Here is a 144,179-nt window from a genome sequence, read left to right as displayed (position 1 = left end):
GATACTGGACCTCTTTTGGTATCAGTTTCCCATCTCCCCATCTGCCCATTCCAAAGGGTAGTTATGAGGAAACCTATGACACTTTTCTGCAACATACAGAGTGCAACAAATCATAGTTATTATGTTGATAAAAATGTAATATTACTTACTTCCAAAACAATGCTAAGAAAATCTCAGATTTTCCCTAGATGATAAGGAGCAATGAATAGCTTGATGGTTCAACCAAAAACAACCTTTTCCATAAAAAAAAAGTGTTAGCCATTTATAGTCTTCTCTTCTTCCTAAGCCTTTAAATAACTCTCCTTATTTATTGTAATATAACAGTAACTCCTTAAAAATAATGAAAACAAAAAAAAGCAATAATATTTTTTAAGTCTAAAGAATCAGACTTGGAAACTATGAAAGATATGAAACATTATAAACATAATGGTTCTCTACATTACACTGAAGCATCTCTAAATATTCATGTTCTTAATATATATTTTCATTGTAGTATTAGTTATGGTATATTCTAAAATGTGGTAAGCTGGTCATTGTAGAAACAATGGCTATGCTTTTCATAGACCCATATAAATCCATCTATAAATAAGGTGACTTTTATGGGCTAGTGTGAAAGATTTTGGACTTTTAGGGCAATAATGACACATAGCACAGGGAAAAACATTTTTGATGTATAGACATCACTGACCTGATTATAAAAAATATTGTCAAAGTTTCAATAAAGAAACTTAAGGGCCAATATTCCACAGCAATATTTCCAAAGCAATATTGAATTGTTATGCCCCACTTCTTAGCATACAAGTTGTCTAATTTTACCCAAAGGGCGCTACATACCTGGGATTCTATTCAAAATATGCTAAAATCTACACCTTCCAGGCACACTTATGCCTTTAACTAAGTAAACAGTCTGTAATGCTCTCTGTAATTTTTCTGATCTGAGAAAACCATAAAGATAATACCTTCCACTAGACCCATGACACAGAGGCATTCCAGAAACATGCACTGTTTTGTATAAAATCTACACGTAAAAAATTATCAAATGTCTTTTGCAAGAAGATAACTATAGTATCATCTTCTACGATGAGTAGCACTACACTTTGGTGGTCTATTTGACTCTTGTTTTGTTTCTCTAAATTCTTCTGACCCTGTCTTTCAATTGTCTTCTTGTAAAATATATACCTAACATATTTGAAGGTATGCACATTATGACAGATCAGAGATATTTCTAATTCTGAGTACCCAAGCCACATACTTTTAGTATTTTGTTTTTCCTTTTGTTCTTTATAAAATACATTTTCTAGCTGTTTTTTGCACAAATTCACACAAAGAAAATTGTGGCCCCTTTGTTGCATGAAAAGTTTCTCTAGATTATTAAGTAGCACATTCTCTTGGAGAGGACTGATGTTTCTGAGTATTAGCTTAATATATGTGGTAATCTTTGGTATATCCTCTGCTGTGTATCAGTTCTCAGAGGGACAATGAAATCTTTTATAGGACTGGTTAAGAACAATCACATGGAAGCAATTTGTAATCTGTGGGTGGAGCACATTCCTAGTAGCTGTAGCTGATGCAATGCTGTGAGAATACTCCAGCTCACAGAACCCTCCTGGGCACACCCAGGAAGGAAGCTCGCCCACTATAAGGAAGTGACTCAGCACTAATCAGGCAGCTCCCTGATCTTTTCAGCCATTGGCTATGAAGGACACACTGTGTAACACCCTATAGGCTGAACTCATGTATATAAGCTAGCTTACTTCCTGAATAAAGTGGATCTGCGTCACTGAACCTGGTCCCCAGAGTTGGGTCTTTGCGTCTCCGTTGTCCTCACCCCCGGCAGGACTTGTCCACAACTGGCACCCAATGTCGGGCAGGGACCTAACCGGCATCCAAGGGATGGGTGAGTGACCCTCTGCAATGGGAAACCTTCTCCCCTACTCTCGAGCCCCGCAGGCTCGAGCCCCACACACCCTATTGCAGAGTAGGCGAGTTGAAGTTTGTGAACAGGATCTCTGTACTTACTGGGAGATCCTCTCTGGTCTCAATTCCTGGATGAGGATGCATCCCTCTGGGACCCGCATACTTGGGCCTGAGTTCTCTGACATGTTCATTCGGCCAAAGTACATGAAGGACAAACCTTCCATCTCGGCCTCATTCCTGCCCTGCTAGCAATACACGCCTGCCTGACCGGTGCTCCTCCTGGGGACCCTCCGCCGGTGCCAAAATATTGCAGGCTACCCCTCTGTCTGGGGAGCCCCTACCTCCCTATTCACCCCTCTCTACTGAGGAGGAAAGTGGTTTAGCCTCCGAGTTTGATGGAATTGCAGCTGAACGCGCAGAAACAAAACCAACCAAATTGCTAACTGCGTGCGCCATCAGCTCTGCCACCAGAAAAAGCAGAAGTCGCTACTTCCACATTCCCTGCTGGGGCTCAATGCCCCACCCCAGCTTCTCAGATGCCATTTTCTACCCCAGCTTTAACTCCAACACGTGTTCCTGCTGCAGACCCATGGGCCAGCCTATACGCCCCCATGTGTCTTTTTTCTTTCTGTCTGCCTGTCTTGTCTATTTTTCTGTATCTCTTGCTCGCTCTCTCCCCCTCCCCTCTCTCTGAAATGATACTGGAAGGACCCAGCCACAGCACAGTGGCAGGGATCACACCTTCTTCTAATGCAAGGGAGAGGTTATGCTTGTGTTTTCCAGCCAATTTGTATCCCAGGAACCCCCTAACCTGCTTGACAGAGTTTCTTGTGCACCCACTATGGTTCAGTCTTCACCCATCCAAAGCCACAGCCCTGGCCTTCTCCACACCAGCTACCCCTGAGGGGAGGAGGTCCTCAGCTCTCCAGAAGAAGACCTCCCAGCCGGCACAAATGCCCCATCACCTGGGGGGATGTGGAGGCTTTGGCGGGGCAGGCCCAGAGAATTAACCCTGATGGCCCCCAGGCCCTGGTGCTCTGTTCTTGCTTATGTGTGCTATAGTAACCGCTGACTCCCAGATGCAGGCAGCAGCCCGGGGCTCGAGCTCGGCAGTGCGAGCTGGTGTTTTCAGTTCACCTTTGGAGGATGAGGAGAATTGGGCCAGAGTTGCAATTCTTAGACTCCAGAAGGTAAACAGTGGCAGCTGCAGTGGGAGGATGAACGGAAGCCAGGCTTGCATCGCCGAGTGGCTACTGGTACGGCAGGGAGTGCCTGCTAAGCTGCTGGTGGGTTTGTTGACATTTTGGAACATAGGGGTGGATGCCATCATGCTCTCCAGAGCAGAGATGGAAATGCTGACTGCCATTGCCATGTGCTTCTATTTGGGACAGTGTAAGACCTGCCAGGAGGGCAGGGATGAGGGGGGTGGCTGAGGCCTCATGTGTATGGACTGATTTCCTGGACTATGACCGGAGTGAGTACTGAGTCCTTTGTTGGATGGACTTACGGATTTTGGACAATGTGAAATACCCTGATGGGGGTAGGGGGCGGCTTTGCTGGAAGCACTCCCCTGCCCCGGGAAGCTTTTCCCATAGCTAGAAAGAAGGCTGAGCACATTTTGTGCTTTTGGCAAAGTGCTCAGAGACTGGTGAAATATACCTTTGTAAATGTTAAAATTGTATGATTTGTCATGTTGTTGAAATTTGTGTAATGTGCCTTACAACCATATGCAGTACGCAACCCACTGCAAGCCATCCGTTTCGTGTTTGGATGCTGGGACCTTTGTGGGAAGGGGGCGTGCATGGACCTACATCCATTTTTTACAATCAAAATGGAACTGTGTTTAATGGCACCTAGAATGTCTCTGTAACACAATGGGAGGGAAATGACATCATGACCCCTAGGAGGAATCCCCTGTTTAAGACCCCTGTTCTATTTCCTAACTAGTCAAACATTACAGAAGCTTGCCTCATTGTTTAATTCAGCTAATCTATTAGCATATAGTATAATAGGTGTTATAGTTGTTTTAGTCCTTCTAGGGTTCCATTGCATAATGTGTAGCATTCAGAAGCTACAAAAATAGCAAGCTGTCATTCATCAAGTCCAATTTGCCTTAATTAAAAGAGAAAGGGGAGATGTAGGTGGAGCACAGAGCGTACTCCTAGCAGCTGTGGCTGATGCAATGCTGTGAGAATACTCCAGCTCCCAGAACCCTCCTGTGCATACCCAGGAAGGAAGCTCACCTACAATAAGGAAGTGACTCAGTGCCAACCACGCAGCTCCCTGATCTTTTCAGCCATTGGCTATGAAGGACACGCTGTAACACCCTAGAGGCTGCACCTATGTATATAAGCTAACTTACTTCCTGAATAAAGTGTCTGCATCACTGAAGCTGGTCCCCAGAGTCAAGTCTTTGCATCTCTGTCATCCTCACACCTGGCAGGACTTATCAACATTAATCTGTGAAGTGCTCTATCACCAAGCACCACATACCAAGAAGGAATACAATAGATAACTTAATGATCAGAAAGACAGTAATGATGTTAAATCCAAGTTACTCTTAATCTTTTTTTCCCCTTAAGTTAAAACGGGGAGGCAAAGAGACAGACTCCTGCATGTACCCCAGTTGAGATCCACCTGGCAAGCACCCTCTGGACCATCTGAGGCTGTTGCTCTGTTTCTCAGCAACTGAGGTATTTTAGCACCTGAGGCAAGGATGGAGCCATCCTCAACACCGAAGGCCAACTTGCTCCAACAGAGCCATGGCTGCAGGAGAGGAAGAGAGAGATAGAGAGAGAGAAGGGAGAGGGGGAGGGATGGAGAGGTAGACGGTTGATTCTCCTGTGTACCCTCACCAGGAATTGAATACAGGTCATCCACATGCCAGTCTGATGCTCTCCCACTGAGCCAACCAGCCATGGCCATTAGTCTTTTTTTTTTTTTAAACAAATCTTTTTTTTTAATTTTTAGTTTATTTATTCATTTTAGAGAGGAGAGAGAGAGAGAGAAAGAGAGAGAGAGAAGAGAGAGACAGGGGGGAGGAGCTGGAAGCATCAACTCCCATATGTGCCCTGACCAGGCAAGCCCAGGGTTTCGAACCGGCGACCTCAGCATTTCCAGGTCGACGCTTTATCCACTGCGCCACCACAGGCCAGGCGGGCCATTAGTCTTAATCTTTAACATTCAAATTGTGTGTGCACAGGCCTGCAGGGAATGGATGTTGGAACATGGCCAGAGATGAATCATTTTGCAGAAAGCTCTCAATGCTAGAACAGAAAAGACATAATCTATGCAGTCAGATACACAGAGATGGCATGGCCAGGTCTTCTGGTTACCCTCTACTTAACAGACATATTACATATGTAGTTTCATCACCTATAAAGTTGGGATAATTATGCTTACTACATAACATTCTTATAAGGATTAACTCATATATGTGTAAAACTCTTAGCAAGAAAAACTTCTGCTGCATTGCTGTTTTTTCATAAATATTAGTGTCAGACATTCTTTCTTTCTCTTCTTTATCATTAAAATTAAAGTCAGCAATTATTTACTGAGCATACTGTAGGATAACATAGTAAGCACTGAGATTTTTTTTTTTAAGCAATCTCAGAAGCTAGTGAGGGAGATAAACACATAGCCCATTCATCCACATGCACAAACAAACAGGGACACTCAGCCAGCCATTTTGTTAATGGTGTCATTATCATCCTTCCATTCCCTTTTCTCCCACAAACTGAACCCTGACTGACCATCAATCATCAGGCCCCATTAGGTCAACCTCTTTGGTATCTTTTTGCATCTGTTCTACTTTTTGCATTCCCTTTCTGACCACTATTACATTTTTTTTTCATTCTTCTACAGGCCACTGATCTAATTTAGGTTCTTATTGACTTAACTATTGCAAGTGTTAACAGGTTTTTCTGCCTCCAAAATTTCTAATTTATACATTGTACTACTAGCTTGATTATTATCATTAAAACAACTTTTATTTTTTTTCTCTATCTTCCGAAACCTTTGAGTTTCCCATAATAAACAAAGCCCATTTGTTTAAATTAGTAAAGATCTTGACCTCTTCCTACAGCTCTGTCTTCTACTATGTGGCCAACCCGTTCTAGGTCATAAAGAAAATAAATGTTCCTTAAGCATAGTCTGCATTCTTTTATCTTTCCTCCATTTCTCAAGTTGGAAATACCTCAATGACTTATCTTTTTCTCATCACAATATATCTTCTTGTCAAATCTCATCCAAACTTTGTGATCCTGATCTGCATTGTTGGCATAAATTTTTCTTCCTTATTTTCATACCTATATTATGACCTTTTAAAACATAAACTCTTATAGAAATATGCTTGCATGTATCTCTATGTCTCTTCTACTACAATGTGAGATACTGAAGAGCAGGAAATACCAGACCCAGTATGGATTTCCCCAAGCTTTAGAATCATGCTTTGCTATTTTGGAGAGGCTTAAATAGAGAAACTTTCAGATGCAACTGAGTTCAGCTTCATTTAGGCAAACTACTTCTTTTTTTTTTCTTTATAGAGACAGAGAGAGTCAGAGAGGGATAGACAGGGACAGACAAAAACAAGAGAGATGAGAAGCATCAATTATTAGTTTTTTGTTGCTTTTGCAACACCTTAGTTGTTCACTGATTGCTTTCTCATATGTGCCTTGACCACGGGCCTTTAGCAGATAGAGTAACCCCTTTCTCGAGCCAGAGACCTTGGGTCCAAGCTGGTGAGTTTTTGCTCAAACCAGATGAGCCCGCACTCAAGCTGGGGTCTCAAACCTGGGTCCTCTGCATCCCAGTCTGACACTCTATCCACTGTGCCACTGCCTGGTCAGGCTAGGCAAACTACTTCTTACCAACTTATCTTGCACTTTTCTCTCTTCTTCTTGGATAGCACCTTTCAAAAACACTTTAATGCAGCAACCTAACACTTAATTAGTAAGCTCCAATCCCATATTCAGTTTTATTTTACACAGTTTAATGATTTCCTTCTATGAGTGGAGCATGTAGTTAGTCACTTTCCTAACTATGGAGGAACCATGTAATGTCATTTGCCCAATTCAGCCTTTATGTAATCCTAACTTTACAGTAGAAATTTTACATACTGATTGAATGAATTGACCACAGATTGGAATACACCAGAAGTGCACAAGATGAAGATAACATCATCAGTTAGGACTCATAAAAATAATCAACAACAATTTGGGTATTCCTTTTACCTCTTGGTGCATGACAAATTACCCCAAAACTAAGCAGTGGTTTAAACAATGATACATGTTTTACTCACAAATCTGAGATTTATTTTTCTCACACACTCTTCTGCACTGAGCATAAGGTAGGTTGGCTTGAAGACTAGGGGTTGGAAAAAATGAAAGCTGCTTAACTGGAACTTTACCTGGGTCTCTGGGCAGAACACCTATAGACAGCTTTTCCAATTGGCTTCTACAGCATGGTGGCTAGGTTCTGAGGGCAGGCATTCCAAGGGGAAGAAGAGGAAACAATATTGCCTTTTATGATAGCCATAGAAGTCACATAACATAACTTTTTCTATAGTAACAGACTCAAGGAGGGATGCACACAGATCCCATCTCTTGGAGGAATAAGGTCAATATCATATTGCAAAAGCGTATGTAGATGGGATATATCTGTACAAATGTTTGGAAAAACACAGTCTTCTACATTGAGTTTTAGGGTGATATCACAGACATAATTCCCCTGTCTTCTAATAATATTCCTAATTACATATGACAGGATGTAGGTTGTTATAATAATGGTGAGGAAGAGATTGAGATTATTAATGGTATCACCTTATAAAGTACAGTTTACTCTTTGGAGTTGCAATACAAACATTTCATAGCTAACTACAGATACTGTCAAGCTCTAGAGCCCTTGTTTAAAATTTTAGATTCCTGGAAACCAAAGATTTTAAATCAGCAGGTCTGACTTTTGAAAAGCTATGTGACAAACACCCTCAGTACTTCTGAGGTAGTTGATTTAGGATTCACACTTTGAGAAACTTGGTACATTCTTTCAGCACATACCATATGATAAAAAAAAATGACTCACATTCCATATGATCAGAAAAGAAGGTAAAGGCAGAGTTAGGATTCAAAGTTTCTCTGACTCCCAGGACATTATCTTTTTGTCCACTATACTTCAATGCTCAGCATCAGTAGTACAAAATGTAAAGTTAGTTTCATGTCCCCCATCATTTATGTGAATAATTTACTTAACACCGACATCATACAAAGACCATAAAAAGACTTCTCACTACCAGCAGAGTAGAAAGACTTTGATAACACTTGCCATAAATATGTTTCATCCTGTAGTCATCTTGTCTCTGCAATGCAGCACTGAGCACAGGGGTTTGACCAATTACTCTTTGAAATGCTTTACAAGATAAAACACTCCTCTTTCTGAAAAGGATTGGCACCACTTTTAGGTAACCCTGTTCTCACAACTGAAGATGAATCAAGTTGACCTGCTGTCTGGGCAAGAATATAAGTTTCTCTCTTAAACTTTCTCAATTCAGGAACCACTTTTCCTTCTTAACAAGAAGTTTTTCACTTTAGCACACAACATAGACTACCTGCACTGCAGGACCCTGTGAGAATTCAGCCATTAAGTAACTGCCACCCAACACAGACCAAAGGCTCTCATAAGACATATGATGTTGGAGGCAATATAATGGGCATGTTAACCATCCCTTTTCTTACTCTCCAGGCACTATCCTCACTACCAAGTTTAATCATTAGAAAGTGGAATGTGTAGCCATTGCCTCTTATTCCCTGCAGAAAGGCCTTCACTGAGTACAATTTAATATTATGTTCTCAGTTTGTAAAGTGAATCAATGCTAGAGCTGTCCATTTGAACAGTATTTTTTTGAAATTTATTTTATTTATTCATTTTAGAGAGGAGAGAGAAAGGGAGAGAGACAGAGAGAGAAGGTGGGGAGGAGCAGGAAGCATCAACTCCCATATGTGCCTTGACCAGGCAAGCTCAGGGTTTCGAACCAGCGACCTCAGCATTTCCAGGTTGACGCTTTATCCACTGTGCCACCACAGGTCAGGCTTGAACAGTATTTTTGTTTCTTGCAGATATTATCTGTTATGTTATTCAGAGCCACTTATATAAGCAACCACATGATAAATTTCTCCTAAAATTTGGTCCTAGAAAATAGTTTGTTTCTACCGAAGAATGTGTTTATTTTCTTTTGTCAGACAAGAAAAAGAAAATGTGTAAACCCATGTATTTATCTCATTGCCTTTCCTGCTAGAAAAATCTTTAGAGCCATTCTGAGTGTCCAGCTATAGTAATTCACTTATACCAAGGGCCTATTGATGTCTATTTGTTCATTTTGCTCCTTTGAAAAATTTTTGATCATCTCACATATTTTTTGTACTTCTTAGTATCATACTAAAATTATTTTTAAAGAGTAGATTATTAAAAATGCAGATTAAAAGAAATAAATATAAAATCATTTAAAACAATATCTTCCAAGAATTAATGTTTCCTCACCCCAGTATTTTGTAAATTTTCTTTCAATAAAAGTTGCAGTAACAGGATTTTTTTTATTAGTTCTAGTATGCAGGTATTAGAAACCTGAGAAAGTCTTTTTTTTATTATTCAACATTACTCCTTTCAGCTCTTATCAACACATTAGAGAAATCATGTCATTGTCAAGTGTTGCTGCCAATCATTTGTCAATTACCAAGATGATGGTTAATAGTGTAGTCATGTCACATCTAGACCACTTTAAACCTCTTTATTTCTGTAGCTTGTTATAAAATAAGGAGTATAGCCCTGGCTGGGTGGTTCAGTTGGTTAAAGCATTGTCCTTCTGTGCCAAAGTTGCAAGTTCAATCCCTGTTCAGGGCACATACAAGAATCAATCAAAGAATGAATAAGTGAGTAGAACAACAAATTGATGTTTCTTTTTATTATTATTTTAATAAGGGAGAGGCGAGAAGGCAGGAGGCAAAAGACAGATTTGTGCATGTAATCTGACTGGGATCCACCCAGGAAGGCCCCTATAGGATAATGCTCTGCTGTTCTGGGGCTGTTGCTTGGCAACTGAGCTATTTCAGCGCCTGAGGTGAGGCCATGGAGCCATCCTCAGCACCTGGGGCTAACTTACTCAAACCATTGGAGCCATGGCTGTGGGAGGGAAGGAATGAGAGAGAGAGAGAGAGAGAGAGAGAGAGAGAGAGATTAAAAGAGAGAGAAGGGGGAGGGGCAAAGAAGCTGATGGTCACTTCTCCTATGTGCCTTGACTGGGAATTGAACCCGGGACTTCCACATGTGAGCCAATACCCTACCATTCAGCCAACTGGCCAGGGTCTGATATTCCTTTTTGTTTCTTTTTTTCTCCTTTCTTCTCTCTCTAAAATAAACCAGTAGTAAAAAAAAAGGTTCTATTTCTCTCAAAATATTTACATGAAGATTCTGAGTAACAATGAATGAAATAATGTCCAAATCTAAATTTTTGTAATGTGTTGATATAGGACTAGTATTGTTTTTACAGACTATTAACCTAAACAAATATCCCCTTAGGCTGAAATTTATCTGTGTAAGATAAAGCTGCAAGTGAAACTACTTATACTCTCTCTAAATTTGTGACAGTGGTATTGTAATTAATAATATGGCCACTTACTCAAGAATTTCTTTGGAAACTAAACTATCATTTCAGTGGCTCAGGTTCCTAAAATGTTACAAATGTTTAGAAAGATTATAACCTTCTCAACTGAATCACTTGAAAGTAATTTACTGTTCAATTATGTCCTATAAACATTTTCACATCATTTGATTGAATTAAAGATAATAAAGGATTGTTTTCAGATTATAAAATCAAAGGAAAGTAAAAGCACCTTTATGGAGAGGTTTATACCTTCACAGGCTTATTATTCTTACAGGACAAAGAGCTCTAATTTTCAGGGTTTGTGATTCTGTCCTCTCCCTTCCCAACACACACACCTATTTGCAGAGAAGAATCCTTTCTCTGATCATGGTGCTAAAATAAAACTTTAGTACTGTGTCTCTCCCACAATATGGACGTGAGCCTTGTGAGGAATCACACTATGACTTATAAACAAACAATTTCACTGTGCTTTTGAGACTCTTCGTAAGGAAAATGTGAATTGTTTGCTTGACCCTTACAATTGCTTAGTCGAGTTTCACAGAGAAGCACTTTATATAAACAGCTAAGAAATGAATACATATAACACATATACATATATACATAAAGGGTCTTTGTGTTTTATAATTTAAAAGAATTATTGATTGATTTTAGAGAGTCAGAGAGAAGGGGGAGAGAAGAGAGAGAAAGATATAGAAGCATTCGTTTGTTCCATTTACTTGTGCATTCTTTGGTTGCTTCCCATATTTGCCCTGATCAAATATCCAACTTGCAGCCTTGGTTTTTTCGGGACAATGCTCTAACTGACTGAGGTAGTAAGCCAGGGCCTATAATTTTTAAATAAAATTATCTGCATGAGTAGTACGTGGCATTGGAACAGTTTTTTCATGCTCTTATCTCCAAAAATATGAGGTGCATTATGTACAGATGGATGAGGGGCTGCCCCTTAATAACAGATAGTTATTACTACTCGCAGAATGAAAAATGTCCTTTAGTAGCAAATTCTCATTAACTGAAAATTAATCCACATCAGTAGAGGTGGTGTTTAAATACATTATAATTTCCTTCTTATTTGCATGTGCAACTGTGGGAACAGAGAATGAATGACATGGAGAAAGTTTATTTGAAATTAACCAGTCACTCTCTCCAAAAAGATGGATGGCGATCAGAGTTCTGAGGTACTCTCGAAACTCCACAAATATGTTTGTGTAACACAAGTACATGAATAGCATTATTTATTCTCCAGTTACTTACTAAGAGGCTAACATCACACCCAAAATTGCTTTTTAAGAGACTACCCTGCCCTAAACCCAACCTTGCCATACTTTGTTTGCAAAAATGAAAATTTGTATTAAGGAGACCCTAGATGTGCATGCTGTAGTAATTTCATGTTAGAAATATTTTATTTTGAATACAATAATGTTTTTAAAAGTTCTTATAACTTATCTAATTTTTAATGATAATAAAAAAATTTAACCTTTTCACTTTTTTATTTTAATTGAATTTATTGGGGTGACACTAGTTAACGTAATTATACATGTTTCAGGTGTCCAATTCTACAACCTATCTTTGTACGTTCATAGTCTCTCAAGTCAAGTCTTTGTCTGTCACCACTCATCCCCCCTGCCCTCCTCTACCCCTCTTCCCAGCAATCACAACACTGTGAGATTTTTCTTTTTCCTCTTTCTGCCCTTTTTTTTTAGCTCAATCTCTCTACCCTCCTCACCTTGCCCCCAACAGCTGTCAGCCTGCTTTCCCCATATGAGTTTGTCTTTATTTTGCTTATTATTTAATTTTGTTCATTAGATTCCACATATGAGTGAAATCATATTGCACTTGGCTTTATCTGGACTGGCTTATTTCACTTAGCATAATGCTCTCCAGGTGCATCCATGCTGTCACAGAAGGTAAGACTTCCTTCTCTAATATGGCTGTGTAGTATTCCATTGCATAAATGTGTCACAGATTTTTTATCCATATACTCAAAATAGGTTAAAGACTTAAATATTAGACTCACAACCATAAAGATCCTAGAAGAAAACACAGGCAATAAAATCTCAGACATTTTTAGTAGCAATTTATTTATTTATTTATTTGCTATATCGATTTGGGTAAGGAAAACAAAAGAAAAAAAATTTTAAAAAAATGAACTACATCAAACTAACAAGTTTTTGCACAGCAAAAGAAACCAACAAAATAAAAAGACAACTCACTGAATGGAAGAATATATTGGCTGATACATCTGATAAAGGATTAATATCCAAAACTTATAAGAAACTTATAAAACTCAACACCAAAACAACAAACAATCCAATTTAAAAATGGGCGGAGGACTTGAATAGATACTTTTCCAAAGAGAACATACAGATGGCCTATATACATATGAAAAGATGCTCAACTTCATTAAACATCAGAGAAATTCAAATTAAAAGCATAATAAAATATCATTTCACACCTCTCAGAATGACTGTCATCAATAAATCAATAAACAACAAGTACCAGAGAGAGTGTGGATCAAAAAGAACCCTCTTGCTCTATTAGTGGGAATGCAGACTGGTGCAGCCACTGTGGAAAGTACTATGGAGTTACCTCAAAAAATTAAAAATGGAACCGTCTTATGACCCAGTGATCCCACTTTTGAGAATATATCCTAAGTATCCCAAAAAACTAATTTAAAGAAATATATGCAGCCTTATGTTCATTGCAGCATTATTTACAATAGCCAAAATTTGGAAGCATCCCAAATGTCCATCAGTAGATGAGTGGATAAACATTTTTCATTTTTTAGAACTTAAAAAAATAAACTACTGGAATGTGTGAGGAGCCTATATCTTTTTTAAAAATGTATACTCCAGTTTTATAGCTTGTCCTACACTATAGACAGTAATTCATCTCTGTCTCATTGCATCTGGGAAGCAAAATATCAATCATGTTCATATTTCTCTTAGATGTGTGAGGTCAAGTTTCTAATGTCTGTCTACCTTCTCATTTTTTTCCCATCCACTGTGATACTGATGACAGCTGTAACAATATTGTATACTCATTTCTCTTTAGTTATCCACTGACTGAGTAGTAGATTAGGTAAAGTAATTCTTAGATTTAATGAGATATATTTCTTTTCCAATTCCCAGTTCATGTAGCTCCAGTGAACATTCTCTAACTTAACTTTTAGAAATTTACACCCTCACTCATGAGCAAAACATGACTATGTTTCAGGCAGCTCCTGAAATATGAAAGGGGGTGTAAACAAATCCAGAGGCCTTTTCTTGTCTGCAAATTTGATGGAATTAATGATGGGAAAAGGGGAGCTTTTCTGAATCAATGTTTAATTGGTTTAGAATTAAAATTATAAAAGTACAGTTTCTTTCCAGAACTATAAAACCAGAAAATATAATTACCGAGTAGAATTCTCAAAGCAAATTTCCATTAGTGACAAAATTTGACTACAAATTGAAATGACAAAACATTATAAAAATCAGAACATTACGAGTAGAAAGAGACCACAGAAGTCTCTGAGGATGAGGACCAACAGTTACGGAGCTTTCTCCCTGGGCTTGAAATAAAGAAAATGCTTTACATGGACATCTCCTTTAATACTCATGAGAAGCGTATGAGGGAAGCATTGCCATTTTCCCTATTTTATGGATGATCAAAGTAAAGATTAGAGAGGTTAAAAAATCTGCCCAGGCCTTGGTTGAGAGCCTTAGTGGCTGGAACATTGTGCAGTGCACCAGGTCATAGGTTTTATCCCTAGCCAGGGCACATAGAAGAGACAACCAATGAATGCATGGCTAAATGGAGTAACTAAGTGAAATAAAGAGTTGATGCTCCTTTCTTTCTCTTTTTCTCTCTTCCTACTCCCTCTTCCCCCACCCCGTCAAGTCAATGAAAAAACTTTAAGAAAAAAAAAAAAGGAAAGGAAAGAAAAGCAAAGAAAAGAAATTTGCCCAGGGTGCCAGCCACCATGAGAAATACTTGGGATAGTACCCAACCCAGAAAGCCTAGCTCCAGAGTTCAAGTCCTCTCACTCTTCTTGACTGGCTCTTCTAACTTAACCCCTTATTTTCATTGAAGCAGGTGGGGAAATAAGAGATCCTGAGCCATTTATACGGTGTGTAGGGGCACACCAGAACTGAAATCGAGATCAGCTTGGCACTTAAAATGGTTGCTTCTCAAAGAAGGAGCCAGGACAGATGCCATTCTTTATGCGGCACAAAAGGCAGAGGTACCCCTGATGTAGGGGCTTTGTGGTTTAGTGTGCAATTTGGTCTAGCCTACTCTCCCTTACTCTCCATCCCCGTACCACCATCCCTTTTGTCTTGTATCCAGCCTCAGCCTCATAAAATACTCCGGTGTGCATTACACTGGCCACAAGCTCAACTGCAATGCTGGCCTGGTGCGTGTAAATTGCCTCTCAGTGGGTGGCTATTCTATTTATATTGATTTAAATTGTTTGCATTGCCAATCCATTATGCTGGAATTCTCCCTTGCTGAGGGCAGCTGTGTTATTCTTTTCTTTGACTGAAGCCCAAGAACTATATCTCCAACCCCTTGGGAACCAATCCCTCAAGCATAAACATCTTGATTCAGATGGGGCCCCTTCTTATCCCACTACCACTTTCTAAATCAGTAGCATTCTCCCCTGGCCCCCACAAGTTCACATTGCTCATTTTTTAAGGAGATAGAAATTGAAGTGGAGCAAGAAAGTGAATGTGATGCCTACTGATGCAGAAAGTCAAAGGAACGCACTGGGAGTAACACTCGTACCAGCCATTAACTCACTTCCTCAGAAGGCAAACAATTCAAGCATAACCAAGATTGAGATCAGATTGCCCTGGACATGTCCATATGAGCACCCTTCAAGTAAAATGCAAGTGTGAGTGGCCCTTTTTGAACAGCATCTTCCAGCAAACATTTCTAGCTCCCAGGAATGAACACATGTTCCTTAAATGAAAGTTTCTTGGTTCAACTGAAAGTTCAAAACTAGTGACTAAATGTCAAAAATTAATTAAACACTAGTAATACGCATTTCTGTGTATAACTGAACATTGGTAATGTCTATTTCTATTTCTATGGTGATATGACAGAAGTAGGAATCAAGTTTACCAATTTAATTGTATTCCTGAGTATTGAGTTTATCACTACAAGCTGATGATAATTGATCATCTTACTCACTTGTCCTGAAAAACATAGACCCTTGATCATAGAGGAAAGAAGGGAGAAAATGTGTATATATTAAAGCTATATAATGCTTTTATCTGATGGTGCATCAGTTTCACCATTCTTGTTAAGAATTCACACTTAAGAGTGGTATCAATAGTTATTATAACAACAAGTACAATTAAAAATAATATTTCTTGTTAAAAATGGACAAACATATTTCTCTCCCTTCCCTTTTCCTTAAAACATTTACTTTAGAAAACTTAAAGTTCTAAGTACTTTCTTCTCATTTGGAAATACAATACAGTAATATATTCAGTATATCCTCTTGAAGACTAGGTAGGCCTTTTGTCATCTTTAAGATCCAGGGATTCTTTCTCTAGGACTCAGGAACCATCTCTAAGCAAGGTAAATAGCACACATGGAAGGATATAGCTCCTTTACCTACCAGTCTCTGTGTGAGGGTAGGAGCCTGACTTCAGGGGGCACCTTGCTGCAAGTTGCAAAGCTACCACCTGACATAAAGATATAAAGTTTGTTTTTCCTCTGGATAAAACCAACTAGCTAACACAGATGGTTATTCCAATTATCAGTTTAAATTAGGGTAAACTATGCATGACTAAAGAACAATGCTGTTAAGTCCTCTTACTTTGAGGACTCGTTATTGTTTCTCTGGAAAATATATATAGTGGGGTGTATCTGCTTAAATGTATGTCTTTGCAATCTCTTAGTGATTTCCACCGATTGGCATTACATTCTGGTTTGATGTTTATTCAAAGTAAGTTAAAATGAAGTCATTAAAAATAAGTACTAAAAGTGAAGAAAATTTTTCTCTATGAATTTTTGTGAATAAGATTTCTAGTTTGGAAGAACATTTCGTTTTTAATTATATTTCACTAACATCAACTCTTGAAAGGACAAAGAATTCCTATAGCCTTTGGGAGCCATGTGTAAAGAAGCAGGTTTTCTTCAAAGGACCCATATCTTCCCATCTGATATCCCAAGGTACACTGCATATCAAGCCCCACTTCAGTCAAAACCAAAATCAGATGCAAAATTCTCATTCTGTGGCTGCTTTTATGTGTAATGTATTTTGGGTTCAGTCAATTAAAATTAGCATATTGTAGTAGTGTCTAAAGCTTTACACATGTTCACGAGAAAAACAGGACCTGGCTGGTTGGCTGAGTGGTAGAGCATGGGCTGGCATGTGGATATGTTGGATTTGATTCCGGTCCATACACAGCAGAGGTGACCACCTCTGTCCTCCATTTCTCTTCTCTCTCTCTCTCTCTTTCTCTGTCTTTCCCTCCTGCAGCCATGGCTTCATTGGAGCGAGTTGGCCTCAGGTGCTGAGGATGGCTCCATGGCGTCTGCTTCAGATGCTAAGAAGAGCTTGGTTGCTGAGCAACAAAGCAACTCCCCAGATCCACAGAGCATCGTCCCCTAGTGGGCTTTGGAGGTGGATCCAGTGGGGTCGCACATGAGGGGGTCTGTCTCTGCCTCCCCTCCTCGCACTGAATGAAAAGAAAAAAGAAGAAAAGAAAAAGATGGAAGGAAGGAAGGAAGGAAGGAAGGAAGGAAGGAAGGAAGGAAGGAAGGAAGGAAGGAAGGAAGGAAGGAAGGAAGGAAGGAAGGAAAAGAGGAGAATAGATAAATGTAAAGTTGGAAATCATTTTAAGGAAATTTTTAGGAGATCAAAATAATTTGTTATATATATGAAATTTATTTTGGATGTCTGAGAAGGGTAATTTATTTGAACTCAGTTTTAGTTCTTGTATTTAAAGGTATATGACAGTCATTCTCAAAATTTAACAAGCACTAGAATCTCCTGGGAAGCTTGTTTTAATGTACTGGTAGTTTCACAGGATATACCCTGGAGATGCTGGCTCAGTAGCTATGGAGTGAGTCCCTGAAATCTTTGTTTTTTCAGACCAGAGCACTGCATGTGGTCCTGAGGCAGGTGATCCAGGGACTTTAAGTTAAAGAAACACTGGTATATGCAATAAATATTGAATATATAGCATTCCAAATTCCAAGCTAAATTAGAACTAAACTAAATCTAGTCATACTTTTAAATAAATGAAAGGATTCTATTCTATAGTAAATTATTATTCTTTTCTTTTTAAGAAAGATGTTTTAATTATGGGGGAAAAGCATAAAGTAAAAATGGTTAGAGCAATGTATTTCAATATAGCTAACATAAAACCTGGAGTTATATATGAAAGCATTATATTAATTTGCAATACCAGAAACCAGAGAATAAGAAAGGGAAAATTACATTAACATAAGAATAAATAAAGAATAATTTGACCTCTAAAGTCCATGCTGGAAGTTTCATAAAACAGTAGAAACTTTATTTACTCAGGTTGGAAGAGAGAATTCAGCCTCTGAAATGTCAAACAATAAACCATAATGAATGGAGACAGAGCTACCGCTGCCCTTAGCGACACGGGGTACCTGAATAGTGAAGGAACTTTAAGGATTTCTGGGAAGCAAGTTCAATGAGAATACCTTCGGAAATTTTTCCTTAGAGGTACCAAATTTAAACTTATGCGACTGCGGAAAGATTATCAGTGTTTGAACTGAACTCCCTCGGTGAGAGTTGTAGCAGAACAGTATCTCCTCTTAAACCTCTGTCAGATCCCAACTAACTGAATCTGTTTCCTTGCTTTTTAAAGCCCCCAGAAGCTTTATAAAATGCTGCTGATATACTTTCTTTTGTGACACAGATTACTACTGTCATATAGAAAAGTTTGCCTGCCTCTATCTCCATGTTTCCAATATCAGCATTGCCTTCTTATAATATTTCACATCAGCGAAGTCTTCAGTCATAGAAATGTTACACTGTTCAACCTCCCAAAATGACAGGGCATCTCCCAACACATGACAAAAATGAAATCTAGTGTAAACTAGTGTGTCATTGAGCTGCATTATTTTTCCCTTTTTATTTCCTTTCCTTCTCGTTAGCCCTCTTTTATTTGTTTCTCCCTTGTCGGCCTCCTTTTTACTGTGTTAATATTTCAAGTATTCCATTTTATATCTTTGTTCAACTATTCCATTTTTTTTTTTAAAAAAAGGTATGTACTGAGCACATAGATTTGTTTTATTGTATGTTCTTGTTGGCTTCTTTTCTTTTCTTTTTTTTTTTATTTTTGTATTTTTTCTGAAGTGAGAAGCAGGAAGGCAGAGAGACAGATTTCTGCATGTGCCCGGCCGAGATCCACCTGGCATGCCCACTAGGGGGGAATGCTCTGCCCATCTGGGGCATTGCTCTGTTGCAATTGGAGCCATTTTAGCGCCTGAGGTGGAGGCTACGAAGCCATCCTTAATGTCCGGGCCAACTTTTGCTCCAATGGAGCCTTGGCTCCAGGAGGGGAAAAGAGAGATAGAAAAAAGAGGGGGAAGAGTGCAGAAGCAGATGGGTGTTTCTTCTGTGTGCCCTGGTTGGGAACTGAACCAGGGACCTCCACATGCTGGGCCGACGCTCTACCACTAAATCAACCAGCCAAGACCTGGCTTCTTCTTCTTTTTTTTTTTGTATTTTTCTGAAGTTGGAAATGGGGAGCAGACAGACTTTCGCATGCGCCCGACCGGGATCCACCTGGCACGCCCACCAGGGGGCAACACGCCACCCATCTTGGGGTGTTGCTCCGCTGCAACCAGAGCCATTCCAGCACCTGAGGCAGAGGCCACAGAGCCATCCTCAGCGCCCGGGCCAACCCCGCTCCAATGGAGCCCCGGCTGCGGGAGGGGAAGAGAGAGACAGAGAGGAAGCAGAGGGGGAGGGGTGGAGAAGCAGATGGGCGCTTCTCCTGTGTGCCCCAGCTGGGAATCAAACCCAGGACTCCTGCACGCCAGGCCGACGCTCTACCTCTGAACCAACTGGCCAGGGCCCTGGCTTCTTCTTTTTAGTCTTTGTTTCCTACATTAAAAAATACAAAAAATTATTTTATACCTTAAGCTTTGCACACCAATTTCTTTCCTTGATTCCAGGTATTTTACCCATTTCTACACATTATTTTTTCACATTATGAGCTAAATTGTCTCCTTCAATTTCATATGTTGAAGTCCTAACCCTCAGTAACTAAGAATGTTACTATATTTGGAGAGAAGACCTTTAAAGAAATAATTGGCCCTGGCCAGTTGGCTCAGGGGTAGAGCATCAGCCCGATGTGTGTAAGTCCCAGGTTCGATTCTCAGCTAGGACACATAGAAGAAGCACCCATCTACTTCTCCACCCTTCCTCCTCTCCTTTCTCTCCGTCTTTCTCTTCTCCTCCTGCAGGCAAGGCTCCATTGGAGCAAAATTTGGCCTGGATGCTGAGGATGGCTCCATGGGCTCCGTGGCTTCTGCCTCAGGCACTAGAATGGATTCGGTGGCAAGGGCGCAACACCCCAGATGGGCAGACCATCGCCCTCTGGTGGGCATGCCAGTTGGATCCCTGTCGGGCACATGTGGGAGTCTGTCTCTCTGCCTTCCTCCTTCTCACTTCAGGAAAATACAAAAATACAAAAAAAAATAATTAAGATAAAATGAGGTAATCTGAGTGGGGGCCTTAATCCAATATGATTGGTGTCCCATAAGACAATAAGATTAGGAAACAGGCCATGCAGTCTGAAAGAGGACCACGTGAGGACACAGACAGAAGTATCCACCTATAAGCCAAAGAGAGAGACCCCAGGAGGTCCCAGACTTACCAACACCCTGATCTTGTATTTCTAGACTCCAGAACTGTGAGAAAATAAATTTCTGTTGTTTAAGCCAGATTGTGGTAGTTTATGATGACAGTACTTGCAAACTCATATGCTCTCTGTTTCCATCTTTCTTTGTCTTTTGTTAGAGCGCATTGCTGTTTTTTGAATATTCAGATCATGATACATGCCTTGGCTCTTCCTTATTTTTCTTCCTATTTATATGCATATGTACCTCTCTATTGATTAACACCTGAAATAGTAAAATATTCAAAAGTGCTTAGTTTGTTCTGTGAGCATTTCAACTTCTCTTCTAGTGTAATTTTATTATCTGTAAAATGGGGATAATAAAAGCATTAATTTTATATGTGACCATTGCAAAGATCATACCTTAATCAATGAAATGCCTAGAACAGTGTCTGGCATATAATAAACCATAGTAAATATTTAGTGGTATTCTTGTTGTTCTTCATTCAATAAGTATCTATTGAATGCTTATCTTGTTCCAGGAACTACTTTAATGGAACTCTTGGTCAAGTGGTAAAAATGACATAATATACAAACTAACCAATAATACATAAATAAATACTATCAGTTTTTGATAGAAGCTATACAATCAGTCTTAAAAGGTGACTTGATACATGATAAAGGGGTGGTTATTTTAAATTGGGTGGTCTTTATGGAAGTGACCCTACTTCTGAAGAAGAAGAAGAAAGGAAAAAAAAGAGCCAGCCACACAGGTCTAAGTGGATTTTGAGAGAGAAGTAGAGTAGGAATACTTGGTGTAAAACTCTAAGGTGGACATGAATTTGGTGATTTTTAAGGAGCAAGAGAAAGCTAATGTGCTGCAAGGTAGTGGGTAAGAAGAAAGTAGCACAAAACGAATTCAACTGAGGGAGGATATAGGAATGCTAATTAACATAGGATTTTCTAAGCCACTGAGGGTTTGACAGATTAAGCAACTTGCTGATGTCAATGCTGCATGCCGTTTTGTAGAAAAAGCATAAGAGGAACTAGACTCGAGAACACTTGGAACCCAGGGCTCAGTGCCATCTGCCCATCCTGGGCGTCGCCATGTTGCGACCAGAGCCACTCTAGCGCCTGAGGCAGAGGCCACAGAGCCATCCCCAGCTCCTGGGCCATCTTTGCTCCAATGGAGCCTTGGCTGTGGGAGGGGAAGAGAGAGACAGAGAGGAAGGCACGGTGGAGGGGTGGAGAAGCAAATGGGTGCTTCTCCTGTGTGCCCTGGCCGGGAATCGAACCCGGGTCCTCCGCACGCTAGGCCGACGCTCTACCGCTGAGCCAACTGGCCAGGGCCTCATTATTCTGCATTTTATCTTCATTATCTCCCTCCAATCTACTGTGCTCTGAGAGGGACATTTCAAGGAGAAGTCCACTTGGCCCAGCTTGGGCTTCAAGTCCATTACTGACACAGTCACCACTGTTTGTCACACATCTACCCCTGTATCCAGGGGACTGAAAGTTCCAGCTAGCATCACAAGGTTTGTAGAGTTTCCCAGAATAAGAAAGGTGCCAAAATAAAGCAAGATATTTCCTCTTCAGTCGAAAAGGAAGCTCCTACTGGGAAACAAGTGTGTGAGCATATGGGCTTTGTTTGTCCCTCTACTACAAAGCAGACCTTAGTGGAGGTGGAGGAAGGGCCCCTGTCTAGCTCTGGGTGGGGTAGGGCTGCTCTGGCCAGCCAATTCTTTCACCTCAGTGTGAGTAGAGTTACTACAACTTTGTGATAAAATATCCTACGTCATTTTTATTCTTCTATCTAGATTTTGCCAAGTTTCTTCATAAATAGGTGTTATTATTTTATTGGCAGTTTGGAAACTTGAGGACTTTCTCAAGCATAGGCACTGTGCATTTTCTGGCTGATCTTCTTACCCCTCAGCTACAGGGTCTGAGTGTTGAGAAGGCGGTCAGGGCTGTGAACCGCTGAGCTGCTGAGCTGCACACTGTCAGGTGACTGGGGCTTCACTGGAGAGATAGTGTCATTGCCTGTGTGCTTTACAGAAGCTGCTGGAAACTTAAAGGTGCCTCTGATTGCAAACGGGTACCAAAATATCAACTATGCATTCTCTCTAATTTCAGTCCTAGCAATTTACCACAAGGAGAATCTGGACAAGTCTGTTTCAGGATAATGCAAGGATGCTGTTTATAATAAGAAGTAATTTGGAACAGAAAAGGAAAGAGACATTGTGAGTAAGAAGTCTCTTTAATATGTTGTCTGCCATGAAAAGAAGGTAGTCCATTCATGATTTCAGGAAATATTTACCCCTACCTATGGAAGAGATATCTCTTAGAGTGTTTCCCACAGCATAGAAGTCCCCCTACTTTAAGGTATATCCCTCTCCCACAGTCCACAGAGAATAGGTTGGCAACAGTTATCTAGTCACTCATTCATTCAACAAACATATATTGTGTGACTCTGACTCCTGCAGGTGATAAGCTAAACCAATACACATCTCTGGCATTTTACTACTAAGTATGGTACTGCTCTGAACATTTTAAGATAAAGCTTTGTTTGACCATATCTAAGCCCTACTGCATATATACCTGGGAGTAGATCTGCTGGACATAAAACATGACAGTGTTCAACCTCAATGTGCACTAGAGCAGAGTTGTTGGGTGGGAATATGATGCAAGCCAGGAATATAACTCTACATCTTCAGTAGTTACATTAACAAAGTACAAAGCCACAGATGAAACTAATTTTAATAACATATTTTATTCAACTCAATATATCTAAAATATTCTCATTTTGACACACAGAGTTAATATTTTTTAAAAATTTAATGAGATACTTTACATCTTTTTTTTTCATTTTAGGTTTTTTTAAAAAATACCTAATACATGTGCAGCACATCTCAGTGTGAAGCAGCCACATGTCAGGTACACATGTGGATAGTGGCTGCTAGAGAGTGCAGTTTGGGAGGGAAGGGATTTTGAGCTCTATAATTTAATGCTGTGCAAAAGGAAAATTTTACATTTACTGTGTAGGGACCTTAATAGTGAATACCAGGATGGGAGTTCTGGTTAAAGTGAGAAACTACAGAAGCGAGTACTGAATCCCATGACTTTCTGGGCTGTTTGTCCTAGCTCCAGCTTCCACGCAGATTTGGGTTGACTGACCAAGCCTTGGCTCCCAGGTGGTTCTAGATCAGCAGCCCAGAAAACTGCCTTTTTAGGGATAGGCTAGCTAGCTCAGCAAGTTGACATCACTGATGTAATAGTGGATGTAATATTGGTCCCGTGATGCTATTGTCCCTAAGTCCTACATTTCGCCATGCTGGCACTGCTAGGGAGAGGGGGCATCAGAAGCAGAAGCATCAGCAGTAGCAGACACGAAGCAGGAAACTAGAGGTGTATCAGAAGCAGCAGTAACAGCTGCAGCAACAGAAGCAGCAGCAGCAAAGATGAAGCAACAATAAAGCGCTGAAGGATGTACCACCTTCCTCCAGCTCCTCGTGCTTTTTTCACCTTGAGGATCTCATCACCTAAGTCATCCCTTGTGGAGCAGGTGTGCTCCAACATACTGCAACATTTGCTTATACTGTAACAAAATTGAGTGATGTGTTTCACCACAACCAGTCCTAACCAGTGATAAACTTCTAAGACCCTTGAGAGACTCAGAAATACCAGGCCCTTGATGGACTTAAGTGAAAACATTTTTCTTGCCAATGACCATGTTTCCAAAACTATTTATTATTCCTTACATAAAGGGTAACCCAGGTGGCATCACATGGTAAAAGATAATGCTGCAGATATAAGCGGTGTCTTACATAATTTTATAAACATTGGAGACTTCACCATTTAGGTCAATAATTCTTAAAAGTTTTGAGTACATATGAATGACCCGAGAAGCTTGTTATAAATCCAAAATCCATTTCCAGAATTACACTTGAAAATGTAAATATTAAAACAAGTATTCTGATGTAGGAGGTACAAAGCCCATACTTAGATACATACTGTTGTATTTTGAGGAAACCTAAGAAAATTTGTTTTTTTTAGAGAGCTCTCTTGTAGAAACAACTAGCATGGATAACACAGGGTGAGACTGGAAATAGGGATAACCAATGCAAAGCTTCTGCAATTGTTCAGGTAAAAAAATAATAAAAGCCTGAAGTAGAGCGCTTTTGGCCAGAGTGAGAAGAGGGTAAATTCAAGAGATAGTAAGAGTGTTTGAACCCAGTGCGATATGGAAAATGGAGTCAGGAGAAAGGCATAAGTGTCTGGTTGCATTGGCTCGATGCACCCTGTGCTGCTATTCATCAAGATAAGAAACACTGAATGGAAGTGGAAATGAATATTTGTCGATTTCAATGTGGAATGGGCACATGGTATTTGAATGACTATATTGTCAATTTCTCTCAACCCACCTGTTATTTCTGGCTAGCAGTGGTCATAATGGAACCATTGTGATATTAGAAATGGAGTGATTGAACAGAAATATTACAAGCTACTATTGCCTTAGAGATATTTAATACTCTGACCTATAAAATAGTCTGAAAAATCTATGCTTAATTCTCACTACAAGTCAAAACCGGGTTTTCAAATCAGAATTACTGTGAAATTCCTCTTTTCTTCAAAGTTTTTAGAGAAGCCAAAAGTTGTCTGATACCTCTGAGGGAACATGGTTACCAGAGGGACTTCAGACAAAGAGTAAGAAGACAGAGAATAGCAACACTATCTCCCTCCTAGGGTTAGCAAGAAAAGCTTTTGATTTATCAAAGATTAATAATTAGGATACCAAAACCAGAAACAGTGTTAATTAGACCCCATGACAGCATGGAATGATGCCATGTCATGTCTCAGTCCTCTTTAGTAACTTTTCAGTGAAAGAAACTTTCCAGCTTTTGTTAGAGTCCATACCTTGATGAATCCTATTGGACCATTAAAATTGAGATTCTGACATACAGAATGAGGAAATTAAAGAAACAGTCCCTCTTTAAGAAGTTATATGTGTATGCACTGCATATTGCAATAGTGTGTATTTCAATAATAAGCTATGCTAATACAGTAGACTTTTGTTGTATTAAATTGCTTCCTTCTCTCCAACACCTCAAAAGGTATATTAAAGAGGCTTGCCTTCCACTTGTAGAGACTAGCTGGAAAGGGAACAAACATTGTACTGTCTCCCTCTGTGAGATTTCTATTTCTTGCTAGGAAGAAATCTGAATCCAAATTTCTATGGTTTTGTGTTCAGAATTTGCCATATCATAGTGATGAAAGAAAGAAAGAAAGAAAGAAAGAAAGAAAGAAAGAAAGAAAGAAAGAAAGAAAGAAAGAAGAGAAAAAGAGAGAGAGAGAGAGAAAGAAAGAAAGAAGAAAGAGAAAAAGAGAGAAAGAGAGAGAGAGAGAGAGGGAAAGAGAAAGAAAGAAAGAAAGAAAGAAAGAAAGAAAGAAAGAAAGAAAGAAAGAAAGAAAGAAAGAAAGAAAAGAAAGAAACCTTTAGAATTTCATGTTTTTCCAATGTGCCTGGTATTTCTGTTTGAATCTAAACCAGGGGGAGTCAACCTTTTTATACCTACTGCCCACTTTTGTATCTCTGTTAGTAGTAAAATTTTCTAACCACCCACCAGTTCCACAGTAATGGTGATTTATAAAGTAGGGAAGTAACTTTACTTTATAAAATTTATAAAGCAGAGTTACAGCAAGTTAAAACATATAATAATATTTACTTACTAAGTACTTTAAGTTGGATTTTCACTAAGTCTGGCAGAATAAATCTTTATAAAACAACTTCCTATAGTTAAATCTATCTTTTTATTTATACTTTGGTTGCTCCACTACACCCACCATGAAAGCTAGAATGCCCACTAGTGGGTGGTAGGGACCAGGTTGACTACCACTGATCTAAAACATGTACCACAGAATTCAATGAAATATATGTGAAAGATACGCATTCAGTTCAAGGACAATGGACATCCTATTTATTCTAACTGGCCTCCCAATTACATATGTAGATGCCTACCCAAATCTTTTCTTAAAAATTTTCCTATAAGTGTCATTAAAACCAAAGAGAGAGTTTTCTCTAATGACTGCTGGGTATCAAGGAGCTGACACATGAATGGCTTGGTGATAGCACAGAGCTGCTGAAAACAGTGGCAGCGCAGGAGCCTAAATAGCCCCCAGGCTTTCCTGCATGAACGCTGAAGTTTGTGAAGTTTCCTGCACTGACACCTTGGAGTTGGTGTCAATGAGCCAGTTTTGGAATTCTTCAGTGACAGCACACATTGTTCAGGGAGATACAGCTGGAGAGAAGTAAATGGTATATCTTCTATGATCCACCCCCCTTCCTCATCTTCTCCTGTCCTCCTCTCGCCCATCTCTCAACATTGAAGTCAAAAGAGCTTTAGACATTAGAGCTCTTCTTTTATCCATCCATACTCATTCCATAGATAATAATATTTGGTTTATGACCTTAAGCATACTGTACCACAGTGACTTCCAAATGTATACATCCAGCCTAGATTTCTCCCTAGCTCTACTAATATGCATATTTCAAATTGATGTTGTTTGATGATCCGTCCCATCTGGATATTTAATAGGTATTTTCAACTTACTATATCTAAATTCAGATTTTAGTTCTTCGTTTCAAATCTCCTTCCATACTTATTTCCTTCTATAAATGGTAACTCTGTTCTTCAAATTGTCTACATCAAAAATCCTAGAGTCACTCCTGATTTTTTTTCTTGTCACATCCCATCCAAATCCATCAACAAATTTTTTAGGTTAAAATATCTTATCCTCAAAAATACAAACAATTTCTACTTAATGTCCACTGCTACCACTTGGTCCAAAACTCCATCATGTCTTTCCTGGGTTTCATTAACTTCCTCATTGATCTCTGGTTTCTAACTCTACTATCTTAATGCAATTATCTATATAACGGTCAGAGTGATACATCTAAAACATGCTTCATACCCTGTTTCTTCATGAATGAAAATCCTCCAACAGACAAGCCCTATAATCAGGACAAAGCCCAGGTCTGCACATTCATCATGTCCCACGTGCTAAGGCCCTAGCCTCCTTCAGACTCTACTACCCTCCTCTCTCCTGATCATTCTGTCACCTCCAGGCACACTGGCTTCTGCTAATCAGGAAACAGCATGTTAACTCCTGGCTCAAGAGCCATTGGCCTGGCTGGCCCTCTGTTTGGAACAGCTTTTCAAAAAGTATTCATATGTCTTTGTTTCCCCATTTTTCTCAATCTCTGCTCTGATGTCACATGATGGGTATGACCTTCCTTGTATAGAAAAGGAACCATGCTCACATTATCTAGCTTTTCTCCATCCTATCTGCCACCAGCTGACTCTCTACATATGTACTTGCCTGTTTATTTCTGTATTGTCTGTTTCCCCTAGTGGAGTAAAAGTTCAAGGAGGTCAAAATATTGTTTTCTTCACTGCTTATCTCTAGAGCCTAAAAGAGTGTGCTGTAAATACATATTGAAAGCATGATCTGTGGTTCACAGATTCGGGTGATAATCAGAAGAATATATATTTGTGGCCCCAATCCCAAACAGGATAATTCAAAATTTCTAGAATTTGTGCTCCAAAATCTGAGTTTTAGGTAACTCCTGGAAGATTATGATAATCATTGAAAATTAAAAACCATGAAACTGAAAAACTAATTATCAGGGTTCCTGGGAAACCACTTCTGAGAACCCCTGAAGTTACTTGGGAAGAATTTGAAAGGGCTGGAATTCCCAAAGGTAGGCCAGACCAGAATTAGACAGACACAGTTTTATACCAGTTATTGTGACCTTGCTCTACCTCCAGGCTGCCACAGAATATCCAATGTGAGCTATAAGGAAAAGTGAGTAATTCAGACTTAACATCACATTTAGCTTAGAATCCTCAACTAGCCCCTCTGTCTTTCTCAAGAGACCCGAGAGCGACACACATACAAAGAGAAAATATAGACATGGTCCTGAATTGGATTTGCATGAAGGCAAAGGGTAAAGGGAAGCCTTGGCCTTCAGGTACCTAAAGACAAAATCTACAGGCCATTTCCATCTGAGAAGAGACAGAGGTGGAATAACAATTCACGAGTATGTGATGGCAATAACCCTGGAATATAAGTCAGGACACCCATGCTCTGGTCTCAGATCTGTCTCAAATTGGATATGTGACTCAGAGTTTATAATGGAATAGCTTAGCTCTCTCTTCTGTAAACGGAGGTTGGTCCTTTTTCACCCCAAGGGTGAGATCTCGGCCCTACAGTAACTTAAAAGAAATATTTCTGGAGTACTCTTCTCACCTGAAAATGGTAACAGGCATGTAAAAATAGAGTAGATGAAGGCAAGCACAAAAGTATGGAAGACATGTAGAGGTCATCTGAGCCCCCTGACATGAACAGGGCTTCAGCACCCAAGGAAACACATAAATGCCCACTCATTCACATTCAGACGCTCTCATCCTTGTCCTGGGGGGGAGGGGACAGATAACAAGGAGTGGACCCAGGTCCACAAAATGCTTCTCTGTCCTTTTGCTGTGAATTGATAGGCCAATTGCATCAGAGGAGGGCCTGTCAAGTCTGATGATGTTCTTAACTGCAGCAGAAGTAAAAATGATGTTCAGTTGGCTCTGGCCAGTTGGCTTAGTGGTAGAGCATTGGCCTGGCGTGCAGGAGTTCCGGGTTCAATTCCTGGCCAGGGCACACAGGAGAAGCACCCATCTGCTTCTCCACTTCTCCCCCTCTCCTTCTTCTCTGTCTCTCTCTTCCCCTCCCGCAGCCAAGGCTCCATTGGGGCAAAGTTGTCCCGGGCGCTGAGGATGGCTCTATGGCCTCTGCCTCAGGCGCTAGAATGGCTCTGGTTGCAACAGAGCAACACCTCAGATGGGCAGGGAATCGCCCCCTGGTGGGCATGCCGGGTGGATCCCGGTCGGGCACATGCGGGAGTCTGTCTGACCGCCTACCTGTTTCCAACTTCAGAAAAATTAAACAAACAAAAAAAAATGATGTTCAGTTTGAGTGTTTCTTAAGTACTATATTATAACACCAGTTTACTTTAATCCTGAAATATCTGTTCTCCACCTAAACTCAGACCACGCTGAAATGACTTGGCTTCCTTTTCCCCAAGCAGGCCAGATGAACAGAAGTGTGGTGTATAGTGCTCCTCTGGGGTGGCGATGTAGAAAAATGTATGAGGAAGGCTCTTTTCCAGTGGGTTATGTGAAAGGGAAAGTTTAACACAGAGGCTCAGCAATTTTGCTAGGATCTCACTTGCAAACAGCCAAAAAAATAAAATAAATAAACAACACACAGTTATGTAGGAGGGAAAGGGTTGGTGCTCTCTGTCTGCTGCAGGGCATCTCAGAAGCAGCCACAGAAGCCTCAGACCTGGTCAGGGATGGCTGCATCTTAACTAGCTACCCTGGGGTACATGGTACCCGATATTATCTGGGAACTGGATGGAAAATGACGAGCACATAACAGTCCTTCACAGGTATACAGTGTTTTTCATATTCAAAGCTCTTTCATGTCTCCCTCAGGAGCCTTGTGAGATAAGGGAGGAAGTGATTATATCCTCAGTCTGTGAGAGGGAGAATCAAAGCTAAAGCATCAAGCAGTCTGCACAGAAAATAATTGGAGTTGGTGTCCAACTAACATCAGTTCCAAAGAATGAGGCCCAGAGCCAGGGTTCAAAATACTTATTTCAAAAGAAAACAAATGTCCAAGCATAGCCCCATAATTAAAAGGGATTGGGGAAAACTCAATCATGGTGCAGAATAATGCTGGCAGATTCATAACCAAAATGACAAAGAAGTGGCACTTCACTTTAAAATGAAATAATTTCCTACAGCATATTTCTGTATATTTCAGGCATATTGACATTTGATAGGATCAGCTATGCATTGATAGAAAAGCAGAGATTAGAATAAAGAAAACTCTGGATGCTTGAATTTGTCCCTGAAGAATAGTTGCCGCGTTTTCAAAAGGAGCTAAAGTTAGTCTGAATGAATAAAAGCTTAAATGTAACACTTCCTCCATATCTACCTTTTTGTTTCTTTCTTCCACTTAACCTTCTTTTCCTTAGTGCTATTGGCAAAAAGAAAAATACATAGAAAAAAATCATTTTGACCATCTTTCACTCAAAGACTACAAGAAAATTTCAGAATATATACCAACAACTCCAATTTCTAGCTATGATAGAAGCTCATCCATGAACAGGGATGTCTTCATTCAGGCTTCCCTTGATCCTTGGTTGAGAACACACTCAGAAGATCGATCGCTCAATTATCTATCTATCCACCTATCATCTATCTCTGGTGACCAATGGGCTGTAAAAATTTAAGGTTCAGAGGTCAGACTGCATCTGTTCCATCCTGACTCTACAACTACAGAATTGTGTGTCTTTTAGACAGGTAAATATTCATAGCTATTGAGTGAGACACTACATCAAAAGGATCATTGTTAGTTTTCCTAAAAATTATACAAAGTAATATGTTTAAGTAAATTAGCATAATAACTGGTAGAAATTAAATATTCAACAAAGGTTAAAGTAATGTATTCTGGTTTCTTCTAACAAATTGCACAAACTTAATTGACTTAAAACAGCACAAACATTACCTTGTGGATGGACAGGTGAGGAGTCCAACGTAGGTCTCACTGAGCTAAATCAGTGTGTAGGCGGGGCTGCAATCCTTCTGGAGGCACTAGGACAACTGTCAGTCATCAAAGCCAGCAATGTTTCATCTCGCAGTGCCTTTCTTCTGTTGTGACATTGCCTCTGACCTACTGTAACACCTTTTCATTTGTAAGGACCCCTGTGGTTCTATTGGACTCAACTGCGTATTCCAAGATACTTTCCCCATCTCCAAGCAACTATGGTAGGTAAAATAAAAATATTTATGTTCTAATCCTTAGAACCTATAAATGTTAAATTCCGTGGCCCCCCCAAAAGGCTATGCAGATATAACTAAATATTGTAAAATAGGGAGATTATCCTGAATTTTCAGGGTAGCCCCCAAATGCCATCACAGCTGTCCTCAGACAAGGGAGGCAGAAGGAGATTACATATATAGAAGAGGGGAAGGCAACGTGACCACAGAGGCAGGGATCCCAGTGATGCAGCCACAAGCCAAGGAATACCAGCAGTCTCCAGAAGCTGGGAGAGGCAAGGGACAAATTCTCCCCTCCAGGAGCCCTACAGGACTGCTAGCACATTGCTTTCAGCCCAACAAAACTGACTTTAGAGTTCTGGCCTCCAGATCTGTGAGATAATCAATTGTGTTGTTCTAAGCCACCAAGTTTGTGGTAACTTGCTTGAGCAGCCAGAGGAAACTAATACAGCAACCATAATTTCATCTGCAACACTAACTCTCCTTTGCCATGTAACATAGTTCCAGTTCTGGGGATTAGAACATGGACAACTTTGGGGGACCATTATTTTGCTTCCAGCATTCCTTTAATCCATTAGTTCCATCAATATCTCTATAGGCCCCTCCATCCCTTTCCATATAACATACTATATAACCACACTCTCTCTTTAAATTCTATAATTCTGTGGGCGAGAGTGTGATGCTGGAAAGTTACTTAATTTAGTTTTCTCATCAATAAAGTGGAGACAATTTAAGTATGGTCTCATAGGATGATTGAACTAATCAAATGATTATTGTTGTGCACAATAACAGTCTTTCAGCAATGTCACATAATATGATTATTACCCTTTTTACCATTATCATCAGCAGCAATAATTAGGAGGTAGAAGAAACATGGGTATGTGAGTTTTCTATTCCACAATATAGTGGCTTAAGAAATAATCGTATATTATTTCATGATCATGTGAGTCAACAGTTTTGTCTGAACTCAGGTGAGCAGTTCTGCTGGTCTCACGTGGGCTCACTCATGGGGCAGCGCTCATCTTGGCAGGTTTCCGGGTCCAACGTGACCTCGTTCCATGGCGAGTAGTTGATGCTGCTGCCCACAAGGTGTTGCATTCTCGGGGACACTGGCCCAGGCTCCTGTACAAGGTAGTATCAGGGTAAGGCTTCTGTCTTGAGGCCTAGGTTCAAATCTCCCAACTGTCACTACTGCTATATTCTGCTGGTCGAAGGGCAGCCTGAATTCAAATGAGGGCCAAGACAGGCTTTCCTGCTAGATGGCAGAAACCAAAAAGTCACTTCTCTAAAGGGTACGCTTAAAGTGATGGGAGAAATTCGTGGCCGTTTCTGAGAGTTTACCACAATGAGCTTCAGGGAACAGTCCTACATCTGAAATTTTGCAAATGATGACCTTGGGTAAATCTCTTAACCTTTAGCACAGTAATAGCACTTGAGAGCTTATTACATTCCAGACACTGTATAAAACCCAGAGATACTAAAAGAGCCTGAGATAGGCTTCTTTGTCTAAAGAAAGTAGTTTGAAAAACCTGGATAATATATATCTGAAAGCATTGATGTGAAGATACAAAGAGCAGAGCATATAAAATGTCTAGCACAGTGCTCGGCAGTATCTGGCATGTAGTAAGCACTCACGGAGTGAGACATTATTATTATTCACATCTGACACAAATGTCCAGATTTCACTTATCACTTGGTATAGGAAACGTGCCTTCTGTATTAGTCTGCTCAGACCTCCATAAAAGAAATGCCACAGGCTGGGTGGCTCAAATAACAAAAAATTCTTGCTGAAGGCTGGGAAGTCCACAGTCTAGGTCCAGCGAGCTAGGTATCATTCTAAGGCCTCTTCTCTGGGCTAGTAGGCTCTGTCATTGTGCTGCATGATCCCAGGACCTCTTACCCAGGTTTGTGCAGGGAGAGAAGCTGAGCAAGCTCTCTAATGTTTCTTCCTAGGAGGACACTAATTCTATATAGGAGGGTCTCACCCTCATGACCTCATCTAACTCTTATTACCTCCCAAAGGCCCCAGCTTCAAACACCTACACATTGATTTTATTAGGTATTAAAGTTTCTGGTATTGAAATTGCTATGCTAATTTATTAGGGTGTTCAACATAAGAATTTGGAGGAGAGACACAAACATTCAGTTCTTAACTCCATGCAAAGCTTTTCATCTTTCCTACCCAGAGAATAAAAAGCTGAGATGTGAGCTCTCGAGCGGCCTGGAAACGATTTCATAGCATTGAACTGGAGCTGTATTTTAAGTAAACAATCATAATCAAAACTAAAAGCGTACAGTTCACCCTCACATGTGTTCTGTGCATACACTCATATGCATACAATTGTATGCGTAAAGTGCGATTACCAGAGCTATAAACTCATAACGCACTAATTTACTCTTCAACAAAGACAGGTGTTTAAATGCCTTTCAATGTCCAGGGAGTGGCAAAGCCTAGATAATAACCTCAGTCTCAGGCACAGCTTATTTTTTTGTTCCACGGCTTACTGCAAATCCTGGGTGTTAGAACCAGGCAGTACAAAAAGAGACAGAACTGGAAGTCTGACCACCTGGCTTATAGACCCAGCAATAGCACTAATAAGCTCTGTGACCAAAAATAACCTCTCACAACCCCAGTATATTAGTGTGCAGCAAATGGAGGGATTGACTTAGCATTTTATACCTTGTGTGCCACGGTGCCCTGGGGTAACACAGACCTACAGCAGGGATAGGAGAATGGAAGATTCAAAGCATGCAGCATCCATATAGCCCAGCCCCCTCTTTTGTCTAAGTCTCACCTAAGTCATTAAAGAAAAGATCAGGTGTAGGAAAAAATTAAAGGTTTGGAGGTCACTGGGCTAGATCAGAGTTCCAAACTCTACTGCGCTTACGAAGCAACTGAGGATCTTGTTGAAATTCAGATTCTAATTCAATAGGTCTGGGGTATGGCATTTAAGAAGCTCCTAGATGGTGCTGATACTGCCTTTCTCCAGACCATACCTTGTGCAGGAGATCCTTGGATTACGACACAATTCTATTCCCATGACAGTGATGTAACCCAAATTTTGGTGTAAGTTGAAACATACCTTAAGCCTAAGTCATTTACCTATTCTAACACAGTTATAAAAGTCATGATTTAGAACATAAAACCACAACTAACTCACAGAAAAAGGAAAAGGATGTAAATATACTGTACTGTACACATTATTGCATATTCTTCTGCCGCGCTCAACAAAATTAATTTGCCCACATAGTCCATAAGTACATTAACAGCGTAAGCTGAAACACATCTCAATTTTTTAAAGTTTTTGTGGGAGTGAGCATCATAAACTTGAAACGTTGTATGTTGAGACTGCCATAATCCAAGGACCCCCTGTGTGGTAAGGGACTAGGTTACAATATGAATCTTTAAATCCAAATGTGTCACTTACTGAGAAAATCTATTACTAGTGCAGTTGCATGGGTATCAAATGAGAAAGGCAGAGGAAGCTTTTTTTTCTTTTTCTTCTTTTTACAAGTGGGAGGAGGGGAGATAGACAGACTCCTGTATGTACCCTGACAAGGATCCACCCAGCAACACCCATCTGGGCTGATGCTCTGTCCATCTGGGGCTATGCTCCCAACTGAGCTATTTTTAGCACCTGAGGCAGAGGCTCCACAGAGGCTCCATCCTCAGCATCCAGGGTTGATGCACTCAAACACATCAAGCTATGGTTGCAGAAGGAGAAGAGAGAGAGAGAGAGAGAGAGATAAAGGAGGGGGCAGATTGGAGAAGCAGATGGTTGCTTCTCTTGTGTGCCCTGACCAGAATTGAACTCAGGATATCCACACACTGGCCAAATCTCTACCACTGAGCAAACCGGCCAGAGCTAGATGAAGCTCTGTAATGTTAGGAATATTCCAACAGATCTCATATCCAAAAAGCATTTCCTCTAGAAGAAGCAAATCTGAAATTACATTTGGAAGAACAGGCACACCAAGATCGACATAGGTGAAGTTCATAGGCACCTCAAACTTCATGTGGAATTTAAGCAAATCTCTTTGAGGATTCAGTGCAATTCTATCACCTTTTCCATTGTTCTTTTCATTTTCTCACTCCTCTGTATTGCTTGTTTGCAGGCAAGATGGGAAATAGGAGAACCAAAATGCCAATAATATGAAAAGATTTTCTTGCAGTATTTTCAGTCCAACTGGAATTGGTAGGTATCAAAAAATCTCACAAGCAAAGCAAATCTTTAGGCCATCCAATTTGGCAGAGCCCCAAGTAACTGACTAAGAATCGAAGGGGGAGGATGTCTAAAGTTTCGAGCCTCTAAAGACTCCCTACTATTCATCTCAATACCAGAAATTTCCAATCCCTATGCTCTGGTTCCCCAACAAGTTGGGTAATTAGCTTGCTAGCTGCCCTGCCAGGGAACTAGTCTTAATACCATTGCGTTCAGAGGCACCAGCCTCTCTGATGAACCATATTATTGGAGGTTGCAAAGATGATCCAGAGACACAGAGTCTGCAGAGCTACATGAAAACCGCAAAGATGAATTAAATTACATTCCAGAGACTAAAGGAGAAATTGAAAATGAGACCATTTCTTATGCAAGAAGACTTCCTCCCAGCTCTCTACGAATGTAAACACACGGCTCTCTGCAGAGGATGGGGTCGCCCGCTGCCTGGGGAAAGCAGCTTGAATTTTATTACCTCGGTGATCCCGGCAGCATCCACACTTCAGGAGGCGCAAACCTGGCTCCCCTTTACTTTGTCTCATGTGCCGGTTTCCAGCTCTCATAACATTTTAATTAAATTTGGGCTTGTCTTTCTCTCTCACCTTACTCTCTGCATCAAAGGAGAGGCTTTTCACATGCTGCCTGGCTGGGGTCCCTGCAATTCTTCCATTCCAAAAGCTGACTGCTTTGCCATACAAGGGGAGCAGCAATTATATCAAAGCAGAGGGAACCTGCAGTTTCTGGGAGAGATAGCTGCGTGAAACTTCAATGTGACTTATATACGAATGTAATGAATTCTATAACGCAAATTTACATACAGGTCAAATAAGAAATAGCTTTGTGTTTGATAGTACACTGGGGGTTAGGTAGTTGTCACACAATAAATAATTCATCTCGCATAGCCACTTGCTATGTAAATGATAGTCTATGTATATTAATGCATTTAGCATTTAGAATAAAATGGGCAGCTGGGGCCAAATGACTCTCTCTCAGGATCTATTACCATTACTGCTCCCCACTGAGTTTAACTCTTTACTTCTGAGGATGGTAACAAGCGAGGATATTAATTGAATAGGGCATAGGACTCACTTTGATGAAGTCAGGGGTACACAAAAACAAGTGAGCAATTTTAATGCACCTTGATGGCATTGACTTCGGCACAGTATGGGTTAACATAGTGACTCACAAGTCAATCAGGCTGGGATCAGTGGAACTCAAGAAAATAATAAAGGTTAGCATTTTTTTCATTTGGCAAACTCCATTTATATTCATTTTCCTTAAGTGCCATTTGGGTACATGAAAAACATTGTTTAACCTTCTAACTGATCAACCAGATTTCTTGGTTTCTTCACAGCAGCTGTTTATGAATCTCTTGCACAAACATTTACTACCCACTTGGATATCAAAGCTATGGAAAGAAGTCATTTTCTCACTTTAGACACGTGCTAGAAATGGAGTTCATGTTGACACATCTAAAAGCAATCACAGAGCTAATATCCAAACTTGTCCAGATCCATCAACCTTGAAAAGGCATGTCTTCTCCTGGGGAAGATGTGGTAATTATATAAATGGGAGAGTTGTGATGGTCAATGTTGTAACACTTGGGAACTTAAACAGCTTTGCAGAAGGACTCTGTCTTGCACTTGCCTTGCAGGGCATTCTACAGGTGAGACATTTCCTTCCAACATGGTAAGAGTAATTCTAAGAGGTAGAGTAATGGCTGGACTCATATTCACATAGAAGTGATGTCAGCAGCAACAGCAGGACATGATTTGTTTTTGGAATGGCTCCTCTTTGTCACTGATGAAATTAGAGGACTTGGCTTCAGTGATGAGATATAATGATGGATTCATGAGCAAATATTAGTATATCTGGGGTAGCCAGAAGACACTTCATAGAGTGAATACCAGAAAAAGCTGGACATTCTGGAGCCAATTATGTGGGGAGTTAGAGTCATTAGAATTTGAGTAATAATGGAAGTGGGACTACAGTTATACTCTTCAGCTACTGACATCTCAGTAACTGATGTGGCAGCTGAATTTTCCTATTTATAAACCAAGTGTCCATGAAATGTTCTAGGGCATGGGTCCCTATGGCAGACTGGTAGTAAGACAGGGTCCCGTCAAAGGTCCAGAAGACCAGTGCTGAGGGACAATGAGTTAGAATCAGGTTGTCAAGTTTGGACTGAGAATACAATCAGAACTCCAGGAGAGGAGGACTAAGGAAACTGGATGTGTGAGAGAAATAGGGTAATACTATAAAAGCAAAGACAGAAATAAATAGGTAGGAATAGAGGAACAATAAGCCCACTGTCAATAAGCTAGTCCTTTAATGTCACAAAAAAACTTGCTACAGCTGGTAACATCTCCACTTTTCCATCTGACTTTGGCTACAAAGTAAACCCTGGCTTTACTGGTCCATCTGGTTCTCTTATAGAATTCTAACCACAGCTCACCATAACCCCAGGTGTTCCTTCTGTTACAGGGAAGTGAGAGTTCCTAGTGGAAATTTCAGAGACAAACAAGGGATAATATAATAATCCCAATAGGGAAGTAACTATTACTTGTCATCACTTGAAAAAAAACATACCATTTGGCTAATTTAAGTAGATTTGAAAAACTTTTCTGTAAAACTTAAAAATCAGCATAATACTTCCCTCCACCTTTCCCCTGTGGAAATGTGTGATTAATCACAGATGTAAAACACAAACAATATAAACATACAATTGAAAAGCAGGCAATTTATTATAACAGTATTAAAATGGGAATGAGAAATCCAGAATCCTTTTCATTTCTTAGGAGGAGAATAGACAGAAGTGATGAAAAACCAAAAATAAGAAAATATAAAAGGGATTTTTATTAAAATGGAGGTTATCAAAATTCCACCTAAAGTCAAGAAATTTGTGTATATGACATAGGCCATAAATATAAATATATTTCATATTTTCATATACATTTTATACATATCTATTACATGTTTTTTCTGCTGGTAACTCATAGTTAGAACTGTCAGTAGAATAGGAAAAGTGGATGCAGTAAATATAATCAAAAGATGGAGACAAAAAGAGATCAAAGGGGAAAAACAGGATAGAGGAGCAGTGAGTGAACAGGAAAGAGATAGAGATAAAGAGAGAATGAGAGAGAATGAGAAGGCAACATGTAGGGAGCAGTCCTACAGAGGAAGTAAGGAAAAGAGGGATGATAAAGGTCTGAGAGGGAAACAGGACAGTCATAACATGGTTGAAAATATATTCAGAGAGTTCCGCTGTATGAATGGATTGTTCTGTATGCCTGAAGCAGAAATCAATCTAACAAAGAAGAAAGAAAAAGGGGGAGACAAAGAAAATATATCATGATTACGGTTAAGACACCCTATGATAAGACAATAGTTACAAAAAAATTGAGCTGCTTACTGACCTCCTTAGACCTTTCATCTAATTAGAAAGAAGCCAAAGAATGTTTTTAAAGTAGCATTAAATAAAGGGGAATGTGCTTTATAGTTAAAAAGCTGTACTCCTTCAATCCTTCTCTCCTTCGCTCTAGTGGCGGAGAGGAACCACTAGCATGAGTTTCTAGTAAGCCCTACCCACTTAACAGAGCTCTCACTCTGCCAGGTTTTGTCCATTTCCTGGTTCCACCTCCCCTTCTCAGTCGGACCTTCCTTCGGCTGCCACAGCTAGCTCTATCACTTTCACTCCCACCCCTCTAACTGTTGCCACATCTGACTCCTCTTCAGGATGAGGAGGTCAGAGAGTTCTTCAGAAAGTACATCCAACATTGTAACTATTACAAAGCCCTTCCAAAGCTTTCCATTGTATTCACAATGTCTTTACCAATAATAAGGTGACCAACTTTTTACAATGAAAAGGACAAAAATAAATTGAAGGAAACAATATCATAAATAAAAGAAACATTTTATTGCAATAATAACACACTATAATAAATGCATAATGAAAACACGTGTAATATTTTATATTGTAATTATGCTTCCATGCCTATTAATTTTTAATAATAATTGTAAGAAAAAAGTACTCATTTAGATACAAATACATCACATCACACGCAAAGAATCCACTGCATGGATCAAATATGGACATTTACAGATTAGTCTTCCAATATCAAAAAGGAGGACATGTAGGAGGATATGTTTCAAGGGAGGACAGAACTTGCAAAAGAAGGACTGTCCTCCCTAAAGAAGGACAATTGGTTACCTTACAATAATCTACCAAGTGTTGTCTGATCCAATCCCACCTACCCTTAGCTGTTCAGCTGCTTTAGCCACATGGAACTTCTTGAAGCATCTTAAACACACCGCATACCCAGTTCATTCTGCCCACACTTGTTTTTCCCTCTGCCTGACAGTGTTGCCTAGATATTCACATGCCATTCTTTTAACTATACCATGCTCAAAGAGGCCTTACCTTCCCCTTGAAAATAATGCTAAATCACAGCACCCTCTACTTCTATCACAGCTCTTTTTAAATATCTATATATTGGATTTAGATCATTGTTGAATGTTTGCCTCTCCAAGCAGAGTGTAAGAACAGAAACTGTGCATTTTACTTACCTTAGTATCTCTATAAATAAATGCAGTTCTCAACCTAGAAGCAGACCTTGTAAGTACAAAGATAGGTGTTTCTACCTTTTGTTCAGGGGTTTTTATATTGTGAAACAGCAATACCTGGAAAATTTATCACTTATCTCAAATATTCTCTGTAAAGAGCCGGGCAGTCACTGTTTGAGGCTCTGCGGGTATAGGTTCTCTGTTGTAACCACTCGGCTCTGCCTGGAGGGTGAAAACAGCCATAGATAATATGCAAGCCAAAAGGATATGGCCATGTTCCAATAAAATTTTATTTCTTTATTTACCAACATTGAAAGTTGAAGTTCCCAGAATTCTTATGCCATGAAATATTATTATTGTTTGGATTCTTTTCCAATTTAAAAAATGTAAAACTATTCTTAGATTCAGGGCCGTATACAAACAGGTAGAGGGCTGCATTGGGCTCTTGGGCTGTGGTGTATCAGTCCTGGTCTCTGTTCTAACCACTCGTCATCTGGCACTCTTCTCATCCTCTCATTATAAAAACAGCAAATGACCATAACAACAATACCAAACTCTGCTTTTTAGAGAGAGGAAATAAGTAATCTGACCATGGCACATACAACACCCCCCCACCCCACCCTCCACACTCACACATACACACCCTGCTTGAATTCCATCAGAGACTGTTTCACTTAAGTTAAGGTCAAAACTCCTTTAGGACTCCTGAAGGTTTTGACTGATCCCACTCTCTGTTGTGTGCTGACTGCATGGAGTCTCCTCCCATCCCTGCCCTCCTCACACTTGTTCAGCTCTAGACCTCCACTGGAGACTACCCTCACTTTTTACACCCTGCCTTTCCCAAGCTAGTGATCACTACCTTTTTAGGGAAAACTCCCTTGTGTGTATGATGCTGGTTACCTGTTATAGGCTCTCTAGCACCTGCTCTTAGCCCACTTAGCAGATACTGGTTGCCTGCCTCCCATCTCCTCTTATCTGGCAGGGTTCACCACCCACCAAAGAGTTAGAAATTTAATTCCCAGTTAGTTTCTTTTCTAACGTTTTTTGGATTTTTGGTTGTTGCGGTAAATGATACTTCCCCCATTCCCAATAGTACATTGTTGTTAATATAGAAATGTGAGCTGAGTTCAGGTCTTTTTGACTCCACATTTAGCTCTTCCTGCTCCTCCCCCCACCTGTCTCCTTGGCACCAGAACAGAGTTTGGGAACGGGTCACTGGGTTAATGTCCGGGCAGTGTCTGTCTGACTGAATCACCAGCCTCTTGCTATAGGTTTTCTCTCCCTAAAATGACAATTGAACATGGCCACTGCCCAGTACTCTCACTGCTCCCAGGAGGGCTAAACTCAGTGACTAAGGCAAGCAAGGGCCTCAGTGCTCAGAACAAATAGTTTGATATGATTAAAACCCAGTCACTTTTCTTTTCTTTTTTTATTATATTTTTTATTTAGACAAATAAATTTGACAGGGTGACATTGGTCAACTAGAGTACATAGATTTAGAGAAAACATCCCCACATCACTTGGACAGTTGATTATGTTGTATACCCATCACCCAATGTCAAATCATCCTCCCTCACCCTGTATTTGTTTCTTTTTGTGTTCGTCTTCCCAACCCCCTCTCTTTCTTCTTCCCTTCCCCTCCCCCTGGTAACCACCACACTCTTGTTCATGTCCATGAGTCTCATTTTTGTGTTCCACCTATGTATGAAATTATACAGTTCTTAGTTTTTTTCTGATTCACTTATTTCACTCCGTATAATGTTATCTAGGTCCATCCTTGTTGTTGTAAATGATCCTATTCATCATTTCTTATGGCTGAGTAGTATTCCATAGGATATATGTACCACATCTTCTTTATCGAATCCTCTATTGAAGGGCATTTCGGTTGTTTCCAAACTAGGCATTATTGTATAATTGCTAGGCTATAGCAATGTGATCTGGTTGTGGCCAATGAGATTTGCTAAGAAAAGCTCTCTATTTTCTGTTTTGTTGATATTTATTCATAATCTTTAGCTTAGAAAAATAGTGATAAATAACAAAGATAGAGTTATTTAAAAAAATTTTTAATAGCAAATATTATAACATTTGAGATTCAGAATAACAGATAGAAAAGATTTTTTTCTTTACTTTAAAATTAGGAAGTAATGCCTTAAAATATTAGTGTTTTCTACCAAACACTTAAAACAATAAATGATAGAATAAGAGCCCATCTTTGGCTTCTAGCCTAAGGCCTTAGGTGGTCTCCTCCCCCACTAATGTTGATTAACTAATGGTAAAATAAACTAACCATTCACCACCGCTTTTTAATGTGATAATATTTGTGCCTTGTGGTCCATATGAAGAAACTTGTTGATACTCATTTATATGGAAAAGTAATGGGTTATTTAAAAGTAACAAATACAAAAATAATGCTTTTAATAATGAAAATATAGAATATTCTGCATGATTGCCTTAGTTCAGGAATTGCCAATAGAAATTTATTTCCTGCAGTACTGGAGGCTGGAAGTTCCGCTAAGAGCCCTCTTCCAGGTGGCAGATGTCTGACTTCTTATGGTATCATCATGTGGTGCAGCTAAAGAGGGAGAGGGGATGATCTTATGTTGCTACTTTTCTAAAGGTGCTAATCCCATTCCTGAGGGCTTCATTCTCATGACCTCATATAATCCTCATTACTTCCCCAAGATCCCTCCTGCCATTGGAGAGTAGGGTTTCCACATACAAATTTGGGGGAGACACAGAAATTCACTCCATAACAATGGTAAAAAGAAATTGTGTACAGAAATAGTGGGAAAAAGTATTTCTAAAACATTCAGATTTGAAGATACATTTTGGCATGTTAGAAAGTCCATAGAAATTTTTGCATTTAAGGAGATGGCCAATGAGATAACAAGTGTAAAATCAATTGGAAAACCAAAATTTAGTCTTTGCCTAAATGCAGATGTTATTTGTTTGTGTGTGTGAATTAAATTCTTAGGAGACCTACTTGAAGGATGAAGTGCACACCGTAGTGCTCCACCCACATCCCCTCTTTGTACCCAGCTCCAGCTTCTGGGAAGATGCCCTACCACTGGCTCACAGCTAGACTCTCCTGGGAGTGGCCTCTGCTCTCAGAGAACTTCCTTGTCCAAGGCTGTGAGCCCTTCCTGTGGCAGCATGTGTCTTCTGATTATAAGATACTGGGATGCAAAGTCCCTTTTGCCTAAATTCAGGACAATTTTTAAGGTTATCCAAGATCTAGCATTTCCTCTGGAATATTGTCAGAAATTAGTTGCCATCAAATTGTAAAGTGAGACAATTCTACTTTCCTCACTTGCTTAAAAGAGTGTCACCAGGGATTTCTCCCCAGTAAACCTTCAGTGGCGATTCTCCCTCTCAGAGTGTGTTCTCAAAAGAAGCAATCTAAGACAAAGGCTAATTCCAAAAAAGGAGAGCATGTACATATGTTTCATATTGTTGGACAAATGAGTTTGTAAAATTTGTGGGTTTTGATTATGCTCACTTTGCTAAAAATGGCGCTGCCAGGTGAAATTGCTAATTACCTTCCTGCTTGGGAAGGGGCTCTGTTATGCTAATGTGCCAGAGGAGGGGTTTTCACCCTGAAAAGTTTTATGAAGAAAGGGAAGGGAAGGAAGGAGGAGGCTATGTTTTTGCAGAGCAGCCACCCAGATGGCAGGGTACTGAAGGAGAAGCCAGTTTGTGCAGAAAGAAGAAGATGGGAAACCAGAGGTGACTGAGGCTGGTGGGGGCCTTTGATTCTAGGAAAACTTGAAGAAGATTCTCCTGGTTGTGGAACCCGAGAATGTGTGAGTGGGTTTTGGTGCCCTGTGTGTTTTCACTCGCCTGCCAGGTGTGAGGCTAGAATAAAGGAATGGCCCACCAGTTTTAGGCTCTGCTGTTTCTTTACCATCTGTCCAAATCTAATGTGAACCTGCACATGCCTGATGGCTGTGATGGCCATGACTACTGGCCATACACTTATCTACCTTGTTGAAATTTTTATTTCTCAGTAGATGAATAAAACAATATGAGGGCACAGCTAAACTTAGCTTGTTTCTAAATAATGTTTGGAAAAGATTATTGGTTGCTAAAGTAGAAGGTATAAAAATGAGAAAAATATATGGGCAGAGACTTGATGGGGGCAGGGGGCCAAAAATGCAACAGTGTAGAGATGTGTTGTATAATTTTGCACCTGAAACCTGTATACTTTTGTAACCAGTGTCATCTCAATAAATTCAATAAAAATCATAATAAAATAAAATATATGTTGCATTAAGACAAGAAGAAAATTACACAAGCAACAGAAAACTAAGGCAGAAAGGGTTAAGCATAACCCTATCCCTTAACCTACCTAAGATATACAAAAGAATGATATTGAAAACTAAAGTGATTTGTGTGTGTGTGAGGGGGTTTAATTTCCCCTACTAAGCTTCTAGGCTTGGAGATAATCTACAGATCATTCCAGTGTTTTCTTTCCCAGTTCCTTCTCTTTCTATGTTTATGCAGTTCCTGTAATGTAAGTGGTGCTTAATTAAAGACTGAGAAAAAGGGGAAGGAAAGAAGGAAGGAAGGAAGGAAGGAAGGAAGGAAGGAAGGAAGGAAGGAAGGAAGGAAGGAAGGAAGGGAGGGAGGGAGGAAGGGAGGAAGGAAGGAAGGAAGGAAGGAAGGAAGGAAGGAAGGAAGGAAGGAAGGAAGGAAGGAAGGAAGGAAGGAGAGAGAAGGAAGGAAGGAGAGAGAAGGAAGGAAAGAAACAAAGAAAGGAAGGAGAAAAAGAAAGAGGAAAAGAAAGAAAGAAAATGAGTAAATGCTATAATTGAAAGAGACAACAGAGAGCAACATTGCTTGATCTTATTTTGTTTCCATATTTTTATTTAGGAGACTAATACTTGATATGATAGAATAAATAGTTTACAGAGAAGTTAAAGTTTGATAGAGGCAGCATAATGGAAAAGAATCAGGTTTTATTTTTTGAGTCTTTCAGAACCGGATTAAAATAATAGCATTAGGAATTTGAGCAAGTTATATATAAATATTTTAAAAAGCATTTTATGAATGACTTAGTGATTATAAAAATTATAAAATATAAAATTATTTATATTAATCAGAATACTGTTAACCTCATAGTTATTTAACAATCATCTATCATCCATTCCTCCACCCACTCATCCTGTTCATTGCTTAAATTGCTCGGCATGGTTTGTTTCCCTCCTGTTCTTGCTTCAGGATCTGTTAAAATGATGTCAATTCATCAAGATACACCTTTGTCTCTGCAAATATTTTCTATTTAGTATGATGTCTTTCTACTTTTACTTAAATTTTCATTTGTACTCAGTTTATAATACTGATATTTTACCTTGTACCTTAACCCTAAAATCTGTCCTCATTTTACACCTTCAAAACATCTAGGAAAGGCTCACACACATACTGATGTCTTAATAAATATTTATTCATTATGTAAACAAGGAAAAATGTAATATGTATGCCAGCTACATTTAGAGAGTTAAATTCTCCCCTCAGATTTATACAAGGAACTCATCAGAGAGTGTGATAGGTCTTATGGATCAGCTTCTGCTTCTTAAAAAATTCTTTTGAAAGATATCCTTAAAGCAGTAATTCCTGAAATTTTCATAAAGGCCATCAGTGAGATGAAATTATGTTCTTCTTTAGAGAAACATCAGATAGTCCCTGAAGGTCAAATGAAGACTAAAGTTGCTAAATATCTATCATCCAGAAAGAAAAATTTATTATTCTTATTTTTTTTACACTGGTACAATAAAGGTTTATTTATTTATTTATTGCTTTATGAATACGATGTTATAATTAGTAACAATATAAAGGGAGGTATTTGCTTCTATTCTACAAAATATGAGATTTAGAAAATCAGACTACTTATAAAATTCATATAGCTATTGTCTGAACTATGAGCTTTTATCTAATGATCAACTTTAGAATTAACTGTAATAATACATTAATTCAATAACTGTTCATTATTGAGACATCGTTAACCACTAAGATCTCCAGTAGAAATTTTTTACTTAAAAGTCAAGAGGATAGCATTTAGTCCACCAAAAAAAGAAAAAAAAGAATGAAAATGTTTTAAGTGATATTTTGATGACCTGTAAAAGTTAATGTGTTTCCTAAGTAAGCACTTTAGACGATTGTTAGTGGTGAAACAGCCCTAATAATGTATAGGTAGCCTAGCATGTTAAGGTATTTTAAAGATAATGTGTCTTACTTGAAGCACTAAGGTTAATGAAGTGAAGATGTATTAAACTAGGAGAAGGAAGCTTTCCCATAAAAGCAATATTATGCACTAAATTTTAAGCACAAGATTCCTATGTCATCACATAACTGAGACCCCAAACAAGTTCTTGTTGAAATTTCCAGCCCAGAAGAATGTTTTCTCAGGCAGTTGTGATTCTTTACAATGCGATTTATGAGGTAGGGTCAGAACTTTGAATTATTTATCAGCAACTAGAGCAGACTTCATGATAATCAAAGGGCAAAGACCTTGGTATAATAATTACTCAGAACTTTTTAAATGTATGGAATCTAAAAAAAAACGGCACAAAATATGTACTATGTTAAAATGACTGATGCGAGCAAAACAATAAAGTACTGAGTCAGTGAGGCCCATGTGTGAGAAATTTGACACAGTGAAGTTACATCATTTTAAATTTCACGAGACCAAGTACTTAGTCTGTTATATTGCTGAGCCAATAGTTCAGTCCCTTGTTTATTGAATTTTGGTTTGGTCTATGTTGTTAATATATTTTCCCCATTCACCTTTTGCTTGGCTTGCAATGTGTGACTTTCACTTATATACTCCCTTTATCTATTTAACGCCTGTGTTTAGATAGGTTGTTGCTTGTTGGGGTGGGTTTCTTTCTTTTTTTATTTACTGTGTTTTTTATTAGTTTCAGTTAAGTGTTATCTCTACTTTCATATCTCCTGTTTTTATTTCATTGTTTCTAGGGTTTGCATTCTCTTCCTCAAGAGCTCAGTCTTCTGATATCTTCTAAAGGCAATTCATAGCCATATAGTCTCGCTGAAGTCTAAAGATAATGTTTTATTAAATGTTCCAATGTGGCTGCAATTCCCCACAGCAGGTAGCCCAGAATCATTACCAGTCTGAGTATCTTCTGCACCAAGATGATAATGATAAACACAAAGCCTCAGTTGGAAGCTTACTACTTATTACTTAATCCACGTACCCTGCGGGTATATTCTGGTGTCTTCAAATGCCCACCCAAGGGTTGTACAAAAGCCTAAAGCTAAAATACATAAATAGTTTGGAAAGGTCTTATTATACAACATAAGCTTTCTGCTTTAGAGAGATTGTTATCTTACTAACAAGAAGCCCAAAGTAACCGAAGAATTTGAAAAAATGAGCACATCACTAAGTGCCCCTTTGAAATATTTTGAAAACTCTTTCTAAAATATTTTTCTTATGTCAACTAAGACCCAACTAAAATACTTCAAATTGCCATTTAATGAAATGTTTAGATAAGGGCAACGAAAGCGTTTTGGGGAGAACTGCCTTCAGACATCATAAATTCTGCACGTCAGGCTGGCTGAGCATCATTCAGATCAGGAGGGCTGCATGCCAGGCACAGAAGGCCAAAGGGCTTGAACACCACCCCAAGCCAAATGATGGTGAAAGCACACACATGTCTATGAGAGCCAGGCATTTCAATTCTTAGTGGCACTTTGTGACTCTCTGCTGCAAAGGAAGGCAAAATTGTTTCTCACAATATGTGGACTTGCCAGGTCTGTCTTGTTAAAGAAAAACATGGCTAGGCAGAGAGATAGGTTTTCAGATCAAAACAAAGAGGTGAAAGCATGGAACACAGATGGGCTGCAAGGCCGAGGTTCCTCCCCACGGATGCCAACAAGGGTTTAGAGATAGCAATCACAAAGTGAAAAAAGGAATCAACTGAGAATTGAAAAACAAATGCTTTCCCCATTGAAATTCCATTTGTAGAAGACTACTGGGAACAGATTTTAAAACTCATCTTTTTAAAAAGACAAAACTTTAATTTCCAAGTAAAATATGCATGCTGTTTGAGATAGGGCTTGCTTTGTAAGGTTAGCCGATTGTTCGGCTAATTTACTGAGTCACAGGGAAGGGACTCCTGAGTGGTGACCAAGCACTTGATGCAAATTGGAAGTGACCTGGGTAAGGATTTGATTATATACATTCATCCTTGTGGAACCTGCATTCAAAAGTATCATGGTGAGGCTGGTATTGAAGGTTGTGCATATCATAAAGAAGAGTACAATATAGTGCCTCTCTCCAAGGAATTGATGAACTAGAAGAGAAGAATTTCTTGAAAAAAAAAAAAAAAAAGGAGAGTTAGGTATACCTATAATATAAAATTAAGGAAACAAGAGTTTAAAGGGGAATAAAGTATCCTATGAGTGGAGTGGCTCAGGAAAGAAGTGTTTTTCTTTTTTAAATTTCTCATAACAAAATAAATATACATTCATGATAGGAACTTTAGAGAATATAAGTAGACAAAAAAGACAAAAAACAAAAACTGACTCTTAAATATAGCCACTGTCAATATTTTGGTGTATATGCTCAAAATATGAAAATTTAGTTAACACAAGTAATTTAAAATATTCTACCATTAGAACTGATAGGATGGCCCTGGCCGGTTGGCTCAGTGGTATAGCATCATCAGCCCAGCATGTGGAAGTCCCAAATTTGATTCCTGGTCAGGCACACAGGAAAAGGACCCATCTGCTTCTCCACCCCTTCCCCTCTCATTTTTCTTTCTCTCCCTCTGTCTCTCTCTTTCTCTCTTCCCCTCCTGCAGCCATGGCTCAATTGGAGTGAGCTGCTCCCAGGTGCTGAGGATGGCTCCATGGCCTCAGCCTCAGGTGCTAAGAAAAGCTTAGTTACAAGTATGGCCCCAGATGGGCAGAACATCATCCCCTAGAGGGCTTGCTGGGTGATCCCAGTCAGGTCCATGCGGGATTCTGTCTCTCTGCCTCCCCTTCCCACAATGAATAAAAAAAAAAGAAAAAAAGAGGAACTGATAGGATGAATGTTGTTAACATGGACATCTGTTCATGATTTATTGTTAAATGAAGAGAGCAGATTATTGAATTGGTTATTTATACACAAATGCATATAAATACATACATTGAAATCATACTGTTGTGGTAGAATAAGATTTGTGTTCCATTTTATAATTTTCTTTCTTTTTTTCTTAAAGGAGGGCTTTAAAATGCATTTTTAACTTAATAAATCACTTGAGAGTTTTTATTCTCTAGTTGGTTAAATAAAACAACAATCAATAAGATAATATTTGCTAAATTATCAGAGAGATTGTGAGCAAATTCAACCACTAAGGACAAATGTATTTTACAACTTCCAGCAAACAAGAGTCCTTGACTAAAAATATTCTTACCATTGTGGTTTCATAGAACAAACATGGATAGTCTCAAGATTATAAGCCAATTATTCTTGAGAAATAAAACTATTAAAGCAAAACTATAGATTTTACAGCAAAGCCTATTGTCTTTTTTAGTAAACAGAAAGAAATTCAACATGATGATGACAAAATACAGTAAAACTAGAGATTTAACTGAATATTTATGGTAATGAAATACAAACGTTCTTTAACTTTCTGCCTTATCTTTTTAAACAAAGGTAATAGCCAAGTCACAGTGTAAACAGATTATTAAAGCCACAGCTGTCCACTAAGCATCATTTGAAAATTACGGCATATAGTTTCAACTATAATTTTAATTGACTGACTAGATTGGCCTTTATAATGGTCTATTTCCATAATACATATTGTTGAATAATCTGGTGTTTCACTTAACAATACAGCAAAAACATCTATTCTTAACAGGAATTAATATAATATTATTTTAATGGCTACATTATAGTTCATTCTAAAGCTAAACCATACTTCAATTGACAATTATTGTTGGATATTGTAAATGTTTCTAATATTATTATTACTATTATTATTAATGCTTCTGTAACTATCCTAATTATAAAATACTTTCTATGTACAAACATATATATTTGTGTATTTTTTCATAATTTATTTAATAATCACTAAAACAGAAATTTTGGAACAAAAAGAATGCCCACTTTAAAGATTACTCTTGAGTATTGAGTGTATTGACTAAATACACTCTTGAAAATTGTATAAATTAATGCATTATAAATCCCCAAGAAGTGTATTATACTATTTCCCTCCAACCTTTTAGGCATTATTTTTTTTTTCAAAATTATGTCTCAACTTTTGGAAGATCTGTGGCATTCAGTTTTGCTTTAAAATGCATTTCTAGTAAGGCTTTGTATTTCCCACTTATTTGGAGTCATGTTTATTTTCATGCGGTTTGCAGATACTGGTAGGTCGGATGACAGTTTCCTCATATTCACCTCTCCCTAAAGTGCTTCTCCTGCTGCAGGAATATGCATTTTACCCATGAACTCGGGTGTGGCTATGCAAATGACTCTTCCAAAAAAACAGGAGTAGAAGTGGCATGCCTCAACTGAGATTTTAAGAATTAACTCATTACACTTTCTCTTTTAATGCCATCCCAGTAATGTCCGGGAGAAACGCCTTGCCGGGTGTGGAAGGAGGGGTCTTGGGAAGAAGCTGCCCCTGAGAAGAGCCACAGTTTTCTCATAATGAACATACATTGGGATTAAGAATTCAATTTTTATTGTTGTGAACCAGTAGTAGTTTGGTGTCACTTGTCTTCTTAGCATAACTTAGGCTCTTGTGAAAAATTACAAAGCTTAAACCTGAAGTGAGAAATAACAAATAACACCAAAGTATGTGACATTTGCTTCAGGACTGGCAAGTGAGCAGAGAATAAATTAAAAGAGTTGGATGGATAGCGATTTATGTCATGTACTGGTGACATATTCAGTCTCAATTTAGAAGTCGGTTTGTGAAGCAAAGAGTGTGTTACTGGGTGAAGAACTTGGGAAACAGAATATTATTAGCACGCCTTCGCTACTATGTGGCTCACTTGGCAAGATACTTTAAAACAGAGATGAATTTTTAAAAGAATTCACTTGTTTGCCACAGAAAGAGAGAGTCTAGAAATACTGAGATTACAGAGTTCGAAGATGCAGCTAATTTTTATTAATGAGGGACAGATATAACAAAATAAGTTTTGGGGTGATAAAAAAATAATTAAAAGTCAGCTTAATGGCAAGGCCCAAAACACGATTGTTGAAACTGAACTGTCAGCACCTGGTAAATGCAGGCAACAGAGACTAGAGGCGTGTCTTTCCCTAATCACAGCCTGAAAAATCTCAAGGTACTCAGAATTATGTGGAGAGAGTGAAACTCTGAAAACCTTGTGTGAGTTCTGGCATATGATGCTAATTTAAAGCAAATAAATAGAAAACTGACTGTTTTTGAGTTAAATTCCCAAAATTGCCACAAACCTGGCCTCAAAGATACTGTGACTATTTGAGAATTAAAATAACCTTAGAACACCCCAACAGCTGGAGAAAGCTTAAAGAAAATATGTTCTGCACAAAAGAAATAACCAACAGAATGAAAAGAACATATAGAATGAAAGGAAACATTTGCAAACATTTGCAAATCTGATAAGGAATTAATCTCTAAAATATATAAAGAATTTATACAATTCAATAATAAACAAAAATAATAATCTGATTTTAAAATGGACTAAGGACGTGAATAGACATTTGTCCAAAGATGATGTACAAATGGCCAACCACTATAAAAATAAAATTAAAAAAAGAAAGAAAAAAACTGTTCATTGTCACTAAGCACCAAGGAAATTCAAATCAAAACTACATGAGATATCACTTGTTAGGATGGCTATTACCAAAAAAAGAAATAAAAATAACAGTATTGGTGAGACTGTGGAGAAATTGGAATCCTTACATAACTGTCGGTGGAAATGCAAAATGATGAAGTCATCATAAAAAACAGTGAAGAGATTCCTCAAAAAATTAAAAATAGAACTATGTGCCACATGATCCAGTAATTACAGTTCTGGGTATAAAATAATTTTAAACAAGATCATGAAGAGATAGCTGCACTCCAATGTTCATCACAGTGCTATTCACAATAGTTAAGACATAGAAACAAGTTAAATGTTCATTAACAGATAAATGGATGAAGAAATATACTACATTTCAACTTAGGTCTATTTATAGATTTACTATCCTTTTCCATTTATCCGTCTTCTAGATATGCAATATTTTAACAACTGTAAATGTATATACATTTTGGCCCTGACCAGTTAGCTCAGTCAGTTAAGAACATGGTCCTGGAATGACAAGGTTGCAGGTTTGATCCCTAGTCAAGGCACACATAGGGAGCAACCAATACACAACTAAACAGAACAACAAATTAATGCTTCCCTTCCCCTTCTCCCTTCCTCTCTCTGCCTCTCTAGAAATCAATAAAAATTAAGCCTGGTTGGAGCGTTGTCCCAGAACACGAAGGTTGCTGGTTTGATCCACCCGTCAGGGCACATACAGGAGCAGCTCAATGTTCCTATTGCTTTCTCCCTACCTCCTTAAAAATAAAAATAAAAATAAATATATATATATACACACACATACACACACACACACATACACACACACCCATACACAAACACACACACACATACACACACACCCATACACACACACACACACACACATATATGTATACACACATATATGTATACACATATATATTTTAACAACTTGTAAAGCCAGATACCCTCAACCACTCCTGTTATTACTTGGTTTTCAAAATTGTATTGGCCATTCTCACTCATTTTCTTCTATAAATTAACTTAATGATTAACTTTTGTCAAATTCCTTTCAAAATTCATTAAGAAAATAATTTCTCACATAATTTATAAGTTGTTTGGGAGTATCAACATCTTTAAATATTGAGACTTTTTGTCAAGGAAAATGGATGTCACTTAACTCACTCAAGTTATATTTTATTTTCTTTCTTAGAAGAGTAGTCTATTCTTATGCCTATGGAAAGTTATAAAATGTTATTGCAATTGAGATAATTTGTCCATTTTTTAAAAAGATACTAAGATTTCCACATTTTTAACTTTTTTAACTAAATCTTTTGGATTTTAATTAGGCAACTATATTATTTATAAATAATGCTATTTATATTAACTTATAAAATTAATATATAATTCTTCTTTAATTGCACGGCTAGATCTTTCTGAATAATATTAAACAATAGTAGATATTTTTGTTGTGTTTGTTGTTTTAGTAGTAATATTCTTATAGTTCAGCTTTCAAAATAACATGAACCATTGGTGTCTTAATAAAACTTTTTTCACGTGAAATAGCTATCAAGACTGAATACACTCTAAGTTTTTATCAGACATGGATATTAAAAGCCTCATCATATCAGATGATTACTACATGATTATATTATCAACCAATAAGATAATTATTTTAAATTAAAATATATCCTAATATCTTTGAATTTCAGAAATAAATTTAATTATCTATAATACATTATTTATTTAATACCCTACTGGCTTCAATGTGCTAGATTTTATTTAGAATTTCTTTGTTTTGTTAGCATGTAAGCTCCATGAACACTAGGACAGTGGTCCCCAACCCCCAGGCTGTGGACCTGTACCGGTTCGTGGGCCATTTGGTACCGGTCCGCAGAGAAAGAATAAATAACTTACATTATTTTCGTTTTATTTATATTTAAGTCTGAACGATGTTTCATTTTTAAAAAATGACCAGATTCCCTCTGTTACATCCATCTAAGACTCACTCTTGACGCTTGTCTTGGTCACATGATACATTTATCCGTTTCACCCTCAAGGCCGGTCCGTGAAAATATTTTCTGACATTAAACTGGTCCGTGGCCCAAAAAAGGTTGGGGACCACTGCACTAGGATCTCCATTGAATTTCTACCACAATTTACTATACATTGCACATTTATTATTAATAAATAAATGACTATACTGTATATCTTTATGTTAAATTGCTTTTTTGTGTGCTTGCTCTCATTGCCAAATCACACTATTTTAATATAAGGAACATCTCTTAATGTGGCAGGTTAAATTGACATAGAGGATTCCACTCTCCAGCTATCTGCTAGAAAAAAATTAAATATGATGAATGAAATATAACTTAAAAATAATTTTATTTTATTTAAAAAAGGAATAAGAAAGAAAGAATATCTTCATGGTGTATCAGAGAATTGTATGCCTGAAACCTACATAATTTTATTAACCAATGTCACCCCAATAAACTGAAAACATTTTTTAAAAACCTGACCTATCTGTGTAAGGCAGACCCTACAGGCAGTCCCTCTTCTATTGTAACATCAGGCGGGGTAAGGAGGCTCCCCTGAATCTACAGCCTTGACTGAAAAAACAAACAAACAAGTTAAAACCTCAGCCTTACCAAGTTGATCTGTGAAGTCCAAATTTATACAAAACCTTTGTAAGTCAGATACAAATAAAAAATTAATATTTTAAACTAGTCTAGGGCCACTGCTCCTCAAAGAACAAGCGCAAGTTCAGAGTGCTCTGAAGGCACCTGTGACACCTCAGGGCCCGTATGCAAAGCAACAACATCAAAGTGGAGATCTAAAGATCACCAGCTCACAGAGAAAAGCTGCAAGTTACACAGAAACAGATTATGAGGAGGCATCTGCAGGCATCACGAACAAGATAATTAGAACAGGACAAACTTCAGATCACAGAAAGCTAGGAAAGAAACTAGAAAATAATTATGAGTATAATTAGAAAAATAAAGGAACTGTAACTAGAACGAACAGGACACAATTAGGAAGATCAAGGTGGATTTGTAAAATAACCATATACATTTCCTTGAAGAGGAAAAGAGGGTTGTTGATGTTCAGAACTCAGCACATTGGATAAAAACATAACTGGCATTTCTGAAAAGAAAAATCAGTGTGTATATGAATAGATTTTAAGGTATAAATACATTTATAAATATATAAATATAATTATATTTTCTTATTATATTTGATTTCTAGATTCTCTGCAATTTTTACATTTACTTTATCTTTAATATGAATTATCTTAATTAATAAAAAATGGCATGATGGGCCCTGGCCGGTTGACTCAGTGGTGGAGCGTCGGCCTGGCGTGCGGGAGTCCCAGGTTCAATTCCCGGCCAGGGCACACAGGAGAGGCGCCCATCTGCTTCTCCACCCCTCCCCCTCTCCTTCCTCTCTGTCTCTCTTCCCCTCCCGCAGCCAAGGCTCCATTGGAGCAAAGATGGCCCGGGCGCTGGGGATGGCTCCTTGGCCTCTGCCCCAGGCGCTAGAGTGGCTCTGGTCGCAACAGAGCGATGCCCCAGAGGGGCAGAGCATCGCCCCCTGGTGGGCGGAGCATCGCCCCCTGGTGGGCGTGCCGGGTGGATCCCGGTCGGGCGCATGCGGGAGTGTGTCTGACTGTCTCTCCCCATTTCCAGCTTCAGAAAAATACAAAAAAAAATTTTTAAAAAATGGCATGATGTAACAAGTATTTAGATAATATATAAAAAATTCCTGATACTTAGAACATGCTTGATAAAGGTTGCTATCATTATTTACATGAATTACCTAATTTAGTTCTTAGAGCAACCTTATCAAATGGGAATTAATATTATTTCCATTTTTATTTTAAGGGGAAAAAAGGTACTAGGAGGATAAGTGACTTACCCAAGTTCACATAGCTTGTAAGAAGTACAGTTAGATCCTCACCCAGGCCCCTGGCAGAGTAATGGTCTCCAATGATGTCTGCACTCTTTACCACAGAACATTGAAATTACCAGGTAGTTCATGTTTTGTTTTCTTTGCATATATGTTATCATTCAGATAGTATACTCTAGCTTTACTAAGTGAGAGTCCAACAACACAGCTTATTCAATTCCTACACTATGAAAATTTTGGCACATTTAAAAATAACTCATATATGTGATTTCTGATTATAGGATATACATCCTGATATTCATCTATTTGATTTCCTTCAGTAATTTTTCAGAAAAAAATTAGAAGGGATATGACAAATAATTCTTTATATATTGGAAAAAAATTTGCAAGTGTTCAAAAGTGAATGTTAATTTGGGCAATAAATAGAATTATAGGGAATCTATCTTTTATATTAAGAAAGTCATTTATACTTTCTTAGTTTATGGTAATGTTTTATTAGAAGCAATAGAAAATGAAAACACAAGTTTTTGGTCTTCTCCAATAGAGTTATTGTATTACTTATTTTATTACTGCTTTTCTCCTGTGAACTCTATTGCCCCCTCCTAAAGTTCAAATGACACATGTATTGGACCATATAAATACATGAGATAACTGTGTTTTATCAAAACTCACCTCAGTTCCTCCTGGGATATCTTTACAAGCTTTCCGGAAAGTTAACCATGGCTATGCGGGTAATGAAACATTGGGTGGAAGCTATGGGTGTTACATCCATGCTTGCCCCATAAAAACCTCACAAGCTTCTCTACCCTCTCTCCCTTTTCCCATCTACTAATTTTAAAAGGAGAAGGCTGTTGAGACCGAGGAGAAGGTGAAGTCCAAAGAGGAGCTCCTGAGTCTCTGAATGAGAACAAAGAAGGCCAACACTTAGAAAAACTTGTTGGATTTTACATGAGCGAGTACAGGCAACCTCCAGGTTACAAACGAGACAGGTTCTATAGGTTAGTTCTTTTTTTTTTTTTTTTTAATTTATTTTATTTTATTTATTCATTTTTAGAGAGGAGAGAGAGACAGAGAGGGAGAGAGAGGAGAAAGAGACAGAGAGAGAGAAGGGGGTAGGAGCTGGAAGCATCAACTCCCATATGTGCCTTGACCAGGCAAGCCCAGGGTTTCGAACCGGCGACCTCAGCATTTCCAGGTCGACGCTTTATCCACTGCGCCACCACAGGTCAGGCTATAGGTTAGTTCTTAATTTAAATTTGGAACAGTTACATTTACCTATTAAATGCAATTTAGATGTTTGTCTTAACATGGTATTTATTTTTACCTTTCTGTGCATATAAATACTTTAACATTTTCAAACCAACAGAACCTCTCTCTTTCATAATGCAAGAACTGCCTGTAATTATACTGTGTTAATCCACTGAAATGTGGTGTATCATGACATCATAACCAATCTTAGTTTTCTGGATCATAGTGTTTCACAAGTTTTATGCTAACATTATTCTTTCTTTTATGATAATCTGCTTTTAGAAACTGATGTTTGTTAAATTTCCTCTTTATGCTTGTATATTTAGGATATATATAGGTTTAAATGTCTTTACATTAATGCTGGCCTGCACTCACTGAACTCTTTCCATATGGACATACAGGTTTTGGCTGGCAGAATAATAGCCCTCTGAAGATGTTCATGTCTTCAGATGGTCAACTCCTGGCATCTGTGACTGTTTTACTTCTTATGGCAAAAGGAACTTTGCAGGTGAGATTAAGTTAAAAATTTTGGAATGGGGAGATTATCCTGGAGAACTTTTCCCAGATGTGGTCAAAAGTAAAGCTGGGCCAGAGAGATGTATAATTGTTGGCTTTGAAGATGGAGGAAGGGGCCATGAGCCAAGGAATATGAGTAACCTCTAGAAGCTGAAAAGGGCAATAGAACAAATTCTCCCCTAGAGTCTCCATTAAGAAATGCAGTCCTGCTGACATCTTGACATATCCCAGTGAGTTCCATGTGAACTTCTAACATATTTACTATATGATAATAAATTTGTATTGTTTTAAACCTTTAGTTTATGGTAACTTAGCAGCAATAGAAAATAAATACACAAGTTTTTGGTCATCTCCAGTAATGTTATTGTATTATAAATATTTATTTTTTTATTGTTTTTCTTCTGTGAATTCAATTGCCCCTTCCTAATATTCAAATGAACATGTATTGGGCTATATAAATACATCCTTTATTACTTGTATTTTCCTCATTACAGTCTATTAATTTTTTTTTCTTTATCCGATTTCTGGTCTTCTAATGTACTAATTTGGTTTTATTAATATTGAAAATGTTTTCTTTGGGAACAATTAATTTTTTTTAGTTCAGCAATTATTTTAAATCTCCAAAACTGTACCACTGTGTCAAGATCTCCGATCAGTATAAAATTTATTTGAATCTCACGCAGAATTTCTAAAAGCTCTAAAAAGTTGTCTCCAATTTTCTGTAATAATTGTTATTCACTGGAGAACATATGTTCTGATTCTCAAAATGGTTTTCCTCTTTGAGGCTGCTAATTTTTTTATTTCTCTCTGCAAGTTCATCCTTGTAGAAGTGGGTGTAATTATTATTTTTGTTATCTAAAATAAATTTTAAAATGAGAAGAAAATATTTAAGATATATCATGATCTATTTATTTATTTGTTTGTTTGTTTGTTTGTTTATTTGCCTAGATAGCAATCTGATCTTTTTTACATGGTTAGTGTGGAGGTGTAAGTGGCAGGAGCTATCTGAAGGGGTATAGTGTTTCACTTTTGTTTCAAACTAGTTCATTCTTTAGTTTCACTTAGCAGAATGGAACCAGCTGGACCTTGAAGCTCTCTCTCCAGTGGCCACAGGGCAGGTGCTTACCAAGGAATTGCTCAAGACCTACATACAACCCACTCTCTTCATTTTAGTTTGGAAAACCTAAGTGGCATTTGGTGAAATTACTATCATTTTGATCAACAGACATTAGGGAGAAGATATTTTAGGCCCAGGGAATAGAAACATTTTTAGTAAGGTACAGGCAACATTTTGGAGAAGAGTCTGAACCCTGTGTATGACTGGTTATCAACATGTCATATCATCACTTTGTACCTCAAAAGACTATTTAAAAAACCATGGATTTTCCTTTGGATTTCAGAGGTACTGATTGTAATAATGGTTGGTTAAAGAGGAAGAAATACCAGTTAGTGGCAATTATATTTGAAGAAATACTTATCATTGTGATAAATGCTTATTTTATTTACATTTTTTAATCCTTTAAGAAATACACTGATTGAAAAAACTTTGTAATCTACATATTAGAGAGAACTAAAACTCAGAGGATTAGAGGTTGTTCAAGAAAACACAGCTATAAATTAGTAGAGCAAAGCTTAGGATTTAAACAAAGATTGGCCAAATCCAAATTCAGTTCTGAAATTGCAGTGCATATGTATTTAGTGGTACATGGTTACAGGATGTGCTGTCTGTGTATAAAGAAAACTACAGGTCCTAACTGAGACATCAGTGGCATAAATGGCATCAGTGGGCCATGGTTGTCCCGGAACACTATCAGAGTGCAATATGCGGTCACCTATATCAGAGAAATAATGTGATTGATCAAGAATCTTTTGCACTTTTTAATATAAATTACATTTCTGTGATTTTTCACCATGTAATTGCTTCTGTGTGTAGTTCTTTTTCATGTTAAATTTTACATTTCCTTGATGTGGCCAGTTTCTATGAATTAGAATCAGTAGAATTCAAACAAGATTATATTTCTTTCATCTAAATAATTTATCTTAAAAAAAAAAGCATGTGAAGAGAGTGGTTTAGACATAGAAAACACTGGATATACAGAATCTACTTTCGGCTTCCAGGAGTCTGAAGAAAATTGCACAATAAATCAATTTTTATGGATGCTATTGACTTGCAACATTTGCTGCTTTTAAAAATTAATAGTTGAAATAATGAACATTCAGAAAACGCTTTCCATTGTCATTTTGATTAATTCCTGGATATGAAGTACAGATGACAGATGCAATATTTGAAACTAGATTTTCTTTTAGTCTAATCAGAGAAAACCCAGATAGAAACCACAGTAGCCAATACAATCTTTTAATTTTTTTCAGTTAATTGGATCCCTTGCATAGACATGCCATATCCAATAAAGTGAAAGTTTAGTTATTTGTATCAATATTATTATAAATGCACAATAGTGCCTCCACAGTCCGTGCCATCATCATATATTAATATTGCATTGCAGTAAAACAGGCAATAAAGTGCCACTCTGAAGAAATTGTGCATAGGATTTTTAACATGGTGCTCAGCCAGTAGATGAGTTTATTAAAGTTACTGAATTCTGTACCAGAAAGAAAAATGGAGTTACTTAAAAAGTCTTATGCAGGGAACTGCAACAAAACTGAAATGCTTACAGGAAATCAGAGGCCAACCTTACTGATTTTTTTTATATACCCATGTGAAACCCATGAATAGCTTCAGCTTACTATAAACCATACACATCCATCCAGATTAGTTACCAGTTCATTCATGCAAGCCCATGAAAACCACTAAGACCATAAAGCTGAAACGGACATGCCAGTACAGCATGTCCAGGTGTGACTACAGCAATATAGGTCCTCACCGAGCCCTCCTTGAGGATCTTAAAGTGCCTCACTGGCAGTGATGGGGTTCAACCAGTTTGCCTGTTTGGCAGAACCGATACCTAACTTTTGGTTGAGTACGGTGAACTGGTTGTTAAAATGGCACTTGTAATCAGGGTTCTCTCTAAGGTGGACACCTGGGCAGCCGCCCAAAGTGGAAATCACATATTTACATTCCTTACTCTTTTTTAACATTCATCTGCACAACACTGTATTCTAAGTGTCCATAATAATGTTTCTTCTTTCCATAGGTGAAAAAATTTGACAGAACTATGCTTGTCATATTTATTTATTTGTTTCATAAAACTCATTATACCTTTGATGAAATATTACAGTTTAATGACCTTGCATTTATTATTTCAGTAAACAAACATATTACCTAAGGAGAAAAAGTGTCAAACAACCAGGGGACAACAAACTGTCCTTTGTTTCAGCTTTTTATGGCCAGAATTCCCCCAAGATATTATGAGTGCACTGGTGTTCCACAAACAGTGAAACCAACCGGGAGCTAGGACACAATGAACTAATAGAAAAATGGGTTTCAAGGGTTATCTTAACACCCATTTCGGAAATAGTAGAAGAATACTAACAACTTTCCCGTTATAAACAGGTATGTCATACGCATTATTCGATTGCATTTAATCTGCATAGGTTATGTCATTTATTAATTCAGCCTAGAAATTTTCATTTAGTATCAATAAAATGAAGAAGCTCTCTTTTTATTATTATTATTATTATTATATTAAGTGAGAGGTGAGGAGGCAGGGAGACAAGCTCCCACATGATCCCTAATTGTAATCCACCTGGCAAACCCACAACCTGGCAATGCTCTGCCCACCTGGGGCCATTGCTCTGGTGCTCAGGAACCGAGTTAATTTAGCACCTGAGGTGGGGCCACGAAACCATCCTCAGCACCCAGGGCCAAACCAATCGAGCCTTGGCTGCAAGAGGAGAAGAGAGAGCGAGAAGGGAGAAGGGGAGTGGTAGAGAAGCAGATGGTTGCTTCTTCTGTGTGCCCTGACTGGGAATCAAACCCGGGACTTCCACATACTGGGCCAATATCTACCACTGAGCCTACCAGGAAGAGCTTAACACTCTTAGAACATAACCTAGTTTTGTGTACCTCTTTTACTGTTTTTATTTAAGTATTAAATGCACAAAATAATAAACTACCTTTAGGTATATCTTTTTTTATACTTAAAACAATCATTAGGGCAGAGAACCGGTTGTTAAATTATTTGAATACCACCTCTGCTTGTAGGCAGAGGGAAAAGACAAGAATTATGCAATTCCTATTTAATCTTACTGAAAGGGCACTTGTCATTCATCTACTATTACAAGAACTTGAACGGCTGATGTACCAATTTCTAAACTCCTGAACTTACACACTGAAGTTGTTATTTTATAAGGGGAAGCATTCTTAGGGCATCAAGATGAATTTTTTGTTTGTTTGTTTATTGAACTAGGTTAGTATGTTATTTGGTCCATGAGAGTATAAAGTCCATTGGTCTAGCCTGTTTGCTTCACAACTCTGCCATTCACTGTGTGAATCTGCACAAGTTAAGGAATGTCTCTGAGTTTTTCTCATTCTTAGAAGGTTGATGCAGAAAACAAATTAGGTATTCCCTTTAAAGTATTTAGCAGAATATCTGACTTAAAATGTGCTCAATAAACATTACTTGCTATTTTCCTTTAATTTGAGTTGTGTTTCTAACAAATTACTGTAAGCCTAGAAACACAAACAGGCAGATAAAACAAATAACAAAAGCAAACTTCCTCGAAGATGAAACTGCATTGATGCAGTGAAGCATTTAAGCAAAACTGGCTTTGAAGATGATGAGCAGCCCTTGGAATTTGCGATAAGGAAGAGCATCCTTTAAAAAGTAAACTGGAGTCAAAATCGTTTATTACTCTTTTCTGATATTGAGGTGGCTTTCTAAAACGCACTTTATTTTTTGTATATTCTTATGTAAAAATATTGTAAACTGGAAATTTATGAAGAACTTTCCCAATCCACCCCAGTTAAATAACGTTTATCAAAGTTGAAATTTTTCTAATTTTAAGGCCCATTAAATACTGTGTGACATCTATAATTCTTAAGCTATTTAAACATGATGCAAATGCCAAACCACAGTATAAATTTAAGTATATTTTCATTAGTAAACAATTTTCATGTTCCATATCAGCATCTCTGGCAAGCCGTACCTACTAACAGACGTACAGCAGAAGCAGACATCTATATTCCTTGAATCAATTGTAAATGAAACACAAAGCTCCAGTCACTAGAGAAAAAAAGGAAGTAAAACTGAAACAAAAATTGAAGGCCAACTTTTATCTATTCTACATTCAGAGTGGGTATACAACCTGAATCTTAGATATTGTAAAATGATACTAAGAAATATAAACCAGGCTGCATATTCTTACAACTTCCTAATCAATTCAGTTGGTGTTAATATTTTGATAAGCTAATGGACTACAAAATAGTGTTCCATGTCCCATGCCTACACTAAGCAATCTAGAATTAACTGGATGGAAAATTTAGGAAACATTAAGAAAAATCAAACTTGAATGACTAAGGTTTCATAGTATGTACTCAAGGATTATCGGAGTATAATAAATCATTTCTCCTTTAAGGAATTTAGTGTAGATTTTCAGAAATCATTTTATCAATGTTAAAATGGTAACTTTCAAATTTGATTTTACTATCCCATTCAAAATGCTTGCCTTACAACAGTTATCATCGTATAGCAGTATTAATATCTTAACTTTTCAGTCAGCAAGTTCAATAAAATATTTTTAATATTTACTGAATAGAATCAGGGAGTATCATGACTATGATGATAAATTACTAGAATGTGAAAATACTATTTTTTTTATTGATTGATTTTTAGAGAAAGGGGAGGGGAGAGAAATAGAGAAGAGAGAGAAAGAGAAACATTGATTTGTTATTCTACTTATTCATGCCGTTGTTCATTAATTCTCCTGTGTGCTCTGAGTGGGTATTGAACTTGCAACCTTGGCATGTTGGGATGACACTCTAACCGACTGAGGTACCTGGCCAAGGCCTGTAGATATTATTTTAAATTCTGGTTAAAATTCTCATTTATGAAAAAAAGTTGAATAGTAGTATATATTAATGTCTCAAAAGTCTTCAAGATTACCCTCTGGTGTCTAGAAGTACTCATAGAACTCAGAAAAGCCATTATGTTACCAAAAAAAAAAAAAAAAAAAAAAACAGATTAAAATCAGAGAAAAAGGAGGTGTAGTGTGGAGTCCAGGAAAAACCAGAAGTGAGATTGCAGTTGTCCTTTCCCAGTGGAGTTGCACGGACACTTAAGTCTCTCAATCACAATGTGTGGTATGTACAAATGTGAAGCTTACCGAACCTTGAGTACAGAGGCTTTTTTGATCTGTTTTATTTTTTAATTAATTTTAGAGAGAGAAAAAGAGAGAGAGAGAGAGAGAGAGAAACATTCATCTGTTGCTGTATCTGCTCTGACTTGAGATCGAACCTGCAACTTTTGTATATCGGGATGACACTCCAACCAACGAAGGTATCTGGTCAGGGTGGGTGAGTCTGGAGTTTTTATTGGGAGTTAGGCACAAAGCACCCTCATGATCTACCTTGTCTACTCAGTCTCTATCCGCTCTAGATGTCAAAGCGATACAGTGTGGCCCAGGATCCCAGGTGAACAAAAGCAGGTATTCACCATAAATCACATTGTGAACATAAACTACTTGACCCAAAGCCCAAGGTATACAAATATAGTCCCGTCAAGCAGCACATGTTAGGACTCGGAGGTTTCTTCCAGGAACTGGTCTGCAAATAGCGGTGCCAGTCACAAGGCAGGGGCCATCCCAGGATACCTCAGATTAGAGAAAGAAACATGAGGGAGTACTTTCTTTCCCTTTGATTAAAATGTGGTGGATGGAAAGGAATTAAACCCCTCCCATTTGGCTCAGCGGTAGAGCGTCGGCCTAGCGTGCGGAGGACCCGGGTTCGATTCCCGGCCAGGGCACACAGGAGAAGCGCCCATTTGCTTCTCCACCCCTCCGCCGCGCTTTCCTCTCTGTCTCTCTCTTCCCCTCCGGCAGCCAAGGCTCCATTGGAGCAGAGATGGCCCGGGCGCTGGGGATGGCTCTGTGGCCTCTGCCTCAGGCGCTAGAGTGGCTCTGGTCGCAATATGGCGACGCCCAGGATGGGCAGAGCATCGCCCCCTGGTGGGCAGAGCGTCGCCCCTGGTGGGCGTGCCGGGTGGATCCCGGTCGGGCGCATGCGGGAGTCTGTCTGACTGTCTCTCCCCGTTTCCAGCTTCAGAAAAAAATGAAAAAAAAAAATGAAAAGAAAACCCCTCCCAAGTTTCTCAGAACCTGGACCATAGCTAATCTCCCAAAATTATTCACTGAGTTGAGTCCAGAACTAACATCAGATTTTAGTGGGCCTGTGTTGCTTCAGAAGTGATCCTGTGCAGTGACCATGGCTTTGGGGACACTGTGAGGCATCTAATATTGTGCTTCATAAAGGCAAGTAGTAGAGGGCAGCAGTTTGGTGAATTAGAGGGAGATAGTTTGGTGAATTAGATGCTTAGGAGAAAGTCAGTGCCTGGAAAAGGATTTGTTAAAACTCAAACTTCGTATCTTCCTTTCTTTCCCCCCTCTTTCTTCTCCTGATTATTATTATTTTTTTTTAAGTTTGCTCAAGAGATTTCCACATTTCTATGGAGTAGTCTGAATAATGGACACACACGGATATTAGGTCTTAATCTTGGAACCTCTGAGCACAGCCTTATATGATAAAAGGATCTTTGCAGATGTAATTAAGGATCTTTAACATGAAGAGTGTTATAGGTTAAATTGTGTCCACTATATATTGTCTAACAATGTGATTTTATTTGGGAATAAGTTTGTTGTAATTAGTCAAGAAGAGGTCATACCAGAGTAGTGTGGTATCCTTATAAAAGGGGAAACTTTGGAGCCAGACATGCACACAAGAAGAATGCCATGTGAAGATGCATGAATCAGCATGATGTGTATCTATAAACCAAGGCATGCATAAGATTGCCAGCACAGCACCAGAAGCCAAGAGAGGAGCTTGGAACAGGTTCCCGCTCACAGCCCAATGAAGGAACCAACCCTGTGGACACCTTGATCTCAGACTTCCAGCCTCCAGAACAATAGATTTATGTTGTTTAAATTATCTAGTTTGTGGTATTTTGTTATTGCAGCTCTAATAAACTAATACAAGGAGATCTTCCTAGATTATCCAAGTGGACCTTAAATGGAATTATATATGTCTCCATAAGAGAGAAGAATAGGGAGATTTTGCACAGACACTAAAAAACAAACAAACAATCAAATAAAAAAGCACCAACCCCCCCCCCCCAAAAAAAAAGACAGCCAGAAGAGAAGGTGATGTGATCACAGAGGCAGAGACTGGAGTGATGCTGCAAGGGATGCTGGCAGCTACCTAAAGCTAGAAAGGCAAAGAATGGATTCATCCAGAACCTCTGGAAGGAGCACAGCCCTGTCAATACTCTTGATTCTTGGTTTTGACCCAGTGATTCTGATTTCAGATGTGTAGCCTCCAAGACTATGAGAGAAAAAATTTTGTTGTTTATGCCACAAGTTTATGGCAACTGGTTTCAGTAGTCATGGGAAGCAGATACAGTATATATTCACTTAAATTAACATAAGACTTGTGTATCCTTATTATTTATTTAGCCATGGAGCCTTTGAAGACAGTTGTGGCAGAGAGAATTCTAGGGCACTGAACCAGTGGGTGGTTAATGTTTTAACTACACTGCCAACTTATATATTTAAGATACTTTATCAAATACAGGCATCAAATTATAGCACTAATGAGAGTAAAGATTTTAAGAATATTTCATTCAATGATACAAATATAAAATATTTTGAATGACCTTAATATATTTGGTTACTAGAAAGATATAAAATTTAAACAAAAAATAAGTAATAATCACTGAGAAATAGTGTTGGTTCACTAATAAAAAGTCACATCAAACCAAAAATTGATTTTATTTGCCAGAATTAGTAAATAATAACTTCTTAGAAATATGGGGCTGGTGTGTATGGATTAAGGTTTTTAAACAAGGGTAGAAAAAGATAAAATGGATGTAAAATTGTAACAAGGTAAATATATACATGTAAAGTAGAATTGGATCTATACTTAGTTAAGATCACCTTAAAGGGTGCTGAGATGTAGGTCAATGTCAAGGTGAAAGGATTTTTCATAAGTATAAGCCAGCATTTATAGGACACTTTCTAGGGGCCAGGCACTATTCTTAATCCTCCTGTTTTGCTTGTTTATTTGCTAAATTTTAGTGAGAAGAGGGGAGGCAGAGACAGACTCCTGCTTCCCCCTCCCCACCAAGATCCACCCAGCAAGCCCATTAGGGGGCGGTGCTCTGCCCATCTGGGGCCCTTGCTCTGTTGCAACCAGAGCTATTTTAGCACCTGAGGAGGATGCCATGAAGCCATCCTCAGTGCCCAGGGCCAACTCACTCTAATTAAGCCTTGGCTGCAGGAGGGGAGGGGAGAGAGAGAAAAGTGAGAGGGGGGAGGGGTGGAGAAGTAGATGGATGCTTCTCCTGTGTGCCCTGACTGAGAATCAAACCTGGGGTATCCACTCACCGGGCCAACGCTCTACCAGAGCCAACCAGCCAGGACCTAAATCCTCCTGTTTTATACATCATTTGTTTCCTCCACCTACTCAGAATTTCTCCTTGGCCAACATTTTCCTGCTGTCACTCTCACTCTTTCTCTTCTTCCTTCCCTTGTTTCTACTCTTTCTATAGTCCAGCATTTCTGCTCACTTCCTAGACATTTTTAGACATAAATAACTCCAATTCTGTGTGTTGTTCAATACAATAGCTATTGATCATTTAAAATACAACTTGTTGCCTGACCTGTGGTGGCGCAGTGGATAAAGCGTCGACCTGGAAATGCTGAGGTCACCGGTTCAAAACCGTGGGCTTGCCTGGTCAAGGCACATATGGGAGTTGATGCTTCTAGCTCCTCCCCCCCTTCTCTCTCTCTGTCTCTCTCTCTGTCTCTCCCTCTCCTCTCTAAAATGAATAAATAAAAATAAATAAAAATTTAAAATACAACTTGTTCAATTTGGGATTGATGTGAATATAAAAAAACACTCTATTTGAAGACTTAGCATTAAAAATGTAAAGAAGCTCATCAAGAATTTCTTATACAGGCTACATGTTGAAATGATACTATTTTAAATATATTGTATACAATATATTATTAAAATAATTTTACCCAATTAATGTGGCTGCTAAAAATTTTAAATGACAGGTGCAGCTCATGTATGTGACTTCTGTTACAACTTTACACGACAGCATTGCTCTGGGTGGCTGCTTAGGGCCTTTGCCTTTGTATCATAAGCGAGACATTCTGACAAACAGAAGGTATTCTATGCCAGAAAGATTTCTATGTCACTCCTTTAGAGTCAGAAGTGGCCACAGACAGTTTTGGTTTAAAATAACAATTATTTTCTCTTCTAACCAATGGCAGAAACTACTCAATCAGTGTACTGAACGTGTTGGACACAGCTGTACAATTACTGAGAGCAGCCACGCTCCTCCTTCAAATTCCTTATAATTACGCTCTTTGGAGGTGATCTTTATCACTCCTGGATAAAAACCTCAAGTGGTTCCAAAGCTCTTCTGGTCCTTTTCAGAAAGAATAATTTCATTTCAAAAATTTAAAAATCTCATCAAATCTAACTTTACAGTTTAATCTGTTATATAATTTAAATGTCTTTCTCCCCTCTGGGGCCTGCCTCAGCTGTTCCTCTAACAAAGAGCAAGAAGAGTACACCTAGTGTCTAAATTCTTCAGTTCCACCCTCCCCAGTGCTGCTGTCCTTCCCAGAGAAAAGGCGGGGCCCCCGCGTACCACCTGACTGGTACAGGCAGCACACAGCTTCAGGGTTCTGTGGGCAGCGATGCACAGCTGCTTTTTCCCAGACCTTTGTGGATTGCTGAGCCCCTTCTGGTGCAGACCTCCAACCACCTACAGCTTTGGGGAGGCAGGTGACATGGCCTCTGGCTGGCCACAGTCCCGGGAGTCCGTGGGCTTCCAGCTGTCTTCCCAGTGCTGGGTCTCTACCCCCCTCACCTCTTTTTAGTAGGATTCCCTATAGAGATGGCCACAGCTGCTCTCCTTGGTGGAGGGCACACTTGACACGTTTGCCTGGTTCTTCTCTTTTTCATCTCTTGTTCCTTTTCATCTTTCTCTTTCTCTCTGTCTCTTTCTTCTGTCACCATGTAGTGTGCCCTAAGATTTAGAGTAAACAGTCTGTATATCCTCATATTCCAGGGCGCACAAAGCAAGCTTTCCGAATGCATTTCTTCACACACGCCTTCTTTTGGCTGGAGATGGTATACAAACCCTGATCTCCCCCGTGAGCAGCTAGAAAGGGGAAACACCATAGCATTCTAACAATTCTTTCAGAGATAATTCAGGCTTTTTGTGTTAGTTACGGTAATGTACAAAACAATAACAGGTAGAATGCCAAATTTCAGTTGCTTAAAAAATAGATACATATAGTTGTCCTATAAGAGTCCTGGGTGGTGGTTTTGCATTAAGTCTGTGGCTGTCCTCAACCTGATCATGCAGAGGCTCTTTCTATTGGGGGCCTCATTGTCATCTGCGGCCAGACTGAAGCAAGAAGGAGAATAGGGAAGGATATACCCATTCTCTCTCTCTCTCTCTCTCTCTCTCTCTCTCTCTCTCTCTCTCTCTCTTTGTGACAGACACAGAGAGAGGGACAGATAAGTACAGACAGACAGGAAGGGAGAGAGATGAGAAGCATCATTCTTTGTTGCAGCACTTTAGTTATTCACTGATTGCTTTCTCATATGTGCCTTGACCGTGGGGCTACAGCAGACTAAGTGACCCTTTGCTCAAGCCAGCGACCTTGGGCTCAAGCTAGTGAGCCTTGCTCAAACCAAATGAGCCCGTGCTCAAGCTGGCCACCTCGGGGTTTCCAGCCTGGGTCCTTCGCGTTCCAGTCCAATGCTCTATCCATTGTGCCACCATCTGGTCAGGCTATACCCGTTCTCTTAAAGTCCTCACTTGGAAGGGGCACATGTCTCTTCTGTTCACTTTTCCTGGGCCACACCGACCTGCACGAAAGCCTGAGAAGAGCACTCCAGCTACGTGCCCAGTGCAGCTCTTTCTTTCCATAATCTGTGTCATAATCTCCAGTAACTCTAAGCTCCTCATGTGTTTTTTACCTCCACCTTATAGATGCTGGCAGAAAAACTGTAATTAAAGCTGGGAGAAACAGTTTTCCTACTGCATGCCGTAAAGAGGGGCTATGTCCTTCATTTAATTAAGGAATACTTTTACCTATATTGTTTTTTTTTTTTTTTTAGCATTTTGAGCCTCAATGGAAACTAAGACAGAGTGTATCTTTATAACATTTTATCTCTCAGTTATTAAGTATGCCTTTATGCCATGCACTTTATATTTGCCATTTCATTTATTCTCACAATAATTCTTTGATATAGGTATTAGGCTCAGAGAGGTTATTTGGCTTTTTCTTTAACTTAATTAAAACAGCCAGTACAAAGGGGAGCTGAAATTCAACCTCAGTTTTTCTGGTTTTTATGATACACTGCCTCTTGGCTACCTTATTTTAATCTCAGTATTTTATATTTACTTTTCATTATTTTATCTGCTTTTAATTTCCCTTTTAAATTCTTACATCAAGAAGATAAATGAGAGGAATATGTGTGTGTGTATATATATATATATATATGAAGTGTTTATATGCAATACATATACAGTATATATGCACATCTGTACTGACTGTAAGTGACAGAATATGGAAACAATCGCTGTTGAAAGGAAATCAAATTTATTTGATAGGGACAATTGTGTCTTTAAAATTATTTACTATCTATGGACTATGTCTTAAAATTGTTTATTGAAAGAGGCACATGGAAAAAGGAAAAACATTATTCTGAACATAATAATTTGTTAATCAAAATAAAGCAAAGAAAATCTGTATCAATAAATAGTTAACGCTATAATTTCTAATATATCCAAATATTTACAAAGTCTCTAGAGGGAAAAAGATTACTATCTTAGAAAGTGTTTTTCACTTTCAATGGAATATTAGTCAGGGTTTAGTTACAAAGTATTTGGAAGGGCTGTCAGAGCAGATTCTATACTGAGCTTTAAGGAACGACCTCTAGATCACCCATAAGGGGTCTGCAGAGAACCTGCTGCTTCTGCCGTGAGCAGTGCAGAGGGCTGCGTGAGGGGCCCTCACAGCTGCAGCTTCCCAGACAACGCCGCCCCTGTGTGCTCTGAACCAGCCCAATGTTTGGTCAAGTTCCTGTCCCTTTACACCATGGGTTTAGAGGACGGGCATGCTGACCCCTGCTATGGCTGATACCGAAACCCTGCACGAAGACACTTGTCAGCCAGTAGCAGAATCAGCAGACCGGTAGTCTCTGTTCTATGACATTGGTATCCCCTTTTGCGCTTCACCATGGGTCTTCTGTTTAGTGAAAGCTCGATTACATTCACAAGTCAAGCTATAAAGGAGTATTGCTGGAGTCTTTGCCTGCAAGGAGTAGGAATGAACCTGGGTGAACCAATCCACTGATCTACCGGAGGTTGAAAGGCAGTTAAGGAAAACAATCAGGTTACAAGAATAAAAATTGGTTTGAATATCTTTGTCATGTGGAAAAAGAATGAATTATTGTTAGATAATTTAGAAGCAGGCACTGGCATTTTGACGGTGTGTTTTAAATTTGCGGTGAAAATACAACTGCTTGGGAAAGTCTTGACATGACAAATAAGGAGCTAGCCAATGACTTCAATTACAGCTGTTTTCATAAGGGCCACTGAATGGGTCATGCTACGACTCAATTTTTTTTTCCATTTTAAACAAAATAATTAATTGTATTCATTTGGTAACAATTTTGTCTGAAGATTATAATTTCATCCTGCAATTCCATTTCTCTTCATTTAACTATGTGTTAGACACTGAGATATAGTGCCTGCAATAATTTTTTAAGATAGTAAATACTGGTCCTATTTTATTAAAAAGAAATTAAAGCTTGGAAAGGTAATTTGTCTAGAATCATACCGCTAGGAAAAATGTTTAAACTAGGATGTGAACCTGGTACACTCGACTCTTTGAATATTAGGAGATTGTCACACACTTGGTGCTATTTTGTGTACTTAATAACTGCTCACATATTTCCTTTAAACTTGTGGACTTTTCCAGACTTCCACATAAGTAGTCGCATGTTGTCTTCATGAAATGACATCTCAGCTGGTGCTGGTAGCTACTGAGGAAGGAAGGCAAGGTCCTGTCATTCAATGGAGAAGAGAATTAGAGAAGGTGGTAACAAGGAAACAGCTGAGAGGGGTTGTCCACAATGACAGTGCAGTCAGATAGACAACCAGGACCAAAGCAAACCAAGGTTGCCTATATAAGAGACGGAGATAGGGAGTGAGAACTGGGAGAAGAGAATAAAATTCCCATAGAGCTGATATCAACAGAAATTCTGCCCAATGGCTAGGAAGGGAGGAAATGAAATGGAGCAAGGAAGCAAGGACTTCTGTGTAGAGCAGGGCTGCCGTTCATATGTCAGTAGATGCAGAAGCCAGTATAATGTGGCTAATATTGGTTATGGTAAGCTTGTCAAGCAATAGAGAAAGTCAATAGTGGGAAATATCACTAAATCACTAGTTCAAATCCTTAGAGACTAAAAATAATAAATAGCCAGTTTCTATCATCACATCCTAAGTTGCACATATAATTATAGTTTTAATAAAATGTATATTTATGTGAATTCATGGAGAAAGTATGTTTTTTTCTTTTTCACACATAAGAGTTTTTTTTAATTTTTATTAATTTTAATGAACAAGCACTTTTTTAAACTTAAGGTATATAACTGTTATAAATGAAGTTTATTTTCAAAGTAAAAGTAATAAATGTTATCAACATACAGATATTTCTAATATTTTATAATTATGATATAGATGTATAGATATGTAATTTTGGTAAAATTATGGGTTTAATCTTTCCACATCACTCTTGTGGCATTGTAATAACTATGTGCAGTTTACCTGAGGTAAGCTCTTTGCCTGATGCAGTCAGTATATTTGAATTAATCCATTTTCAGTGATTGTTTTCTATCCTGGTCACTTATTTTAAAAAATATTTATTGAGAATCTTCTTTATGTAAGCCACTTCAAAATCACTCAGAATAATCCAATCAGCATGTATAAAATCTAATCAGTGACTTTGCTTTGAAATGAGGATTTCTAAGAACTCTCAATTTTTACAATACACTTAGTATCTATGTGTAATGAGAAACTAGAAGTATATATTAGACCAGCATGACAGTATATATAATCTTTTTTTTTCCACAAGGAATAAGCTTCTTCACATTCAATATTCCAAATGCTTTCCCCAAGTAGATATATTTGATCATTCTTGCCTTTTGTATCTTTGTTCAGTATTATTAATGCAAATAAAATTATATCACTGCACTAACCTGGCCTATCTGCATACAGAGCCTGAGCAGACTACCTGTAGGCAAATTCATTTACAAGGAATACAAAATATTCTCTTTTTTTTTGTATTTTTCTGAAGCTGGAAACGGGAAGGCAGTCAGACAGACTTCTGCATGTTCCTGACCGGGATCCACCTGGCATGCCCACCAGGGGGCGATGCTCTGACCATCTGGGGCATTGCTCTGTTGCAACCAGGGCCATTCTAGCACCTGAGGCAGAGGCCATGGAACCATCCTCAGCACCCGGGCCAACTTTGCTCCAATGGAGCCTTGGCTGCAGGAGGGGAAGAGAGAGACAGAGGAAGGAGAGGGGGAGAGGTGGCGAAGCAGATGGGTGCTTCTCCTGTGTGCCCTGGCCGGGAATCGAACCCGGGACTCCTGCATGCCAGGCCAATGCTCTACCACTGAGCCAACCAGCCAGGGCCTAGTCTAGTGAAGTTTAACTCTTAACTTAGTGCACTATGAATATATATATATAAGTTGAAGGGCAATTCATTGGTATAATGAAACAATGAATCATTGAAAAGTAACTCTATGGCATTGGTAGTGTAGACTTTTTTCTGAAAAGTTTAAACTACCTTTCTATTTCAAATAATTTTGCATTTTAAATAATTTATAATTATAAGTAATATTAATCATTATCTCAAATTTAGCATCACCTCTGATATCAGAGTGATAAAATATTTTCTAACGATGTGTATTTCTTACTAGGTGCCTCATTTTATTAATTTACACACTATTTGATAACTTTAGTGTCCTTATTAGAGGAAAATAGTGAGTCCGACTAGCTATACATCTACACAAGAATTTCTGGTTATGAACTAAAAACTAACCAAGACATAAACTGAAAAATTATGGATGGTGAATCTATCTGTTGGGTGTTATTATTGTATCCCTAAAGGTCTCATCTTTATGAATGCAAACATCTTCCTGAACCATAATGAGACTCAGTGTAAATCTCTTCGGGGTCATGTTTAACAGTCTATGCCTATGGACATCATAAGATTATCTGCAACACCGCTCAGTTTCTTTCTGTTTGTAGCTAAATTAATTCTGCTCAATTGCACAGCTGAGCATCTGAGTGATTTCTAAAACAATAAATATGATGATCCTCAGGCTCTGAGAGGCTAACTTTAACTTTCCTGAAACTTAGAAGAGTGTACATTAATCATAAGGGTAAAAATTCTCAAGATATTTATTAGTTTAACATCTTTACAAATCCTACTGTATACCTGCTGATGTCAGGCCTGTGCCGGCAGTATTTAATAAAGATGGAGACAAAAAGCTAGTCATCTACGAAGCTTTACTTGATCTTTAATCCTAGGTATTATAATGCTAATAAATGAGGTCAAGAAAACACTTTTACAACAATAGGTAGTGAAACAAAGTAAATAAAAGAGAAAAGAGCTATATTTTCTCCTGAAAATAAAATACAGTTGTGAAGACAGAGAAATATTGAAACAAAGAAGTTCTAGATCTATTTCATTTACTTACTATAGGAAACATATTACATTCAGGCAGTCATTATAGGTAGCATATAAAGAACAAAAAATTATATTATTATTATATATTTACATTAGTATTATATATTTATATTTATTATTATATATTTATTATATTATATAAATAATTGGACAATATAACATGCATCAGGAAAAAAATAACACACACACACATATACACACCAAATATATTCACCTAAGTAACAAAAACACAGAGAGTCTATATTATTTTTAATAGATACTTTAATTCTACACTATGCCAACATTGGAACAAATGAAACTATTACTAGGATTACCATAGTGATGGCCATAAGTATGGTAATCCTAGTGGTGATTGTAAAGTGAAGCCCTTACTGGTGTACCACTCAGAAACTTCTAGAGTATTTAGCAGAAACAATGTAATTAAAAGTAAATTGTGTGTGATGTGGAAGGCAAACAAGAAAGCATGGGTCACGAGGCCAATTTTCATTAAGTGAATAAATGAAGTATTTGGCCTGAGTGTGAAAAAATACTGTACCTCCAGCATAATCAGTTGCCCTTTAAGTGTCTCCTGGTAACGGACAATGCTCCTGCACATCCTCCAGGTTTGGGAGACACATTGTTGGGGGCATTCAGTTTTACCACAGTGAAGTTCTTGTCCCCTAGTACCACACCACTTGTCCAGCCTGTGGACCAGAATCTTATTTCAAATTTCCAGAAACTGTATACAAAAGCAATGTTTCAAAGGTGCTTTGAGGTGACATCAGACACAGAATTGTCCTTAAGAGAGTTCTGGAAAAAACATTTCAACATTCTCAACTATATTAGCCTCATAGTTAAGGTTTGTCAGGGAGTGGCATCCAGGATGATGAACTCTGCTTGGAAGAAATTATGGCCAGGATGTGTGCATGAGAGAGATTTTGAAGGATTTGAGCCTTTCCCTGACAACCTTACACATGTGGAGCAGTCGATTGTTGATTTAAGGAAGTCCATGGTTTGGAGGTGAGTGGTGAGGATGTGGAAGAGTGGGTGGATGACCACAGTGAAGAACTCGCCACTGAAGAGCTGCAAGACCTTTATCTAGAAGTACAAGAGACGACAGATAAAGAAGTTGCTTCAGATGAGGAAGAGACAGGGGAGAATGTGCCTTCTTCAGAGATTAAGGACATCTTCTCCATGTGGAGTAAGGTACAGGGGTTTGTGGAGAAAAATCACCCAGACAAAGCTGTTGCAGGCCATGCTTGCAACTTGTTTAATGCTAATGTTTTGCCTCATTTTAGGCAAATCTTAAAGAAGCAGTAGAAACAGACCTCTTTGGACAGCTTTCTTGTGCGATATGGGTCCACTGACTCTGAAGCTGGTCCTAGTGCCCAAAGACCAAGAAGGAAAGTGACCCCAGATAGTGCCTTGATATCTAAGGATCTAAGGTCCTTATGGAGGGGGATTCCCCTTCCAAACAATAATATTTGCACCTGTCTCTCCCCTCCTTGCTGTCTTCCGTATGCCAAGAAGAGTCTTCAGAAAAGTAAATGCCATGTTAAATGTTTGTTTATTCTTTACATTAATCTTTTATATTCATTTGATATTAACTTCTTATTGTTTTTAGTATTAAACACATTTATTCTCTATAAAATGTGTTTTTGGTATGTATTTTGGAGTGTCTAGAATGAATTAATTGGATTTACATTGATTCATATGGAAATAATTGCCTAGGTTTTCATCGGTTTTGGATTTCACCAAATGTTTTCAGATGGATTATTGACAAAAACTGAGGTGTCATTGTACTAGCAACCTTTTCCCAGAAGATGGTCTAAGGATAAACAGATGAAATGTTCTCTAAATAATATTAAGAAGTTAAATCTATAGTAATATAATTCTTCTATATAAACTCGTAGCTACATTCTCTTTTTTTCTTTTTTTTTTTTTTTTTTGTATTTTTCTGAAGCTGGAAGCGGGGAGAGACAGTCTGACAGACTCCCGCATGCGCCTGACCGGGATCCACCCAGCACGCCCTCCAGGGGGCGATGCTCTGCCCCTCCAGGGCGTCGCTCTGCCGCGACCAGAGCCACTCTAGCGCCTGGGGCAGAGGCCAAGGAGCCATCCCCAGCACCCGGGCCATCTTTGCTCCAATGGAGCCCTGGCTGTGAGAGGGGAAGAGAGAGACAGAGAGGAAGGAGGTGGGGGGGAGAAGCAAATGGGCGCCTCTCCTATGTGCCCTGGCCAGGAATTGAACCCGGGTCCCCCACACGCCAGGCCGACGCTCTACCACTTGAGCCAACCGGCCAGGGCTAAGTAGCTACATTCAAGTTGGTAAAAACCAGGAGTTTTATTTATAAATTTATCATTTACTTTTATTGTAAGGTCTAAGTTCCCACAGAAAATTATTTTTAAATATTTCAAGTGCCTTTTGATTATTTATACAATTTTCCCTCCAACCTACAAATACTTCTGGGCGTGTTGAGTTTACAAAGAGAGTAGTAATCTTTATACCTTGATTTGAAAGTTCAGAACAATACAGAGGAAGATGACTGGGGTTGGAGCTCACATTTCATACTTACATTCTGACATCATTTACATTATTATATGCAAGTTTTTAAATCAGTCAGAGTTAGTCTTCTTGCCTGAAAAAACAAAAAAATAAGAAGAAATGGCAAGAGCTTACTTCATAGAGTTTCTGTGAAGAACTAGGTCAGGCACCAAAAAATCTGGCTGCATCATATACGAAAGCTGAATTTGAAATGGAATTCAACACAGTCAAGGCACTGGTCATTGTCAGTGTCTGTAGCCAGGGGTGTGCATTTTCTGTCCTATTGAATAATATATTAATATTCATATGTGGACAATTTAGAAAACATCTCCCCTTGTCTGTTTCCTTTTCTCTATTGAATCTGTAATCAATTTTTAATTTAAAAGATGTAAAAATAGTATGTCCAAATCAAAATGTGACTACATGTTATGGTATTGTTTCAGAAAGTGCTTCATATTTACATTGCGTTCACATCAGGCGAAGTGTCCTGGTTTTCACAGCGTAACTCTCCAGTAACCAGGGGAAAATAAAGCATGAGGAGCGTGGTCCAGTCACTTTTATACTTGCTGAATAAAGAGTTTATTAAAAATTGAATCACTTTTCATCAGCACAAACTCTCTTGTCTGTACTAGTCTCAAGTTGTGTAAACAATTTATATTTAAATGCCATTACTGTGACAGTTGCTATAAAATTATTAATTTCATGTACAAAAGTGTGAAAATCAGAAGGTCACAGCTTGTACCTTACATGTATGTGTCTGTGCATGGAGTATATGTATATTTTCCCACCATTCCCATTCTATACAAGAGCATGTAGGAAGATACGGGTCAATTTATTTCTTATTTTGAAAGAAAAAACAATCACTAAGATAGAAGATAACAATATAAATCCTAATTTACATGGCTTTGTAGAGGCAGGGTCTCTAGAAGGTGTTATTTAAACTGAGACCTGAAGGATGAAAAGGATCTGAGCCTCTGAAGGGCAGAGGGGGGACATCCCAGGCAGGGGAAACAGAGGCCCTGAGAGAAGGAAGAATTTGACAGGGTGCAGGACCAGGGGATGACCAGTACGGCCAGTGCACACTTAGTGCTGTGAGAAACAGCAAAACAGGAGCCTGGAGAAGAAGAAAGAAGCCAGTTCCCAAGTGACTTTTTAAATTGTTTTTTATTTTTTAAAGCTTATATATAATGTTTATTTTTTAATTTATTTTTTAATTTTAAAAAAATTTTAATTGATTCTGTTAACATGGTTTCAAGTGTCCCACACAATATAACACCCTCAGTCCCCTGTATCACGCCCCCCATGCCCCTTGCAAAGTATCTCCCTATTCCCACTTCACCGCCTTTGCCCCCTCCCCCACCACCATCTCCCCTTTCCCTCTGGGTCACAGGTTGCTTTGTAAACTGTAAATAGCAGACCTCTCTGGAAGGCCTAGTTTACAACTTCCTGGCCAATGCTGCTCAAATTCTCATCCATACAAATCATCTGGAGAGCTTGTGAAAAAGTACTATATTTTCCCATGTATAAGACACACCATTTTTTAAAAAAAATTGGGGTCTAAAAACTGGGTGAATTTTATACAATGGTTGTAGATTTTTTTACTTGTATTTCCCACTTTTTCATGCTTGTTTTTGTGCTCATTGTTGAAGGCAGTGATCAGACACAGATGAGGACAAGCTAATGGATGGGAGTTCTGACAGTGATAAAGAGTTGTATGAATTTTATGATGAATAAAACTTGAGTTCAATAACTTTATATAATACATTTTTTTTTTCAAATTTCGGTCCCCAAAATTAGGGTGCTGTTAGGGCAGTAGTGGCAGCCATCACAGCCAGCACATGCAGGTTCTCATTTGATTCAGACAGACGGTAAAGAAACAGTTGAGCCAAAAACGGGTGGGTCATATCTTTAATCTAGCTTCGCACCCCGCAGGCAAGTAAAAAACACACTGAGCACCAAAACCCACTCATTCAGCGATCACAAAGCTACTGACACATCCAGATTTTCCTAGAATCAAAGGCCCCCACCAGCTCAGTCATTTCTGTTCCCCATCTGCACACTTTCTCCTCTCTGCACAAACTGGCTTCTCTTTTAGCACCCCGCCATCTTGGCTTTTCTCTGCAACAACATAGCCTCTTCTTTCTCCTTCTTCTTCCTCTTAAAACTTTTTGGTGCAAAAACCCTCTTCCAGCATACATTAGCATAACAAAGCTCCTTTCCAAGCAGGAAAGGTAATTAGCCATTTCCCCAGGCAGTGGCCATTTTAAACAATAAAAGCAGAGCAAAATCAAATAACACAAATTTTACAAACTTATTTGACCAACAGGTACAGCTTATCCATGGGAGCGTCTTATACATGGAGAACCGTAGTAGATTCTAGCTCACTGGTGGTGGGATGGTGCTGAGATTCCGCATCTCTAAGGAGCTCCTGACTTATACACATGCTTCAGTACTCTGGGCCACACATTGAGCAACAAGGCACTAGGGCCCACATTTTCACCCTACCTGTGGCACCCTGGCAACCATTCCGCTATTTTGATGCATGCATAAACCTGGAAGAGTGAGGGCATTAATAGTCTGTGAGATAATCTTCAACCAATGGAAACAGAAGCCAATGCATTACACTGTCTTCTCTGCCAGATCCAGAGGCTGTTCTCTAAACAACTCCTCAGAGCAACCTGGTGGGATAGAGTCTAAGTCGCTCATAGTGGAGACTAGCTCAGTGGTATATCCTTGTTTTGTCCGTTCCTCCTTTTCTGTTCCACCCTTCCCAGTCCCCTCATCTTCACCGCCCAAAATAAATTCTCTGCATGCAAGGCAATGCCTCAATCTCTGCTTCCTGGCAAAAGCAAGCTAAGACACCATTGTCTTAGGTCAGTGGTAGTGATAGCTCCTAACTCTTGATCCTTGATCAACTTGTAATGTATTTGAAATGAAGGATACAGTCTTAATCATCTTTGTATACCTTACAATTAGAATAAAACCCAATACCTACAGGGGCTCAACAAAAGTTACATGATTCAAAATAATTTATGCTAAGCTTATTCAAATTAGAGGATTTTCATAAATTGTTCAAGATTACAAAACAGCAACATAAAAAATGTAGCATGGTGTAATGGTCTGGAGCAGGCCTCTGCAGTTGGATCCTTAGGTTCAAATACCTGTTTTGCTGCCTTCCAGCTGTGTGAATGGAGGTGTGGCCTATACTTCCACTGTGCCACAGTTTCTTCATGAATATAATGAGGATAAAGGAAATGGCATGGATCTCCTGGGGTTGTTATAAAAATTGATAAATTAGTATTTTTAAAGCCCTTAAAATGGTGTCTGTCTCATACCAAATATCCTATTTGTGTTTGTTATATAATTTGATAAATGTGTAAGGAACTCAAAGGAAAATCCTGAAGAAGTTCCCAAAGCTGAGGTTTAGACTAATAGTGTTCAATAAAAATCAACTGAGGTCCTTGCTAAAAACGGGTTCCTAGGATCCATGCTGGTCTCACCACCTTAGACTTGGTGGCATGGCATGAGGATTCTATACTTTAGCAAGTTCCCTCAGTGATTCTATATATGATATAACCAAAATTGGGAACCATGGTTGACAACTCTTTTATAAAACTAATTAGAGTTTTGTGAAGTAATTATGGCATCAAGGATATGTGTGCATAAGTTAAAGGCAAAATATAAATTAAATTTATAAAATAATATATTACCTTTCTGTTTTCTTCATTGATTTGCCCATTCACTCATTCATTTATTCCTCAATTCACTATATTCTTACTGTTTATTATTTTTATTAAGTGTTTATTACCCTTGGTTAAGTTGTCTTTGTTCTTAAGGAGTTTGCAGTGTTTGCTGATGCTCTCTGTCATAGTGTCTAGCAGATAATTCAGGTAAAATTAGTTCAGAACACAGTCTGTATGGTTCAGAGAAGTTGGTCAATTTGCTGTGGAAAACCTAGGATCAGAATCCAGATCATCTCAATCCACATTCTCTATACAGATGATCATTGACTTATAATAGAGTTACGTCATGATAAACTTATTGTAAGATGAAAATATCATAGGTTTGAAAATGCACTCAACATACCTAACCCACTGAACATCATAGCTTAACCTAGCTGGCTTCCCCTGCATGACTATTGCTTTCAGACTATCCTGAAATTGAAAAATCTTTAAGTCAAGCCACCATTAAGTAGAGACCATCTGTATTTTCATGATATCATGTTGTTTACCAGATTATATACTAAAAAGTACAATAAATACGCACATGGATTTTTTTCATACTTAAATTCCAAATATTAAATGTTGGTTTATAGAAAATCTACTTTACATGTTAATGAGAGTTGTAGTTTTGGAAGGTGCCTCCTTAATGTGAGATAGAACATAAAATACAAAACTAGTTTAGATATGAAAATACACTTTTATTTTGTAATGACCAATAATGGCCTTTAATTGAACTATAGCTTGTTGTATATGTGATAACCTTGTTGCTGAAATTTTAAGCATAAATTAACTCATTAATTTGTAAATTGGTCCTTTATTTTTTGACCAACCTGTCTTTTACTTTGCTTTTATATGTGTGAGCATAAAGGGGGTGCTGGGGACCTGGGCATGTTTCTGGGTAAATTCAGGTGTGAGACTGAAAAGGTCTAGGACTCAGTTAAAGATCAAGAGAAGGATCCCTAGATTAGCCATCACCTACTGATAGGTATTTATGATAGGGGAGGCAAAGCACCTGAGCATTCAGTCTTCTTATTTCTAAATCTTTCCTTTAGTTTCATAATCAGAACTCTCACTCTAAGAAGCACCATGATTTTCTTGAATGAGTTTGCATGCATCTGTCAATCCCTGAATATGTCACACTTTAACTTACATGTACATTAAAAATTCACACACCAGAACATTACATTTACAATATGCATAAAAGTTAACATTGTTAATAGCAAAATGCACCTGGAGTTTAATACATGAGATACAAAACGGGAGTAAGATTCTGCTTTGGACTTTAGAATACTAATTGTTTTCAATTGAAAAATTTACGGTAAGTGAAGAAAATATGCATTGATGTTGACTATTTTAATACCTTTTTAACATGTGAGTTTCCAACTTGAAAAGATGAAAGCGTTTTACCCGTTTTACAAGGACAAAGTGATGTCAATGGACAAGAACTTTGATAAGAATATCAGGTCTCTTCCCACTGGCCAGACATATCTGTGTCCCTTTATCAGATGCAGGAATGATTTTATTTTGGGCATTTTGAAGAACCTGTGGTCAGCAATGGGAAAAGAAGAAGCTGTTCAAAAAAAAAAAAAAAAAAAAAAAAAAGCTCTCAAAAATAATCAGAAGCTGAGAAAGGGCTAATAATATTTAACACTTGGGAAAGTAAACAGACTGAATTCAATATTTTTTTTCTAATCATCTAACTCTAAATGATCTAATCGGGCCCCAATTATATTTGAATAGTGACTGCCAGTTCTTGCCATCCTATCCTCGCAAGGTGGCAGAGGAATTTCCAAGCCAGTCCCTGTGTGAAAGTTCTGTCCAGGCTGAGCGTCCTCCAAATGGCAGGACCCTGAGGAGGCTGCACCCAGTTTCTCTCCACTGGCTGCAGCTTCATCCACAGGGAAGGAAGACAATGAAAACAAAGGCAGCAGAAATGTGTCTAAGAAGAATTAATGAAGTGGCATTTATGCTGGATGCAATGCGATGAAGAATATGCACATGATTGTTTAGAACCTGATACTCCTTATGATGGGACAGATTTTTCCACTTTTCACAAAGTGATTGCTCTGTGTCTATTCCAAAAATGTATTTAGTACTTTGTTGTTGAAGTAAAACACTGCACCTCCCTTTGAAAAGCATTGTTTTAGCTGTTTAAAACCATGGCTCTTTTATTTTTATGTAAAACAAGGCCACAGCTCTGTCACTATAAACTTGATTCACATGAGCTTTTTTATAGGTCTACGTTTTCATAGCCAAGAAGCAAAACCTATTTGGTGGGAGGCACTGACATTTTGATTGTAGAGAAAAGGAAATGGCAATAATTTCTCAGAAGCTAGGCAGATTATAAAAGAGATATAGAAAATGCATCCCAGGCTGATACCTCTAAAACACAGATGGTTGCCAGCACTCTGATAAGATGTCCCCCCACTGAATTAAAGTACAAAGACTGAATAAATCAAATGTCCACCATCAGGAACCAGCAAGCACATGGAACCATTCCCCCTCTGTTCTATTCCTTGTTCTATATGAACACAAACTGCATGACCTCAGGCAAGTAGAAGAAGCTGGGTGTGATAACTCCCAACACCCACTAACCTTTTCAAATTCTGCAAGGTGCTTGATGATAACCACTCTCTGGTTAGATACACATAAATTGCCTGTAGCACCAAATAATTGTTCTGACTAGCTGCATACTACTCTATCTGCACAACTCCAACTTTTTAAACATATAGAATATATGTATTCTAGATAATAAACATAACATTTGCTAAATGCTCCCAAAGTCATTATTGAAGGTGTTATCAAGGAAAGTCTATATAGCACAGGCATAAATATGATAGACATAGTTATTCTCCCTTTAAAATAAGAGAACAAATAACCAAGCTAGGGTAGCTTCCAGACAATGACATATAGCTGCCATCCACAGAAATATTATATAGACTTCCATATGTCTTTAGAATACATTATTATCCATACCCTCACTTTGTTGGGTAGTCCGAAAACCCAAAAGAAAAGTAGACAACGTATCACAGCAGTTAAGAGCATGTTTTGAAGTCAAACAGGCATAGGTCCAAATTCTAGTGTTACTATTTACTGTATGAATGTGAACAACCTACTTCACATCTCTAGGCTTGTTTCTCTGAGATGTCACTAATATTAGTTCCCACCTCATAAGTTTATTGTATAGAATAAGTGAAATATTTCATGTGAAGCATAGCACATGAAGAGACTCTCAGAGCAAGCCTTCAGTAAATATCACTTGCAATAACAATTATTATTTTTCTTAGCTGGTTAATAATATGTATAAATTATATTTCTGTCATGACAAGTTACATATGTTAAAATAACAGAAAATTTTCCTACTAAAGTCAGAACTGCTCAGTTAATTTTTAAAACTCTGCTTGGTGAAAAAGGGAGGGAGCCTCTCATTTAAATAGGGTTATGCTCTAGGTTTAGTTACAGAAACCACTAAAATTTTTTGAAGAATAATAAGAGGATAAAAATATTAATTAATGGGCCCTGGCTCATTGGCTCAGTGGTAGAACATTGGCCTGCTATGTGGATATCCTGGGTTTCATTCCTGGTCAGGGCACACAGGAGAAGTGACCATCTGCTTCTCCACTTCTCCCCCACCTTTTCCCCTCTTGCAGCCATGATTTGATTGGTTTGAGTGCATTGGCCCTACCTAGGTGCTGAGGATGGTTCTGTGAAGCCTTCACCTCAGATGCTAAAAATAGTTTGGTTGTGAGCATGGCCCTAAATAGGCAGAGCATCCAGATGGGAGCTTCCAGGTGAATCCCAGTCAGGGTGCCTGCGGGAGTCTATCTCCTCTACTCTCACTTGGAAAAGGAGAAAAAATAATAAAAATAAAAATATTAGTTAATGAACATCTTACTTTATACAGTCATATGCCACCTAATGATGTTTGGGTCAAAGACCAAAGAATCTCTTACCTTAAAGCCCTCATGTTGGCTGCTCCATCTCCCTGGAATGTTCTTCCTATAACTGTCCATATAACTAACCTCCCTCACCTCCTGCAATTCCCTGCTCAGATTGAGCCTTGTCTGTGAAGGCTACCTTCAGCCCCTCTCGAATGCAGCAATCTGAACCCCCTCAACCTGCACTACTTTTCTGTTTCCAGTATCACTCAATACCTTCTAAATACCATGTACTTTACCTATTCATTATTGGTTTGTGTGCTATGTGCCATTGAATTGGATCTGAATTCTGGTGATTCTATGACTGAGTGATGTCCACAGTGTCTTGTCCTCAACAGCCCTGCTCAGCTTCTGTAGACTCAGGCCTATGACTTCTTTAATGGAGTTAATCTATCTCATACTGGGTCTTCCTCTTTTCTGTCTGTCCACCTTCTGGTTTTCCAACCAATATCATTTTGTCTGAAGAACCCTGCCTTTGTCACTATTCACTATTTGTACACAGTATGTGAAAATACGAGGGTGTGAATGATACTAGCTTTGGCTTACTGGTTACTTTGTGCTACTTACCCCTGAATATAGGCTCCTGCTGGGCAGAGATCTTTGTCTTCTTCACTCATTGATAAATCCCAAGCACCTAGAACAGCACTTAGAATAGGCACTCAATAAATGCACATTGAATGAAAGAATGTTAATATTTCACATCCAACCTCCAATACTTCTTACATATCATTTCATCTTCAGAATATATCTTTTCATATAAGAAACAGAAGTCATTCTCTCCATTTCTGAAAATTGAAGGGGCCTAGATGGTTCAGTGACTACCCTAATTTCTAGACGGGTTTTTTCACACCCACTGAGCACTCACATTGGAATATTTGTTCTAAGAGTCTATACCAGTGATAGTCAACCTGGTCCCTACCACCCACTAGTGGGTGTTCCAGCTTTCATGGTGGGCGGTAGTGGAGCAACCAAAGTATAAATAAAAAGATAGATTTAACTATAGTAAGTTGTTTTATAAAGATTTATTCTGCCAAACTTAGCAAAAATTCAACATAAAGTATTTGGTAAGTAATTATTTTTATATGCTTTAACTTGCTGTAACTCTGCTTTATGAATTTTATAAAGTAAAGTTACTTTCCTACTTTATAAATCACCGTTACTGTGGAACTGGTGGGCAGTTAGAAAATTTTACTACTAACAGAGATACAAAAGTGGGCGGTAGGTATAAAAAGGTTGACTACCCCTGGTCTATACTTTTAAGTCAATCCACCTTGTTTTTCTGTAAGAAAACACTTTTATGGATCACTTCCCCAAACTCTGAGCACTGACCACAATTAATGTAATCCCCAAGGTTCTTAGATTCTCTTGTTCATGTTCATTTCACACCTTTAAGAACTCTTAGGACTCCATCACCACCTTGATTTCTTGATGGTGCAACTTCCCAAATAATCAATTGTCTCTGCTCCACACCACACTGAAGTCTTGTCCCCTTGACACAAATATTTACAGTCCTCTGAAAAGCCCCTTCATTCTCTATTCTATATGGAATAGTTTGTAACATTTATATCCATATTCTCATGCTAATAAGCATCATCCACATCTCCTATCTCTTTGTCTCCAGGAACTCGAAAATTAATCTTCTTTCATGAACCTGAACACTGACAGCTGATAAAAGACGCATTCATGAGTAAAAGAATTTATTTTATCTTACAACCGTGGAGCAAGTTTTTAAAATAATTTCAACTAAAAATTTTTCTTAAAAATGTCTAATAAAATTCAATTTTTTCATGCTTTAAATGTTGATCTATAGGAAAAATTTCAATCTAAGAATTCTAAGTCCATTTTTTCTTATCTTTATCTGGTAAAGACTGTGAACTGTTTAGAAAGTCTGGATTCTCACTTTTCTGACCCATAAAGAGAGTCTCCATTTCAACTTTTTCTTTATGCTTTCAATAATCTCACTTCCAGAATGTTCCCTGTTAGCCTGGGTTTTCAGCTGTTTAATAATTCTTCTAACTTCCCTTGATCCTGCATTACAGAGTTTCACCATGATCATTTCAATATTGTAGCTAATCATCAGTCACTTCTCATAGCAGAAAAGGAATTTTTTTAATTTTCTTTTTTTTTTTTTTGATGAGACAGAGAAGAAGTGAGACAGAGGAGCAGATAGGGACAGACAGGAAAGGAGAAAGATGAGAAGCATCAATTCTTTGATGCAGCATCTTAATTGTACATTGATTGCTCTCTTATATGTGCCTTGACCAGGGGGCTACAGCAGAGTGAGTGACCCTTGCTCTAGCAAGCTATCTTGGGCTCAAGCCAGCAACCATAGGGTCATGTCTAAGATACCACATTCAAGCCAGTGAACCTGTGCTCAAGCTGGTGAGCCTGTGCTAAGGCCTGCAACCTTGGGGTTTCAAATATGGGTCCTCCATATCCCAGTCCAACACTATTTCCACTGCACCACTGCCTGGTCAGGCAGCAATTTTTTTATGAAAATGCAATATATTACATATCTATATATTACATATCTATGTTAAGGTACAGCACATCAGGTTTTCTTTTTCTTTTAATTAATTTTTAATATTTAAGATGGCCTAAATTATAAGAAATAATATCAGGACATTAAACTCTATAGGATCTATAATATGAAGAGAGTTATACAAAATGAACCTCATACATACATATTATACATGTACTATATGCATGCACATATATACCTGACAAGGGACTAAGGAAAGCAAGCAGAATGGGGAGCTAGCTTGTATTCTTCATTAAAGCATGATATCCTCTTGCTATCTATGGTGAAGAATTAATTTTTAAATGAATGAGTGAGATAAAGAAAGAGCAAGGCTTGGGCTGCAATTTATTTCTGAGACAGAAGGATAATTCTGCTCACTAACTCAGTAAATCTCAGCCTTAGTTGACTTACAGGCAAGTACTGAGAGAGCAAACTGAATTGTTGAACTCGGACACTATAAATAATAAGAAAGACTTCTGAATAAGAAATTATTAAGCTCAAAGATTCAAGAAAACTAACATGGCAGTGTGCTGGCTCAAACATACAATCAAATCCATGAGCTTCTACAAAACACAATTTCTTGGTTGTTACTTGACTTTTTTCATACTGATAGATGTTTTGCCCTTGGGATGCACTGCTTTGCACATAAAGAATGATTCTGCTTTGTTCCTGTTAGTTTGAAAGACAAGACAGTGACACTGTGCAGAACAGAGTCCAGTATGAACACTCTATACAGAACAAACACACTTTCAAAAGCCCTATTCTAATGATAAAAAAAAACAGAAGTGATTTTTTGTGTGTGTGTGCCTGAATTTGTGATCCTTGCAGTATGCAGGGGAAAGAAATCAAATGTGTCCCCTGAATAACAATAAAGTATTGGAAAGCAATGACATTCTAATCACTGCTTCAAATGTCAGTGCAAGGATGCTGTGGGCAGAAGCCCCAATACATAAGTTAAAGGCTTTACTGTGAAACCACAAGGGAGCAATTAATGTGAAGCTGTTACTAACCTTCATGCATTCCATTGCTCAAGTGTCTAGAGAAAAGGTCTAATTATAGTTCCAGCCTTTCCCAATGGGCCATGAATTACTCTTCAAATATAGGATGTTGTGTAGGAAAAACTGTGATGAAGACATATAATTGAATTTCCTAATACAAGGCACCCATAGTAGAACAACAAATCATGTTGGTTACTTGATTTTCACCAGTTTCTTATTAAAACTAAAATATTAAACTCTGTGAAAAGATGTATGATTGAGAAAATTGGAGTAGTCAAACATATAAAACTTCACACAAAAGACATAGACATAGTATCAGAATATTACAATGTATCTTAATAAAAGCATAAATAGTTTAAAAGGTAAGTCTTATATTTGAAGGAAGAGCTTGGAGTGGTATAGAATGTGAGACTGTGCAGCCCGTTAAACAATGTGATTGAAGGGAACCTAGTCAACAAAATATTTTTATTTTACAAAAAGCTCAATAATTAGAAACAACATGAAAATGTTTGCTTATAACAGAGAAAAATTAAAGTGCAATATCGCTTTTTTGGTAGGCTCACATTACAAGATGGTGGTACATTTATTTGTTGTTCTAGGTAAGATACCTCATGCAGTGTGGAAGTGGACATTTTTGTAAATTCAAGAGACCTTAGCTCTTTTGTGCAAGGAAGCTATACTGAAAATAACCAACTCACTACCTTCAAGAATTATACAATGCACGTAGAGATTTAAAACAACACTAAATAAATGTATGAAGTGAAGATGTAATGGGAACTGTATAAGTGCAGCACAAATCAAGTAAACCCTAATACCAAGAACCGTGACCAAGTCTAGAGGAGGACTGAGGTGCTCTGAGAAGCTTCCTCAAGAAGCTGGGGCAGAAGCCTTACTGGGCATTCAGTGAGGAAGAGGCCATTCCCTCGGTGGTCCTTACTTATTATTTTTCCTGAATATGAGAAGGAAGAATTATTGACTATTCTATCCAAGAAAAAGCTACAAACTTGATGACAGCCTAAAACATGCTACCTGGCCAACTCTTCCTCTCCTTTCCTTTTCCTTCCTCTCCTGCTCACTTGAACGTTTACCTTTTCCCCTCTGCTCACTCTGCCCCGGCCACGTTGGCCTAATCCAAAGACATTCCAGAAATGCAGGCACCACTCTGCCTTAGGAAACCTACACAGCAATCCTTTCTGCTTGAATGAGTCTTCCACCAAACATACACCTGCATGGCTACTTCCTGTACCCCCTCACTACAATGTCTTGTGACCATTCTTTTATTTATTTATTTATTTATTTATTTATTTATTTATTTATTTATGTATTTTTCTGAAGGTGGAAATGGGGAGGCAGTCAGACAGACTCCCGCTTGCACCCGACCGGGATCCACCCGGCATGCCCACCAGGGGGCGATGCTCTGCTCATCTGGGGCGTCGTTCCGTTGCAACCAGAGCCATTCCAGTGCCTGAGGCAGAGGCCACAGAGCCATCCTCAGTGCCCGGGCCAACTTTGCTCCAATGGAGCCTTGGCTGCAGGAGGGGAAGAGAGAGACAGAAAGGAAGGAGAGGGGGAGGGGGGGAGGGGGGGAGAAGCAGATGGGTGGTTTTCCTGTGTGCCCTGGCCGGGAATCGAACCCTGGACTCCTGCACGCCAGGCCGATGCTCTACCACTGAGCCAACTGGCCAGGGCCTCTGTGACCGTTCTATTGAAAGTTGCAACTACCACTGCCAGAACACTCCCAGTTCTCCCCACACCCATGCCCACTCACCCTGCTCTAATCTTTTTTTACAGCACTTACTACATTCTAACTTATGAATATATATGTGTATGTCCGCATGTGTACACTTTATTTTATTTATTGTTCTTTTTCTTTCTTCCCTACTAGAACATAAGCTTCACCCAGACTAGACTCTTGGTTCACTGATGTATCTCAAATATTTGGAATAATTCCTGGCATAGAATGGACCCTCAATAAATATTTGTGAATTGAATGTTTGAAAGAAGTTAGCAATAAGTAAATTTTAAATTGTTGATTCATTTTGTGATAGAAATTGATGAATAATGTATTTTCTCAAATTAGAAAACAATATCTTTTCTCTTTTCTATATATATAGTATTGAGTCACGGTCATCTATTTTTTATCAGATTTCAAACACATTTAATCTCAATCTCTGTCTTTTGTCCTGTTGAAAAATGTTAACGTAATTGTGGTTGTCTTAAAATGTATTATTTGGATAAGATTAACACGGCATGGACAATAGGTAAATACTTGCAAATGTTTTCTTTGTTTTATTTTAAATTACTCAAGACACTTTTACAAATATAAAGCATATCTGATAATTTGGAAATGACTCTTTTGAGAATAATTTTTAAAATATGATAACATAGGTCTTTTCTGAATTCTTCATTAACTTTTAACAATTCAACTATTTTTATAAAGCTGTATTATATTAGTCTCATTGATGTCATTATTATTATTATTATTATTATTATTATTATTGAGAGGGTTAGAGACAGGGAGGCAGAGAGACAGACTCCTGCATGCACTCCGACCGGGATCCACCTGGCAAACCCCCTACCAGGCGATGCTCTGCCAACCTGGGGCCGCTGCTTCATTGCTTGACAACTGAGCTATTTTAGCAGCTGGGGTGAAGCCATGGAGCCATTCTCAGCCCCTGGGGCCAATTTGTTGAATTAAGCCATGGCTGCAGGAGGGGAAGAGAGAGAGAAAGAGAGAGAGAAGTGGAATGTTAGAGAAGCAGATGGTCACTTCTCCTGTGTCCCCTGACTGGGAATTGAACCCAGGAATTCTACATGCCAGGCTTATGCTCTACCATTGAGCCAACTAGACAGGGCCTTATCACATTTTATTTACATTTTAATCAGAAGTCTATATAGTAACGTTAGTTCGTAAAAAATTTAGGTATAAATAAACAAATGAATTTTTAATTATTTTCTTTTCTGTTCTAGATTATACATACATGCATAAATACATATAGTATAAATATTCATACACACACATACACACAGGCTTTACATGATTACTTGTTTCTTATTTCATTTTTTATATCTCAGCTGAAAGCCATAGAAACCCTTTCTAATCACCTTTTCTCTCTACTGGCATTATTCTTCATCTCTGCATAGTTTTTCGTAACACTAACAAAATGCATTTGTGTGGTGCTCTTTCACACAATTATGGTCTTTTTTTTTCACTGCAATTTTCATGACAACACAGACCATTTACATCTTGCTGACCAGAGCCAATGCTATACCTAAGACAATGCTCAGTGTACCACTCATTCAATAAATGTTTTAAAGTGTATTTTAAAAGAAAACGATACCATTCAGAATTAATTCAAAAAGAATAAATACCTAGGAATAAATTTAACAAGGATGTAAAACACATGTACTCAGAAAATAATAAAGCAATAAAGAATAAAATTGTAGAAGATACAAACAAGTGGAAGCATATACCATGTTTATGGATTAAAAGAATTCACATAATTAAATTATCCATTTTACCCAAAGCAACTGATAGATTCAGCATAATTCCTATCAAGATAAAAATGGTACATTTCATAGAACTAGAATAAATATTTCAAAATTTATATAGAACCCCAAAAGACATCAAATAGCTACAACAATCTTGAAAAAAAAAAAGAACAATGTTAGAGAAATCATGCTACTTGATACAAACTATACTACAAGTCCTTAGTAAACAAAACAGCATGGTACTGGCATAAAACTAGACATATAGATTAAGAGCCCAGAAATCAACCCATGCTTATATGATCAATTAATATTTGTCAATGGAGGCAAGAACATACAATGAAGTAAAGACAGTCTATTCAATAAAAGGTGTTGGGAAAATTGAACAGACATGTGCAATGAAGTAAAACTGGACACCTGTATACATTATACAGAAGAAAACACTCAAAATGGATTAAAGATTTAAATATTAAACACAAAATTATAGAACTCCTAGAGAAAAACATAGGAGACAATAAAATCTCAGACATATCTCATAGCAATATTTTTTTTATTATAGATATATCTCTTTGGGCAAGAAAAACAAGAGGAAAGATAAACAAGTGGGACTACATCAAACTAAAAAGTTTTGCACAACTAAGGAAACAATCAATAAAATGAAAAGACAGCTCACTGAATGGAAAAAGATATTCACCTATATATATGATATGAGATTAATATCCAAAATTTATAAAGACCTTTTAAAACTCAACACTAAAAAAACAAACAATCCACTTAAAAAATGGGCAAAGGATCTGAATAATCATTTTTCCAAAGAGGACATGCAGATGGCTAATAGACATATGAAAAAATGCTCAATATCAGTAATAATCAGAGAGATGCAAATTAAAACCACAATAAAATATCACCTCACACCTGTCAGAATGTCTATCATCTATAACTTAACAAACAACAAGTACTGGCGAGGGTGTAGATAAAAGGGAACCCTCCATGTGCTGTTGGTGAGAATGCAGATTGGTGCAGCCACTGTGGAAATCAGTATAGAGTTAGCTCAAAAAAAATTAAAAATGGAACTGCCTTTTGACCTGGTGATCCCACTCCTGGGAATATATTCTAAAATTCTGAAACACTAATTCAAAAGATTATATGCATCCCCTGTGTTTATTACAGCATTATTTATAATAGCTAAGATCTAGAAATAGCCCAAGTGCCCGTCAGTAGATGAAAGGACAAAAAAAGCTGTGGCACATTTACACAATGGAATACTATGCAGCCCTAAAAATAAGGTAATGTTACTTTTTCTGACAGCATGGATGAACTTGAACAGCATTATGATAAGTGAGTAAGTCAGACAAAGACAGTACCACATGATTTCACTCATATGCAGAGTCAAATGAAGAAAATGAACTAAGAAGCAAAATAGAAACAGTCTCATACATAGAGAACAGGCTGACAGCTGCTGGAGGTGGAGGTTGGGTGAGGGAGGTGGAAGGAGAGGACAAAAAAGGGAAAAAAACTCATGGACACAGAAAATAACATATTGCCAGGGCAGTGGAGGAAGGGCAGGGAGTTGGAGAAGGGCACAGGGGTGAAAAATGGCCATGGATGAAGACCTGACTGGGGGAGGTTAACACACAATACAGTGTACAGAGATGTGTTGTAGAATTGGGCACCTGAAACCTGTATAATTATGTTAACCAATGTCACCCAAATAAAAGTCAAAACAAAAAAGTATAATACCAATCATTATACATTATTATAGATGATATATTATTATATATTAAGTAGATCCAAATAAATTATTGTAATATCATATATTAATATATTTACTATAAAGTATTTAGATTAATTTAAATATATAAACACACATACACACACACGAGGAGAGGTAGATTATTGGCAAAGTTTCAATCCAATGATAGAAGAGAATCTAAAAATTTAAGCCCCTAGAATCTAGGTAGACTGGCACTAAAATTACCTTGAATGTGTTTCCAGCCATTTCCTAAAATTAGAAAATATTTATGTAAAGAAATATGCAAGTGAATGTAATTTTCTGGAAAAAAAATATCCAGGGATATAAATGAAAGTCAGTTTGTAACCTCCTACTTCATGAACCTATTCTTCAGGGATTTTTCAACTTCGTTTTGCAGAATCAAGTAGCTCAGTTATTTGAGGTAAGCATATGCACTTTTAAGTAGTTATTTGAACAGAATTGCCTGAGTCTTTTAGGGTTTAGTGCTCACTAAATGTTATGTAGAACCAGAAAGAAATGGATAGTAAAATTGGAAGAACTCACCAAAGTATTAACAATTTATTCTACTGTGGGCAAAAAAATAGCATCAAGTATATTTATACAAGCTAGAATGGTGTCTTAGAATATATAAGTCATCCACATGCCTGAAGTATGCTCAGAGATATATTGAAAACTTGGTTTCATTTCTGTTGGCATATCATAAAATTGAAGATTAAAATAATGTTGACTAATATATCTAAACATGGTTCTTCATTTAAAGTGGCCCAGCGGCCTAAAGGATTTTGTGCCTGCAATTTATTCTTGATATGTTCTAAAGCAGTGGTCCCCAACCTCCGGGCTGTGGACCAGTACCGGTCTGTGGGCCATTTGGTACCGGTCCACAGAGAAAGAATAAATAACTTACATTATTTCCGTTTTATTTATATTTAAGTCTGAATGATGTTTTATTTTTTAAAAATGACCAGATTCCCTCTGTTACATCCGTCTAAGACTCCTCTTGACGCTTGTCTCAGTCACGCGATACGTTTATCTGTCCCACCCTAAAGGCCGGTCCCTGAAAATATTTTCTTTCATTAAACCAGTCCATGCCCCTCAAAAAGTTGGGGACCATTGTTCTAAAGTATTCCAATAAATAGAAGTATTTTTTAATCATTATTCCAGACACCTTAGAACTTTATTCTCCATTAATGCAATAAATAAGCATGTGAAATTTTCATCTGCAAAGGACTTCTTTCTCTTTCTTTATATATATAAATAACTCCCCATTCTTCTCCAACATAGAGACAGAGAGCAAGATATGTGTGTGTGTGTGTGTGTGTATATGTGTGTTTGTGTATGTGTATATATATTGTGTGTATGTATATATTGTGTGGGTATATATATACATATATATATATACACTATATATACTCTATATTTATATATGAATAAAAAAAGAATGGTTCAAAAGGCCTCTTTCTAGAGCAGCGGTTCTCAACCTGTGGGTCGCGACCCCGGTGGGGGTCGAACGACCAAAACACAGGGGTCGCCCTAAAGCCATCGGAAATACATATTTTATTTAAAAATGTATTGTATAATAAATATGTATTTTCCGATGGCTTTAGGCGACCCCTGTGTTTTGGTCGTTCGACCCCCGCCGGAGTCGCGACCCACAGGTTGAGAACCGCTGTTCTAGAGAGTCCTAAATGCTGTGATCGGATAATATAATCTGAGGCAAATCCCTCCCATGCCCTAGTTTTGACTTAGCTACTGAAATCATAGCAATGAAACCAAAATAAAAAATTTAAAAACTTTAGGTAGTATTTATCTGGAATATAATATTTTTCTAATCATTAGAAAGTTTAAGACAGCAGCAGATAAAAGGCATTTTCATAATAAATTAATAATTATGTACTTTTTTTAGCCTTAAAAATATATTAACATTACAACTCAACAAAAAAAAATAGCCTTGTTAAAAAGGTGAGTAATACATATTTCTCCAAAGAAGATATGCAAATATTCAACAAGTACATGAAAAGATGTCCAACATCAATAGTCATGAAGGAAATGCCAATCAAAACCACAATGAGATACCAGCTTACACCCACTAGGTTGGGAACTACCAAAAAAAAAAAAAAAAGGGAAAATAACAAGTGTTGACAAGGATATGGAGAAACTGACCCCTTGTTCATGGTTGGTAGGAATGAAAAATAAGGCTGCAACTATGGCAAACAGTGTGTCAGCTCCTTAAAAAAAATTAAAGTAGAACAATCACATGAGCCTACATTCCAATTTCTGGGTATATAGCCAAAAGTATTGAAAACAGGAAGAGGATCTAGAAGAAATATTTGTACATTCATGTTCATAGCAACATTATTCACAATATTTAGAACACAGGTGAATAAGCAAAATGTGATAAATACATACAGTGGAATAGTAGTCAGCTTTAAAAAGAAAGAAATGCTGATACATGCTACAACATGAATAAATCTCAAGGTCATTATGCTAAATGAAAGAAGAAGTCACAAAAGGGCAAATATTGTATGATCCCACTATGTGAGGAAGCTAGAGTACTCAAACATAGAGACAGAGAGCAGGAGGTGGTTGCCAGAAGCTGGAGGGAGAGGATTGGGGAGTTACTGTTTAATGGGTACAGAGACCGAATTTCACTAGATGGAAAGGAGTTCCGAGGATAAATGGTGGTGTCTGTAGCACAACAGTATAAATCAGTACAATTAAAAATGGTTAAAATAGCAAATTTTTGTTATAAGTATTTAACAAAATAAAAAAAATTATTAAAAATAATTTTGAAGTACAAAACATATATAACAATGTGCTTTTTTGATTTCTTTAGACTCATTTACACTTTAAGATTAGTTCTATATTGTTGCTTCTCTATTTCAGACTATTATGCACAATTAAAGACAGGCAAACAATGACCAGCTTGATTCCTGTGGTAATTCACATTTAGAACTATGATGATGTCCATCATGTGAACTGTCCTCAAGTGGGAAGTCCATAAATAGAACAGCTCTGTAGGGTGTTACACAGTAAGCCTGCTGGTTTAAGCTTGTCAGCACCTTCAGAAATCAAGCTACAAGTTAATAAGAGGTAAGAACAAAGGACTAAGAGATGCCAAAGGGAAGGATAAGGTAATTATAATAAAGAAAGAGTGTATCAGCAAAGCAGACAGTAAAAGAGGGCATAAAGCTGATATTTAGAGAGCAGCAAGTTCTGGGATTATGGCAGGCATTCTTTTATATGTCATCTCATTTAATTCTCATGAGAAACCTGCCAATTATAACCACCATTTTTACAAATGAGAAAACTGAGATTCAGAGAAGATAATGGAAAATATGCATATATCTTTTAGGTGACAGATCCAGGAAATGTACAAAATCCTAATGTAAACTAGTAATGTTCCACAGTCATATAAAGAACCTCACTTCACAGGTGGTCTTCAGAGTGGGGGAAGGATTTCAAGATCCTACCATATTTCCCCATGTATAAGACACACCCTTTTACAAAAAATTTAGGGTCTAAAAACCGGGTGCATCTTATACAGTGTTTGTAGATTTTCATTTAAGAAGTGTGGCATTTCAAATGCCGTAGATGGAACGGAGGACAGGCAATATACGAAGACAATGATTCGTCATCAGACACAGCTAATGGATGGGAGTTTTGACAGTGATGAGTTGTATGAATTTTATGATGAAAAGAACTTGAATTCAATAACTTTATGTAATACATTTTTTTTTCAAATTTCAAGCCCCAAAGTTAAGGTGCGTCTTATACATGAGAGCATCTTGTACATGGGGAAATACGGTACATGAAAGAGGGATTTTGCTTTACGCGATTAGCATTTCAAAGCAGTTACTGCTCTCTATTTGTAGTTGTGTTCAATGATCATAATGATAAAAAGTAAGTGTACCAAATACAAATGTTTCTACATGTCTATACACGAGGAAGGGCACCTCCGGACAAGCAGAAAGCTATATTCTCTACCTGCAAGCAAAAATTGCAGCACAAGCTTTTGTATAGAAACGTGGTTTTTACGGGGTAACTCAATCACTAAACATTTTAAAATGTCCCTGAAATCTGTAAGATCACACAATTCCTTTATGATAAGGTTTCAGTTCTTTTCCCATCTTTCATTCATTCTGAGTTTACTTTTCTTCTCTTCTTTCTTTTTTTTTTCCTAGTCAATTCTCTATACTTTCTTTTGCAGAAGTAACAAACTTTGTCACCTTTTCAGAACTCTAACCACTTTTCCGAGTACAGAACCAGCAGCAGGCAGCTTTACCACCAAGTGAGGTGGAAATTTTATATGTCAAACAGGCCTGTGGGAAAGGCCCCCAGAGCCAGGAGAAGATGAACGATACCTCTCTGTGTGCCTTGCTTCACAGCAGCTCATGGAATGAGCATTCATTTTCTTCAGGGGCACTGCTACAAAGCACACTTCCGGAACATTCTTAAGTGTTCAAGTCAAACCTCAGTCTTCCGGCAAGTTTCCCTCAGGAGTGGAGAGATGAGGTTAGGCCATGACAAGCAGAAAACTGACTTTGAAGTATTTCTTACTTACATTTCCTCCATGTCCTTATTTGTCTGTTTTGAAATGGAAAGTAAAGGGAAGAGACAAGAGAGCGATTATTACATGATAGCCCGGAGAAAGAATGCATCTCACGGAAGAAACATAGCAGTTAGGCAAAGCAGAAAACGTGAGCCTCAGAGCTCGTGGACTCCGGCTCGCTTCGCCCTACACAACCCTTACTGTGAGCCACAACAAAAGCCACAGTCTGATCCTGCCTCTGTGGCCCTTCTGGGTGGGGGAGAGGGGTATGTCGATTTTTTCAAACTACTTGCCATCTGCTTAGCAGAGTTGTCAGAATAGTGAGATGGTATAATAGTCTGAAAACATTATCTTTCTACCTCATAATGACAAAGTGAGATATTTGTGACAGTATTCTGGGCTTTCATAAAATCTAATAGAGTTTAAAATTTTAATAATTTAGTAGACCAGACAGTAAATAATGTTTAAAGGTAAACTGATTTTTTTTTTTGCCCTCATGTCTGAAAAACATGTAGGTCACTTGTCCTGGTCAAAGGTGGTTGTCATTTTTTCATTTGCCATAAAATCTGAAATAAAATTCTTTGCATACAATTATGTAATAGCAATGCCTTCCACTGTAACACATTTGCTTCGAAATCTCCTTTAAAAATTCTGTCATACCTTAACTGGGTATAGGTGATTTTATGAAAACCTCATCTATGAAATCTGTAATTTGGGAAAAAATATTAAATAAAATAATAGTGGAATATTGTTTAACGGCACATTAACGTGGAACATTATCTGGGTCAGCACAATACAATCACAGGTGACCTTCAGTGGGGAAGAGGGAGGCAGAAGTGTCAGACTAGAGCGGGTCTTCACTGACTATCGCCGGCTTTGAAGATGAAAGACATTCACAAACCAAGAAATGTCTGCAGTCTCTAGAAGCTGAAGAAGGTTCAAAACAGATCTCCACTCAAACCTCCAGAGAGGAATACAGCTCTTGACACTTGGATTCTAGCCCAGTGAGACCATGCTGAACTTCTAACCTCCAGAACTATATATAAGATAATACATTTGTGTTGTTCTAAGCCTCTAAAGGTTTGTGGTGGTTTGTTTCTGCAGCAACAGAAAACTAATACAGTGGGTACTGATTAGATCCACTCAGGAACACAAGAACCAGGTGCCATAAAAGGGCATTGAAGGCCTGTTCACTATCTGTGACCCAGAAGCCCATCTGTGATGAAGAGGATGGCATCTATGTGTTTGTTCTAGACCTAATGGAGGGAAGAAGAAAGCAGAAATGAAAAGATATTAGTAGGGCTCCTTAAAAGTTAAAAAAATATATTATCTTCTTTTGGATATTATAATTTAATAACTTGTTTAGCTTTTTTTTATTTCTATCATAATATAAAGGAAACATCACATTTTTTTCATTCTGTATAAAAGGGAGAGATGAACTATATAATATAGAGAGATGAATACTTGGAAATTGATGAAATAAAACACATTTTTAAAGCCGTTGGTACTCCACCTGCCTTTCAGATATTCATAAATGTGCAACTTCCAGTTTTATGCTCTGGTTCATCAGAAATAATTTGGGCTAGATGTTACCAGTACAACACTGGACTGTATTACACAGTGAACTGAAAAGTCAAAGTCCAGCTCAGGGTCTTTCTTCCGGTACTTCTTTATAAAGGTACATTTTCCCTCCTCAGTGATAGCTTGAGTTATTTTTTTAAATTATGTTAAAGAAAAATTATTTTAGAAAAAATATTTCTTCCTAAATAAGTAAATAGCTTAACAGTTTAACATCTACGGAGATATCAGGGACTGTATTTACTCTACTAGCACCATTAGTGGAATTAAGATCTGTAAGGCATTAAAACCTAAACACCAAGATTTAACAATTAAGATGGGATTCACTTTATGGCAAATAATTGGTAGAAATAGTTGAAGATGGAAAAGGGTAGGCAGTTTTAAAACGAAAGCAAAGTTTGATAAACGTGGGGGGTGGAGCATAAATAATGTCCTGGCTGAGCTGTGTGGGGCCTTGCTAATAAACACCGCCACATCCCTGATCGCCCCCTGGTGGTCCCTGAGCGCTGGGGCTGGGCGGTGCAACCGGAATGGATGGCAATTATTAGATTCTGATGAGTGAAGCACCCACATGGCCAATGTTTCTGGAGGAATTAACGGAAGTAGAGGAAATTGCCAGGTTTCACAAGGCTGTAAAATGGACACCGAGCCTCCAAGTGTTAAACGGCTGCCTTCTTCCCACTCACCCTAATGGCTCACTGAGTGGGGAGGGGAATATTTTGCACACAGAAAATTGATCACAACTGGAGAATTTTAATATGTGCACACTTCCAGTAGTAAGATGCAGGGTCACCCAGAGCTATTATTCATAGTCAGTATCAGACCATTTAATTTTCTGCTTCAGTTCCTTTCCGCTTCTCCCCCTCCAACCTCAGCCTAATGGCCATACACCATCTTCTTTTTTTGCTGCCTTTCTGCCTCTTTTAAGCACTGTTTTCACTCCAAATGGAGTTTTACGACTAATGTCTCCAGGTACTGTATCTATTCTCCTTAATGAAACCCTAGTTGTAGTGAGTGCTAATAGCTCAACAAGCATTTTATAGCCCTTCTAAAGAAAGTGTGTAGAGCAGACAAGAATGTACTTAACACACAGCTTGGTAAACAGAAAATGGGACCCTGGCCGTACAGTTACGGCTGTGAATGATTTGTGGTGACTTTCATGTCAGCTGATATTTCTCTTTTGTCCCTTACTGGAAGCCCCGGAATCCATTTTAAGTTGACTCCAAAAGCTAAGTCTAAAACAAATTGTAGTGTTGCCAGTGAAAAATATACGTGGAAAAATGCTGCCAGGAGCTACAGTATGTCAATACGTTAATTCAGTTGGACAAAAGGCAGTGTGAATGTCAGAAAACATACCACTTTTCTTTAACTGCCAGATACATTTTGCTTCTTTTGATAATCATATCCTAATTCATTTGATATTACGATTGCTCTCTAACTTCACCATTTCCTCTTACCCACATCCATTTCCAAGGTGAGGGACTTTGTTTTTGTTTTGTTTTTTTTTCATTCCTTTTGCTTTCCACTGATCAGTTTCTGATTTAGCCATTGGGACTAAGAATCAAACTTACTTGGTTGTGGGTAAACAGACACAGGTAGATGTAGTAACTGAACTAATAATACAACCAGCTGTTCCTGCGATTAGCCCAGCAGCTGTCTCTTGCTCTGTTCATCCTGGTGAGAAAACTAATAAACTTTACAAGTTAAAGAAAATAAAAAAGGAAAGGAAAAAAAATGAACATGTTTTTAGAGCTACAGTTCTGGGAAGAGCCTTAATAGGGAATGGTAGAATATCAAAGAGGCATGCATTTATATTGTGAAGTCTGGGAAAGTTCCCTTTCAAGGACAGTGCCACACCTGAAAGTTAACTCCTTGTGTGCTCCTCAGATGCACAGGCACTTTCAGATTCTAAAATTTGGGTGAGTTTTCAGTCCTATGAGTAGTTCATTACCTTTTCAATTGCAAACAACTGATTCATTTCAATACGCAAATCATGAAAGAAGCCTGACCAGGAGGTGGTGCAGTGGATAGAGCATCAGACTGGAACGCGGAGGACCCAGATTCCAGACCCCGAGGTCACCAGTTTGAGCACAGGCTCATCTGGTTTGAGCAAAAGCTCACCAGCTTGGACCCAAGGTCGCTGGCTCGAGCAAGGGGTTACTCGGTCTGCTGAAGGCCCGCAGTCAAGGCACATATGAGAAAGCAGTCAATGAACAACTAAGGTGTCGCAATGTGCAACAAAAAACTAATGATTGATGCTTATCATCTCTCTCCGTTCCTGTCTGTCTGTCCCTGTCTATCCCTCTCTCTGACTCTTTCTCTCTGTCTCTATAAAAAAAAAATCATGAAAGAACATGACTTTGAAGTAAGTAGCTAATCCCATGATATAGCTATCATTTTGTATCAAATAAAACTCAACTAAGGACAAGTCTTCAAGTGCAGGTGTCAATTAATAAAGAATGAACTGAGATTGTGAGTCTCACAGTCAAGATTACATTGAAATGATGACATTAATAGTAATTAAATTAAGACAGCTTAGGTTATTTGGGTTTTCTAATGTGACAATAGGATCATTCCTTAACACTATAATATTTCCACAGGAACAACAGAGTATTGTAATGTACACTTGGATTACAGCAGTTATTTATTGTGATATGTATATTATAATTATTTGAATAATAATTATCTGAGTAATAGCTAACATTCAAGTGCCTAAGTGCCTCATATTTTATTTAACCCTCATAAAAAGATTATAAAGTTTGTGTCCCCAGCCCCATTTTACAAAAAAAGAAACTGTGCCTCAGTGAGTTGAAATAACTGTGATTCAGTCACCAGACTATAAATTGGAAGGGCTGGGATTCCACCCTAACTCTGTAGATTTAAGAGCCCATGTCCCCTCTCCTTTGCTATGGTCCTCCTAGTATAGTTTTGTTATAGGTTGGATTGTGTTCCCTCCCCCTAAACAGTATGTTTAGGTATTAACTCTCAGTATCTCAGAATGTGACCTTATCTGAAGACAGAGGTAATCACGTTAAAATGAAGTCATTAGAATGAGCCATAATCCAGTATGCCTGCTATCCTTATAAATTGGGGAAATTTGTAAAATTCTAAAATTGTAAAAATTTGTAAAACTAACACGCACACAGGCATACAGGAATAACCCCATGTGAAGGTGAAAGCAGAGAATGGAGTGATATGTCTATAAATCAAGCAATGCCAAAGATTGCCAGAAAACCCCCAGAAGCAGAGGGGAATTGCACAGATTCTCTGTTACAGCCCTCAGAAGAAACCAACCCTGCCAGCTCCTCAATCTTGGACTACTAGCCTCCAAAGCTGTAAGATAATAAAAGTGTTGTCTTTGTGGTACTTTTTTATAGCAGCCTTGGAAACTAATGCATATAATATAAAAATGTCGTAAATATAAAATAATAAAATATAATATTACTGCATTCATTGTGTAAATGTACCACAGCTTTTTATCCACTTGTCTACCACAGCTTTTTATCCACTTGGGCTGTTTCCAGATTTTGGCTATTGTAAACAATACCGTAATAAACATGGGGGTGCATATCTTCTTTTGAATCAGTGATTTAGAATTCTTAGGATATACTCCATAAAGGTAGGGTAGCTGGGTAAAAAGGTAGTTTCATTTTTAATTTTTTGAGAAAATGTCATACTGTTTTCCACAGGGGCTGCACAAATCTGCATTCCCACCAGCAATGCAGGAGGGTTCCCTTTTTTCCACACACTTGCCAGTGCCTGTTGTGTGTTGATTTGTTAATGAGAGCCAGAGGCAGATTTAACAGTGGGTACACCAAGCACATGCCCTGGGCCCTGATTTCTGAAGAGCCCCACAAAACCCCAACTTTACACTTTTTTCTAATGTAAAGGGCTCAATATTTTCTTCTGCACCGGGGGCCTCAACTGACCTTAATCTGCCTCTGATGAAAGCCACTGTGATAGGTGTGAGGTGGTATCTCATTGTAGTTTTAATTTGCATTTCTCTAATGATGAGTGACATTGAATATTTTTTATATACCTATTGGCAATCTGTATATCCTCTTTGAAGAAGTGTCTATTAAGTTCCTTTGACCATTTCTTAATCAGATTGTTTATCATCTGGGTGTTGAGTTTTAGATGTTCTTTATAAATTTTGGTTATTAACCCCTTATCAGATGTATTAGAGAATATGTTCTACCATTGTGTGGGTTGTCTTTTTATTTTGATCATGGTACTTTTGCTGTGCAAAAGCTTTTTAGTTTGATATAGTCTCATTTGTTTTTTTTGTCCTTTATTTCACTTGTCCATGGAGATATATCAGCAATAATATTCCTACAAGAGATATCAAAGAGTTTACTGCCTATGTTTTCTTCCAAAATATTTATTTATGGTTTTGCAACTTATATTTAAGTCTTTTATCCATTTTGAGTTTATTTTTATAAATGGTGTAAATTACTGGTCTAGTTTTATTTTTTTGTATGTACCTGTTTGATTTTTTTTCTTTTTTTTTATTTTTCTGAAGCTGGAAACGGGGAGAGACAGTCAGACAGACTCCCGCATGCGCCCGACCGGGATCCACCCGGCACGCCCACCAGGGGCGATGCTTTGCCCACCAGGGGGTGATGCTCTGCCCCTCCGGGGTGTCACTCTTTTGCGACCAGAGCCACTCTAGCGCCGGGGGCAGAGGCCAAGGAGCCATCCCCAGCACCCGGGCCATCTTTGCTCCAATGGAGCCTTGGCTGCAGGAGGGGAAGAGAGAGACAGAGAGGAAGGAGAGGGGGTGAGGGTGAAGAAACAGATGGGCGCTTCTCCTATGTGCCCTGGCCGGGAATCGAACCCGGGACCCCCCGCACACCGGGCCGACGCTCTACCACTGAGCCAACCGGCCAGGGCCTGTACCTGTTTGATTTTACCAACACCATTTATTAAAGAGATTGTCTTTATTCCATTGTAAACTCTTACTGACTTTGTCAAATATCAATCAACCATAAAGGCGTGAGTTTATTTCTAGGTTCTCTGTTCTGTTCCATTAATCTCTATGCCTGTTCTTATGCCAGCACCAAGCTGTTTTGATTACAATGGCCTTGTGATATAACTTGATGTCAGAAAATGTGATGCCTCCCACTTTATTCTTCATTTTCAAGATTGCTGAGGCTTTTCAGGTTCTTTTTTTGGTTCCATATAAATTTTTGAAATATTCATTCTATATCTTTGAAGAATGCAATTGGTATTTTAATAGAAATTGTATTGAATCTATAGATTGCTTTGGGTAGGATAGATATTTTAATAATGTTTATTTTTTCTATCCATGAACATGGTGTATGCTTCCACTTAGTTGCATCTTCCTTGATTTCTTTTTTCAATGTCTTATAATCTTCCAAGTATAAGTCTTTTGCCTTTAGTTAAATTTACTCTTAGGTACTTGACTTTTTTTTATTACAACAGTAAAGGGAATTGTTTCCTTAATTTCTCTTTCTGACAGCTTATTTTTGGTGTATAACATTATATTCTGTCACTTTGCCAAATTCATTTATTAGGTCTAGTAGTTTTTTTTACTGAGACTTTAGAGTTTTCAATGCACAGTATTATGTCACAAACAAATAATGATAGTTTTACTTCTTTACCAATTTGGATGCCTTTTATTTCTTCTTGTCTGATTGCTGTGGCTAGGACTTCTAGAACTATGTTGAATAAGAGTGGTAAAAGGGGGTGCCCCTGTCTTGTGTCTGATCTTAAGGGGATTGCTTTTAATTTTTGCCCATTAAGTATAACGTTGGCTGTCAGTTTAATAAATGGTATTGGGAAAATCAAACAGGTACATACAAAAATATATAGCCTTTATTATATTGAGGTATGTTCCCTGTATTCCCACTTTGCTGAGAGTTTTGATCATAAAAGGGTGCTGAATTTTATCAAATGCTTTTTCTGTATCTATTGATATAATTATGTGTTTTTTACCCTTCATTTTGTTTATGTGATAAATCACATTTATTCATTTGCTAATATTGTACCAGCTTTGCCTCCTTGGAATAAGTCCCACTTGATCATGATGTATTATATTTTTATTGTATTGCTGGATCCAGTTTGCTAATATTTAGTTGAGAAATTTAGCACCTAAGTTGATCAAGAATATTTGCCTGTAGTTTTCTTTCTTTATAGTGTCTTTGCCCAGTTTGAGGATGAAGATAATACTTATCTCATAAATTGAGCTTGGAAGTCTTCCCACCTCTTGAAATTTTTGGAATAGCTTGAGCAGGAAAGGTGTTTGTTTTTCTTTGGATGTTTGGTAAAATTTGCCTGTGAATCTATCTGGCAAGGACATTTGTTTGCTTGGAGTTTTTTTTTGATAATTGTTTCAATTTCACTTGTAATTGTTCTGCTTAGGTTTTTCAGATTCTTCCAAATTGAGGTTTGGAAGATTGTATGTTTCTAGAAATGTATTCATTTTGCCTAGGTTGTCCAATTTTTTGGCATATAGATCTTCATACTATTTTCTTACAATCCTCTGCATTTCTGTGGTGTCAGTTGTTACCTCTCCAGTTGCATTTCTAATTTTATTTATTTGGGTCCTCTCGTTTTTTTCTTGATGAGTCTGGTTAAAGGTTCATCAATCTTGTTTACCCTTTCAAAGAACCAGTTCTTGTTGGCCCTGCCAATTGGCTAGCAGTACAGCTTTGACCTGGCATGTGGAAGTCCCAGGTTTGAAACCCGGCCAGGGCACACAGGAGAAGTGCCCATCTGCTTCTTCACAACTTCCCCCTCTCCTTTCTCTTTGTCTTTCTCTTCCTTTCCCACAGCCAAGGCTCCATTGGAGCAAAGTTGGCCCAGGCAGTGAGGATGGCTCCATGGCCTCCACCTCAGGCTCTAGAATGGCTCCTGCCACAATGGAACAATGTTCTAGATGGGTAGAACATTGCCCCTGGTGGGCATGCCAGCTGGATCTCGGTTTAGTGCATGTGGGACTCTATCTGCCTCCCTGCTTCTAATTTCAGGAAAATACAAAAAAAAAAAAAAAAAAAAAAAAAAAAAAAAAAAAAAAAAAAAAAAAAAAAGAGCCAGCTCTTGTTTTTGTTGATCTTTTGTATTTTTTTAGCCTCTAAATCATTTATTTGTGCTCTTATCTTTATTATTTCCTTCCTTCTACTTCCTCTAGGCTTTATTTGTTGTTCTTGTTCTAGTTTTTTTGGGGTGCAGTGTTAGGTTGTTTATTCAAGCTCTTTCTTCCTTCTTGAGGTATGCCTGTAATGCTATGAACTTCCCTCTCAGGACTACTTTTGCCATGTCCCATAGATTTGGGGTTATTGTATGTTCATTTTCATTTGTTTCAAGGAAACTTTAGATTTCTTTCTTGATCTCATTGTTAACCCATTCATTATTTAATAACATGCTATTTAGCCTCCAAGTGTTAGACTGCTTTTCAGTTTTTCTATTTTAATTGACTTCTAATTTCATGCCACTGGGATCAGAAGATGCTTGATATGATTTCAATCCTCTTAAATTTATAGAGACTTGTTTTGTGTCCTAACATGAGGTCTACCCTGGAAAATGTACCATGAGCAATTGAAAAGAATGTATATTCTGGTGTTTTGAGATAAAAGGTTCTGAAGATGTCAATTAAATCCAGTTGATCTAGTATGTCATTTAAGGCCACTGTTTCTTTGTTAATTTTCTCTCTGATGGATCTATCCATTGATGTTAGTGGGATATTAAAATCCCCTATTATTATAGTATTGCTATTGATCTCACTCTTTATGTTCAACAAAATCTGCTTTATATATTTAGGTGCTCCTATATTAGGTGCATGAATATTTACAATGGTTATATCCCCCTGTTGGATTGCTCCCTTTATTATTACATAGTGACCTTCTTTATTCCTTACTATATAACCTTTATTTTAAAGGCTATTTTGTCAGATATAAATATTGCTACCCAGCTTGTTTTTCATTTCCATTCACATGAAATACTTTTTCCATCCTTTCACTTTCAGTTTCATCTATTGTTCTGAGGTAGATCTCTTATAGATAGCATATTTATGGGTCCTGTTTTCTTATCCATGCAGCTACCTTATGTCTTTTAATTCAAGCATTTAATTCATTTACATTTAAGATTATTATTGATATGTACTTATTTATTGCCATTTTATTCTTTAAATCTACAATCCTCTTTCTCTTGATTTATTTTTTCCCTTGCTCTTTTTATAGCATGCCCTTTAACATTTCTTGCAGTACTGGTTTGGTTGTAATGAATTCCTTGAGTCTTCAAGGGAATTTTTTTTTTCTGGGAAGCTTTTTATTTCTCCTTTAATTTTAAATGATAGCCTTGCTGGATAAAGTCATCTTGATTGTAGGTTCTTGTTTTGCATCACTTTGACTATTTCTTGCCAATCCATTCTGGCCTGAAGTGTTTCTGTTGAGAAGACTAATGTCATCCTTATGGGAGCTCCTCTGTAAGTAATTAACTGCTTTTCTCTTGCAGCTTTTAGTATTCTTTCTTTGTCTCTTAACTTTGGCATTTTAGTTATGATGTGTCTTGGTGTAGGCCTCTTTGGTTTTCTCTTTAATGAGACTGTCTGTGCTTATTAAAACTTGTGTGACTTTTTTCTTCATCAATTTAGGGAAATTTTCACCCACAATTTCTTCAAACATGTTCTCTATTCCTTGTTTGTTCTCTTTTCCTTCAAGAAACTCTGTGATGAAGATGTTTTTTCTCTTTATGTTGTCACAGAAGTCTCTTAGAGTTTTCTAAGTCTATTTGAGCCTCTTTCCTCTTTGTTGCTCTACTTCTATGCTTTTATTTTTCTTATCCTCTAAATCACTGATTCAATCCTCTGCTTCATCCAGCCTGCTGTTGATTTCTTATAATGAAGTCTTCATTTCTGATATTGTATTTGTCATTTCTGTCTGGTTCTTTTTATTATTTCAATGTCCTTTTTGATGCTTGCTATCTCTGTGTTTAAGTTTTCATTGTGACCATCTATTGTTGCCCTAAGATCCTTGAGCATCCTAAAAATCATTATTTTAAAATCTGCATCTGGTAGTTTGGTTATTTCCATTTCATTTAATTCTTTTTCTGGATATTTCTCTTGTTAATTTATTTGGGTCATATTTTATCTGTCTGCCCATTTTGTCTGTGTATTAGGCAGTGCTATCTGATTCTGAAGTTTACTGTGGTGTCTTTATGAAGAGGATGGGCTTGGTGGTACTGACCTCCAGGCTACCTGATTTCCTTGTTCTAGAAATGCTTTTGAGGGTAGTATTACCCTTCTGTTGTGAGTATTGAATTCAGTTGGTCCTTTCATGGGTGCAGTTGGTCCTTTCAGGCTGGCTGGCTCTAAGGGTCAACCTTGATCATGTATATTAGACACTGTGCAGTGTCTGTCCTATTGAATGTATTTTTTCTCCACAGTGTTTGGTGCCTGCTGGACTCTTCCTCTTCCTTTGGGCATGCTGCTTGTAGAGTTAACTGAGTCTAGCATTGGAGCAGTCTGCACCCACTACTGGTTGTATTGGTTCTAGGTATTCTTAGGTTGGCATCAGACATTGTTTGTAACCTGCTGTGGGTTACTTGTCTGGAGCTACTGTTCTGTTCACTGTTAGTGTCTGCGTTTTCTGTGCCTGGGTAATATGGGAGGAACCAACTTGTGTATAAGGATCAGATTCCACTTGCTTAGAGATGACAGCAGCTCCATAAAAGCCTCTAGCTCTGTAATATTTGCCTCTACTTTTAGGTGTTCCACCTCCTCTTGAAGCTGCCTGTCTTCCCACAGAGTCTTCTGTAGAAGACTGTGTAGTATGGGCTTATACTGGCCTCACCCAAGCGACCCCTCTACAGGTTACAAGCCTACAGGTTAGGGCAGCTGAGGTTGGGAATACAACATTAGTGGGACCTCCACTTTAAGGGTCTCTTGGTCAAGAGCTCAGTATGGGGAATGTGGCCCCTAAATCAGAGCCTAATCCCTCAGCCACTGCTGGATACTCAACTTTTATTTCTCCCCAGTAAAGTGAGCAGCAGGTTCAGATTGAGTGGAGCCAACAGTTCCCTCTGAAGAAGTTTTTCCAGCTGGTGAGACTCTGATCTCAGGGAGACGGACTGAGAGAGTCCTCTAGTGGGGCTGAATCTCCCCCCCCCTCCAGAAACTGGCTAAACCCCTCAACTAGACCCAACAATAAGCTCCAAGTCTCTCTCTCTTCCCCTATGGAACCTAGCCCGGCAGGGCAGGATATCCAGCACTCAGGCTGGCTGACTGTGAAGTTCCACTCTGTCCAATGCACACAAGCCATTGTGCTGGTGCTGTTGACATCGGATCATTTACAGCAAAATGGTGGGATCATGATAACATTATACGAAGTGAAATAAGTAAATCAGAAAAAAAAAAAGGAACTGCATTATCCATACGTAGGTGGGACATAAAAGTGAGACTAAGAGACATTGATAAGAGTGTGTTGGCCCTGGCCGGTTGGCTCAGCAGTAGAGCGTCGGCCTGGTGTGCGGGGGACCCGGGTTCGATTCCCGGCCAGGGCACATAGGAGAAGCGCCCATTTGCTTCTCCACCCCCCCTCCTTCCTCTCTGTCTCTCTCTTCCCCTCCCGTAGCCAAGGCTCCATTGGAGCAAAGATGGCCCAGGCGCTGGGGGATGGCTCCTTGGCTTCTGCCCCAGGCACTAGAGTGGCTCTGGTCGCGGCAGAGCGACGCCCCGGAGGGGCAGAGCATCGCCCCCTGGTGGGCAGAGCATTGCCCCTGGTGGGCGTGCCGAATGGATCCCGGTCGGGCGCATGCGGGAGTCTGTCTGACTGTCCCTCCCCGTTTCCAGTATCAGAAAAATACAAAAAAAAAAAAAAAAAGAGTGTGGTGGTTACAGGAGGTGGGGGAAGAGGGAGAGGGAAAGGGGGAGGGGGAGGGGCACAAAGAAAACTAGATAGAAGGTGACAGAGGACAATCTGACTTTGGGTGATGGGTATGCAACATAATTGAATGACAAGATAACCTGGACATGTCATCTTTGAATATATCTATCCTGATTTATTGATGTCACCCCATTAAAAAAATAAAATTATTAAAAAAAAAAAAAAAAGAAAGCAGAACTTGCATCAGCTAGGTAAGGTGTGAGGAATCCTTCCTTAGGACACACCACCAGCAAGGATTGTTATGTCCTGAACCAATGCTTTTTGCAACTGGCTACTGGATGTGCTGGCCTTGGGCCACCCTGGACAGCCTAGAAGTTCTAATGCATTTCTTTAGTTCATTTCACCTTACTTCCTCCTAAAGACAGAGCTTCACCCCCACCTCCCTGATCTCCAACACTTCCCTCCCATTTATTACTTTCTGCTGATAACCTTGTTTCTAATTTCAGAACCTCCCACTGTCAATATCTGCCAGCTGATCAGTCCTGTACCACACACTCAGACTTCTATCCTGTTATTTTAGATGATCTCACCAAAACCCTATCTAAAAAAAAGCCTCTGGTTCCTCCTTCAAGGTACGACCCATCACTTCTTGCTTATTCAAATACATGACTCCAACAAGTCTTCCCACTAAAGATTCATACATTTTTTTCTCTCTCTCTTTATGAAATGATTCCCATGATTAATCAAATATAAAATAATCCCTCTCACTAAAAATAGACATTTACCCTCTCATTTTTCTGCCGTACTTTATAAGAGTTTGCTCAAAAGAGTTGCTTATACTCCTTATCACCAATCCCATTCCTTCCATTCACTTTGATATTTACTCCAATCATTTTTACTACTCTCTAGTCAAAGTCAAATAGTTGTCCTACTGCAGTAACCTGTCATCAATACTCAGCTCTTACTCTCCTCAGCAGTACTTGACACATTTCATTAACACCTTCTTCTTGAAACATTCTTCACTGGGTTTCCAGGATGACATACTTTCTGCTTCTCCACCTACTTCCTTGGATGTTCCTCGTCTGCCCTCTAAACATTGAAAGGACTTCTAAATTCTTTTTCTGAATTCATCTCAATCAAATGCTTCATCCTCAATAATCTGTCCTAGTTTCATGAGTTAAAAACCATCTAGATCCTGGGATTTCCCAAATGTATATTTCCAGCCCAGACCTCTCCTTTAAAATCCAAATTCCTACATTCAATTACTGACCCGAAATTTCCAGGAGGAAATCTAATTGGAGTCTCAACCTTAACACGTCTAAAAATGAATTCCTGATTCTCATCATTGCCCCAAACAAACAGGTAAACAGGCCTTTCTTCTTCTCTAATCTTCTCCATCTCAGTTAACGGCAAGCCCACCCTTCCAATTTCTCAGGCCAAAGAAGAGGGCCATTTTTCTTTTCCTCATCTTCTTTTATGGAAAATCTTATTGATTATACCTTCAAAATGTATGCAGAACACTCCTCACCATTGCTACTTTCACCATTCTGATCTGAGCCACGGTCATCTTTCACCCACCTGTGTTATTAAAATAGCTCTTAACTGCTTTCCTTACTTCCACCGGTGTCCCCAGCAATCTATCCTGAAAAAAAAAATCATGCAGAGCAACCAATTTAAAATGTAGGCCAGGTTTTTGCTCAAATGTCATCTTATCAGTAAGGCTTTTTGACTGCCTATACAAATATCAATCTCCCACCACATCTGTACTCCCATACCTTTTATCCTGCTTTCTGTTTCACTGCAGCACTCAATTTTACCCCTGGATATGGCAGATACTTTTATATATGCCCTCAAAAAGCCCTTCTCTGCTCATAATCACCCACACCACCTTCAGATTTCACTTACATGAAAAGTCAGTTACTACATGGGTCAGCCAGACCTTGCATGCTCACCTGCACACGTGGTTCATCTCTTTCCCTTTCTAACCTCACCTCCCACTCTCCCACTCCTCTTCACTGGCTGTGCAGCCTGTTTCCGAGTCAATAAACTAGACCACTCCAAGCAATCCCCTGAATCAAGGTCTTTGCTCTTGCTAATTCCTCAGTCTGGAACTCTTTTCCCCAGACGCTTACATGGCTTTCTCCTTAATTTATTTCAGGTTTTTGCTCAAATGTCACCATATCAGTAAGGCTTTTTTGACTACCTATACAAATATCAATCTCCCACCACATCTGTACTCCCATACCTTTCATCCTGCTTTCTGTTTTACTGCGGCACTCAATTTTACCCCTGGATATGGCAGATACTTTTATATATGCCCTCAAAAAGCAAAGGCCATGTCTTTTTCTTAATTCTGAGTTTCCATGACAACTATGTGACACATGACAATAGCTATAGTCTTCAACAAACTTTGACAGAAGCTCTATTACGAAATTCACAATTTATACCTTTTCATTTGGGACCGCAGTTCTGAAGAGTGGGTTTGGGAAGGAGGAATCAAGAAGTTTCATTAGTAAGTAGTAGCGAGTAGAGAATTTACTAAAATAATTAAGAGATCAATAATAAGGCACAATATTAAAAATTCTGTTTTTATAAATTTTGATTGTACATGGAAATATTATCTCCTTTTTTATAATGGATTAGAGCAACAAAATTAAGTAATTTTAAATAGAATCTAATTTTATAACACTGGAGTCTCCTGGACCAAATTACAAGCAATGAAAACCTAAATTGCTCTACAGATAAGTAAAAGTGTTCAGTATAATACCACAATATACTTTATAAGTTTTTTTTTCTCAGAGTTACTTTAAAGAGCGAACTCACATGCATTAAAATGGTTTTATTTGTAAAAATATTTTTAACACTGAAACATCCCTATTGTGTAACATTAAATTTGCTGTAATGATTATCACTAAAATAATACAATTCACATTAATTATTGCACAGAAAGTTCAAGTGAAGTCCTTCTTAAACAAAAAACATAAATTTTAATATCAGCTCTGAACTAAAACTAAGTGAAAAAATAATAAAATATAAATTTATGTTTGTGAATTAACAACGACTAAGATTCAGGCTAGATTCTTTGTGTGCTGCATTGTTTCTAATATTCAGTCAATTACCAAGTCTTCTTGATTCTACCTTCTAATCATCTCATAAAACAAGAACCTTTCAGGCATTTTCTTATTACAAAATGCCTATTCTACAAAATAGAATCTCTTTATTGCAGAAAATAAAGAACATATGGACTAACATTTTTTGTGTTTTTATAGACAAATATATTTTTAAAATAAAACAAAAATCCAACCATCCAAAGAGAATATTCTTAAGTTTTGCTTTCTTAGGCATGTGCAGTAGCAATTTTGTTGAGTTGCACTGCTTCCGTTGGCGCTTCTAAGGTTAAGCCTTACTCCATCCATACACCCACACATAATTTCTTTGAGCATCCTCTGACAGAAGAAAGGACAAAAATTACTAAGAGAAGAAAGAGGGTTTAGGGAATAATAAGCTAAATTGGCTTTACATCTTTAAGAGAAACAAAAGAATTTTATTCACAGTTTTAGGAAGCACACTCAGATATAATGAGACATTTTCCATTTTAATTCTATTTAAATGAGATGTATTCATGAGAAATTGATTTGGAGAGTGATTCAACAATCAGATGATGATTCATTCTGCAGTCATTTACCAAGCATCTTCTATTAGTCGGGCACTTTACAAGGCTGGGTGTGTACAGCAATAAAAGACATACAGTAATCCCTGGATGAGTGGAAGCACTGGAAAACAAGCAAGGAGGTTTAGTGCTAGCTGATAAGCATTATGTTGGAGATATTTGCAGATAGCTAAGGATACACATACCCAGGCTTGAAGTGGTAGGGAAAGATTCAGATAAATCATGAAATAATCCTGTTTCAGTAGAATTATCCTTGTTTTGCCAAATGAGAAGTAAAATGGAATGTCCCCATCGATATATTTAGTAGACTATAATAGTGGTATTATAGTGATCTCTAAGGTCCATTATAGTCCGATGTGACTTGTTAGTTCCATGGGAGAGAGATCACCAAAGTGATGGGAGATTTTATAGAAGAGAGAGAAAAATAAAGAAGGCAATATCCAAATTTGGGATGTGCTTGGAAGAATGAGGTAGGACTTCAACCAGTAGCAATGGGATAGGATACTTCTTGAAAAGAAACAGTCTAAGCAAACTTCAGTGACTGTTAGTAATGAAACAGTATGTGAGCAGCCTGCAGTCCTTTCCGTAAGCAAATAAGATAGATTTACAGGAGTTGTGAGGGAGAATGTGTGAAAGGCCATTATGGATCCATAATCCAGATGGTGTTCAATCATTCTTGTCCTCAATTTCCTGAGCAATAGAAATGTATTAAAGAGAAGTAAATGTTTAAAGGTTTTCTTTAGAAAATAGTTTTAAACATGTGAGCTAGTGACATATTTTCACTTTTCCAGAAGAAACAATTAATGAGTTTCCTTGTAAACAAGTTACTTATTATAAGAGAATACTGGGAGAAATTCCTAACCTAAAATAGCTTATAATCTAGTTAGTGAACAAGCTACAGATACATGATTAAAGAACAGGAGTTAAAAATACAAAGCATTTTTATTTTTATTATTTTTATTTTTTATTTTATTTTTTGTATTTTTCTGAAGCTGGAAACGGGGAGAGACAGTCAGACAGACTCCCGCATGCGCCCGACCGGGATCCACCCAGCACGCCCACCAGGGGCGACGCTCTGCCCACCAGCGGGCGATGCTCTGCCCCTCCGAGCGTCACTCTGCCGCGACCAGAGCCACTCTAGCGCCTGGGGCAGAGGCCAAGGAGCCATCCCCAGCGCCAGGGCCATCTTTGCTCCAATGGAGCCTTGGCTGCGGGAGGGGAAGAGAGAGACAGAGAGGAAGGAGGAGGGGGGGTGGAGAAGCGAATGGACGCTTCTCCTATGTGCCCTGGCCGGGAATCGAACACAGGTCCCCCGTATGCCAGGCCGACGTTCTACAGCTGAGCCAACCGGCCAGGGGGGAAACTATTTTTATGTTCACATTTCTAATGTATGTGTGGAGTTTCATTTAAGTTATTTAGCTTAACTCTCAAGACAAGAAGGTAGGGATTAGTATGCCCATTTTCATCACAAACAATTGAGGTGCAGAGTGGTTGAGTGACTCATCACTGATGATACAGCTGGAAAGTTGAAAGGTAACTGTTCACAACCAGACCCCGCCCCCTGCCCTTCTCTCTCAGACACACCAGTCTTTGCAGTGAAAGGTAAGTGGATATTTGATTTTTGCTGATGTAACATAACATCTTTAGAAACCTCAGCAACTTGGCTCCAAATTCTCCTTTACTGCAAATAATATTTACACGTGTACAATGCTAACTACATTTTCCAACCCATAGGAAAAGCAAATTTCATAGTATTAAACAACTCACATTAGAGAATTTAATTTATGGTGTATTAAGAACACAGTAGAACCCACATTTGTTCTTCATATGTTACAATTGTCACTTTTGGGGTTTAAATATCTGCCAAAAGATTTATTTTGAATTCCCAAATGTAATTTTACTGCAGTATTTCAACATTTGTGAGTTTTATATATTTTAAATTGTTTGATGCTATCTGTGGAATAGCCTTCCATTTTAAAGCATAACAATCTGTCTTCAATTTTATCATGTGACCACTTATCGCTATTTTAAGCATTTTATTATTTAACTCCTTACATACATTTTATTATAAATAATGTCTCCTAAGTTTTTCTTCTTCTTGCCAGTCTCTTCTCATTTAGGAAAAAAAAATAAAAATTTAGCGAAAGTCAGTATCCTTTTAGTAGCACATATTCTTGCACAGAAAAACTAAGGTGGATAGAAATAGGCTGAGATTTATTTATTTATTTTTTTTACATTTCAGATGTAAAGTACAGATATCATAATTTAATGGAAGGAGGGAAATAAATTAAATTTTCTTTGAAACTTGTTTGTTTCATATCCTCAAAGCAACTCAGGTATCTTACACTCTGACTTTCAGAAAATAATAACAATGGCAAAATGCTTTCAGAAGTAAAGGTAAAAGCAGTAAACATCCATTAAAAATTGTTACTTTTTAAAAGTTTCCCTTTTTGGTAAAATCAAATGCATTATAAAAACAAAACTAGTTCCAAAAGGCTAAGTAGACTGGAAAGCCCATTCTGAGATTCTCTAGTGTTGTCGGCCTAAAATTCTTCCTTTCTTCGCCTAGGCTTAGTAATACTTGGGCTTCAAGGTTCCAGTGCGGATTAGAGGTGATGTCTCTAAAGCAAGGGTCCCCAAACTTTTTACACAGGGGGCCAGTTCACTGTCCCTCAGACCGTTGGAGGGCCGGAGTATAAAAAAAACTATGAGCAAATCCCTATGCACACTGCACATATCTTATTTTAAAGTAAAAAAACAAAACGGGAACAAATACAATATTTAAAATAAAGAACAAGTAAATTTAAATCAACAAACTGACCAGTATTTCAATGGGAACTGTGCTTCTCTCACTGACCACCAATGAAAGAGGTGCCCCTTCCGGAAGTGCAGTGGGGGCCGGATAAATGGCCTCAGGGGGCCGCATGCGGCCTGCGGGCCGTAGTTTGGGGACCCCTGCAGTCTAAAGCATCCTGGCACAAAAGTCAACTCATGGAACGTGTTCTTGTAGCTTCTGTTATTACTCTTTCTATTTGTATTCTGTATATTGTTATTGGAACTACAGGTCCTGTTGTACCAACTTGGGTCTACAATAAAGAGGCATTTCTTTTACTGCTCAGTTTTATGACTCCTCGAGTGGCCTATCCTGATCATCAGGAAGACTACTTTCCTGATGCCTTTACCCCAGGCTAACATGAGCACAGCTGCACACCCCACTACGATTACCCAGAGGCCCCCAGTATAGATTACTCATCCAAATATGTGGCTTTGGATTACTCATCATTGAAAGGTTGCTAGTTTGCCAAAAGGTGCATCCTCTCCCCCGACCCCCCGAAGGCTGCAGCTTTGCCAGCAGGCAGCAACTCCATGCTCCAGGATGGCTGAACACCTGCAACAGCTGCCCTGAGGTAAAGAATGAACAAAAGGCCCGAACGAACCTGTCATCAGAATCTGACTCAGCCAAAGGGACTGCTAAGACAAAGAAGTTGTTTGGGGTCTCAACTGGCAGATGGTATGTGACAAGCAGTGAGAGAGGAGCAATATTAACTCTACCCCAAACAGTGCCAAACCAAGGATAATTGTATATTAGATAGAATGAAAACCAGTCACTGTATCTGCCTGTAGCACAGCTTGTTAAATAATAATGTTCAGAAAACAATATGAACTTGCTTTTCAGTATACAAGGTGGGAAGAGCAAGGCTCTGAAGTCAACCCCAGTGGGAACTTCGCACAGTGACTTAGGGCTGTATGATCTTGAATGAGTAGCCTGACCTCTTTTAGACCTCATTCTGCTCATGTGTAAAATAAACATAATCCATATTTTTATATATAATAAATATAATATCTGGAAAATAGTAGACATTCCATAAACAGAAGTTCTTATTATGTTTTGCTATTCTTTCTAAGAAGCAGTTTTCTCCTCTGAAAAGTGATTATAACATTATGTGAAGCTTTTTATGAGAATTAAAAACAGCATTTTTAAAGGACCTGGCAAATAGTGATGCCAAGTTAAAATAATAGTAAAACAAATTGGTAAAAAATTATACTTTGGTGATGGAGAAGTAAAGATTTAAATAGTGATTAATCTGATTTTCTGTGCCTTCAATCCTTCAGAATATAGAGCAGGCTGTCCAGAAGAAATATAAGATTTTAATTATTTATTTATTTATATTACTTTTTTTTTTTTTTTTTTTTTTTTTTTTTTTAGCAAGAGAGAGAGACAGACAGAAAGGGAGAGAGATGAGAAGCATCAACTCGTAGTTGTGGCACTTTAGTTGTTCATTGATTACTTCTCATATGTGCTTTGACTGACAGGCTCCAGCTGAGCCAGTGATCCCTTGCTCAAGCCAGCAACCTTGGACTTCAAACCAATGAACTTTGGGCTCATCTCTGTGATCCCATGCTCAAGCCAGTGAGCTTGGGTTTTTGAACCTCGGTCCTCATCCCAGGTTGACACTCTATCCACTGTGCCACCACCTGGTCAGCCTACACACGTGTAATTTTAAATATTCTACTGACCACATTGAAAAAGAAATCTAAAAGAAATAAAATTAATTTTTTTTTCCTTTGTATTTTTCTGAAGCTGGAAATGGGGAGAGACAGTCAGACAGACTCCCGCATGCGCCCCACCGGGATCTACCCGGCACGCCCACCAGGGGCGACGTTCTGCCCACCAGGGGGCGACGCTCTGCCCACCAGGGGGAGATGCTCTGCCCCTCCGGGCCGTTGCCCTGCCGGGACCAGAGCCACTCTAGCGCCTGGGGCAGAGGCCAAGGAGCCATCCCCAGCGCCCGGGGCCATCTTTGCTCCAATGGAGCCTTGGCTGCGGGAGGGGAAGAGAGAGACAGAGAGGAAGGAGGCGGTGAAGAGAAGCAAATGGGCCCTTCTCCTATGTGCCCTGGCCAGGAATCGAACCCGGGTCCCCCGCATGCCAGGCCGACGCTCTACCGCTGAGCCAACCGGCCAGGGCCTAAAATTAATTATTGATTTAATTCAATACACCTAAAATATTTATTTCAACATGTAATCAATATAAACTTTTATCAAGATATCTTACATTCTTTTTTTCCAATAAACATTTATCCAGTTCTGGTGTGTATCTTACACGTACGGTACACTATTTTTAGCCTAGGTATAATACAAATTCTCAGTATGCTCGTAACTACCATATTAAAGAGTACAGATAATGTTACTTAATATTCACCTAAACCTTCAGCTCGAGAGCCTAATTTTGGATCTGAGGTTAAACGTCGCAGGTGATTTAGAACAATCTCTTGTTAGACTGGTTCTACACTGAGTCCAGTTCAACAAGCTTTTTTTTTTTTTTTTTTTTTTTTTTTTGTATTTTTCTGAAGCTGAAAACGGGGAGAGACAGTCAGACAGACTCCCGCATGCGCCTGACCAGGATCCACCCGGCACGCCCACCAGGGGCGACGCTCTGCCCACCAGGGGGCGATGCTCTGCCCCAGAGGGGCGTCGCTCTGCCGCGACCAGAGCCACTCTAGCACCTGGGGCCGAGGCCAAAGAGCCATCCCCAGCGCCCGGGCCATCTTTGCTCCAATGGAGCCTTGGTTGCGGGAGGGGAAGAGAGAGACAGAGAGGAAGGAGGGGTGGGGGGTTGAGAAGCAAATAGGTGCTTCTCCTATGTGCCCTGGCTGGGAATCGAACCCAGGTACCCCACACGCCAGGCCGACGCTCTACTGCTGAGCCAACTGGCCAGGGCCAACAAGCTTCTTTTGATTCCACCTCATGCCTCAGTCTCTCCAGGACTTCAGATCTGCCAGAGCAGGAGACAACAGAGGTGGGTTCACCTCGCCAGCCTCTGTGCCCGTGCATGGACAAACAGTCGTTCACATTTGAATTCCCCATGTATCTCCATCTGGTGTAAGAGCCCACCTCCGGAATATTTTTCTAAAATATATGCATCACATCCTGATTTTCAGAAGGACAGAGTGCTAGAGACAGAAAGAACTTAATGATCAAGTATTCAGAGGGCACAATGCAGAGGCAGGCTATAACAAAATTGGAAAAATGATGGTAGGAATATGGTTTCTAAAGACTCTAAGGGTAGAAGCCCATCAGCTCTCCTGTAAACTGAATAGCAACAGTCTTGCTTGGAACAAAGACAAACTGGATTATGTGGTAAAGGTTAGAAATTGTGGCACAAGAGAGATTATAATCCTGGGAACATTGGCAAGCTGGTGGGAAGATGGAGTTCCCCTTTATGTCCAAAGAGGTGGAGCTGCAATTCACATAGACTCTAATGTGAATGGCTCCAACACAAGTACGCTTGTAACTGGCAGTTCTCTGCAAAGTCAAATGAAGAGAATTAAAATGCCCTACATAGCAATGTAAAAATAGTTGATTTGCGGAGGGGGGATACTGCAGAATAATAAAGAAAACAGGCAGGCCCTGACCAAGTATCTCAATTGGTTAGAGCATTGTCCCAATACTCCAAGGTTGCAGCTTTGATCCCCAATCAGGTCACATAAAAGAATCAACCAATGGATGTATGAATAAGTAAAACAAGAAATTGATGCTTCTCTCTCTTTCTCTCTCTCTCCCTCTCTCTCTGTCACCCTTCCTTTTTCTCTAAAATCTCATAATAAAAGTAAAAAAGAATAAGAAAATTCATCCAAAGACTTTTGTCAATGGTAACCTGGGGAATTAGATAGCAGCTTCTATCCAAATAGTGAGATGGTGAGAAGTAGATAAAGGTTATGTGGGGAAGGGTAAAGGAAATATATGGTGGAAACTGAGGTGAAGTAAATGCAGAAAATTAGAGATTCAAAAGCCAAGCCAAATATATATTTCTCCATAATTCTCACAGATGTTGTGAGGGATGTTAGGTTTCTCAATATATGCAAGATGTATATTTTAGTATAATCTATTTAAATATTAAATAGCCAGGTTTCTTGAGCAGATTCCAATCTCAGACAGATGGTTTCTTTGTTCTATACAGACTGGTTGCCTAAGCATATTCTGGTTGACCATTAGCCATGGAGACTTGAACAAATGGATTATGGTTTGGCCCAGAAATTGACTTCTAAATTTAGCTTCCAATGAGAATTACCTAGAAAACTTATTAAAATATATTTATTGATCTCAAGGAGATTCTGACAATGTAGGTGTGGTTTGAAGCCCTCAAATTTGTACTTCTAACAATAGTCTCAACTATTTCTGATTGAGTGTTTCCACTTGGAAACAGCTGGGTCAGGGTACAATTCAAGAATCTTTCATTCCTGAGCTTCCATGTCTCTGACTAGAAATCAAATCACTACAGGGGGCCCTCGGGTTAAAACACTGTTCCTACGACAGTGACATAATCCAAATTTTGTTGTAAGTCAAAACACATCTAGCCTAAACACACTTACCTATCCTAACACAGTTGTAAAATAATAATCTAGAACATAAAAACACAACTAAGCCACAGAAAAAGGAAAAGGGAAAAGGACATAAATATGCTGTACTGTATGTATTACTGTGTATTCTTCTGCACACTCAACCAAACTACTGTATATGCTGTATTTCCCCATGTATAAGATGTCCCCATATATAAGAAGCACCTTAATTTTGAAAAAAAAATTATATAAAGTTGTTGAACTCAAGTTTTATTCATCATAAAATTCATACAACTCCTCATCACTGTCAAAACTCCCATCCACTAGCTTGTCCTCATCTGTGTCTGATGATGAATCACTCACTGTCTTTAATAATGAGTGCAAAAACAAGCGCAAAAAAGTGGGAAATGCAAGTAAAAATATCTACAACTACTGTATGAGAAACACTCAGTTTTTAGACCCCAATTTTTTTGAGAAATGGTACATCATATACATGGGGAAATATGGTAGTTTGCCCACATAGTCCATAAATATGATGCTAGTGGAGTAAACCAAAGCACATTCAATTTTTTTTTAAAGTTTTAATGGGCGTGAGCACCATAAACTCAAAACAATACAACGTATGTTGAGGCTGTCATAACCTGAGCACCTTCTGTATATGCAACACTGAGAGGCCTTGGTAGAACCCCCAGTGCTCCAAAGACAAGCTGGAAGAGTCCACTGCCTCAGTCCATTCTCAGGGGTCACTAAAATATCTTCACTCAGTTGTTGGTATACCAATGTGGAGAACTCAGAATTTTTCTCTAGGAAGCCTCTAGAGTAGTAGTTACATAAGATTTCAAGTCAACCTCCTAAACACTGAGTGAAAAATACATGATTACACAGTTAAATATTTCCATTGCTAATTTTTACCAGTTGATAATGGAAGAGCCTATGTCTGAATATGTTTACATGTAAGAGAGAAAAGCGGTAAGAGTTGCACATCCTCTTATGTTTAACTTTTCCTGCTTCTCAAAAACAATAAAAGCCAAGTATGATAGGAAAAGAAATATTCTCTATTATTTCTATAACTTTGTGAAATGAGAGAGAACATTTTTTATTTATGCCCATTTATCCCCCTGAGCTTAAACTAATCCTGAAGGGCTTGAGCAAAGAGCCAGCAACATGAATGCACTGAACCAACAGGTGATTTTAATTTACTTGCTATAAATTGTCGAGGGGGACCTACGCTAAGTCCCTTCTCATTAATCCATCTGCATCTCCTTTCCTGGAGTGAAAATTGCTAATTGCATAGATAAGACTCAGAATGAAAGGCTGAAGTGAGTAGAATGTGGAACGTCAGCTTTTTATGGTCACTATTGGGATGCTCTCCCATTGGAGTCAATACATCAAAAATCCTCCAGTCTGCAGAAACCATAAAATAATGCCAGGGGAAATTAATATGGTTTCCAACATTTTGTCCAGCTGAAGAAATATACAATTTATTATTTCTTCTTTAAACATTTAGAAATAGAATAACTTTTTTTCTGGAATCTCCAAAACTTAAAACATAAGAAAACTGTCTCATATTATAAAAAAGGTGTTACATATATATCCTTACAAACTGTCTAACTCCACCAATCTCTGTTAGCAATAATTCATTCTATAAACAATTATTTACTTTCTATTTTACTCAAGACATTGTATTGTTACTACTGGAGACAAGAATGAATATGACATGGTGCCTGTCAGTTTCAAGGACCAAAAAAAGAGGTGATACCCTGAAGAAAACACATAAAAAAAAACTCCAAGTCTTTGAGGTATTTAGTCTCCACTTAGTCTCCCATATGTGTCTTAATTGCTCTTTTAATTTATCTTCTATGATGTCATACAGGGAGTAGTCTTAGGTGTATTTGATGCCTCAAATATAGAACCTACCCTAACAGAGGGAGAACTGAAAGATTTAGAGAGATGTGAAGCGTCAGGGCTAATTAGGAAAAAAAATTGAGTGCTATTAATTGTAAGATTAAAGTTAGCCACAGTACATCACTGACATAATGGCGTGCATTGAAAATTATGCCAAACATTGTTCCAGGTCCCAAACTCCAGTGTTCATCTCACCTGAATCTAATTTCTCACTGCTATCGGTTTGCCCCAGCTAAAGAGGCAGTGTTACAGAGTCGTTATGAGCAAGGACCAGGGTGTTAGAGAGACTCAGTTGAAATCTTTGCTTTGTTTCATTACTAGTTATGCATATTGGTCAAGATTGTACGCTAAGTCTGAGTCTCTCATCTATAAAACAGAAATTTAAGATCTATTCAAAAACTTGAGGACTAAATGAAATAATGATTCTAACGTGTCTGCACAAACCCTGATTAGTACATGGTAACTAGTCTTCTTATGAGGTGTCTTCACCAAGTTTAGCATGTTTAACTCAGCGCATTTCTTCCAAGCTCCATGGTAAGTCTCTAGTCTCAATCAATATTTTATTCCTAACCTTGACCCAGGGGCTTTAGTTCTATGCCTATCCAGTGGCCGTGATCTTAACCATTGCTCCAGAGGTTTTCTGATCTCAACCTTAGTCATAAACCCACATCTTTTGAGCAAACACTGACTGCCATGGCTAATCAGAGTAGTTTGTCTCTCATGAAAATTACACTCTAGAAGGGGCTGTAAGAGGGTAAGAATTAGAAATGAACGAGTTGGCAAGGCCAGTTAGGGTGAACTTCTTCAAGGCAGTGGCATTTAAACTTGGCTTTCATATGGCTAAGTTAAGAGAACCATGCATCCAGAACAAGACAGTAATATTAGCAAAGGTACTAAAGCATAAACACAGGAAACATGTCAGAAGAAGTAAGTGGTACCATCTGTTTTGTTCAGAAACAGTCTTGAAAACACAGTCCCTAATTCTTTACCGGAGACTCTTGGGGTCACATATGTTTGGAAGTCAGAATTTTTCAAATTTTAAAAAGAAAATGCAGTTTACTTACTACATGTTAAAATACCCCTGTCAGCTCTGGCTTGTACCCAGTAATCTAACACAGTAGTATTTCTTTATCAAACATGCCAATATTCACACAGAGTAACATACATGAGACATAAATAAGCTCATGTGAGTCAGATCAGAGCTTGCCACCAAATAAGTTATGGGAGAAGATTCAGTGTTCATAAATTTTGAGATTACCGAATTGTGGATAAAGGAGCTGGTATGCGGAGAGGAAGAAGCGGTCCGAAGGTGGGTTAGGAACGTCGTTTAAGCGATTTGAGTGCCTGGCAGGAGAATCAGCTCTCATCAGAAGCTGAGGAAACATCCTCACAAAAAACTTTGCATATTCAATTTTTATTCATTTTTAATTTTTTTGAGAATATAATTATTGTTTGTACTATAGCTTATTACATGATCTTTTCCTTTTAGCTTTTATATTAATGTGTTAATCCATCAATTAAGTCCCTCTTCTTATTTTTCTATGACATGCAATGGAGCTATTCCAAACTGTAACTTAGCTATAACCTTTTTTATTATTATTTTTTAATTTGCATACAATAAAATTGGTTCCTTTTGATGTACAATTCTATATGTTTTAACACATGTAGAGATCAGTATAATCACGGCCTCAATGAGAATACAAAACAGTTCCATCGACCCTCGCAACTCATTTGTGCAGTGATTATTTTTAATTAAGCATCACCAGGAGTCATGGGAGGGATCCGCCTTGTGGTCTCCTGTATCTCTCTGCAACATAGGAAAACTGTTATTGGAATTAATAATCTGTGGCCAAGATGCATGTGATTAGTGCTCCTTTATTGCAGTGAGTCCCATTTCCTGAAGGTTATTGTCCACTAGACCAGTGGTCTCCAACCTTTTTTGGTCCACAGACTGGTTTAATGGAAGAAAATATTTTCACACACTGGCCTTTAGGGTGGGACAGATAAATGTATCACGTGACCGAGATAAGCATCAAGAGTGAGTCTTAGAAGGATGTAACAGAGGGAATCTGGTCATTTTTAAAAAATAAAACTGTCCAGACTTAAATATAAATAAAACGGACATAATGTAAATTATTTACTCTTTCTCTGCGGACCGGTACCAAATGGCCCATGGACTGGTACCGGTCCACGGCCCGGGGGTTGGGGACCACTGTACTAGACCATTAGTTTCTCAAAGGTTACAATGAATTGAATTTTTTCAAAAAGTTACTCAAAGCATTGATTCCCACTGACTTTTTTGAAATACTAATAAAATTATATTTAGGTGAAATCTCTTGTGTGGTTATTTTAATTCCCAGGTTTTTTAATACATACCTTTCCTCATCACCTCCATAATCACATTAGCTTCAGATATAACCTCAATATGGGAACACTTTATTTAGAGTCAACTCATGATATTTTTAAAAAGCAATACATTTCTTTCGGATAAGTGAACACTTAATCTATACTTTAAGCAGTCAGTAAGTAGGGTAAGTGGTATGTATATTGTAGCTACTAAACTGATGCAGGATTGCTGTATGAGTATTCAAGTATAAGAGAAGGACTCAGGCATTAAGACACTGAGCCACCTGATGCTGTGCTCCTGGCACAGAAATCAAACAAATAGCTTTATTTGGGTGTTTCCCAACTTATTGTGCTCCAGTCTCAGACATTTCAGTTCCAAAACTGCTCTTTACCGGACCGGTCCATCTGTGTTGCTCTCTCCTTTCACCTGATACATTGCACATAGGGGGGAATTGTGCAAATAGAAACTTTAGAAATGAAGGTGCCCTGATCAACCTTGTGCAGTTTGGGGAAGAACACAAAGCAAACAAAAATACAACAGAATCTCCGATCAAAAATAATATGTGAGAATTCGAGAAGATTAAACATCTTTTTCCCTTTTATAATATGTTCAAGCTTTAGAAGACTCTTTTTTTTTCTTTTCTGATGTAGTTAAAAATAACTTAAGGAAGCAAACATTCAGTGGATTTTTAAATTGTTGTGGGAGGTTATGTGAAGGAGACCTTTCAAGGAAGGACAGCAGAAAGGTAGGCACAGAGTTTGAATGAACTTATCTCTTAGCACAGTGACAGGGTTTTATTTCCCTAGAGCAGGACAAAATGACACAGAACGGAATGTTCTCCACAAGCAGAGCTCCTGTCATAGACTTCATAATAACAGAAAGAACACATATTTTATAGGCTGTGAATTATCCAGCTTTATCTATACAAGGCAACTGGGAGAGGAGTTTGCCAGTGGAGAGGATAGCATAAATGAGTACTGAACTGGAAATATCACAACTAACAGCTCCCTACAAGCAGCAAATCCTGATTAATCCCTTTGTAATTCACCGTAATGACACTAATCATGTCAAACTTATTGGGTATTAATATAAATGTTGTAGATAACTCCATGGGATTCCAGAACAAAACTCCTCAAATATCCTGCATTCATTCTCCTAAACAATGAAAATTGGGTTGCAGCCTAAGTATTCAGTTATTCTAAGTAAATATGTTACTCATTATAACATTGCTGATTGAATACAATTCATTTCTACCAATGTAGGTGCAACATATGAACAAGAAATGATGAGCAATTCACTGTTTTCCAATAAGAGCTAATGGATTTAGGAAAAACAAAATAATTTAGCACTAATCCTAAATCAAGCTCCGTGTTATTTATTCTGCCCTCTTTTCTAAGGTACCACAAATACTTCTGGCCACGGTGAATAAGCAGCAAAGGTTCTTTCAATGAAAAAACCCAAGAATGCAAAACAAGAGAAATGCTTTGCTTCTTCAGTGATCAAACTTACCTTGACTCCTCTATCTGTTAGTGACTGGGTGACCTTCCTTCAGAGCTGCAATAACAGCCCGTTCCCAGCTGTTCCCCACAGCATGAGGAATTCTGTTTCTCTCCCTTGGGGAACTCAGAGCGCCCCTAGCATGATGGAGTTGCTTAGGGCAACTTGGGGTTCAAGAAATGGGAGAAGACCTACTGAGAGAAATATGGAGAAAGGAGGCAACTTGAACCTGTGCCTGTCCAGGAAGAGCATTATCTCAGAAAAGTCATAATCAGCTGAAGCTCTTTTGAAATGGCTTGACTTTGAAAATCACAGTGATGGGTTCCAGTCATATTTGTATAGCTATTGCAATTAACAGCGATGTTATTCCAGGCACTCTCCGTGAGAAAAAAAAAATTAAATGCCCAATACGCTGCATGCAATAAGGGGTGTCAAGTTGGTTGACAGTCGACCCTGCTAAAGATAATTCTATGAATTCCTTCATTTAACTTGAATAAGTTTTGACTGGAGTAAGAACTCTATTCCACACTAAGTATCTTGACCAATGCACTGCTCAAATTTACATATTTATCCTATCTTAGCATGGAATTAGTGAAGTGTTATGTAAAAGTCCTGACAGGCAAGAATACTCTGGAAGCATGAGTCACAGAAGGCAGGCTGCAAGCACTCCATCAGATTGATGAAATGGACTGAAGTCTCTGGGTGGACACTTCTGCACCAAACCCACAACATTACTCTTGATTCACGAGGAAGAAAGCAATTTATTCTGTCTCTTTCTGGGGACTTAGAGCTAATTGGCCTTTCATAGTTATGTGATTCTGCAAATGAGCATAAAAGTGAAAGCTGACAAAAATTCAAACAGGAAATCTGAATCTGCCTATTTTCATAAGTATCTCATAATGGTTTGTAGAAAGGGACGAGATTTTTGATTAGAATAGCAAATATCCTCATGCAAAGGGAAGTGCTCTAAATTACTCATCACTGTAACAAACAGAAAGATTGTTCTTCATTCAGGCTTCTGGATGAAAAAAACAACAACAAATGTTCTTGTCTGAATCCCACCCCCGCCAGCCCTTCCGTCCCTCATGCAGCCATCCACTGTGGCCCGTCAGCATTGTCATCAGTGGGCGTTCCTCCAAGTCTGTGACCTCTCAGAGCTCACCATCCTTTTGTTGCTCTTCCTACTCCAATCCACTAGAAAGGACATGCATAATACATCACATCTCTGAGACCAACGAGACAGTGTGTCTACTAATGCAGCAGAAATAGAAAGAAAAATAACTGAATTCTCCGGACAACCTTAATAGAAAAGAAGCTGGAAAAGATTAAGTTCAACACATAAGAAAATAAGCCTTCAAAGCCTGAAAAGAACTTAAAGATATTTTCACAGTGTCTGGCACAGAGGACAGAATGAACACCACAGAGGGAAATTGAAGAGAAGCAAAGATGAGGGCAAACATGAAGCACCATTTTTTTCATGCACAAAATATCGAGGGTCAATTTGCTGAGGCAGACAGACCAAGGTCATTTATAAAATTGAGCCCAACTGAGACCAGTTTGCCTTTCAGATATTTTGGTCTGGAGTAAATCTCTTTCCTCCCTTGCCTCTCTGCCCTCCCGTCCTCCCCGCTTTTTCTCTCTCCTTTCTCTCCTAACGGCCAACCACCTCCCCTCTCCCTAGCTGTCCCTGTGATAAAATTTACACAAAAAGCTGCAGGTCAAGCAGACTGATCTGAAATTTATACTATGTGGGTGTGCATTTTGTAGAACTTTGCAGACACTGGGTAGAAACTTATGTTTTTAAAAAGCAGTTCTCCCGACTGCCAGTCCGTTTACCATGGTGAGGCACTAACGCTCCTTCCCCCCCCCCCTCAACTTGAGCTTTCAAAGTTATTTTCCACTCTGATGATTACAGACAGCTCAACAGACAAAGAAAAAGGGGATTTAAAATAGGCAGTCACTATTAATATGTACTTTGCTCTTTGTGACCAAGGAAAAGAAGCCCAGGTGTCATATTGCCATTTCTTAATCATCAATGTCAAAAAAAAAAGAACCACTTCTGCAAGTATAGTCATAAAAATGCATTTATACCAAAGAGATAAAAATAGAAAGTGACAAATCTTGCTCATAAACAGTACCTTGTGTTCCCACAGGAAAATCTGAGGTTAGAAGAAAAGAGAGGGGTTGTGATCATGAAATTTTGAATTTGCAATAAGAATGACAGAAAAATAAAAGTAAGAAATGTGTTTAGAGTAAGTTTGCTGGCACAAAATGCACACTCTGCGAACTGATAATAGGGTCTCAACACCTCCCCCTGCAGACCTTACAGTCCTATCAGCTCGCTGGTGTTCTGAGCAGCTTTCTTCTCTATGGGTTTTCATTGCTAGATTTTAAAATCGCTGGTCTGCTAGTTTAGTTCTGTCTTTTTCTTTCTTTACTTTACATCTGGCTTGTCATATTAAAAAATCTAAAACCTAAAAAAAAAACAAAAAAAAACAAACAAACCACAAGCTAAGGTATATTATATATGATCTTATTTCAGAATCTAGGGGACTGATGCCCCAGGGCCAGGTAAAGTGCCAGTTGTATCCAATTTGAGTGGTAAGAAGGAAAATAATATTGGTTATTCTGCCTACATATTTAGTCAACTACTCTCAGTATTCTTTGTCTTTCTTAAAATTATTTCATGTACCTTTTAGATGTATAATTAAAAACAATGATTTTAAGGATGACTTTAAACTATTAATAGCAATGGTTTATTGAATGCCTACTTTGTGCCAAACAGTATGCTGTGTGCTTTACGGAAATAATTTCTGCTATAAGTGTTCGAAAGAATGGTTTTGTCCATTGTCTCCTCACACAAAGGGAAACTGAGTCTTATGGATAGTTCATCTTGACTGAAGCCATCCCACCAGTGAATGGGGGCAGACACTCAAACTCAAGGTTCTCTGGGTCTTAAGTTGAAACCTCTTCTTTCTCCCCTATATCATGTCACTTTTCCCCAGCTAGCTTCCTAGGAACTAATTATTCTTCAAACTAAGGTCCAGTTAATGGATTTATTGCTGGTAGGTTAAACCACAGAAGTCTTCAGTGACTGTCCTGAAATGTCCCATAAATGAATCAGCAAAGAATCGGAAGGCAGGAAACAAGTCCTGAATCATGGTGTAGAAACAAGCATAAAAGTTTTTATTGAAGACTTACAGCACTGGCTTCAGAGCTGTAGGGGAGTCTGAGATAAGCAATCTGTCAACACAAAACTTAAATTGTAAAAGATAATGACGTAGATCATGCAAAAATAGCATAGACTACAATAATGCCTAATATAGTTAGCCTTAAGCGCCAAAACAACATTGTTTCTAATATTCAGTGTTTGATGGCATTCTGAACTCTATTACACACTTCTCTGACTTCATAAACACAGCTTAATGCGCATAATTTTTTCTTCCCTTGATGACTTGGGATCGTAACTCTGCATTTCAATCACTGTACCGCAGTGTAGAAGCACAGTCCTTCTGAGAGTTATCAAGTTCTGGAAAGCCATCTGCCTGGACACCAAGTGGCCCCAGGGTTTGGAAATTCTAAGGTTTTTTTACCTGTGCATCCTTCCTCCCTGTCAGACACTGTCCTTTGCTACTTTCATTGTGACTTGACTAATTCTAATCTGCTATTCTATGTACGACAAGAAAGGCCTTTCATAACCACATCTCAGGCTTGTCCATTCAGCTTCATCTTGGTTTTGTTTTGTTTGCCTCCCATTAATGCCATTCTCTATAATTATATTCCAGTAAGTCAGTAGTCTGTTTAGCATCTAAATACAATATGCTGTTTCACACTTCTATGGCTATACATCGGTTGCCTTTTCCTTTATTTATCCACTTAAAAAAATTAACAACAACAATAAATATCCTTTTCATTCTTCAAACCCAACCAAGAAATAAAAATCTCCAGGGAGACTTTCTGATACAGTTTCTTGAGTCTGAAATAGAAATGGTCAGATTTGTTTCTGGGTAGCTCCAGTACCAGGTATATTTCTAGCTATGTTACATTGAGAAAAGGTGATTCCTTTGTTTATAAATCTGTTCTTTCCACTAAACAGTAATCTCTTTAAAGTTCTATTCACTTTTGCATGCCTAGCACCAAACTTATGATGTGGTATATGGTAGGTTCTCAATAAATTTCTGCACACATAATGAATGATGCCTTGATTTTTACACGAATATGCACTTTTCCTCTGGAATCAAGCAACTGAGTACTGAGAGATTTGTCTTAGCACTGCAAATAAAACCTCTGGATGAAGACTACATGGTTATTTATAATTAATTGTGTTCTACAGAAACAAATAATTCACAATAGTTTTTCAATACAGGGTAGGGAAAAAGATATCTCATGAAACAGAGCAGGTGCCCAGAAAGGCTTCAGGGAAGAAGTGAAATCTGACTTGTGTTCTGCCCCCTTGGTTGCTGTACACAACCAGCTGCTGCAGCTTTGGTGGCTAATGGGCTGTTTATGGAGCTCAGGTAAAATATATAGCGATAGATCTCTATAAAAATGTTATATTGCCTTATTGGTCTATTAAAAATAAATAATGTGTCTACCATAATGTTAAAACTTCTCTGACTTTGGCTGAGTCCCTCAGATTTACAGAGATGTTGGAGCAGGCCACTAAGTTCACTCAGGGATAAGTTGAAGCAGAAGTAAATAAATAAAATCAACTGTGGAAGGAAAACATGGGGGGGGGGGTCATTTGCAAGCTGGGGTGGGTGTCTCTGGTGCCCAGTGGGCAGAAGGGAAGGGCTATAGATGTTTTTCTAAGGAGCTCTCATAACTCTGGTTGTAAGATTGAGATGTTGGGAATATGACCCCTGTTAGCAACCTATTGCTATCATTGGCCAAGAGGTACATGAAAACATGTTCATAATGACTAATTATGAGGGAAATACAAATCAAAACCATAATGAGGTATCACTCACACCTGTTGGAAAGGTTATTATTAAAAGGACAAGAAATAACAATTATTGGAAAGGATATGGAGAAAAGGGAATCCTTGTATACTACTGGTGGGATTGTAAATTGTTTCAGCCACTATGGAAAACAGTATAAAGGTTTCTTTAAAATTAAGAACTACTGCCAGGCCAGGTGGTGGCATAGTGGATGGAGCTTCAGACTGGGACGCGACAAACCCAGGTTCGAAACCCTTGAGCGCAGGCTCATCTGGTTAGAGCACAGCTCACCAGCTTGAACTCAAGGTTACTGGCTTGAGTAAGGGGTCACTCAGTCTGTTGTTGCCCCCCCCCCCAGTCAGGACACATATGAGAAAGTAATTGACGAACAACTAAGGTGCTGCAACAAAGAATTGATGCTTCTCATCTCTCTTTCTTCCTGTCTGTCCCTCTCTCTGTTTCTCTCTCTGTCTCTGTCACACACACACACACACACACACACACACAAACAAAACAAAAACTGAACGAACTACCATGACCCAGCAATTCTTCTTCTGTGTATTTATCTGAAGAATAAGAAAAAAAATCTTCAAAAAACCTATCCAGGAGGAAGACAAGATGGTGCTGGAGTAGGCGGATGTACCAACATCCACCTCCCAGAACCAAAATGGATTACAAACTAATTTTAAGGACTGTCATCTGGAAGAACCAACTTTGGACTAAGCTAAGAGGACTCTTCAACCAAGGAACACTGAAGAACCCACACCGATACTGGTAGGAAAAGCGGAAACCCGGAGAGGGCTGCCCAGCTGCCCAGAGCGAACAGCAGCCCAGAGAGACTCGCGTGGCGGAAAGTGAGTTTAGCAGAGAGGGGAGGGGCCTGAGTCCCAGGAACAAAGCCCCAGGCTGCAGTCCCAGAGCCTAGAAGAGGTGTTTGGACAGTATTTAGCTGGAAACAAGTCAGGATACTGTTTGTGAGAAAGAGACTGATTTCCCAGACCCAGGATTCTTCTTAAAGGGACCACGCAGAAAACCTCTCTCATAACCACTCACCTGAAGCTCCAGAGGATGGGGAGAGAGGAGAGGACCAGAGTAGCAGGAAGACAGAAGTGAGTCTTAGGGTCTGAGCTGCAGCGCCCACACCCACACAGCTGAGGGCTCGCCGGAGGGCAGTGGGATGTAGAAGTGTGGTTCTGTCAGCAAGGGCAGAAGCTGGGTGGCCACCACTGGGCCCAGCTGTGAGCTCAGTCTTGCCCGGCTGGGGAGTAGGGAATGTACAAAAGTGGTCAAGCCCAGCTGCAGGCCGCCTGTAATCCAGCCTGTGAGAGAAGGGCGAGAACCCTGGAAGGGATGGAGACAGGCCCTAGAGCAAGGGCGCAAGAGGACAGCCTTTCCTGGCCCGGGGAACAGAAGCTTGTGGCCTGACTTGGGAGCTGGCTCCTCCCATGAGGGTGGAGCCAAAAGCCCAGAACAAGTGGAGTCCTGCTACTGAGCATGGGAATGCAGTCCAGCTTGGCCTGTGGAGCCAAGGCTGGCAGCTGTCCCACGAGCAGGCTCCTCCTACAAGGATGACCCACAGTAGGGCAAAGGTGCTCGCCACTGTCCTCAGGGCAAAGCATAATGCCACCTATGGGGGCAGGGCAAAGGCCAAGGCCACCAAGGCTTGTATACCCGAGCATGTGACCACAGCCACCCCGTGAAGGAAAGGCAGAAACCACAGCAACAGCCCTAGTGGGAATGCACCAGCAACGCCCATACCCAAATGCCCTCGGCAGCAACAGAGGAAGGGGTGGCAGGCCTGCAGACAGACCACACCTAGGGAACAGAGGGCATACCCAGTAGACTCCAGTGGCTAAGACCTTCTTTTACACAGAGAAGATGAGAAGGCAGAGAAATATAACACAAATGAGTCAAGAGAAATCCCCAGAAAAGGACCTGCATGAATCAGATATAACCAAATAACCAGATGCAAAGTTTAAAATAACGATTATTAGGATGCTCACAGATATTAGAACAATAGATAGTCATTACGAACACCTAAAGAGATAGCAGATATAAAAACAGACATTGAAATAATAAGAAAGAATCAGTCAGAAATGACAAATACAATATCAGAAATGAAGAACACAATGGAAGAAATTAAAAGCAGGATGAATGAAGCTGAGAATCAAATCAGCGAGTTAGAGGACATGATGAATAAAGGCATGGAAGCAGAGCAGAAAAAAGAAAGGAAACTCAAAAAGTCTGAGGAAACTCTAAGAAAGCTCTGTGACAATATGAAGAGAAATAATATCCACATCATAGGGGTTTCTGAAGAAGAAGAGAAAGAACAAAGGATAGAGACTTTGTTCAAGCATATGATAGCTGAAAACTTCCCTCAATTAAGGCAGGAAAACATCTCACATGTTCAGGAAGCACAGAGAACTCCATTAAAGAGAAACCCAAAGAAATCAACACCAAGACACATCATAATTAAAGTACCAAAGCTAAGTGATAAAGAGAAAATATTAAAAGCTGCTAGAGAAAAAAAGACTATCATCTACAAAGGAGCTTCCATAAGGATGACTTTCAACTTCTCAACAAAAACACTTGAGGCCAGAAGGGAATGGCAAGTAATATTCAATGTAATGCAGAACAAGAGCCTACAACCAAGACTACTTTATCCAGCTAGGTTATCATTTAAAATTGAAGGAGAAATAAAAAGCTTTCCAGACAAAAAAAAAAAATCAAGAAATTCACTACAACCAAACCAAGGTTGCAAGAAATGCTAAAGGGCCTGTTGTAAACAGATCAAAGGAGAAAAAGAATATAGCAAAAGAAATACAATTTTAAAGAATAAAATGGCGATAAATAATTACATATCAATAATAACTTTAAATGTAAATGGATTAAATGATCTGATCAAAAGACATAGGGTAGCTGCATGGATAAGAAAAGAGGACCCATACATATGCTGTCTACAAGAGACACACCTTAAAACAAAGATGCACATAGACTGAAGATAAAAGGATGGAAAAAAATATTTCACGCAAATGAAAATGAAAAAAAAGCTGGGGTAGCAATACTTATATCAGACAAAATGGACTTTAAAACAAAGACTATAGTAAGAGATAAAGAAGGTCACTACATAATGATAAAGGGAGCAATCCAACAGGAAGATATAACCATTATAAATACCTACGCACCTAATATAGGAGCACCTAAATATATAAAGTGGACTTTGATGGATTTAAAGGATGAGATCAACAGCAATACTATAATAGTAGCGGATTTCAATATCCCACTAACATCACTAGATAGATCCTCAAGAAAGAAAATTAACAAAGAAACAACAGACTTAAAGGACATACTAGATCAACTTGATTTAATAGATATCTTCAGAACCTTTCACCCTAAAGCAGCAGAATATTCACTCTTTTCAAGTGCTCATGGTACATTCTCTAGAATAGACCACATGTTAGGACACAAAAGTGGTCTCAACAAATTTAAGAAGATTGAAGTCATATCGAGCACTTTCTCTGATCACAATGGCATGAAATTAGAAATCAACCTCAACAGGAAAACTGAAAAATACTCAAACACTTGAAAACTAAATAGCACATTATTAAATAACAAATGGGTAAACAATAAGATCAAAGAAGAAATTTAAAAATTCCTAGAAACAAACAATAATGAGCATACATTAACTCAAAATTTATAGGACACAGCAAAAGCAGTCTTGAGAGAGAAGTTCATAGCATTACAGGCATACCTCAAGAAGCTAGAGAAAGCTCAAATAAACAACTTGACCCTACATCTAAAAGAACTAGAAAAAGAACAGCAAGTAAAGCCCAGAGCTAGTAGAAGGAAGGAAATAATAAAGATCAGAGCAGAAATAAATGACATAGAGGCTAAAGAACAATACAGAGGATCAATGAAACCAGGAGCTGGTTCTTTGAAAAGGTAAACAAGATCGATGAACCTTTAACCAGACTCACCAAGAAAAAAAGAAAGGACTTAAGTAAATAAAATTAGAAACGAGAGTGGAGAAATAACAACTGACACAACAGAAATACAAAATACTGTAAGAAAATACTATGAAGAACTGTACGCCAAAAAACTAGACAACCTACATGAAATGGACAAATTCCTTGAAACATATAATCTTCTAAAAATTAATCTGGAAGAATCAGAAAACCTAAACAGACCAATTACAACAAATGAGATTGAAACAGTTATCAAAAAGCTCCCCAAAAGAAAAGTCCTGGGCCTGATGGCTTCACAAGTGAATTCTACCAAATATCCAAAGAAGAACTAACTCCTATCCTTCTCAAGCTATTTCAAAAAATTCAAGAGGAAGGAAGACTTCCCAGCTCCTTTTATGAGGCGACCATAATTCTGATTCCAAAACAGGCAAAGAAAACACAAAGAAAGAAAATTATAGGCCAATTTCCCTGATGAATTTAGATGCTAATATCCTCAACAAAATATTGGCAAAGTGGATCCAGCAATATATATGGAAAAAATCATACATCATGATCAAGTGGTATTTATTCTTGGGAGGCAAGGCTGGTACAATATTCACAAATCAATCAATGTGATTCATCACATAAACAAAAGGAAGGAGAAAAACCACATGATAATTTCAATAGATGAATAAAAAGTATTTGATAAAATCCAGCACCCATTCATGATCAAAACTGTCAGCAAAGTGGGAATACAGGGAACATACCTCAACGTGATAAAGACCATCTATGACAAACCCACAGCTAACATCATACTCAATGGGCAAAAATTAAAAGCAATCCCCTTAAGAGCAGGAACAAGTTAGGGGTGCCCCCTTTCACCACTCTTATTCAACATAGTTCTGGAAATCCTAGCCACAGCAATCAGACAAGATAAAGAAATAAAAGGCATCCAAATTGGAAAAGAAGAAGTAAAACTATCATTATTTGCAGATGATATGATATTGTATATAGAAAACCCTAAAGTCGCAGTCAAAAAATTACTAGACCTGATAAATGAATTCAGCAAGGTGGCAGGATATAAAATTAATACTCAGAAATCAGAGGCATTTTTATACACTAACAATGAACTGTCAGAAAGAGAAATATATCTGATGTATCTGTTATTGCTAAGCTACATTGGCCTCCTTTCTGGCCCACTCATTCAGCAGCCACAGAATTATAAGGTATAGTGTAGAGTAAATCTCCTTAACAAAGTTCTAGTTTTCTACATTGGGAAGATTAAGAAGGTCATTCTGGATTTTTTAAGCCTTATGTGCTCCCTGGATGGCCAGTTAATTTGTGGGGTAAAGAATTTTGAAAAATACAAGAGCGTTGCTTGTCAGTCTTAATGGTTTAGTCAGTACTCAGATGCCTGATCGGGGATTTTTGCCCACTAAGGGACTAGGGAAAGAACAGCGAGGAATTCTCACCCCCATAGAAATGGCACCCAATACCAGAAGGTATGGATTAGGATATCAAAATTTAGCATAGGGACCTTGGTAGCTCCTGCTACCCCAATAATGCATTGTGCAGACCCAATTACTTGGAAATCAGATAATCCTGTATGGGTAGACCAATGGCCCCTTTCTCAGGAGAAACTTTGGGCAGCTGCTAGATTGGTACAAGAGCAGCTACAGCTTGGGCACATTGAATCATGTAATAGCCCATGGAATACACTTCCATATTTTGATCTTGTCGCATCCTTGATTATCAAGGGGCATAGGCGACCCTTACAGCTTATAGGTTTTGAGCCTCAAAATTATTGTTGTTCCTTTTTTCAAAGGATCAACAACAATGGCTCTGGGAAACTTCCACTAAATGGCAAATCGCTTTTGCAAATCAATGGACAACTTTATACTGAAACAGTCAATTTAAAATCAGCTCAAAGACTAGAATTATATGCCATTACCACTGGCTTTTCAGTATTTGCCATATTCCTCCTTTAATCTATATACAGACAGCAAATATTTACTTATGGTTGTTTCCAGTATAAAGACTGCTGTCTTAGGGACAACTGCTGATGAACTATTTCAGCAGTTCCTCCTTCTTTGAAGACTTGTATGTTAACATAGAGCTCCATGTTTTATAGGACATAGTTGAGCTCACTCTATGCTCCCTGGAGCTTTAGCACAAGGGAATGCCCTTGTTGATCAAGCTACCCAAAAGAAAATTATTTGGAGCAACCATGACAGATCGAGCAATTCAGTCTCATACTATTCATCACCGGAACGCTGCATCCCTGTGTAAACAGTCTCAACTTTTTCGGGAAGCAGCACCGCAGATTGGTAAATCCTGTCCAAGGGGTCCTATACTACAATATGTCCCTTCATTTGGAGTTAACCCTCAAGGACGCCTACCAGGACAACTTTGGCAAATGGATATTACTCATATACCTTCATTTGGCAAACAGTCCTATGTCCACATTACAGTGGATACCTATTCTGGATTTATAGTAACCTCTGTCAGAACAGGAGAGGCTGCTAAGCATGTTATAGCTCATTGTCTGTATTCATTGTTCTATTATTGTATTTCCTAAACTGGTTAAACTGACAATGCTCCTGCATATGGAGCAAAAGCATTTACTGTATTTTGTCAAACCTTTCGAATTATGGGTATCTCTTATAATCGTTAAAGTCAAAGTATTATTAAAGTGTACCCAGCAAATATTTTAAGGTCAATTTAAAAAAAATTTAAAAGGGGTGTCATATCCTGGAACTCCTACGGGTCTACCATATCATGCTTTTTACTTAAAAAATTTTAAATTTCTTTTGAATGCTGATGAACAGGAGATGCCAAATCTTCTCCTGCAAACTTCTACCTTCTTTTATTTGATCCAACTAATAACACTGTTTTGTCTTTTTCCAAATAGCTCCAGATATACAGAAAAGGGTTATATAGGTGGATGGGGATCCTCAAACCCTTCAGCAAGATCTTCTGAGTATGGCCTTTAAGGTACCAAGAGGCAGAAAAAGCCCAATAGAGATCAGGTGAATTACCAGCTTTTAGGATACACCTTTAAAGGCTCCAACACCCCAAAAAAGTCTCATAGGAATCCATCTGGGTCCTGCTTCAACAGTGAAAAGGAAGGTCATTGAGCTAAAGCCTGCCAGGCTTACATGCCTTTGCTGTGAGGAAACAGGGACACTGGAGGTAGGCTTCCCCCTCGCTCCTCTAAGGGAGGGTTCAGTCTCTTCCAGCCCTGCTCCAGCCACCTATGACCTAACCTTGCCCAGAATGCTGGGGTTTGCCACTGAAGGCTGAAGGTGCCCAGGGCCGTCAGCCCCATCTATGACACTGTGGACGAGCTTAGTGTATTTATTCCAAGAAGCAGGTAAACTGATCTCATTTGCACAAGGGCCACTTAACTATGTCTTGCCTGAATCGTCAGATTTTTTATTCTTCCCTCAAAGATCTCTGTTGTGGGTGTTGATAGTCCTATTTTCTACTGCTTTATTCAATATATAGTGTTTCCTTTATTCCTCCTACCTCATTGACCCACTCATATTTCAGTCTGGAACCTACTCCTAATTTAGAGCTCTCTCTCCCCCTTTTTCCAACTTCTATTGTGAATTTACCTTTGCCACCCAGCTTAGTGTATCCCAAGGTTCTCTTTACCACACCACAGTTGCAGAGCTCCAGGGAAAAGCACCCTGGTCTCATCTCTCCAGGCAGAGAGAACAGAGGCTCCATCTCCACACATGCTGCAGATGGCTTTTCCAGAATTATTACCAGATAGAAGCAGCGGACATTGGGACTTGGACATGAGCTGCAAAGTATAGAATTGTGACAACAATTCCAGTGCCATGTGGACTTTTCCTGGATGTGGACTTTTTCTGGACTCCTGCTCCTTGTGATAGCTCCTAATGGACTGAACTGGGGTTGGGTTGCATTCACAGGGATTTGGAATGGTGTTGGTGCCAACTTGGACTTGGTGAACATGTTAAGGACACTACTCTTTTATGGATTCTTGTTGTATTGGCCAAGAGTTTGCTTAAAGGCTTTAATCACAGTAAAAAAAAAAAAATATATATATATATATATATATATATATATATATGACTGGATAAAGAAGATGTGGCACATATACACTATGGTATACTACTCAGCTATAAGAAATGATGACATCAGATCATCTACAACAAAATGGTGGGATCTTGATAACATTATACGGAGTGAAATAAGTAAATCAGAAAAAAACAAAAACTGCATGATTCCATACATTGGTGGGACATAAAAACGAGACTAAGAGATATGGATAAGGAGGGAGAAGGGGAGGGGGAGGGGAAGGGGGAGGGGCACAAAGAAAACTAGATAGAAGGTGACGGAGGACAATCTGACTTTGGGTGATGGGTATGCAACATAATTGAATGACAAGATAACCTGGACATATTTTCTTTGAATATATTGAATACCCTAATTTATTGATGTGACCCCATATTTTCTTTGAATAAATTGAATACCCTAATTTATTGATGTGACCCCATTAAAATTAATAAAACTTTAAAAATAAAGCTATCTGTGCCCCTATGTTCATTGCAGCCTTATTTATAATATCTAAGATATGGAAACAATCTCAATGTCTATCAGCAAGTAAATGGCTAAAAAAGATGTACTGTAGATAGAATACTACTCAGCCATTAAAAAAGATAAAATATTGCCATTGTGACAACATGGATAGATTTTGAGGTGTTATGCTAAGTTATATAAATTAGATGAAAAAGGACAAAAATGGTATGATTTCACTTATGTGGAATATATAAAAAAGTAACAACTAAAAAAACAAAAATGAACTCATAAATACAGGCAACAGAATGATGAGTACCAGAAGGACTGGAAGGAGGCAGGCGAGCAAACCGAGTCAAGGGGGTGATATGGTAACAGAAGGAAACTAGACTTTTGGTGGTGAGCACACAATATAGAGTCTACAGATATCGAATTATAATGTTATATACCTGAAATTTATAGAATGTTATTAACTAATTTTACTGCAATAAAATTTTGCCTACATATAATGTTGGAAGGAGTTCTCTGACCTTGGTCTTGATGTCTTGCCAGTAGTCCAAACTCTAATCAATGTAGATTTCTTAGTAAACTTCATTCTCTTCTTAGAAATTGAAAACTTCTATTTACTTTTCTTTGGAAATTTTCCTGTGGACCCAGATTTTGCAATATTACAAAAGAAACCATGCCCATTATCAACTGGCTTAAGAAATATAGACGGACTCTCTGACCAGGTGGTGGCGCAGTGGAGAGTGTCAACCTGGGACACTGAGTACCAATATTTGAAACCCCAAGGTCGCTGACTTGAGTGTGAGATCATAGCTATGACCCCATGGTTGCTGGTCTCTGGCTTGAGCCCAAGGTCGCTGGGTTGAGCAAGGGGTCACTGGCTCAGCTGGAGTCCCCTGGTCAAGGCACATATGAGAAAATAGTCATTGGACAACTAAGGTGCCACAACTATGAGCTGATGCTTCACATCTCTCTCCCTTCCTGTTTGTCTGTCGCCGCTCCCTTCTTTATTTTGCTAAAAAAGAAGAAATAGAAAGGTTTTTTTTTCTTTGCCTAACCTTGACTCCAGCTTTCTTCCTTGATGCAATTTCCTGTTGTAATATGCAGCATTGGAAGAAGCCTTTCATGGCACAGAAACTTCAAAAAAAAAAAAGATATTATGAACTGAAAAGCAGTTTATCAAAAAGGACAGTCAAAAAGTCCACTGCAGCAGGCTATAAATGAATTCCCATCAGTAAAGGCACAAACATAGAAACCACTTATGTAAAACACAAACCCAAAGCAGGAGACCTTGGAATTGCATGTTACAATACTCAGAGCAATTTGTTTTATGCGTGTGTGCCAATGTGTCATACAAAATGAAGCCACAGACCACACTTCTAAGTGATTCATTTCATAAAGCCATACTATTTAGGATCCTAATGCCTTCTTTTATCTTTTTATAAGATGAATGCACCAATATTAAGTAGCAGGAACTGATCTAACATTTTGTTTATTTCATCCCATTTTAGTAACACATTAACACAGTGTTACTGACTTACAGTGGCTTTCACTTGGAACAAACTGAAAAATGTTCTTATTTTAAGCTTCTTGCCTTCAAATGTGTTTTCTACCTTTCCTTCCCTTCACTTTTTCGAGGGAATAACTCTCCACGCCTTCTTGATCAAGACAGACAACCTAATGGCTGAGTGGGCTTTAATTTCTACACTTCTGACATTCAAACTTGATTTGCATTGTCACATGGAATTATTGGTATTCATTATAAAACACTGTTTTTTCCTTTTTTCTTTTTTCTTCCCTTTTCTCGACAACCAACCACTGGGAAATTATTGTCAACATCTTAAAATGACTTCCCAATGATTGCTTGTTAGTACAGTACAATTTCTTTCTCAGTCCTGGTCTCTCCTCAGCTCTCTTCTAGGAACCAGTGGGCTCCGCTATGCAGGGAACGCACACACAGCAGACACACTTCAAATATGCGGGTCTCTGTACTCATCTATGCAGTGGCATTAGGGTTATCTCAGTGAGCGAGCAGGAGAAAGGGAGGCAGATGTAAAAAAAAAAGTAGAAAGGAAAAGCTATACATTTAAACAGAAAAAGAAACGTTATTTTCACAAATTTTACGAGCTTATTTGCTGATAAGAATTAACCAGAAACATTAAGTTCAAACTCTCTTGAATGCCTACTTTCTACAAAGGCATGTCTGGCATTGGGGCACAGAAGGAAGCCAATAGTATCTTTGCCCTCAGGACACTCAAGGTCCAGTAAAGGGGATGGATATGGTTATTCAAGGGCTGTACATATGAAATGAGCTAAAATGAGCCCTATGAGACACAGGCTGCATAGTGATTCATTCTGACTGGGGGGAACAAATGTCATCGCTGGTCCCTTATTAATAGGTTGGGAGAGTAGAGGAAGGGAGAGAGAAAGGTGCAGAGATCATAAAGAGAGAGAAGGAAATGAGCTAGAGGTGAAAAGAGAAATGGGAATAGAAAATGAAATAGAAACAAAATAGTAAAAAACAGGTCCAGGTTTAATTTTCAGAGAATTAAACGTGGGAAATAGTTATAACTCAGGAGGCTGTGAATCTAACGGCTGTCTTTTAAGTGCCAAAGGCATAAACTAATTTATTTAATTAGAAAAATATGCTTATATTGCATTCCAATTAATTTCCCAGAGGAAACTTGCTTATTTTACAGCTGAAGTTTTTGTTTAAAGCCTCTCTCCCCCATTCTCCTTACTCTACGGTGGAGCCCATACCCCCTTTAACAATGCTCACTCCCGTGCAATTATTGTCAGCCAGGATGTGAATAAGACCCTTCCAAGATCTCACATTTGTTTTTTGGAGGTACCGAAATAGAAACACATTAACCTAGATATGTCTGAGCCCTCCAGTGGTTACTTTATAAAAAGAAAGAAATAATAAAAACTCAAAAGGCATTCTTTCAATGACTCACCAAATCTTCTCAATAGAAACATAATTCAATAGAACAATGCAATCTATCTTAACATCTTACAAGGTAGCTGAAAGATTCAAAATGAAGCAGATCTCTAGTCAATTCACAATTCTCTTTCAGTGAGTTTGTGGCATCTAAGAATATTCTCTCCTGTAGCAGTAAGTCAAGGTGCTTAGTATGTTTTAAACCTGTATTAAAAGGAAATAGATTTTAGGAGCCTGCAAATTGAAACAAGATAAGTTTCTTTTGCTATGCCACAGTCAGAGTTGCAAATAGAAATTTAAAGACTTGATCACAATTCTGCTCTTGAGTGTGGAAATTCAAATATATATATTACTTTAACCAACAAAACAATTTATTCAAATAAGAGTGAAATGCTCTAAATATACTTCTTACAATTTCAGTGAAAAGATTAAGAGAATACATGCTCAAATCTAACCTATTTTCACCTGGTTTTGTAGTACTAGCTCCTCATACATTGACATATATGGGACAATCTCAGGTAATAAATACTAAATTGAGGATGATAAATTCAAAATAAAGGCACATAAGAATAAAAAAGCAAGCTAAGGATGTAATAGATAAAAAGGAAGTAAGTATACTGCTGAAACCATATAAATACTAATACTTTGTTTTTGAGAAACATGTTTTTAAAATATTTGTAGT

The sequence above is a fragment of the Saccopteryx bilineata genome, chromosome 1 (assembly GCF_036850765.1).
Source record: "Saccopteryx bilineata isolate mSacBil1 chromosome 1, mSacBil1_pri_phased_curated, whole genome shotgun sequence".
NCBI classification, from domain to species: domain Eukaryota; kingdom Metazoa; phylum Chordata; class Mammalia; order Chiroptera; family Emballonuridae; genus Saccopteryx; species Saccopteryx bilineata.
This window is presented reverse-complemented; position numbering follows the sequence as displayed.